Source organism: Hoplias malabaricus, chromosome X2 (genome assembly GCF_029633855.1).
Source record: "Hoplias malabaricus isolate fHopMal1 chromosome X2, fHopMal1.hap1, whole genome shotgun sequence".
Taxonomy (NCBI): domain Eukaryota; kingdom Metazoa; phylum Chordata; class Actinopteri; order Characiformes; family Erythrinidae; genus Hoplias; species Hoplias malabaricus.
In genome coordinates this window covers 3,536,698-3,680,876 of record NC_089819.1, presented here as the reverse complement: position 1 = coordinate 3,680,876, position 144,179 = coordinate 3,536,698, and the positions used below count along the sequence as shown (strand labels likewise).

General features: G+C 38.6%; 7 protein-coding genes and 1 pseudogene across 8 annotated transcripts; 4 read left to right on the top strand and 4 right to left on the bottom strand.

Annotated features, from left to right (window-relative positions):
- Positions 1 to 3,516: 3,516 nt before the first annotated feature.
- On the bottom strand, positions 3,517 to 4,524 carry LOC136677312 (chemerin-like receptor 1). The gene has a single exon (XM_066654825.1). It carries the CDS (start codon positions 4,522 to 4,524, stop codon positions 3,517 to 3,519), a length of 1,008 nt encoding a protein of 335 aa, XP_066510922.1.
- A 9,193-nt stretch (positions 4,525 to 13,717) lies between these two features.
- Positions 13,718 to 14,834, bottom strand: LOC136677343 (chemerin-like receptor 1). The gene has a single exon (XM_066654870.1). The coding sequence runs from the start codon at positions 14,829 to 14,831 to the stop codon at positions 13,842 to 13,844; it is 990 nt and encodes a 329-aa protein (XP_066510967.1). The 5' UTR covers positions 14,832 to 14,834; the 3' UTR covers positions 13,718 to 13,841.
- Positions 14,835 to 45,018: 30,184 nt separating this feature from the next.
- Positions 45,019 to 46,031, top strand: LOC136676538 (chemerin-like receptor 1). Its single transcript, XM_066653627.1, has one exon. It carries the CDS (start codon positions 45,019 to 45,021, stop codon positions 46,015 to 46,017), a length of 999 nt encoding a protein of 332 aa, XP_066509724.1. The 3' UTR covers positions 46,018 to 46,031.
- Positions 46,032 to 49,139: 3,108 nt separating this feature from the next.
- Positions 49,140 to 56,761, top strand: LOC136677279 (chemerin-like receptor 1). The gene is made up of 3 exons (XM_066654771.1): positions 49,140 to 49,208; positions 53,885 to 54,016; positions 55,516 to 56,761. Exon 3 carries the CDS (start codon positions 55,530 to 55,532, stop codon positions 56,535 to 56,537), a length of 1,008 nt encoding a protein of 335 aa, XP_066510868.1. The 5' UTR covers positions 49,140 to 49,208; positions 53,885 to 54,016; positions 55,516 to 55,529; the 3' UTR covers positions 56,538 to 56,761.
- A 7,001-nt stretch (positions 56,762 to 63,762) lies between these two features.
- LOC136676537 (chemerin-like receptor 1) lies at positions 63,763 to 64,716 on the top strand (annotated as a pseudogene).
- An 11,351-nt stretch (positions 64,717 to 76,067) lies between these two features.
- Positions 76,068 to 81,995, top strand: LOC136676227 (protein adenylyltransferase FICD). 2 transcript variants are annotated; one of them, XM_066653073.1, is made up of 4 exons: positions 76,068 to 76,155; positions 76,469 to 76,546; positions 77,180 to 77,512; positions 78,220 to 81,995. In XM_066653073.1, the coding sequence occupies exons 3-4, from the start codon at positions 77,242 to 77,244 to the stop codon at positions 79,296 to 79,298; spliced, it is 1,350 nt and encodes a 449-aa protein (XP_066509170.1). In that variant the 5' UTR covers positions 76,068 to 76,155; positions 76,469 to 76,546; positions 77,180 to 77,241; the 3' UTR covers positions 79,299 to 81,995. The 2 variants fall into 2 exon arrangements, with proteins under 2 accessions (XP_066509170.1, XP_066509171.1); XM_066653074.1 differs by lacking the exon at positions 76,469 to 76,546.
- Positions 81,996 to 82,329: 334 nt separating this feature from the next.
- On the bottom strand, positions 82,330 to 118,468 carry LOC136677076 (squamous cell carcinoma antigen recognized by T-cells 3-like). The gene is made up of 19 exons (XM_066654467.1): positions 118,259 to 118,468; positions 109,466 to 109,592; positions 107,230 to 107,337; positions 106,312 to 106,496; positions 105,416 to 105,521; positions 103,043 to 103,167; positions 102,475 to 102,630; positions 98,110 to 98,248; positions 97,444 to 97,551; positions 97,123 to 97,200; positions 96,559 to 96,617; positions 92,491 to 92,600; positions 90,649 to 90,761; positions 90,242 to 90,318; positions 88,753 to 88,921; positions 87,799 to 88,274; positions 86,203 to 86,355; positions 85,706 to 85,893; positions 82,330 to 84,906 (listed from the first exon to the last, which is right to left on the bottom strand). The coding sequence occupies exons 1-19, from the start codon at positions 118,454 to 118,456 to the stop codon at positions 84,729 to 84,731; spliced, it is 2,853 nt and encodes a 950-aa protein (XP_066510564.1). The 5' UTR covers positions 118,457 to 118,468; the 3' UTR covers positions 82,330 to 84,728.
- Positions 118,469 to 131,678: 13,210 nt separating this feature from the next.
- On the bottom strand, positions 131,679 to 132,296 carry LOC136676536 (transmembrane protein 119-like). The gene has a single exon (XM_066653626.1). It carries the CDS (start codon positions 132,294 to 132,296, stop codon positions 131,679 to 131,681), a length of 618 nt encoding a protein of 205 aa, XP_066509723.1.
- Between the last annotated feature and the right edge of the window lie 11,883 nt (positions 132,297 to 144,179).

The window sequence follows — 144,179 nt, the reverse complement described above, 5'->3', positions numbered from 1 at the left end:
TCAAGTGGTGTTCTGGCCGACACACCGGATTGAACCCAGGACAAACTACGTATCAGTGGTAGCCTCCTAAGATTACAGTGGTCTCCAGCACACAAAGGAACTAAATGAAGTACCGTGAACTTCTCTGAATGTCTGTTTATATTCTTAATTGAGCCAAATTTCCTGAAAGGTTGCACCACTATCTTAGAATTCATTAAACCATAACTACATTACAGTGAATTTCCATCTTATTAAGTTCACCTAACTTGTAGCTACATGCACTGACTCTATTGTCATATACACACACTATGACTGAGTGCTCATGGTAGGTTTGCTGAATATTATGATTATTTGCAAATTATTAGCACCATTTCTCCCATGTCCATTAATGGAAAGGAGCTGCTTTAAATATTTATTTGAATAGTGGGCCATAAGTGTTACTTAAGGGTTTACACATTTAAACTGATTATAATCCAATACTGTGCTGAGTACAAAACAAATCAAATCAAATCAAATTAAATTTATTTATATAGCGCTTTTCACAACTGATGTTGTCACAAAGCAGCTTCACAGAATTCCAGTAAGACAAAGATTTGACATGAAATGTAAAAACAAATGTAAAACCCTCAAGTGAGCAAGCCAGAGGCGACAGTGGCAAGGAAAAAACTCCCCCAGCTGAGGAAGAAACCTTGGGAGGAAACAAGGCTCACAAGGGGTGACCTATCCTCCTCTGGTCAATCTACTGGTGATAATAGTTAGTAGTCCATGAGAACTTCAGTGTAGGGACAGCTTCAAGGCACTTGGTGGTTGCTGGAGCGTGGGCAGCTGGTCTGAAGCGTGGAGGAGGGTCTCGACAGTCATCCATCAGTGTCCAGACAGACAGGTGGGCACAAAAGTACAAAACAAATAATACAGTCCTATAATTCTGTAATCAAATTAAAATAATGATTGTAGACATGAGAGACCTAATGGATCATAAGTTTGCAGTTCATCCCATAATCACCAAAATATATTACCAATATATTACCAAATATTACCAAATATATTACCAAAAATATATAATTAAAATATCAGGAGTGCTATGTATTTCGTTTTCACAGAAACGTAATATTTTAAACTACAACTAATAGAGGGTACCTAGTTCTGTTGGAGATAAACTATGCCCTTTTTTCAAATCACAAAGGCTGCATTTCCTACATTGTCCTTCCCACAAAACATCTAGATCCCCCACTTGCTGGTTTCCGCCCACTTGCGGGCCTCCGGCCTGCAAAGATATGTACTTGGCATCTGCCAGCAAGTGCATGTCATGTCTGCAGCCAGACTCTATTGATTTCTGGTGCTGTATAATGACAGCGTTCACTGAATGTGCTTCATGCAGCAGAGCACTAGCTTGTGTAGCAGATATGAAATGTTATTTTTGTTTTTATATTAGGTAAAATTTATTTAGGTCAAATTGTTTATGATTTATGATATTAAGTACGTACTTTATCTTGTGTGTTTTGAAGTGGTTAAAAAAGGAGTTAAAATATGTTAAAATAAGTTTAAATCTAACAGGGAAATCGGTTAAAAGTCTGCGCTCTCTCTTTAAGAAAAGGTACATGATTCATGAGCTTGCGCTCTCTCCTTTTAGAACGCAGGTATGCTATTTTATTGTCTGTCTTCTGTTTTTGTACTGGAAAAGATAGTGTTGGAGACAAAATGTCACCTTTCCATGTAATTGTGTTTGTAGAAAATTGCAGATGCTTAACTATTGCATAATTAATGCACAATTATTCAGCATTTTTGAACAATATGAAATATTTTCCCAGCTTAGATTATTAACACTTGTGTACTGTTTACACTTTGTTGTTGTATTTTGGTTCTCAATTTAAATGTTTTGAAGACGGAAGATAATTGAATAATACTATTGTCCATTGTTATTATATATTCAAAGCTTTACAATTTGGTAATTGGTACTTTAAATATATTATGTATTTTCATTTATTGTTTAATTTATGTAAACTTCTCATGAAAGAAATTAATTATATTTTGTAAAAATGTATCTATTCAATCTGCAATAAATGCTGAAAGGAGAGGAGTTTGTAGTGCCTTCTCACAGACAACGATGAACTGTTTTCTTTTACAACACAGAAATAAATGAAGGAGGTAACAGTTCCAGCTCCTGTGTAATTTGACTTCAATGCAGAGTGGGTTCTGTGGGGCGAACAGTTTGACACCGGTTACAGTTGTTGTTTCTGCTAATAAAACAGACCTATTAACCTTCATGGTAGGTTGGTTGTCACATGATCACATAGGTATCATTATTTGATTCCATTATTATCAGAGTATAGCGTAACTATGTATATGATGGATTTAGTAGACATGTGCACTTTCTAGTGTGTACCCTGCTCCATCCCTCTCTGTAGGTTGGAACGCACCCAGTTTACATGTGTGCTGTGTGTATCTCAACGAGCCTAAGTTCTTAGCAATAAAGCAGTCTTGTTTGGTTAATCTTGAGTCTTTTCTTGAGTTTGTACGCTCAACAGTCAGTCGGACAAAGCTTCATAGTCCAACAGTACGTGGTTTGTCTTTGCTCAGCAGTGAGCAGATTTACTCAAGATAGTTGTAATTTGACTGTAATTGATACTAAATATCATACGCTACAAAGCCAAGTTTTATTCAGTGTAATTTTCATATCCTTATATCAAACTGCGTTCATCTCACTCCTCATGCTAATAAACTCTGTGTCATTGTTTCTTTGGCATTCACAATTGTTATGGTTCCTTTTTGTATCTTTGTTCCGATCCTCATTGTGGTTTAACCCAGTCCTCCATGGTTCTGCTTTCTGTGTTTTCCATGTTTACATTTAGTTTATTTTATATTTTGTCTAGTGTCCAGTTCAAGTTTAGTTTGCTTGTTGTTAATTATTAATATTTTCTCTTTGTTTTAAAATAAATCCTCCTTTGCACTTGCAGGTTGTTTGTGTGCAGTGCGTCAGAAGAGTTTTTTGTAGTCGTTACACCTGGGTCTGCATGGGTTTCCTCTCACAGTCCAAAATCACAGGAAGTTTTTCACAGGTATTGAGCATGTGAAATTGTTCACAGGTATGAATGAATGGATGAGTATGAAATTATCCATGTGTGAGTGTGTGATGCCTTGTGATGGACTGGCATCCTGTCCCATGTTGGTTCCTGTCTTGCGCCTGGTGGTTCCAGGTAGGCTCTGTACCGCAATCCTGAAAAGAATCGTTCAACTTAAAGAAGATGAATGAGGGAATGAATAAATCTCGGATACTCTTGGGCACAATGTTTTGTACTTTATCCAAAATGTCCAACTCATTACAGATAAACATCAAACATGTAAAGGTAAAGCAAGGAACATAATTGTGGGAAATGCAGTTTTCTTATTATTAAACATGGAATTGACAATGATAAAAAACTCAGTAAAATTACAAATATATAAATAAAAAATGAATTAATTCTTGTTTTGTTTCAACGAACATGTACAATCATCTGAGGAGTTGTTTTTTAATTAGCAGGCAAGTTTTAACTGATTGCTTCAAACAACAATTGAAACTTTCTCTTCAACATGGGAGCTATTAGCTGTTACTTGGACTGCATTCTGACCATCTTCCTCCTGAATGGCATTTTCAATCTTTGACAGAATTGCATAACACTGCTTCTTAATATCCTTCCCCATAAAAGCATAAAGGAATGGGTTCATAAAACTGTTGGCATTGGCAAGAGTGATGCCCAATACTTTTCCGATGTTGACAAACTTTTTGGAATGCTTATACTTTAACTGCAGAAGGGCAAAAGTGTGGTATGGCAGCCAGCAAATCAAGAAAGCAGCAATCACAAGTGTCATGGTTTTAAATGGTCTTTTGAATTTTCCCATCTGATTGGCTTTTAGCTTTTGAACAATGACAACGTAGCAGATGACAATAATGAGGAAAGGAATGACAAATCCAAAAATAAACCTGGATATCACTGTTCCAGTATGGTTTTGATCATTTCTGTAATTTCTGAGACACTGCTTTGTCCGTTCATCCTGAATGTCTCGGAAAATAGCCATCGGTATGCTAAGTAATGCTGACAGGACGCAAGATAATAGGACTGCCAGAGTGGCCTTCCTTATGCTACGCTTATTCTGCACCCACACGGGAAACATAACAATCACACAACGATCCAGACTGATGATAACGAGGATGAAGATACTGCTGTACATGTTGAAGTACTTGATGAAATACCTGAACTCGCACATGAAGGACCCAAAGACCCATTCATTTTTGATCTTATGGGCGACTCCAAAGGGAAGGGTACAGCAGAAAATTAAGTCAGAAATGGCCAAACTCAGGTACAAGGTGCTGATGACTGATTTCTTCATCTTAAACCCAGTAATCCAGATGACCACACCATTTCCAGCAATACCCAGGATACAGATCATCACATGGGCTACCACAAAGAAAATCCATGTTGTATCCCTGCAAGGTGATTTAGTTGAAGTCTGGTTTGTGTAGTTTTCATAGGTAAAGTGTTCAGGTTCTGTCACTGGGATTGAAGCCATGATGCCTCTTGATTCTGTAAAGCAAACAGGAACATGATAAATTCATTCATTAATTCATTGTCTGTAACCGCTTATCCGGGTCCTTATGTTGGGTCCGGAGCCTACCCGGATTCATTGGTGGCAGGAACACACCCTGGAAGGGCGCTAGCCCTTCAACATGATAAATTGTAACTTAAATTACAAAGTGTGTATTAAGTGTGTGTAAATGTATGAAATTGTATTGAAAAATTTTGTATTGAAATGTATAGAAATATTTATAAGGTTCTAGCAATTAAACAGATAAAACCACAGGAAATATCTATTAATTATATAATCTAGAGTAACATGATACAATGTATATAAAACATGTATATACAAAAGGGTAACACTTTACTGTAGGGTGCTGTTCTTAAGGATACATGACACCCACATAAAGCCTTGATAACAACTGATACATAAACATTTATAAATGCCTATTCAAAGAGGCAATTTTCTTAAAGGCTGCTTTTGTTAACTTTGATGTCAAGGTGACATTGATTGTTGGAGACATTAGGTGTGTCACAACATTTTCTGGGGTGACATGACATAATATGTTATGACAACTGACACTGTAGCTTTTTATGTTGTTGTAGCTGTTTTGTCAGATGACAGTGATGATGATGTGATATTGCTTGCCAAATTACATTATGTTACTCCTTCTCTCTCTTAGTTCTCTGGGTTACGGCTGACTGCCCTAGGGTAACACCTGCCTTCACAAGCCCACGTTTGGCAGCAAAACACAGAGCAGTTCACTTCCAAGCACTGCAGAGTTTGATTTACATTTCTGAAACAGCTCATTGTATAACAGACATGGGGTGGAGAGACATGGGTTGACTAGGTTAATGCTAAGTTGAGGCAGATCACAAACAAACACCAGCAGCACCAAACACCTCACAAACACCTTTCTATACACCTAAAAGTTTGCATGCGCTGAAGTTGTTGATATATATATATATATATATTTTTTTTTTTTTTTTCTCCTAAAAACATAGTGTTTGGCTAAATGCTGCTTATGTGCATAACACATGAAACTGTTGTGTTACAGTAGTCATGAACTTTAAAAAAGGAATGTACTCATTGCAAAAATGAATTCTCTATCGCTTAGTAATGTTTTTGTTCGCAGCAGCCACCACATCCTTCTCTGCCTGTTAGCACACCCGAGTCCTCGTCAGGAGAAACGCCTCCATCACAGCCATCGCCAACCTGACCAAAGAGGCCCTATTCCACCCAGACACAAGCAACTTCACTCCAGCCACAAGAACATCATGCTACAGTGCCCCCACCTACACTGCAGCCAGCTATGCTGTATTGGAAGGCAGAAAAAGTCAGACACGGGTCCCCTTGTCTCCAGGCTTCGACCAGCTCGGACACCAGGGCCACATACACACCCCTTGATGTGTTCAAACTTTACTTCCCTTTACAAACGAAACAAACACTGTTTCAAAATATAAAAAAGCATGCTTCTAAAATTATGTCACAGGGCAAGAAATACAAGTGGACAATGTTAGAGGTTGGGAGTTTTTATATTGACCTTTTATATTGATTTTATATTATCATTTAGCTACTATTGGACAGACCATGTACTTTTACAGGAGTAACATTTACTATTTGACAGATCATGAATATTTACGTAATAAACATTTACTAATTGACAGATCATGAATATATACACAATAAACCTTTTACAGTTAACTTTTAAACAGTAAACTTTATTAATAAACAGACAGTTAACTTTTACAAAGTAAATTAAGAGTTATTCATGGTTTATTTTGTCAAAGTTGAATGAACATTTTGTTACATAGAGTGATAAATGGCACATTTACTAAATAAATAATTTTACTTATTTACTTCATTTTAGGCACTTATTACACATTTATTCCGTTGAGTATTTAATTAAAAAGTGTATTTAATTAATACAGTGGCCTATTCTTGAGACCCTAGGAGTCTGGTAAACATATTTCAATCACCAAAATAATTCATCTACATAAGTAAAAGGATGTTTTCACAAGAGATAAGAATTTCTAAAATCATATTTAAGTTTTTCTGGGTTAGAGCCGGATTATCTCTTCATAAAGTGTTCTAGGTCACATGGACCTCTCTTAATGAGAGAGCTGAGATTGTTCTGAATATTTTGATATAAAACGTGGCATGATATTATAATACAAGTACTTAAAAGACTTCCAAGTTCTGGTTTATTGAATAAGAATTCATAAATATATTATAGGGCGGCACGGTGGTGCAGCAGGTAGTGTCGCAGTCACACAGCTCCAGGGGCCTGGAGGTTGTGGGTTCGATTCCCGCTCCGGGTGACTGTCTGTGAGGAGTTGATGTGTTCTCCCTGTGTCCATGTGGGTTTCCTCCAGGTGCTCCGGTTTCCTCCCACAGTCCAAAAACACACGTTGGTAGGTGGATTGGCGACTCAAAAGTGTCTGTAGGTGTGAGTGTGTGTGTGAATGTGTGAGTGTGTGTGTTGCCCTGTGAAGGACTGGCGTCCCCTCTGGGGTGTGTTCCCGCCTTGCGCCAAGGGATTTCAGGTAGGCTCTGGACCCACCTCGACCCTAAACTGGATAAGCGGTTACAGATAATGAATGAATGAATGAATGAATGAAATATATTATAAAGAGTAAAACAGAACTCACTTTATTTAAGGGCTAATGAAGACATACAGGTGTCATAACAGTGTCATGGTCCTGCTTAAGGATTCATAAATCTCTACATCAAAAATAATTTTATTTAACCCACTTGCAGTTTCACTTGTTATGGGATGGACATTTACATGATTCAGTAAATTAGGTGATGACCTTATCCAGCACAAAATGAGGAACAGTGGAGGTCAAAGCAAAACAAAATATATAAAGAGTGTGAATCTAAATGCTGAAAATCCAGTCATGGAAGGATATGTCAATAGTCCAAAAGTGGAAGACCTATGCTGGTGCGCAGCTGTGATTAACACCTGTAAGGTAAGAGCGATCTTTCTCTTGTTGATTATCTCCTTTTATGTGCTCTAAGTTCCCCACACTGGTCTCCTCTCTTCCTCACACGATTGACCTGGCCACGCCCCCTCCCCTTTTTGGAGCATTTCTAGAGCTCTGTTCATAATGAAATTAAATCACAGTGTGAAGGACAACTGCTGTGTTAAAATGATGTAGTAAAATATAAATCTACAAAAATGGAGATATGTGTTTTTGAGTGGATTGAGATAATATGTTACTAATATTTTATATCTGGATGTAGATTATTCAAATTAACACCTTCACAGAAAAAATAATGAAGTAAATGTTTTTTTTTCTCAGTGTTGTTTGCTCTCTCTCGCTGGTACTTCTCTTCTGTCTTCATCTGCTTGTTTAGTTTAGTTATTGAATTTTTCCCTGTTCCCAGTCTCTATTCATGTTTAGTCTTTCTTTTAGGTTGTAGTCTGTGCTCTCCCTGGTTCCTTTTGTAAATACTGTGTAGTCTTTTTCCTTTTATTATGTTTCCATGTTGTTTCTCAGCTCAGGTCCCTGTTTGTTTAACTAGTCTCTCTCTGTTTAATTTTAACTTCTTTTATTTACACGTAGTTCTGTTTAAACAGGGTGTCTTAGGTTCGTAAGTTGTAGTTTTACATTTACATTACATTTACAACACTGGCGTAAAAAAAATACTTCAAGGTGTGTTTTTGTTGTTGTTTTTTTCAGTGTACACACATAAGAATACAGAACTAAATTCTGCAATGGGATTAAATTGTTCATGTGGTGATATACATTACAGAAAAGATTTTTATAAAGCAGGGGTGTTTTGGGGATTAAAGGTCACAAGCATCCAGTTGGAGTTTCAGGATTTCCATTTACACATTTTTCTGAGAATATTTGAATTAATTTGTGCTGAATCTGAATATTTTCATAATATGTACACTTTAAATGATTTAATATTAGCTGATACATGTTGGCAAAATTATACATTTTAGCCTGTTCTTGCTTTTAAAAGACAAGGTTGTTCCTGGATCCTGGGGTCTTTCATAAGTACGACTCATCTTTTTGAAAAAAAAATGTAAAATTATTGTGTTCCAGGCAGTAATTTCAGAATTATTATATAAAAGTACAAAACTAGACAAAGTAGAATCGTTAATATCTGTGATGTTACCACCACAAGGACATACTTAGTACCTTTAGAATTGAATGCTTAGAGTTTTAAAAAACATTTCAGTTTCTCAGTCTCTTTCATTGATCTAATCTTTTAAAAAAGACTCAGTTCGGTTGCAATATTAATGAACAGATTTATACACAATGTTTGATAACTCATTACAGATCAGTAATATTATGGTAATGTCACACCTGTCTCTCTGGACACATCGCTTCTTTCCTCGCTTCACTCGAGTCTGTGGGTTGCTCTGGGGACTTCTATTCCCATGGTGCAGCGGGGAGTCACGTGACTCCACCAACCAATGGGCGCTATTTTGTGTGCTCTGGGTCACCTGAGTTTTGATATACAGCTGTGTTACATTTGTGCGTCATTACTCATAGTATTTTTAACCAAGTTTGGCGGGGCCTATTTGCGAAGTATTGCTACTCTATTGTTGCGTATTGTGCGTTATTTTGTTTGTTAATTTTCCCGTGTATGAATGTTTGATAACTTTGTTATTCTCTGGATTACTCTTCCGGTTTTGGATTGCATTCTTCTTGTTGTGTGTTTTGTCTTAGTTATATTTTCTTCTTCAGTGAAGTTCTCCTGTTCTTGGTGTTAACCCGCTAGTGTCTTTCCTGTTTGTTAAAGTCCAGTTAATAAAGTTGTATTTTAATTCAGAATTTGCATGTGTAAATAATTTTGTAATATTAGGATTATGACGCTAAAAACAGAGCAGTAGTTCTGCTGATTATTATGTTGTTGGTCCTGCAAACATTTTCTTTCAACCTACCTAATCTGTTAGGTCTTTAAATATTTAGTTAGAGCATGATGTACAGAGAGGACTAATACACCTCACCTGGACATTCTGAACCAGGACTAAACCCTAGCCTTCTGCGTAAAAGCCAACACCTTTTACCTGCTTCACCAACCACATGCTACAGCATTCACCCTCATTAGTCTAAAGCTCTACCTGATGTGAGATGCAGTAAGCTTGTTTCTTGGTTATTAAGTCTAATGTTACAAAAGTTGTGACCAATTACTGAATGATCACAACCAGAAAACTGCCTGCTAGTTTATGGGGAAATTCAGCTTATAAACACAGTACTGTTACCCTTTAATTACAAATGTGTAAGATCAAATGTTTTGCAACTCAAAAGATCAGAGAAACCTTAAAGGTTCTGTGCTTTATAAAGTGTACTCATTGCATGATTTAAAGGAAAGACTAAAAACTTCTCTTACAAAAGTTCCTTCTCTTTTTTTTTTCCCTTCTTCTCTTTATAACTAACTAACACCATATGGCCATCATGTCTGAAACACCGGCTTTTACATTTATTCTGAAATGTAAGGTATTAGGAGTTTGCCCTTTCTCACAGTGACAGCTCCTATGCATCTGGGAAGGTTTTACACTAAATGCCAGAACATTACTGTGAGGATTTGAGTTCAGCCAGTAGAGCATTAATGTGGATTAGATTTGACTGTATACAACTGAATGAATAAGGGTAAGTGATTGAAACACTGAACTACGTCACTGAATCGGATTCAAATCTCTGGAACAGAATTAGTTCAATGAATTATGAAGCTAAATATTATAAAGACTGGATTGAATCCCAAAAAGAGACACAAACCTTAGGGTAATGTGTACTCTGTAGATTCTAAAAAAATGCTGGTTTATTTGTTTTACCAGAGTTTGGTTGAGCTCATGGTTTTTATATATTTTCCCCTGTCTCTCCTTTATTTAGTAGTTTACTTAAATGTGTTAATCAGTTGTTAGTTTATAATTATGATTTTTTTAAAGATAAGATTCTATTGGACCTAGAGGATGTTGCAGCATTGTATTAGGACATGTATCACACGTCCACAGATGTAAATTAGTCAAAAATATAGAAGATGGTTTTAGAAAGTACTACTTGAGATAAAGTTACAATAGCAGCTACATGTATGAGGTATACACATCATTATTGACACAAGAAGAAATAATAGATGATTAAGGTATGTATTTTTCTGCTGTCAAAAGTTATAACAAAGTCTCAGTATTTTTTAACAACAATGTTCTATTACACAATCTATACCAGCTTTTTACCAGGGTCTCTACTTACATTAAAAAGAACAATATTTGATGTGTGTGCCGAGGCAGTCCTTTCAGTGCTGAAGAGCTAGATCGTCTTGCTGCTTGTGATCAATGATCTCACCACATTCACTTCCCGTGGTGAGTTAAAGTTGAAGAGAAAATTGTTAATCACACCCCCCATATATGTCAATGGTAATGCTGTGACTCTGAACTGGACAAATGGATACAAATAATGAATTAATGATTGATTATAAAGCGACATGTATTGAAATTAAAATGAATAAATTAATTATGCTTTTATGACATACAAACTATATTCAAAAAACAAGTAGTTAACACTTTTAACTCTTTTACAAAATATCTTTTACTTTTACAGCAGGTAGTGTCGCAGTCACACAGCTCCTGGAGGTTGTGGGTTCGATTCCCGCTCTGGGTGACTGTCTGTGAGGAGTTGGTGTGTTCTCCCCGTGTCCGTGTGGGTTTTCTTCCGGGTGCTCCGGTTTCCTCCCACAGTCCAAAAACACACGTTGGTAGGTGGCTAGGCGACTCAAAAGTGTGTGTGTTGCCCTGTGAAGGACTGGCGCCCCCTCCAGGGTGTATTCCTGCCTTGTGCTCAATAATTCCAGGTAGGCTGGACCCACCGTGACCCCGAATTGGATAAGCGGTTACAGATAATGGATGGATGGATGGTTACAGATAATGAATGAATGTGCAATTAGCAAATTATGTACACAGAAAAGTGTACATTACTCCACTTAAGCATCTAACTATGCCAACAAAAGGTAAATGAATTGCCACTGCTTTTACCAGCTTCATCATCATAATTTTTTGCACTTGATCCATTTCAGGGTCGCAGTGGCAACAGGGAAAATCAAAGAAGTCCAGGTATGTCTGTTCCCAGCAGCTTCCACCCGATCTCCAGGTGTTCTCAGGCCAGCTCAGAGATTAATTTCATTCAGCATGTCAGATGCCTGAACCACATCAACTGACTACTCTCAGTGGAAAGAAGCACTGACACTACTCTGAGCTCCTCACAGAATCATGGAGAGTACGCTCAGGAAACCACCCACTGGAGAAAACGCATTCTGGGCGCTTGTCTCCAAAATCTTGTTCTTTCAGCCATTAACCAGAGCTCATGACCATTGTTGAGAGTATGTATAGATTTTTAAAATAAAAATGTATCTGTGTGGATGGGACCTAAGGCTAAGGCACACACTGGTTGGAAAATATATTACAGCTTTAAAATGCAGCAGTAATCACAGAAATGAGCAAAATTAGTTTTACTGCTTGGTACAGTTTATTGGTTAATTTCTCTGCCCTTCGTTGGTGAAAGTTTTTCCTTTCTTACTGAACTATGCAGAGTCGCTATTTGGTTGGCATCAAGCAAATGCGCATGTATCCTACCATTCACATACGATACACACTGGGATCTGGAGGTTGTGGGTTCAAGTCCCACTCCAGGTGACTGACTGTGAGGAGATTGGTGTGTTCTCCCTGTGTTCCTGTGGGTTTCCTCCAGGTGCTCCAGTTTCCACCCACAGTCCAAAAACACACATTGGTAAGTGGATTGGCAACTCAAAAGTGTCAAGTGAATGTGTGAGTGTGTGTCACCCTGTGAAGTGCCCACCTTGTGCCCAGTGATTCCGGGTAGGCTCCGGACAGACCACGACCCTAAACTGCATAAGTGGTTACAGATAATGAATGAGTGAATATAAAAAAATAAATATTGTGCCAATGCATTGACCCAGTCCTGCATGGCCACCTCCGACCCTCATCTGAAGTACAGACCACAGCTGTTGCTCCCCAAACCATCCCTGCTTAGGCACTTACCATTTCACAGCAAGGGTGTGAGAATCCAATTTAGATTTGAGAAAAATCGTGCCTTTTCACACTTTTGGTGTTAAAATAGATTTCATTATTGATTTCAAGTATTTAGGGATCCCACGTCATAAATTGTTATAAATATTACACTTAAAAAAAGTTAATATAATGTATTTATTTATAAATTTGTGCTTGTTCCTGTCAAATGACTGGTGCTTGGTGCTTTGAGCAGCATTACACACATGGTCACAGCATCTTGCCCCAGCATCTTTCTCCTCATTGTCTACTACTGGGGTCATAGCCACTACATCTGTAGATACGTCCCTGCAATGTGTGTCAGGATTTTCAAAGCTCAAGGTTTTAATGCCAAAAAGGAAAAAAATGAATTGAATTGAAAAACATTGCACTCATAGCAAATATTAAATGGAAGAAGTTATTTAATGCTGCTGCAGTTAGATCTGTTAACAGGCATTGCTTCCTTGTCTGGTTTTATAATGTGAGGAAGTAAAACATTCACTTAACATTTTATGTACCATGTTGATTATATCTCAAGCTACTTTTAATTCATAGATAAACAGCATTAAAATCATATATAGTCAAAAAGTATAAAAGCTTTTCAAAAACATACTCCTCTCTTAAAACACTAATGTTACTCCAGTTTTGAAGAACAGCTGAAATGGTTAAATGTGGCATGTCTTGTTTAGCAGGTGTTGAGGGATATTCCTAAAGGAAAATGTGGAAAAATAGTTTTTTTTTTGTGTGTGTGTGCTTTAATCCCTTACACTGCTATTAGATTCTCGTTCAGCTTAGATTTAAGTACTCAGAGTTTATTTTGAAGGTCAGAGTTCACCCTCTGTTTTGTCATGTGTGTTTTGTTACAGAACATTTGTGGAGGGGAGAATGTTGGAGGAAATGTGACAAAAAGAATTCTCCTAAACCTTTAATAGTTAAATTAAACCAGTGCATAATCCACACCATTGTGGTTTGTGAGAAACATTTATTTGTGTGGTGTTATTATTGACAAGAACAAGGAAAAACTGTTTTGTGGTCCACGGTGAAATGTTATGGAGCTTTTATATTTACATCAACAGTATATTTGCTAGAAAGCAACAATTTATAACACATTTGAATCTTGACAAACAAACATTTATTTATTCATCTAGTATAACCATTATATCCCGGGCAAAACTTAATTTGATGCATATACACAAAATATACTAAAGGCTGTGATGGTACCAGGAAAAATAAAGCATTTAGAAAATTAGTTGGAAATGAATTTGTGGCTGTTTGTAAAGACGTGGTTTTACTCTCACAGAACAGATGAAATGGTGGTGGTATGTTGGCTTCCTTCGTGGGTCAGATTTGTCCCTCTGTCAATGTTCTGGTTGTCCTCTTCCTCCATTGCATTTTCAATCTTTGACAGAATTGCATAAAATTGGTTCTTAAAGTCCTTCCCCATGAACGCATAAAGAAAAGGGTTCAGACAGCTATTAGCACTGCAGAGAGTGAAGCCAATTAGTCCTAGAAATTTAATTCTTATTTCGTTTATTTTCATAAACGTAAATATGTGATAAGGCAGCCAGCAGATAAAAAAAGTGGCACTCAGTGCCGTCATGATCTTGAAAGGCTTTTTGGATGCCACCATCTGCATGGTCTTTAGTTTTCGTTTTATGATGACGCAACAAGCAATCATTATCAGGAATGGGATCACAAAACCAAATATGAAGTCATATATAGGTATTGCTTTAGAATCACTCATTTTACATTTCTCATTGGTCTCAATGGTTACCGTTTTATTCTCAGAGTCATGGATAATTAGAGCTGGAACATTAAATATTGCAGAGATGAACCAAACTAGAACAACTATCACAAAAGCCTTTTTCACTGTGCGCTGATTCTGAGCCCAAACTGGAAACATAACAATCACACAACGGTCCACACTGATGATGGTGAGGAGGAAGATGCTGCAGTAGAGATTTAGAGAAATGTTAATGAAAATTATATTGCACAGGAACGGTCCAAAAATCCAGATGTGTGTGATTCTATAATAGACAATGAAGGGAAGAAAGGAGCAGAACAAGAAGTCGGACACAGCCAGGCTCAGGTACCAGATGCTGATGACTGACTTTCGGACTTTAAATCCTGCAATCCAGATCACCAAAGCATTTCCAGTAAGACCCAGGACAATGATGATCACGCTGGCCACTAGGTCGAATATATTCAATAGTCTATGGTATGTGTCATAGTTCTCAGTGCCATTTTCAGGAAGGGTTGTTTCTGGTATTGGGGTTGAAGTCATGATGTCTCAGTTCTATAAAGGAGACAGAAATCAATAGATCTATTAATGTTCTGTAAGGTTTTGTTACCAAATAAGCAGAAATATCTTTGTCTACTGTGTTTCACTGATCAGATCTCAGTGTGATCTTTGAGTTACACTTTGATTACAGACAATTAAAATTCAGAATGTTACACCGTCTACATCAGAGCTCAATGATCAGGTCAAAATTAAGACTAACTGCATTTTATCTTGGTGAAAGTGTGCTTTGTTTTCTTTCTTTGGACTATCCTCTGGTTATTTATCATGTAGATCATAAACATGATAATTGTTTTTAACTAGATCCTGAAAAGAATGGTTTCTTATAGTTTAGGCCCTACAGTGAAGGCCTAAAACATCAGATTTACTTCATATTTAGTTAATCTTCTGCCCATATAAATATACACTACATACTCCATGCATTGCTTCTTGCGATTTTGAATAAATTACATCTTTGTTATCAGCAATGTCTACTTATTGTAAAGTAAAACTGTTCTGTGCAAGAGTTTAGCATATTAACACTGTCCAATAAAAATAAATGTATCTCCCAAACTTATTACCTTACAAGAGAAAGAAAAATCCTTCTCATTAATTTATTCATCATTAAATTTTCACACAATGTGAAGGACTGCTGCTGTGTTTTTATAATGTAGAATACTAAAAATGACCAAAAATGGAGATAAATGATTTTAATTGGACAGTAGTGATATGCAGGATGGTGATTCATTAACTTGCACACAGAGGACAAAACAGAAAAGGTGTCAGTTTTATTCATTGCGCAAAAAAATACATTTTTCTCCGTTTTGTAGAGTAACAACATCTACTAGTGAACAGTGAATGCCTTTGTTTTATGGAATATATAACTTTTATCAGAAATCCTTTCTGGTTTTTCTGGTCATCTTCAGAAACTTTATATTAACAACATTATATTTTAATGAACTATGAGAAGATAGATGAAAATACAGGAATTGTTTGTTCTTGTAATGAATAGGTATGATTTATTTATAATTGGAATTATTTATTATTATTATTATTATTATTATTATTATTATTATTATTATTATAAGAATACAATCAAGGTCAAATGGTCAGGTATTATGAAGATTATGAAAGTTATGAAATATTTCCAAAGCTCTCCTAGAGGAAGCCCAAAGGTGATTACTAATTATCACTTATTTTAGTTACTCAGTTTTTCACTAAATTTGATAAATGTGCCCATCTGTTACACGTTACTAAAAATACATGCACAAAAAAAATTCACAAAACCCACTGTTTACCCAGTAATACAACTGCTTTTTTCTTCCTTTCTTTTATCTCTTTGAGGTTTATATCTCAAAATACACAACACTTGCTGTTTTGTTTTATATTTAAAGAGAAAAAAAAGACTCACCGGCCAATGGCTGCTTCAGCACACTGCTGCAGAGCTGGTGGTATTGCTGCTTAAGATGAGCAATGATCTTTTATATTATCAGTAAAATTTTGTAACATTCACTTCCTTTCTGTGGTTTGTCAGAATTCAAAGGAACCTTCTTTCCACTGACCCGTCATGCCAGACATACACTGTGCACCTGTAAAAGTTTACACTGCACATTTTAATCATTGGTCATTTACAACCACAGTGCATTTGTTTAAACAGAGAAGCCTCAGAATTTCTGAAGTTTGTTTACCACAAGCATTAACCATTTCCATTGTTTAGCATCTCAGTGTTCACTTACACAGGGGCAGTTCTTGTGTTTAGTGTGTGTGTGTGTGTGTGTGATCTGAGAATTTAAGAGCTGTTGTAGAATTATATTCTGCAACCAAAACCTATTTTTCAAATATTATTTAAAAATGTAACGTAATATACATTTTCAAGAATCAAATGTAATTTCGGGATACTGCAATGCCAGCTCCTATCTGCTGGTAGACTTTCGATTATTTGACAAACAAATTGCAGCAGAAGCAGCACAGTATCTCAACAGGTGTCAATGCCCCAGCACACAATGTGTGTGTGTCAAAGCATGAATTGTTATGGTGATGAGACTGCAGTGGATGCATTGTTGACCTGATCCATCCCAGCTAGCAAAATTTTTATCGGTCCACACTCGGGCTGAATCACGCACACGTCGGAACAAAAACACTCGGCCGTGATGTATGGCCGTAGAATGGGCCGATAGTTCTGGCCCGAGTCTGGGAAACTGTAATAAACTATAATAATTTATTTCTACCTCAGAAAAGATTAGAATCAGGTTCATGGTGAAATTACTGCTTTATTAAATAACTTACACTCTCAGAAAAAAAGTACATTATTGGCCACTAAAGGTAAAAGTGTTTAAAATTGCACTTTTGTTCCTTAAAGGTACATTGCATTCTCTTCTCCGGAGGGAGACATACATGTTTGTAGTATTTCATTATAGAAATGTTATATAACAAAAAACATAATATAAGTCCTAGAGATGAAACAGGGTGTGTGAAATCAACACATTTTTAAATCTACAATTATAATATATTCATTCATTATCTGTAACCGCTTATCCAATTCAGGGTCGCGGTGGGTCCAGAGCCTACCTGGAATCATTGGGCACAAGGCGGGAATACACCCTGGAGGGGGCGCCAGTCCTTCACAGGGCAACACAGACACATACACATTAATTCACACACTCACACCTACGGACACTTTTGAGTCGCCAATCCACCTACCAACGTGTGTTTTTGGACTGTGGGAGGAAACCGGAGCACCCGGAGGAAACCCACGCGGACACGGGGAGAACAAACCAACTCCTCACAGACAGTCACCCGGAGCGGGAATTGAACCCACAACCTCCAGGTCCCTGGAGCTGTGTGACTGCGACACTACCTGCTGCGCCACCGATTATAATATATTATGTTCCCTAATTAAATGTACAAATATGTCCTATTGAGGGTGCCACCACAATGACAAAATATCTGGCAATGTAATATCAACAAGTGTGCTTTCATACAACCTTGAAACTATGGAAACATACAGCAATTGCAATGTGTACAAACAGTACATAAAAACAAAAAATAGAAAATACCTTTGTAACTGGCATTGAAATTTGAAATTGGCAAGTGTCATGATTTCCTAAATCATATTAACATTCAGATACTGTTTTTCAAAGAAACAATTGGTTTTACACCCCAAGAACCGCCACTTTGTCACATCCTGGCCCAGTACTGTCTGTTTTCCCCACCATTTGCTCATGTAGCACATGACTCTGTTTGTTGTTGTTCCTATCTCCGCCCTAGTCCCGCCTTAGTCCTGCCTCTGTCTCATTATTGTCTCCAGGTGTTCCTCGTTTGTCTTGTCCTGATATACCCCTGCAGTTTGAGTGCTCCTTGGTCTGGTGTTGTGTGCGTAAATGTATGTGTAGTGTCTTTACCTGTCCAATTTTAGCTTGGACAAGTAGGTCATCATGTTAGATGACTTTACATATTATATTGCAGGATTAGCTAGAATTAATTATTATTAATGAATTATTAATTAATTATCATTGACCCGCTCTAGGTTCTTGGCTCTGAAATTGAATCTGAACTAGAAGGAATAATTCTGTACAACAAAAGGGCACACAAACAAATAACCAAGGATTGGTTTTATCACACAACTGGTTTATTAATTGTAATATCAAATAATGAATATTGATTATACATTCATATAATGAAATGGATTTCAGCGATACATGAGGGAGCATGGAGATTAATATATGAGGGAATTTCTCTATGATAATTACCATAAATTCTAGAAAGGCTATTGTTTATCCCAGCAAAGCATTCAGCACCTCTCCTGAGCAATGAAAGAAATGAAACCATGTGACCTTACGTGTCCCGGGAGATGGACTGGGAGCATGTCGCTGACGTGCGGTGTTTTCCGGCGTGGCTTCCTGGAGCAATGCAGCGCGGGCCTTGTAGCTGAAGCCGCTGGCGTTCCTTTTCTCCCCCTTTTTAGACACGGCGACCCCTCCATTGGAGCTGGTGGTGTTCTGAAGTTCTCTGTGGGGATTCTCCGTCATCACTGATCTGCTGCCTTGTGAGAGACAGGGTCTCTCATGGGCCTTTTACTCAGAAGGTCATTCTGAGGTTGCGTTCCTCCTTTTCCGTCGCTGGTCTTGGAAGCTTTGTCATCACTTAGAGGGTCAGAGGTCTGAGGTCTCCTTCATGCTCTGGGTGGCACTGAATTTTGCTGGAGTTAAACTACAGTCCTTTCTAGAACTATAGTTTCTACTAGAGATAAAATAAAAATAAAACTTCTGTTCTGTCTGGACCCTGCTTGAGGGGCCCATATGAGTCTGAAGCCTGCAGAAGGCTGGAGAGTTATTTCAAAACCTTTTAGCCTTAAAAAAGGCTTAAAAAGAGAGAAAATGTGAAGTGCAGTGAAGGTGTGTGAAGACGGTGGAAAAGTGTGGAAAGAGGCCATTATCATTTGGTGCCACTGGGTTTTTTAACCAGAATTTAGAAAACCCGCCCTGAATAGCTGATTGGTCGTCAGAGATTGAGAATTGGAGCCTCTCTTGCTCCTGATTGGCTGCTTCCTGTACCTTGGTAGTGACATCACATAAAATTTATGACCCTTGACAAGACAAAGACTTGAAGACGGTTCCTGACAATCCCAGAATTCTGGATCATACTATAAAAGATTATATGTTAACACAAAGTAATATCATTCAGACAGCCAAGTTTTACACAATTCTTAACAAACTACACACATAGTATGTGGCTACCTTGGTTCTACATAAGTTCATATAAAAAAGAAATGACTTTAAACACATGTAAATTACTCCCACCCATTTTGATTGTCCAAATGGAATTAATTTCAAACAGTTGTGCCCATAGGCAACTTGTTGTTTTAAACCAATAGGAATTAAGGTTCAATTCTATATGAGAAGTTCTTCATTAAGCAGTTTTATACAGAGCATAAAATGATCCTCAGGAGTGTCTCCCAAAAGATTCTTCTCTTGACCCTGTGTGGCCTTGGGTCATAAAAAAGGTCCCTGGAGAATGGTTTACGAGCCTGCTCTGTGTTATCTGAAATTCCCATCTGGGCTTGTGTGGCTTGAAGATGTCTCTGAAACCAGCTACAGTTTGGATATTTAAAATCAAATCTCAGAAAGTCAAATTTCTTATTAGAAATTAATACACATCCATCATATCACACTACATATGTTTCTCAGTCTTTCTGTTTACATGTGTCTACCCCAGTTCATGATTCTTCTCTGTCTGTCCTAGTTTAACTATGTTTAGTTTAGTTTTATCTTTATTTAATCTGTATGTATTACCTGTGTTTATTTTGATTCTGTCTCTGTTTAAATAAAACTCCTTGTGGAGTAAATGTGGCATGTCTTGTTTAGCAGGTGTTGAGGGATATTCCTAAAGAAAAATGTGGAAAAAGATTTTTTTTTATTGTCTTTGTGCTTTAATCCCTTACACTGATATTAGACTCTCGTTTAGCTTAGATTTAAGTGATCAGAGTTTATTTTGAAGGTCAGAGTTCACCCTCTGTTTGGAAATGTGACACCAAGAATCCTCCTAAACCTTTAATAGTTAAATTAAACCAGTGTATAATCCACATCAATGTGGTTTGTGAGAAACATTTAATGTGTGTGGTGTTATTATTGACAAGAAGAAGGAAAAACAGTTTTGTGGTCCACAGTGTATGAACCATACCCGTAGAGGCTAAAACGGGGAGGTGAACTCAGAAGTCTTTTGGGGAAGAGGTTAGGGCAGCTTATGAATGCGTATGAAGCCAGACCCCATCCCCCCCCCCGTTGGATGAATGAATATGAGAAAAGGGTGGAGACGGGGTGGAGGCGGGAGCGAGTTTAAAACAGGAGGCTCAGTGGGCTTAATAAAGGCCGAACACGGCTCCGAATATGGGGATCAGCAGGAATGACCCAGCCCGGAGGACCGAGCTGACGTCGTGAAGCAGTCAAGTCGAGATCCATCTCTTGCACTAAATGAGGCGAGTTTGTCCGACGCGGAAATGACGTGAATTTGCAGGGTATATATATAGGGCTGAGAGGAGGAGTTCAGGCGTGGTCCTACTCCCAAAATTACGGTATTAAATAACTTCATTTTGCTAGTACGGACCACACTCGGCGTCAAGGGCCTGAGTGCTGCGTAGGGGGGCTGGTCCAAGGCCACGCCTGAGAAGAGAGCATAAGCTGGACCTTAGGGGCTAGATAGCAGTGTGGTTGTGAAGATAGGAGGACAGGTTGAAGGTCCACAGCGCCTGGAGGAATCAGTGCGAACAGTACCATAGGAGGCAGGGTGAGGTGCTGTTGCTAGCCGAGAGATGAAAGATTATGGTCCTCGCTGGCACGAGCTGGAAAGTTAGAAGCTGAGAGCGACAAGGCTGCATGTGAAAGGGTGAATTGAATTTGAGGTGGCGTCAAAGGCCTGAGTGCTGCGTGGGGGGGCTGGTCCAAGGCCACACCTGAGAAGAGAGCATAAGCTGGAACTTAGGGGCTCGGAGCAGCATGATCACGAAGAGGAGAGGTCAGGTTGAAAGCCCGCAGCTGCTTGAAGAATTAGTACGAACAGTACCATAAGAGGCAGTGCGAGGTGCAGTCGCTAGGAGAAGCTTAGCTGCAAGCAGAAGCAGAAGGTAAGATCCAGCAGGAGAGAGTGCACGCCATACAGTGGACACAGGGCGTTGTTTGTTTGTGAGAGGAAGGCATAGGGATGAGCGTCCACAGCAGTTTCTGAGGAGAGAGTGCAAGCTGAGAAGTTGGAGGTGGGCGGTGCGGCCGCAAAGCTATGGGGTTGGGACAAAGGTCTGTGGCATGAGAGAGGAGGGCTGTAAAGGAAGAGGCAGGATGCAGCGAAACCATAAGGGGAAGGGGATTAGGATGAAGGTCCACATCAGGAGAGAGGGTGTGCTGTAAAGGAAGAGGCGGGGTGCGGGACAGCCGCAAAGGAGAGGATTAGGACATGGCCCATAACAGCACACGGGGAGTCGATGAGCTGGAAAGTCAGGGACTCAGTAGTGCAGCAGCAAAAAGAGGTCCACCAAAGCACCTGAAAACAGAGCAGGAGCTAAAAGCTGTAGAGTGTGAGCAGCAAGGCAGTACAGAGGAGGGTCCGGTATGATAGTCCACAGCAGCATCTGAAAAGAGAGTATAAATTGGAAGTTGGAGGGTGGGAGAAGCACAGCAGCAGAGGAGTCAGGATGAGGGTCTGCAGCAGCACCTAAATAGAAAAATAAGAATTGTAATGTTAGAGGCAGGGTATGGCACGGTCACAAATTGAAGAGGTTGGGATGAGTGTCCATGAAGTATGCAAGCTGCTGATGTAGAGGCTGGGAGAATGAGACGATAGTATGAGAGCGAATCTAGGGTGAGGAAGCTGTGCAGCAAGGAGACTGCATAGAATGCCCAGAGCACCAGGCAGGATGCAGGCCCGCAACAGCAACCTGTAGAGGGTGTGAGAGCTGGAAAGTATGATGCATAGAGCAGCAGCAGGGGTAGAGGGTGGGATGAAGAAATGGGGGGTGGGGGGGTTGAAAGAAAATGAATCAGCAATGAGGAAGCCATGCAGTGAGAAGACTGCAGAAAAGGTCTGAGGCATGCAGCTGCGGCTGCAATGGGGGAAGAAGTGGGATGATGAAGGGAGAGGTGGGATGATGCGTAGAGTAGATCGCGTCGAGTGCCCGGAGAGCTGACAGGGACAGGCCCGCTACAGCACCTATAGAGGGTGTGGGCTAGAAGGTCTGAAGCATGAAGCTACGGCTGCAATGGGGGAAGAGGTGGAATGATGAAGGGAGGGGTGGGATGATGCGTAGAGACAGATATAGAGGAAGAGAAAGGGAGGGGTGGGATGATGCATAGAGGGGATAAGAGAACGAAACGAACATGGAGGGCTGTGTCTAAATGAGTGCAATGCTGTCAATCAAGGCAGTGTTCAGATGGAAAGAGGAGCCGATTTGGAATGGAGGCTTAAACATACTGCCTGCTTTCTTTTCCAACATTTAAGATAGGACCATCTTGGCAAGCAGTGTAGGTAAACTACTGCCCTGTAGATGCGCATAAATGTTGCAGATTCTAAGCCATTATCCAGTGCAGCTCAGATAATTATATTATTATCAAAGCAGCCCTCTAAGGCACCTGTGAGACAGCAAAACTATAAGACATTGAGGCTAATGTCCACAGCTTAGACACAACCAGGAAGGGTAGCAGGAAGACGAAGAATGCTCCAGCAGGGGGCGTTTAGTCGGAGATAGAAGGTTGTGTCATCATTGCATTGCTGCGCAGGGGCTCCTTATACCGACAGACGGGCTTCTCCTTAGCTGAGAGAACGAAGGGGGCGCCATTGTTTCGGAGCACGTTATTGGAACGCCGAGGCTGTTCTGCCGGAGAGGAGGAAATGGGAGTCTCAAGGCGCTGTAGAGTTCGTAGCTGTGGAACAGCAGCCGTGACGACGGTAGATTCGCGTTCCCCAAAACACGAGGCAGTCCCATAGCAGCTTACCCGGAGATGAAGATAAGGGGAGGCTCAAAGCCTTGCGCCAGCGTCTGAGGCAGATGCGGGGGGTCACTCGGGAGGCGGAATGTAGCGGGAGGAGAAGAAGAACAGAGCACCAATCCGGAGCGGGTAAGACAGCAGAGCATAGAACAAAGCGGTTGCAGACGCGACAACGGCCGTACCTAACTTCAGATACCGGCAGTCCAATAGCTGTTTAGCCGGAGCAAGTTTAAAACAGGGGGCTCAGCAGGCATGATAAAGGCCGAACACGGCTCTGAATACGGGGATCAGCAGGAATGACCCAACGCGGAGGAGCGAGCTGACGTCGTGAAGCAGTCGAGTCGAGATCCATCTCCTGAACTAAATGAGGCGAGTTTGTCCGATGCGGAAATGACATGAATTTGCAGGGTATATATAGGGCTGAGAAGAGGTGTTCGGGCGTGGTCCTACTCCCAAAATTATGGTTTTATATAACTTCACTTATTTATTCATCTTGTATAACCATTATATCCCAGGCAGGAGCACGTCCTGAACAAAGCAAATCCCCTTTTAAACTTAATTTGATGCATATACACAAAATATACTGAAGGCTGGGATGGTACCAGGAAAAATAAAGCATTTAGAAAATTAGTTGGAAATTAATTTGTGGCTGTTTGTAAAGTCTCACAGAACAGATGAAATGGTGGTGGTATGTTGGCTTTCTTCGTGGGTCAGATTTGTCCCTCTGTCAATGTTCTGGTTGTCCTCTTCCTCCATTGCATTTTTGCATCTTTGGCAGAATTGCATAAAATTGGTTCTTAAAGTCCTTCCTCATGAACGCATAAAGAAAAGGTTTCAGACAGCTATTAGCACTGACGAGAGTGAAGCCAATTACTCCTATAATTTGTAGACATTCAGTTGGTTCATTGTTTATATGCATCAACATAATTATGTGATAAGGCATCCAGCAGATAAAAAAAAGTGGCACTCAGTGCCGTCATGATCTTGAAAGGCTTTTTGGATGCCACCATCTGCATGGTCTTTAGTTTTCGTTTTATAATGACGCAACAAGCAATCATTATCAGGAATGGGATCACAAAACCAAATATGAAGTCATATATAGGTATTGCTTTAGAATTACTTTCCATTTCCAGTAAGACCCAGGACAATGATGATCACACTGGCCACTAGGTCGAATATATTCAGTGGACTCATGTGTGTTGTTTCTGTTACTGGGGTTGAAGTCATGATGTCTCAGTTCTATAAAGGAGACAGAAATCAATAGATGTATTAATGTTCTGTAAGGTTTTGTTATAAATAAGCAGAAATATCTTTGTCCACTGTGTTTCACTGATCAGATCTCAGTGTGACCTTTGAGTTACACTTTGATTACAGACAATTAAAATTCAGAATGTTACACCGTCTACATCAGAGCTCAATGATCAGGTCAAAATTAAGACTAACTGCATTTTATCTTGGTGAAATTGTGCTTTGTTTTCTTTCTTTGGACTATCCTCTGGTTCTTTGTCATGTAGATCATAAACATGATAATTGTTTTTAACTAGATCCAGAAAAGAATGGTTTCTTATAGTTTAGGCCCTACAGTGAAGGCCTAAAACATCAGATTAACTTCATATTTAGTTATTCTTCTGCCCATATAAATATACACTACATACTCCATGCATTGCTTCTTGCGATTTTAAAACTTTAAGTTATCAGCAATGTCTATTTATTGTAAAGTGAAACTGTTCTGTTCAAGAGTTTAGCATATTAACACTGTCCAATAAAAATAAATGTATCTCCCAAACTTATTACTTTACAAGAGAAAGGAAAATCCTTCTCAACTTTCAATGGAAGTGAATGTAAAAAGATTTTATTCAGAGTAATTTTGGAGCATTCCTCTTGGTTTATTCATCATGAAATTTTATGCAGGATGATGGTTCATTAACTGGTTCATTGTCAGGTGTCAGTTTTATTCATTAAAAAAAATTAATAAATAAATAAATAATAATTATATATATATATATATATATATATATATTCTCCATTTTGTAGAGTAATAGTGAAGAGTGCACTGTATGGCTTTGTTTTATGGAATATATAATTTTCAAGGTTATAAAGGTTTTGTTAGACTATTACTCCAGCTCTCCTTGAAGAAGCCTAAGAGAGATTATGCATTATCACTTATTTTAGCTACTCAGTTTTTCACTAAATTTAACAAATGTGACCATCTGTTACACGTTACAAAAAATAGATACATAAAAAAGATGCACAAAAACCACTGTTTACCCAGTAATACAACTACTTTTTTTCTTTCTTTTATCACTTTGAGGCTTATATCTCAAATTACACCTATTGTTTTGCTTTATTTTTATATTTGTGTGTGTGGTCTGAGAATTTAAGAGCTGTTGTTGAATTGTATTCTGCAACCAAAGCGTATTATTTGTGTATTATTTTTTTTAAAAAGTAACAAAATGTAATTTTGGGACACTGTAATGCTGATCTGTTCTGATCCATAGAGCTTTGTGGCAGATATCAGTAAAAACATACATAAGTAAAAACATATGGTTTGGGATTGTGCTCTTAGTTGGACAAAAGGGTCATTTACACATATAATTAATATAATGTGTTTTGTCTTTTATGACATTGATCTTGGTGACGTCTGAGAAATTGAGAAAACTTTTGGGTTTCTACGTTGTCCGACATGAAGGAGCAGGAATTGTATGGAAACAAACTGTCCAATAAAGTGCAAGTCCTCAAAAACAAATTGCTTGAGTAGCGTCATCTACAGTAGACAATAGACTCTTGCAGTCTTCTGATGACTCTTATTTGGACAGAGTTACTTGTATATTGGAATTTAAGAGAGAGCCATAAGAGAGTCTGTATTTTGGAAGAGAGCGGAGTCTGTTGGAGACTGAGAAGAGCCTAGGAGTCTTGAGGAGTTCTGAGGAGTCCTCCCTGAAAGTTCTGTGAGTTCTCTCTGGACTGAACTGGCACAGCAGGTAGTGTCGCAGTCACACAGTTCCAGGGACCTGGAGGTTGTGGGTTTGATTCCCACTCCGGGTGACTGTCTGTTAGGATTTTGTTGTGTTCTCCCCGTGTCCGTGTGGGTTTCCTCCGGGTGCTCCGGGTTTCCTCCCACAGTCCAAAAACACACGTTGGTAGGTGAATTGTCAACTCGAAAGTGTCTGTAGGTGTGTGAGTGAATGTGTGTGTGTGTTGCCCTGTGAAGGATTGGCGCCCCCTCTAGGGTGTATTCCCGCCATGCGCCCTATGATTCCAGGTAGGCTCTGGACCCTGAATTGGATAAGCGGTTACAGATAATGAATGAATGAATGAATGATTTTTAACCCGCCTTGAAGGCCTGATTGGTCCTCAGGAATTGAGGATTGGAGCATCCCTTGCACCTGATTGGTTGTTGTACAAGACAAAGACTTAAGGAAGATTCCTGTTGAATAAATATCCAAGGATTCTGAACCATACTTTTGCACTATAAAAGATTATATGTTAACAAAAATTAATATCATTCAGACAAAACCATGATTTACATAATTCTTAACCAAATAACAGAGTATGTGGCTTCCTTGGTTCCTACATAGGTTTGTATAAAAAGATGATTTTAAATACATGTAATTAATTCTACCTGTTTGGTTTGTCTAAATGAAATTAATTTCACACAGTGGTACTCATATGCAACTTGTTCACAAGGTAAACTAAGGAATTAAGGAATGTGTGATTCTTTTAATTTTAACATTCTTTTAAGATGTGTGAGAGGACATTTACTCAAAGTGGAATATCATGTGATCATGTGTGTCTCTGTGCATTCCACTGAGGAGACCTTTAAGACCTTGTGCCATAAATGGTCCCTGGAGTGTGGTTTACGACTCTTCTCTGGGTGTTATCTCAAATTCCCATCCGGGCTTGTGTGATAAGAAGAGTGATAGAGTGAAGAGGGGCCTTTTGGCATAATAAGATAACTTTCGGCAAATTAAGTCCCAAAAAGTCAAATTTTTTTTATTAGAAATTAATGCACATTCATCATACTCATTCATTCATTCATTATCTGTAACCGCTTATCCAGTTCAGGGTCGCGGTGGGTCCAGAGCCTACCTGGAATCATTGGGCACAAGGTGGGAATACACCCTGGAGGGGACGCCAGTCCTTCACAGGGCAACACAGACACACACATACATTCACTCACACACTCACACCTACGGACACTTTTGAGTCACCAATCCACCTACCAACGTGTGTTTTTGGACTGTGGGAGGAAACCGGAGCACCCGGAGGAAACCCACACGGACACGGGGAGAACACACCAACTCCTCACAGACAGTCACCCGGAGCGGGAATCGAACCCACAACCTCCACGTCCCTGGAGCTGTGTGACACTACCTGCTGCATCATACTGCACTACAAAATGTTTAGGAGAATTCTTTTTGTCATATTTTCTCTAACATTCTCCCCTCCACAAATATTCTACAACAAAACAGATGGTGAACCCTGATCTTCACAATAAACTCTGATTACTTAAATCTAAGCTGAACAAATGTTTAATAGCGATGTAAGGGATTAAAGCACAAAGACAATAAAAAAAATCTTTTTCCATATTTTCCTTTCGGAATATCCCTCAACACCTGCTAAACATTGCCACATTTAACCATTTCCGCTGTTCTTCAAAACTGGAGTAACATTAGTGTTTTAAGGGAGAAATATGTTTTTATATTGTTTTTGCTTTTATATAGCTTATATAGTGTTTGACTATATATGATTTTAATGTGGTTTTTGACAGTAAGACCATGAGCCTGAAGCTTTGAAAATCTTAACCTTTTTGGCTCTAGTTATTATTCTGAATTTCCGAAAAATAGCTAATTGCCAAATTTGAATGATTATTACTTTCTAAATACTTGGAATAAATTAAAATAGTTGGGTTTTTGTGTAAAAGGCCACTTTAAAGTAGAAAAATATGTGTTTTTGACCCTAATATACTTTACATATGCTTCCAATTAACTCCTAAATGCCAAAAAATGTAGACGCTCATAGTTTTTTTGTTTTTTGTTTCACCATAAATGACTATAGAGACATCAACAGTGATCCACATATGTTGATTGATTTATAGAACTTTACCAGAAAATGTTCTGAGTGTTCCAAATATATTTATTTTGATATTTATTCAAGTCTAAATAGAGGATTACATGTGGTATTTCATAGTATTTTTTTTTTAATCAAAATTGTTTTTTTCATAAAAAAAAGAATTTATTTCATGAATTACTTCAAATATACAGGGGTTGGACAATGAAACTGAAACACCTGGTTTTAGACCACAGTAATTCATTACTTTGGTGTAGGGCCTCCTTTTGCAGCCAGTACAGCATCAGTTCATCTTGGGAATGACATATACAAGTCCTGCACAGTGGTCAGAGGGATTTTAAGCCATTCTTCTTGCAGGATAGTGGCCAGGTCTCTACGTGATTCTGGTGGAGGAAAACGTTTCCTGACTCGCTCCTCCAAAACACCCCAAAGTGGCTCAATAATATTTAGATCTGGTGACTGTGCAGGCCATGGGAGATGTTCAACTTCACTTTCATGTTCATCAAACCAGTCTTTCACCAGTCTTGCTGTGTGTATTGGTGCATTGTCATCCTGATAACGGCACTGCCTTCAGGATACAATGTTTGAACCATTGGATGCACGTGGTCCTCCAGAATGGTTCGGTAGTCCTTGGCAGTGATGCGCCCATCTAGCACAAGAGAATGCCATATGGCAGACCAAACCATCACTGATCCACCCCCATGCTTCACTCTGGGCATGCAACAGTCTGGTGGTACGCTTCTTTGGGGCTTCTCCACACCGTAACTCTCCCGGATGTGGGGAAAACAGTAAAGGTGGACTCTTCAGAGAACAATACATGTTTCACATTGTCCACAGCCCAAGATTTGCGCTCCTTGCACCACTGAAACCAGCATTTGCCATTGTCATGAGTGACCAAAGGTTTGGCCATAGCAGCCCGGCCGTGTATATTGATCCTTTGGAGCTCCCGACGGACAGTTCTGGAGGAAACAGGAGAGTTGAGGTGCACATTTAATTCTGCCGTGATTTTATGTTTTTTGTATACAATCCAAACCCGAACATTCCTTTCAGACAGCTTCCTCTTGCGTCCACAGTTAATCCTGTTGGGTGTGTTTCGTCCTTCTTGGTGGTATGCTGACATTACCCTGGATACCGTGGCTCTTGATACATCACAAAGACTTGCCGTCTTGGTCACAGATGCGCCAGCAAGACGTGCACCAACAGTTTATCCTCTTTTGGACTCTGATATGTCTCCCATAATGTTGTGTGCATTGCAATATTTTGAGCAAAACTGTGCTCTTACCCTCTGCTAATTGAACCTTCATACTCTGCTCTGACTGGTGCAATGTGCAATTAATGAAGATTGGCCACAAGGCTGGTCCAATTTAGCCATGAAACCTCCCATACTAAAATGACAGGTGTTCAGTTTCATTTGTCCAGCCCCTGTACATTGCATGGTTTGTTTGGGCAATGAAAAGCCATTTTGGGCATTATTAGGTTCTAACAAGCAAAATGGACTTACTAGGAATTTATATTTTAGTTCTTTTTGAAAAATTGTGGTAAAAAATATCCAAAGTGTCAAAAATGTTGTCAGACAGTGCTCAATCACCTTGAATAAATCAATGGTTATGTCCTCTTCTGGCCGTTAAATGGTATTGCATGATAAATGTACATTTCCTTTTGTAAAACATAAGATGAAAACTTCATACAATATTTTTTTTTAGAAATAAGGATTGCACATGGTTTGCATGAGGCAGATTTCTCATTATCTGTCTTTATATTTACATAACTTTCATATGACACCTTAATCATACAAATATATAAAAAAATTAAAACGTTATGAAGCAAAGAATGTGACAATTACTATTCTGAATCCACTGGTGGTTTCATACACATTGCAGGGCAGTTTCTACAGATGTAGTGGCCATGACACCAGAAATAGAAGATGAGGAGAAACCTGCTGGGGCAAGATGTTGTGGCCATGTGTGTAATGCTGCTTGAAGCACCAGTCATTTGGCAGCACCTACCACAAAATAAATAAAGAACAGTTATTCATTGTCTGTAACCACTTATCCAGTTCAGGGTCACGGTGGGTCTGGAGCCTACCCAGAATGTCCAGGCGAGGTGAATTAGTCCTCTCTGTACATCATGCTCTAACTAAATATTTAAAGACCTAACAGGTTAGGTAGGTTGAAAGAACATTTTTGCAGGACCAACAACATAATAATCAGCAGAACTACTGCTCTGTTTTTAGCGTCATAATCCTAATATTACAAAATTATTTACAGATGCAAATTCTGAATTTTAATACAACTTTATTAACTGGAATTTAATTTATGGGGAAAACATTTTACCTCTCAGGCTGTACAAACAGAAAATACACTAGCGGGTTAACACCAAGAACAGGAGAACATTACTGAAGATGAAAATATAACTAAGACAAAACACACAAGAAGAAGAATGCAATCCAAAACCGAAAGGGTAATCCAGAGAATAATATACAAACAGGCAGAGGTCAGAAGCACAAAAGATCAAACACTAGCGAACAGAACCCAAAATACAAAGTCCAGAGAAACAAAAGAAAGGTTCATACACGGGAAAAGATAACAAGACAACACACAGCACACAACAATAGAGTAGCAATACTTCACAAATAGTCTTAGGCTTCATTTGCACTTTTATGTTGATGAGCCTGAATATGGATGGAGTGGGGAGAGCACTGTCTTTACTGCTGGAGCCTGAATGTGGTGGAGCATTACCTTTATTGCTAATTACATTCATGTAACAATATCCTAATCTCAAAATTAGCAACCGAATACATACCCAATGAACAAATATCTGAATACCAAATATTTGGGGCTCAGAAAATTTGAGAGCTATTCAGAAAATCAGCTCTCAGTGCCTGCTGTAAAATTAAAGCTGCACTTTGGCTCCCAGCACGGCTCTGATCCATTTGCCAACTCCTGCATACTGTCATGCCCTTGTTCTGTCTTGTCTGTTGTCCCTGTGAGCACATGGCTCTGTTTGTTATTGTTCATGTCTCCGCCCTAGTCCCGCCTTTGTTCCTCCTCCTCGTCCGTGTCTCATTTGTAACCCTGCCCCCTTGTTATCTGTTTCAGGTGTCCTTTGTCTGTGTGGTGTATTTAAGTTCCCTTGTCGCTCTTCCTTGTGTTGGACATTCCATGTTTGCATGTCTGTCTTGTTGGGTCTTTGATTTGGTCCATGTTTGCGTGTCTCTCTTGTTAGTTTCTCGATTTGTTTCACATCCCTGGTCTGTCTGTGTCTTCCATGTGCTTTGTGAGTTGTTTGGTTTGTCTATTTATATTACTCTGTTTAGTTCTGTGTTCTAGTTTAGTTTGTGTAGTTCTGTGTTCTAGTTTAGCTTCTGTGGTTCTGTCTAGTTCCCTGTTTGTCCAGTTCTCTCTTTCTGTCCATGTCTCTCTGTCTAGGTCTTTGTTTAAGTATTCTTTCTAGTTCTTAGTCTGTCTTTGTTTTGTTATATTTTGGTTGTAAATAAAGTCGCTGTGTTTTAGCGTGTGCATCCACCTCTGTCAGTCCGCCTCCGCGTTCCTGACATGTACACGGTGCCACTAAAGGCACAGAGGTGTAAAGCTGACAACTTTGCTATGCTTCATTTAAAATAGGATGCTGTAGTGTGTTAGGCTGTTTTAGGCTTTGTTCCAGACTTTTGTTGACAAGGTTGAATACATCTGGAATGGAGGGTTGCTTTTAATTGCCACATTTATCCTAAAAAAAGATAGCCCTATAGTGACAATGACATGAAAACAACTATGTAATAAATACACTGAATAAAGTTACAAGGCTTTGTTATTTTTGCAAAATTTGGCATTCATTTAAATAAAAAATGCAATACAGAAAATATACAATTCTTAGGACTATAAAATTCTCTGTACAGTTGTGTTCTATCATGCATGAACTCATTAATGCTTTATGTGACGCCCACAAAAGTGTGGTCATCTTCATTTTGGTGAATATTTAAATTGTTTTGTATATAATGTTTTATTTGCTGTACTCCTCACAACATGTTAATGTTTGGCCAGCAATGTGAGCATTTCTAGCTTGGAGATTTTGCCAGTAGATCTAACTCAGCGACAGTAAGGGGCAATGTGACATGGAGAGTTGCCTTACGCACGTTACTGAAATTCTCTCATAGCTCAAGAGAACTCGGTAACGCTAAGACCTGCCTCACTATTTCTCTCTTGTTTTCAGGTTGGTAATGTGAAATATCTCTTTAAAGATGTCATAAAAAAACACACTGAGTTGTGAGCCAGCACTTTTCATGGAATAATTTGCATTAAGACAATCATTTTTGGAATGAGAAAACTAAGCTCTGCTAAGTGTAGCTGGTTAATTTCTTTTGTTAGAGAATCTCAAGTTAGCATAGGTCACATGAGTCTCCCACCAAACGTTATATGTTTCTTGCTATTTTGTTAGTTTTATAGGAAAACTGTTTTTCATGTAGAATATAAAAAAATCCTTTGATGTTGTGTAATTTTACAGAAGTAATGTTAGTACAGAGAATCTCTTGCAGTGCACTTAAACTAATTTTGATACATCTGAAGTGTATGAAAAACATTAAATATTTAAGTGCTAAAAGTACAGTTCATAATTGTATGTTAAATAGAGTTTAGATAATTGGTGAATTCACCGGGTGGTCACATAATGTATTAAACTAGTACACAGCATATGTGATAAAAAGAACAAAAGACATCAATGTGTGGTTAGAATCGATTTCATGTGAACATTGGTAATATCTTTTTGTTTCTATAAAGACACTTTGAAGATGAATTGAGGAAATAAGACCATGTATGTACATGAAGAAAATATAATAATTTAATAAAATATAGCTCAAGAGAAGCTAGCGGTAACGCTAAGACCTGCCTCCCTGCCTCATTATTTCTCTCCTGTTTTCAGGAATTAACTGCTACTTCGGTGCTGTTATACGGTACCTGTAAAAGATTTTGGTGGCCCGTACGGGGATCAGTATCATATGCACAGGTGAGGAGCTGATCCAGACAATTGTTTAAAGAAGCCATTGAACCAGTGAACTGGTGCTGCTGTGGATTTTCCCATTGGGAAAGGATGGATTGTGTTTAACTGGGATATTAATACACTCTTTTAACTTGCTGCTTGGGAAGAGATATCTAGCTACATGCAACATGACCACAGTGATAACAACCACAACTCTGAGACTCTGTCTCCACGGTTCTGAGTTCTTTTAAAGAATGAAAGCAAAGACTGTGCTATACAGGTAGAAGAAGACCAAGACCAAAGAGCGGCATAGATTCCTGGACTGGGGACTGAGAGTGTAGAGGGAAAAGGCCATGGGGGACAGTGAGAGAAAAAACTTGGTGTGGACCATCAAGAAGAACCTGCTCACGGCTGAGGAACTTCTCCAGCTTGCAAGGAGTGTAGGTCCAGTGCCAGGGAAGGATTTGTCTGTGCTTGAGATGGGTGATGACGAAGGCTACTTTGAGTACATCCAAGCCTTCATGTCTAGTAAGAAATTGTTAGAGTCTGAGGAAACAGGTATGGCACAGTTGTTAGAGTTAAATGGTGTCATTGATGCCATCATTCAAAGTCATGTAAAGTCCAACTCTTCATTCAAATCTGGGGTAGATAGTAGGGTTGAAATGCTACCAGATCATCAACCTAATTTGAGTGTTGCAGGATGCCAAGTTAACACAGATGCTGACAGTATGGTAGTGAGTGCTCCTAACACTAACGTAAGCCACAGAGTCACAAGTAGCTCATTTAATTTAGCTCAATCTCCTAATTTGGCCCGTCCAACCACAATTACTGCTGCCAAAGCTACACCTGACACTGACACAGGCCTACAGCAAATGCTTTCTAGCTATGTTGAACTTGGTCAGAAAGTTATGCAGTACATTACCATGTCCACTTCACCACCCACATTTCCTTCGTCCCCTCCATTACAGCCTCCCTCACAACCAAGTGGTGCCCACAGCAATTGTTCAGCTGAACAGTATTCACATATAACACCTGACAACATATGTAGACAAATTGAAGAAGGCATTAGGGAACAGTTCAGTAATGCTGAGATAGTGAGAGGTGTACTTAAAGTCATCAAATCTGGAAATTTCAAGGACATGTTCATGCACAAAGATGATTTAACTGTTGATGAGCTTAAGGGTTTTCTACAATCCCACCTAGGGGGACGGAGTAATATGGAACTATTTCAAGAGCTTATGTGCACGAAACAACTAGACAGTGAAACACCACAACAGTTTTTATACCGCGTGATAGGGCTGAAGCAGAAGATCTTGTTTTCTTCAAAACATACTGGCCCAGATGTGAAATACAGTGCGAGCACAGTTCAGGATATTTTTCTACACACCAGGGTCTATACCAGGGTCTTGGACATAAGCATGAAGATATTTGCCGGGAGCTTAAACACTTACTCTTAGATTGCAAAGTGACCGATGAGACCATCCTAAAACAAATGATGAAAATGAAAGACAGAGGCGTTTCGGGCCAGTTGTTCGACAGAAACATATAAACATACATAGCACACAGTTTGAAGTTGCAGCTGCACAAGAATCTGGTATGTAGAATGAAAGCTCAGATAGAAAGCTTAGAGTAGACATGCTCCAGCAATTAACAGAGAAAGTGGAGAGGTTGACAAACATCGTAGAACATCTACAGAAACCATCACAAAGCCAATCAACAGAATCATCATTCAAGCATTGTTCAAGGAAGGTGGACCAAAGAAAAGGGAAAACCTATAGTTGTGCCAAATGCCTCGAACAGAACCGTTCTGACGGCACTCATTGTCTCTGCTGTGGTGAAGAAGGCCACAGAGCAATGGGATGTCTAAAGAAGTCAAAGCACCAGGAAAACTGGAGCCGGTTCCTGTCAGGGGACAAGCGGTGACCGGGCTCCATCTTCAGTCCCAACTGCTCTTACCTCATACTTCAGAGTGCCATGCTGGGTGCCAAGGCAGTGTTATGTCAAAGCCAAAGGGTGAAAAAGGAGTTCAGGGGAATTACCAGCAAAGCCAAATATCTCCTCAACACTCTCTGTCCTCACCTACCCACAGAGGTGAGCGTCTAGCTAAATTTATTGGGGAAAAAGTTCTCACACAATGTCATCTAAATGGCATAGCAGTTAGTGCCTTACTGGATACTGGGGCTCAAGTTAGCATGATTGATAGAAATTAGAGAGAGAAATATTTACCCAACACCATTGTTTGGCCTATCAGTGACATTCTTGAGGACAATGAAGAATTGGAGGTTCATGCAGTAAATGGACATATCCTCCCCTTTGACCGTTGGGTTCTCATCACTGTCAGCTTGGGGAAGGATAAGGGTTTTGGTGAATTTATTATGGTGCCCTTCCTCATTAGCAGTATTCCACTTGAACGACCACTACTGGGATTTAATGTACTAGAGAATGTGATTCACAGCCACCCAGTAGGGTTGGCTTCAGTACTTACCTCCCTCCTTTCTGATGAAATAGCGATACCAACTGAGAAGGCAGAGCTGCTTGTGAGCTTCATCCAAGCAGGGAAACCTTCCATGCATTTTGCAGGTTTGAGAACTGGTACATGTGACACTATTATTCCAGCAGGACAAGTAGCTTGGGTCAAGTGCCAGGTCCCATCTAGTATTGATCCATCAGATACTTACATTCTTTTTGAGCCTGATGAGAACAGTGGACAGCTCGCAGAGTTAGATGTAGGGGAGGGCCTGCTGGAAATACACATTTCAAAGAGACCGTACGTTGTGATGCCTGTGAGAAACAGTAGGAAACATTCTGTTACTTTGCAAAGGAGGACAGCCCATGGTAGTGTCCAAACGATAGCAAGAGTCATTGAGATTGATCAACCCACGAAACCAAAGGCTAAAGCAGCAGTCAGCAGTGCTGCATCATCGTCGTTCACTAAAACTAGTCTATCCTTGTGGCAGCCTCCTCTTGACCTCAACCACCTTAGCGAGGAAGAACAGGTGAAAGTCAAGAAGATGCTGTGGGAGTAATCAGCAGCTTTTGCTAGAGACACTAATGATATCGGGTGCATTCCTAGTTTGCAGATGTCGATCAACCTTAAAGACGATATTCCAGTACAGAGAGCATATTCTTCAGTCCCTAAACCACTGTTCAAGGAAGTGAAGGAGTATATCCAGGAGCTGCTAATGAAAGGTTGGATTGTAAAATCTAAGTCCCCCTTTTCTGTTCCGGTGGTTTGCGTCTGTAAAAAGGATGGGACCCTCCGCCTATGCATTGATTATCGTCAATCAAACCAAAAGACCATTCCTGACCGACATCCTCTACCTAGGATACAAGACCTGACTGACACTCTAGGTTGGCTATTCTTGGTTCAGCATTCTTGTCCAGGGAAAAGCCTACCATCAAGGCTTCATCGCAGAGGGTTCCCGGCATCTCACTACATTCATTACTCCATGGGGACTCTATGCATGGGTCCGTATCCCATTTGGACTTTCCAATGCCCCTGCAGCATTCCAGCGGAGCATGGAGGGGATGTTAGGGCCACTGAGGGATGAATGCTGCATACCTTATCTTGACGACGTTCTATGTTATGCAAAAAACTTTGACGATCACATAGAAGCTGTGCGCAAGCCTTACAGCATGAAGATTAAAATGTTCTTTTGGACCGTTCACAAAGTAATTAAAATTTAAAAATATCCAAAAGATGCTGTGACCATGTGTGTAATGCTGCTCAAAGCACCAAGCATCAATCATTTGACAGCAACAAGCACAAATTTAGTTCAATAAGAAAGGTAACATTTTCACCAACAAAGGGCAGAGAAATTAACCAATAAATCAAGATCCAAAATAGAAAGAAACAAAAGCTAATTCTAAAGTAAACTAGTCAGTCTAGAGTATTTGCTTTTTGGTTAGATTCGTCATTCGTTAGATTATGTTGTTGTTGTTGTTGTTCTTAACTCACATTATGGCTGAGACATTTTCTCCACATTTGTGTTTTTTTATTTATTTGTATGTATTGATTCACTGTGGCTTCAAGTTTATTAAATTAAGCAATAAGCACATATCAAAATTACAGAGAAATGTAAACTTTATTAAATATACAATTGTATAAAAATATAAAAAAAGATACACCTTTAGCTATATATCTGCTTTTCTCTCTGAGAAATCGTGTCATTCTCTGCTTTGCCTCATATACAGGGTAGCTAATGGTCCACTAATGGACAGCAAGAGGGGGGTCTTGTCCTCAGGTTCTGAAAATAGTTGCCTTTCTAGTCTTAAATCAATTTTGCTTATTTCTGTGATTACTGCTGCATTTCAAAGCTGTAATTTATTTTCTAACCAGTGTGTGCCTCAGCCTCAGGCCCCATCCACACAGATCCATTTTTAATCTCTGAGCTGACCTTAAAACACCTGGAGATCGGGGGGAAGCGGCTGGGAACAGACATACCTGGACTTCTTTGATTTTCCCTGTTGCCACTGCGACCCTGAAATGGATCAAGTGGAAAAATTATGATGATGAAGCTGGTAAAAGCAGTGGCAATTCATCTACCTTTTGTTAGCATAGTTATATGCTTTTGTGGAGTAATGTACACTTTTCTGTGTAAATAATTTGCTAATTGCACATTCGTTTAAGTTCTTAAACTCATCTTTGTGTAGGTTCTGTTTTCCCCAACCTGCTCAAGATCCAAAAAGGCCAGTTCTTACCTAGTGACCATGTAATAAGATATTTTGTAAAAGAGTTAAAAGTGTTAACTACTTGTTTTTGAATATAATTTGTATGTCATAAAAACATTATCAATTTATTAATTTTAATTTCAATACATGTTGCTTTATATTCATTCATTCATTCATTATCTGTAACCATTTGTCCAGTTCAAAGTCCCGGCCTTACCAGTGACATAGATGGGGGTGTGATTAACCATTTTCTCTTCAACTTTAACTCACCACGGGAAGTGAATGTGGTGAGAGCATAGATCACAAGCAGCAAGAAACTCTAGCTCTTCAGCACTGAAAGGACTGCCACAACACACATCAAATATTGTTCTTTTTGATGTAAACAGAGACCCTGGTAAAAAGCTGGTATAGCCACCATGACCCTGAATTGGATAAGCGGTTACAGATAATGGATGGATGGATGGATGTAAACTTTTTATAATCATGTATTTATTTTCTATATAATTTAATGCAGACAATGCTATAATAACAGTTTTGTTCATAAAGATATTCAGGTCTGAATATACTAAATTATATCTACCCATAATCACCTGGTCATCAAGTTGTAAATTTGAAAGAGAATTCTCATCTTGTCTCTGGTCTTTACACTGTACATTTTGATTAGTGTGGCTGTATGTGTATCATGAGGTATTGTAAAGGAGGTTTTGAGGTCCATACTGGAAGTCAGCTAAAACCTGAAGAGGGGTTTGAGAAAAAGACAGAGAAAGAGAGACAAAAAGAACCCATTTACAGAATCAATGAAATAAAATAAGATAAAAGAAATATAAAAATAACATAAAATTATATATAATATATAAAATAACCAATAAAATAAGTGTGCTCATGTAATACAATTTCATCCAAACCTTACTTACTGTGTTAACATGCAAACAGGTAAAAAATATAGCAATCTGAAATAAAGAACACATAGCATAAGTAAAGTTTTGTGACTGAGAAAAGAGTGGTTGCTTGTAGTAGAAAAGTCACAAAATATTGTTTGTTTATGTAATATCCAAAAAATTATTTTTGGTCCTCAGTCTTCATCCCCCATGGTTTGCATTTTTGTCGATACTGGCAATAAACAAATTATCATAGTAAAATAAACATTACTTTTCATGGGATATAGATGATATTTAAATTCTGAGGTAGTGATAACTTTACTGGCTAGCTAACACTAATCTATGCTAGCATGTTACTGGAAGAGCAACTAGGCTTAACCATGATTATAACACATTTAATAACCAAAATATTAATTAAATACATTAAATTAATTGTATTCAAGGCAAATGAGGGTCCGTGTATCGTTCTACAGCTCCGCTGAAGAAGCCGTTAAAAAACTGCTTCAAATCACAAAAATCAGCGGCTGGCGCTGCCAGCTCAATCTCAATTTCAATTTCAGTGTTGGTTTTTTGTGTAATGTTATAAATATTTAATTCCACATACACTAATTCTTTGTTAGGGATTAGCAGTGATTTTGGGCTGGAGATTTATGGGTTGAAGGAGGTTATACTGAAAAAGATAGAAGCCTTTTTACTGAGAGAAAAATATTAATAAAAGCATGTGAAGTAATTTTTTTTTGGAGCTGTGAAGTTGGTTACATTTTTCAAAATTAACTATGAACATGAACTAATTCATTTTCTGTTGTCCAGGCTGCCAGAGATGAGAATACAGCTGATATTTCCATCATTGTTGAGGGCAGTGAGGTATTGACAGCACAGCAAAGGCTGGCAAACTGTTCATGGAACTGAAGTATGCCATGAATCAGTGTCAGATGTGTACTTCCACACATTTGAGGAAACTTAAACTGGTTTAAAGTACGTTTGTTTTTTTTGTTTTTTTTTACTTTTCCAAACCTACTGGTGAAATATTTTTGTATTTTAAGCGTTTTGTTATATGGCCTTAGCATAGTACATAAATTACATATTTTTAAAGAAAAGTCTGAATGTAAATGTGTCACGGCTGCGCAGGGTGGATGAAGGAGGCAGACGTAAACGCGAGTTTTATTTAAGCAAAGACAGAATCAAAATAAACACAGGTAATACATACAGATTAAATAAAGACAAAACTAAACTAAACATAGTTAAACTAGGACAGACAGAGAAGAATCATGAACTGGGGTAGACACATGTAAACAGAAAGACTGAGAAACATATGTAGTGTGATATGATGAATGTGTATTAATTTCTAATAAGAAATTTGACTTTCTGATATTTGATTTTAAATACCCAAACTGTAGCTGGTTCCAGAGACATCTCCAAGCCACACAAGCCCATACGGGAATTTCAGATAACACAGAGCAGGCTCGTAAACCATTCTCCAGGGACCTTTTTTATGACCCAAGGCCACACAGGGTCAAGAGAAGAATCTTTTGGGAGAAACTCCTGAGGATCATTTTATGCTCTGTATAAAACTGCTTAATGAAGAACTTCTCATATAGAATTGAACCTTAATTCCTATTGGTTTAAAACAACAAGTTGCCTATGGGCACAACTGTTTGAAATTAATTCCATTTGGACAATCAAAATGGGTGGGATTAATTTACATGTGTTTAAAGTCATTTCTTTTTTTATATGAACTTATGTAGAACCAAGGTAGCCACATACTATGTGTGTAGTTTGTTAAGAATTGTGTAAAACTTGGCTGTCTGAATGATATTACTTTGTGTTAACATATAATCTTTTATAGTATGATCCAGAATTCTGGGATTGTCAGGAACCGTCTTCAAGTCTTTGTCTTGTCAAGGGTCATAAATTTTATGTGATGTCACTACCAAGGTACAGGAAGCAGCAAATCAGGAGCAAGAGAGGCTCCAATTCTCAATCTCTGAAGACCAATCAGCTATTCAGGGCGGGTTTTCTAAACTCTGGTTAAAAAACCCAGTGGCACCAAATGATAATGGCCTCATTCCACACTTTTCCACCGTCTTCACACACCTTCACTGCACTTCACATTTTCTCTCTTTTTAAGCCTTTTTAAGGCTAAAAGGTTTTGAAATAACTCTCCAGCCCTCTGCAGGCTTCAGACTCATATGGGCCCCTCAAGCAGGGTCCAGACAGAACAGAAGTTTTATTTTTATTTTATCTCTAGTAGAAACTATAGTTCTAGAAAGGACTGTAGTTTAACTCCAGCAAAATTCAGTGCCACCCAGAGCATGAAGGAGACCTCAGACCCTCTAAGTGATGACAAAGCTTCCAAGACCAGCGACAGAAAAGGAGGAACGCAACCTCAGAATGACCTTCTGAGTAAAAGGCCCATGAGAGACCCTGTCTCTCACAAGGCAGCAGATCAGTGATGACGGAGAATCCCCACAGAGAACTTCAGAACGCCACCAGCTCCAATGGAGGGGTCGCCGTGTCTAAAAAGGGGGAGAAAAGGAACGCCAGCGGCTTCAGCTACAAGGCCCGCGTTGCATTGCTCCAGGAAGCCACGCCGGAAAACACCGCACGTCAGCGACATGCTCCCAGTCCATCTCCCGGGACACGTAAGGTCACATGGTTTCATTTCTTTCATTGCTCAGGAGAGGTGCTGAATGCTTAAACAATAGCCTTTCTAGAATTTATGGTAATTATCATAGAGAAATTCCCTCATATATTAATCTCCAAGCTCCCTCATGTATCGCTGTAATCCATTTCATTATATGAATGTATAATCAATATTCATTATTTGATATTACAATTAATAAACCAGTTGTGTGATAAAACCAATCCTTGGTTATTTGTTTGTGTGCCCTTTTGTTGTACAGAATTATTCCTTCTAGTTCAGATTCAATTTCAGAGCCAAGAACCTAGAGCGGGTCAATGATAATTAATTAATAATTCATTAATAATAATTAATTCTAGCTAATCCTGCAATATAATATGTAAAGTCATCTAACATGATGACCTACTTGTCCAAGCTAAAATTGGACAGGTAAAGACACTACACATACATTTACGCACACAACACCAGACCAAGGAGCACTCAAACTGCAGGGGTATATCAGGACAAGACAAACGAGGAACACCTGGAGACAATAATGAGACAGAGGCAAGACTAAGGCGGGACTAGGGCGGAGATAGGAACAACAACAAACAGAGTCATGTGCTACATGAGCAAATGGTGGGGAAAACAGACAGTACTGGGCCAGGATGTGACAAAGTGGCAGTTCTTGGGGTGTAAAACCAATTGTTTCTTTGACAAACAGTATCTGAATGTTAATTTGATTTAGGAAATCATGACACTGCCAATTTCAAATTTCAATGCCAGTTACAAAGGTATTTTCTATTTTTTGTTTTTATGTACTGTTTGTACACATTGCAATTGCTGTATGTTTCCATAGTTTCAAGGTTGTATGAAAAGCACACTTGTTGATACTACATTGTCAGATATGTTGTCATTGTGGTGGCACCCTCAATAGGACATATTTGTACATTTAATTAGGGAACATAATATATTATAATTGTAGATTTAAAAATGTGTTGATTTCACACACCCTGTTTCATCTCTAGGACTTATATTATGTTTTTTGTTATATGACATTTCTATAATGAAATACTACAAACATGTATGTCTCCCTCCGGAGAAGAGAATGCAATGTACCTTTAAGGAACAAAAGTGCAATTTTAAACACTTTTACCTTTAGTGGCCAATAATGTACTTTTTTTCTGAGAGTGTAAGTTATTTAATAAAGCAGTAATTTCACCATGAACCTGATTCTAATCTTTTCTGAGGTAGAAATAAACTATTATAGTTTATTACAGTTTCCCAGACTCGGGCCAGAACTATCGGCCCATTCTACGGCCATACATCACGGCCGAGTGTTTTTGTTCCGGCGTGTGCGTGATTCGGCCCGAGTGTGGACCGATAAAAATTTTGCTAGCTGGGATGGATCAGGTCAACAATGCATCCACTGCAGCCTCATCACCATAACAATTCATGCTTTGACACACACACATTGTGTGCTGGGGCATCGACACCTGTTGAGATACTGTGCTGCTTCTGCTGCAATTTGTTTGTCAAATAATCGAAAGTCTACCAGCAGATAGGAGCTGGCATTGCAGTATCCCGAAATTACATTTGATTCTTGAAAATGTATATTACGTTACATTTTTAAATAATATTTGAAAAATAGGTTTTGGTTGCAGAATATAATTCTACAACAGCTCTTAAATTCTCAGATCACACACACACACACACACACACACACTAAACACAAGAACTGCCCCTGTGTAAGTGAACACTGAGATGCTAAACAATGGAAATGGTTAATGCTTGTGGTAAACAAACTTCAGAAATTCTGAGGCTTCTCTGTTTAAACAAATGCACTGTGGTTGTAAATGACCAATGATTAAAATGTGCAGTGTAAACTTTTACAGGTGCACAGTGTACGTCTGGTATGACGGGTCAGTGGAAAGAAGGTTCCTTTGAATTCTGACAAACCACAGAAAGGAAGTGAATGTTACAAAATTTTACTGATAATATAAAAGATCATTGCTCATCTTAAGCAGCAATACCACCAGCTCTGCAGCAGTGTGCTGAAGCAGCCATTGGCCGGTGAGTCTTTTTATTCTCTTTAAATATAAAACAAAACAGCAAGTGTTGTGTATTTTGAGATATAAACCTCAAAGAGATAAAAGAAAGGAAGAAAAAAGCAGTTGTATTACTGGGTAAACAGTGGGTTTTGTGAATTTTTTTTGTGCATGTATTTTTAGTAACGTGTAACAGATGGGCACATTTATCAAATTTAGTGAAAAACTGAGTAACTAAAATAAGTGATAATTAGTAATCACCTTTGGGCTTCCTCTAGGAGAGCTTTGGAAATATTTCATAACTTTCATAATCTTCATAATACCTGACCATTTGACCTTGATTGTATTCTTATAATAATAATAATAATAATAAATAATTCCAGTTATAAATAAATCATGTTATAAATATGTAAAGTAAGTAAATCATACCTATTCATTACAAGAACAAACAATTCCTGTATTTTCATCTATCTTCTCATAGTTCATTAAAATATAATGTTGTTAATATAAAGTTTTTGAAGATGATAAAAACCAGAAAGGATTTCTGATAAAAATTATATATTCCATAAAACAAAGGCATTCACTGTTCACTAGTAGATATTGTTACTCTACAAAATGGAGAAAAATGTATTTTTTTGCGCAATGAATAAAACTGACACATTTTCTGTTTTGTCCTCTGTGTGCAAGTTAATGAATCACCATCCTGCATATCACTACTGTCCAATTAAAATCATTTATCTCCATTTTTGGTCATTTTTAGATATATATTTTTATATGTATATTTATATGGGCAGAAGAATAACTAAATATGAAGTAAATCTGATGTTTTAGGCCTTCACTGTAGGGCCTAAACTATAAGAAACCATTCTTTTCTGGATCTAGTTAAAAACAATTATCATGTTTATGATCTACATGACAAAGAACCGTGTTCTCCCCGTGTCTGCGTGGGTTTCCTCCGGGTGCTCCGGTTTCCTCCCACAGTCCAAAAACACACGTTGCAGGTAACACATTTAATAACCAAAATATTAATTAAATACATTAAATGGCCCTGTGAAAGACTGGCGTCCCCTCCAGGGTGTATTCCCGCCTTGCGCCCGATGATTCCAGGTAGGCTCTGGACCCCCCTCGGCCCTAAATTGGATAAGCGGTTACAGATAATGGATGGATGGATGGATGGATGACAAAGAACCAGAGGATAGTCCAAAGAAAGAAAACAAAGCACACTTTCACCAAGATAAAATGCAGTTAGTCTTAATTTTGACCTGATCATTGAGCTCTGATGTAGACGGTGTAACATTCTGAATTTTAATTGTCTGTAATCAAAGTGTAACTCAAAGATCACACTGAAAACTGATCAGTGAAACACAGTGGACAAAGATATTTCTGCTTATTTGGTAACAAAACCTTACAGAACATTAATAGATCTATTGATTTCTGTCTCCTTTATAGAACTGAGTCATCATGACTTCAACCCCAATACCAGAAACAACCCTTCCTGAAAATGGCACTGAGAACTATGACACATACCATAGACTATTGAATATATTCGACCTAGTGGCCAACGTGATCATCATTGTCCTGGGTCTTACTGGAAATGCTTTGGTGATCTGGATTGCAGGATTTAAAGTCCGAAAGTCGGTCATTAGCATCTGGTACCTGAGCCTGGCTGTGTCCGACTTCTTGTTCTGCTCCTTCCTTCCCTTCTTTGTCTTTTATAGAATCACAGGCACCTGGATTTTTGGACCGTTCCTGTGCAATATAATTTGCTTAAACATTTCTCTAAATCTCTACTGCAGCATCTTCCTCCTCACCATCATCAGTGTGGACCGTTGTGTGATTGTCATGTTTCCAGTTTGGGCTCAGAATCAGCGCACATTGAAAAAGGCTTTTGTGATAGTTGTTCTAGTTTGGTTCATCTCTGCAATACTTAATGTTCCAGTGCTAATTATCCCTGACTCTGAGAATAAAACGGTAACCATTGAGACCAATGAGACATGTGAAATGAGTGATTCTGCAGCAATACCTATATATGACTTCATATTTGGATTTGTGATCCCGTTCCTGATAATGATTGCTTGTTGTGTCATTATAATACGAAAACTAAAGACCATGCAGATGGTGGCATCCAAAAAGCCTTTCAAGATCATGACGGCACTGAGTGCCACTTTTTTTATCTGCTGGCTGCCTTATCACATATACACGCTGATGATTATAAACCAAAAAGAAAATGAAGTTCTACAAATTATAGGAGTAATTGGCTTCACTCTCTGCAGTGCTAATAGCTGTCTGAACCCTTTTCTTTATGCGTTCATGGGGAAGGACTTTAAGAAGCAATTTTATGCAATTCTGTCAAAGATTGAAAATGCAATGGAGGAAGAGGACAACCAGAACATTGACAGAGGGACAAATCTGACCCACGAAGAAAGCCAACATACCACCACCATTTCATCTGTTCTGTGAGAGTAAAACCACGTCTTTACAAACAGCCACAAATTCATTTCCAACTAATTTTCTAAATGCTTTATTTTTCCTGGTACCATCCCAGCCTTCAGTATATTTTGTGTATATGCATCAAATTAAATTTAAAAAGGGATTGTGCTTTGTTCAGGACGTGCTCTTGCCCGGGGTATAATGGTTATACAAGATGAATAAATAAATATTTGTTTGTCAAGATTTAAAAGTGTTATAAATTGTTGCTTTCTAGCAAATATTCTGTTGATGTAAATATAAAAGCTCCATAAGATTTCAACACTGTGGACCACACAGTTCTTTGTTCTTGTTAATAATAACACCACACACATTAAATGTTTCTCAAGAACCACAATGGTGTGGATTATGCACTGGTTTAATTTAATTATTAAAGGTTTAGGAGAATTTTGTTTGTCACATTTCCTCTAACATTCTCCCCTCCACAAATGTTCTGTAACAAAACACACATGACAAAACAGAGGGTGAACTCTGACCTTCAAAATACACTCTGATCACTTAAATCTAAGCTGAACGAGAATCTAATAGCAGTGTAAGGGATTAAAGCACACACACAAAAAAAACTATTTTTCCACATTTTCCTTTAGGAATATCCCTCAACACCTGCTAAGCAAGACATGCCACATTTAACCATTTCAGCTGTTCTTCAAAACTGGAGTAACATTAGTGTTTTAAGAGAGGAGTATGTTTTTAATATGATTTTAATATGATTTTAATGCTGTTTATCTATGAATTAAAAGTAGCTTGAGATATAATCAACATGGTACATAAAATGTTAAGTGAATGTTTTATTTCCTCATATTATAAAACCAGACAAGGAAGCAATGCCTGTTAACAGATCTAACTGCAGCAGCATTAAATAACTTCTTCCATTTAATATTTGCTATGAGTGCAATGTTTTTCAATTCAATTCATTTTTTTTCCTTTTTGGCATTAAAACCTTGAGCTTTGAAAATCCTGACACACATTGCAGGGAAGTATCTACAGATGTAGTGGCTATGACCCCAGTAGTAGACAATGAGGAGAAAGATGCTGGGGCAAGATGCTGTGACCATGTGTGTAATGCTGCTCAAAGCACCAAGCACCAGTCATTTGACAGGAACAAGCACAAATTTATAAATAAATACATTATATTAACTTTTTTTAAGTGTAATATTTATAACAATTTATGACGTGGGATCCCTAAATACTTGAAATCAATAATGAAATCTATTTTAACACCAAAAGTGTGAAAAGGCACGATTTTTCTCAAATCTAAATTGGGTCCTCACACCCTTGCTGTGAAATGTTAAGTGCCTAAGCAGGGATGGTTTGGGGAGCAACAGCTGTGGTCTGTACTTCAGATGAGGGTCGGAGGTGGCCATGCAGGACCGGGTCAATGCATTGGCACAATATTTATTTTTTTTATATTCACTCATTCATTATCTGTAACCACTTATGCAGTTTAGGGTCGTGGTCTGTCCGGAGCCTACCCGGAATCACTGGGCACAAGGTGGGCACTTCACAGGGTGACACACACTCACACATTCACTTGACACTTTTGAGTTGCCAATCCACTTACCAATGTGTGTTTTTGGACTGTGGGTGGAAACTGGAGCACCTGGAGGAAACCCACAGGAACACAGGGAGAACACACCAATCTCCTCACAGTCAGTCACCTGGAGTGGGACTTGAACCCACAACCTCCAGATCCCAGTGTGTATCGTATGTGAATGGTAGGATACATGCGCGTTTGCTTGATGCCAACCAAATAGCGACTCTGCATAGTTCAGTAAGAAAGGAAAAACTTTCACCAACGAAGGGCAGAGAAATTAACCAATAAACTGTACCAAGCAGTAAAACTAATTTTGCTCATTTCTGTGATTACTGCTGCATTTTAAAGCTGTAATATATTTTCCAACCAGTGTGTGCCTTAGCCTTAGGTCCCATCCACACAGATACATTTTTATTTTAAAAATCTATACATACTCTCAACAATGGTCATGAGCTCTGGTTAATGGCTGACAGAACAAGATTTTGGATACAAGCGGCCAGAATGCGTTTTCTCCAGTGGGTGGTTTCCTGAGCGTACTCTCCATGATTCTGTGAGGAGCTCAGAGTAGTGTCAGTGCTTCTTTCCACTGAGAGTAGTCAGTTGATGTGGTTCAGGCATCTGACATGCTGAATGAAATTAATCTCTGAGCTGGCCTGAGAACACCTGGAGATCGGGTGGAAGCTGCTGGGAGCAGACATACCTGGACTTCTTTGATTTTCCCTGTTGCCACTGCGACCCTGAAATGGATCAAGTGCAAAAAATTATGATGATGAAGCTGGTAAAAGCAGTGGCAATTCATTTACCTTTTGTTAGCATAGTTAGATGCTTTAGTGGAGTAATGTACACTTTTCTGTGTAAATAATTTGCTAATTGGACATTCATTCATTATCTGTAACTGCTTATCCAATTCGGGGTCACGGTGGGTCCAGCCTTTGAGCACAAGGCAGGAATACACCCTGGAGGGGGCGCCAGTCCTTCACAGGGCAACACACACACACTTTTGAGTTGCCTAGCCACCTACCAACGTGTGTTTTTGGACTGTGGGAGGAAACCCACTAAAGCATCTAACTATGCACCCCACACAGACACGGGGAGAACAGTCACAGACAGTCACCCAGAGCGGGAATCGAACCCACAACCTCCAGGCCCCTGGAGCTGTGTGACTGCGACACCTACCTGCTGCGCCACCAAGCTGCTCTAAATGCACATTCTCTTAAATTGTTATTAAACTCGTCTTTGTGTAGGTTCAAGATCCAAAAAGGCCAGTTCTTACCTAGTGACCATGTAATAAGATATTTTGTAAAAGAGTTAAAAGTGTTAACTACTTGTTTTTTGAATATAGTTTGTATGTCATAAAAACATAATTAATTTATTCATTTTTTATTTCAATACATGTCGCTTTATAATCAATCATTAATTCATTATCTGTATCCATTTGTCCAGTTCAGAGTCACGGCATTACCATTGACATATATGGGGGGTGTGATTAACAATTTTCTCTTCAACTTTACCTCACCACAGACGGGAAGTGAATGTGGTGAGATCATTGATCACAAGCAGCAAGAAACTCTAGCTCTTCAGCACTGAAAGGACTGCCTCAACACACACATCAAATATTGTTCTTTTTAATGTAAGTAGAGACCCTGGTAAAAAGCTGGTATAGATTGTGTAATAGAACATTGTTGTTAAAAAATACTGAGACTTTGTTATAACTTTTGACAGCAGAAAAATACATACCTTAATCATCTATTATTTCTTCTTATATCTTTAATAATGATGTGTATACCTCATACATGTAGCTGCTATTGTAACTTTACCTCAAGTAGTACTTTCTAAAACCAGCTTCTATATTTTTGACTAATTTATGTCTGTGGATGTGTGATACATGTCCTAATACAATGCTGCAACATCCTCTAGGTCCAATAGAATCTTATCTTTAAAAAAATCATAATTATAAACTAACAACTGATTAACACATTTAAGTAAACTACTAAATAAAGGAGAGACAGGGGAAAATATATAAAAACCATGAGCTCAACCAAACTCTGGTAAAACAAATAAACCAGCATTTTTTTTAGAATCTACAGAGTACACATTACCCTAAGGTTTGTGTCTCTTTTTGGGATTCAATCCAGTCTTTATAATATTTAGCTTCATAATTCTTTGAACTAATTCTGTTCCAGAGATTTGAATCCGATTCAGTGACGTAGTTCAGTGTTTCAATCACTTACCCTTATTCATTCAGTTGTATACAGTCAAATCTAATCCACATTAATGCTCTACTGGCTGAACTCAAATCCTCACAGTAATGTTCTGGCATTTAGTGTAAAACCTTCCCAGATGCATAGGAGCTGTCACTGTGAGAAAGGGCAAACTCCTAATACCTTACATTTCAGAATAAATGTAAAAGCCGGTGTTTCAGACATGATGGCCATATGGTGTTAGTTAGTTATAAAGAGAAGAAGGGAAAAAAAAGAGAAGGAACTTTTGTAAGAGGAGAAGTTTTTAGTCTTTCCTTTAAATCATGTAATGAGTACACTTAGTGTGTGTTAAACAGTATTGTGTTTATAAGCTGAATTTCCCCATAAACTAGCAGGCAGTTTTCTGGTTGTGGTCATTCAGTAAATGCATTGGTCACAACTTTTGTAACATTAGACTTAATAACCAATAAACAAGCTTACTGCATCTCACATCAGGTAGAGCTTTAGAGTAATGAGGGTGAATGCTGTAGTATGTGGTTGGTGAAGCAGGTAAAAGGTGTTGGCTTTTACGCAGAAGGCTAGGGTTTAGTCCTGGTTCAGAATGTCCAGGCGAGGTGTATTAGTCCTCTCTGTACATCATGCTCTAACTAAATATTTAAAGACCTAACAGGTTAGGTAGGTTGAAAGAAAATGTTTGCAGGACCAACAACATAATAATCAGCAGAACTACTGCTCTGTTTTAGCGTCATAATCCTAATATTACAAAATTATTTACACATGCAATTTCTGAATTAAAATACAACTTTATTAACTGGACTTTAACAAACAGGAAAGACACTAGCGGGTTAACACCAAGAACAGGAGAACTTCACTGAAGATGAAAATATAACTAAGACAAAACACACAACAAGAAGAGTGCAATCCAAAACCGGAAGAGTAATCCAGAGAATAATATACAAACAGGCAGAGGTCAGAAACATAAAGATCTAGAACCCAAAAAAGTCCGGAGAAACAAATTTATCAAACATTCATACACGGGAAAATTAACAAACAAAATAACGCACAATACGCAACAATAGAGTAGCAATACTTCGCAAATAGGCACCGCCAAACTTGGTTAAAAATACTATGAGTAATGACGCAGAAATGTAACACAGCTGTATATCAAAACTCAGGTGACCCAGAGCACACAAAATAGCTCCCATTGGTTGGTGGAGTCACGTGACTCCCCGCTGCACCATGGGAATAGAAGTCCCCAGAGCAACCCACAGACTCGAGTGAAGCGAGGAAGGAAGCGATGTGTCCAGAGAGACAGGTGTGACATTACCATAATATTACTGATCTGTAATGAGTTATCAAACATTGTGTATAAATCTGTTCATTAATATTGCAACCGAACTGAATCTTTTTTAAAAGATTAGATCAATGAAAGAGACTGAGAAACTGAAATGTTTTTTAAAACTCTAAGCATTCAATTCTAAAGGTACTAAGTATGTCCTTGTGGTGGTAACATCACAGATATTAACGATTCTACTTTGTCTAGTTTTGTACTTTTATATAATAATTCTGAAATTACTGCCTGGAACACAATAATTTTACATTTTTTTTTCAAAAAGATGAGTCGTACTTATGAAAGACCCCAGGATCCAGGAACGGCGTAAATGTATAATTTTGCCAACATGTATCAGCTAATATTAAATCATTTAAAGTGTACATATTATAAAATATTCAGATTCAGCACAAATTAATTCAAATATTCTCAGAAAAATGTGTAAATGGAAATCCTGAAACTCCAACTGGATGCTTGTGACCTTTAATTCCCAAAACACCCCTGCTTTATAAAAATCTTTTCTGTAATGTATATCACCACATGAACAATTTAATCCCATTGCAGAATTTAGTTCTGTATTCTTATGTGTGTACACTGAAAAAAACAACAACAAAAATACACCTTGAAGTATTTTTGTTTACGCCAGTGTTGTAAATGTAATGTAAATGTAAAACTACAACTTACGAACCTAAGACACCCTGTTTAAACAGAACTACGTGTAAATAAAAGAAGTTAAAATTAAACAGAGAGAGACTAGTTAAACAAACAGGGACCTGAGCTGAGAAACAACATGGAAACATAATAAAAGGAAAAAGACTACACAGTATTTACAAAAGGAACCAGGGAGAGCACAGACTACAACCTAAAAGAAAGACTAAACATAAATAGGGACTGGGAACAGGGAAAAATTCAATAACTAAACTAAACAAGCAGATGAAGACAGAAGAGAAGTACCAGCGAGAGAGAGCAAACAACACTGAGAAAAAAAAACATTTACTTCATTATTTTTTCTGTGAAGGTGTTAATTTGAATAATCTACATCCAGATATAAAATATTAGTAACATATTATCTCAATCCACTCAAAAACACATATCTCCATTTTTGTAGATTTATATTTTACTACATCATTTTAACACAGCAGTTGTCCTTCACACTGTGATTTAATTTCATTATGAACAGAGCTCTAGAAATGCTCCAAAAAGGGGAGGGGGCGTGGCCAGGTCAATCGTGTGAGGAAGAGAGGAGACCAGTGTGGGGAACTTAGAGCACATAAAAGGAGATAATCAACAAGAGAAAGATCGCTCTTACCTTACAGGTGTTAATCACAGCTGCGCACCAGCATAGGTCTTCCACTTTTGGACTATTGACATATCCTTCCATGACTGGATTTTCAGCATTTAGATTCACACTCTTTATATATTTTGTTTTGCTTTGACCTCCACTGTTCCTCATTTTGTGCTGGATAAGGTCATCACCTAATTTACTGAATCATGTAAATGTCCATCCCATAACAAGTGAAACTGCAAGTGGGTTAAATAAAATTATTTTTGATGTAGAGATTTATGAATCCTTAAGCAGGACCATGACACTGTTATGACACCTGTATGTCTTCATTAGCCCTTAAATAAAGTGAGTTCTGTTTTACTCTTTATAATATATTTCATTCATTCATTATCTGTAACCCCTTATCCAGTTCAGGGTCGAGGTGGGTCCAGAGCCTACCTGAAATCCCTTGGCGCAAGGCGGGAACACACCCCAGAGGGGGCGCCAGTCCTTCACAGGGCAACACACACACTCACACATTCACACACACTCACACCTACAGACACTTTTGAGTCGCCAATCCACCTACCAACGTGTGCTTTTGGACTGTGGGAGGAAACCGGAGCACCCGGAGGAAACCCACACGGACACAGGGAGAACACATCAACTCCTCACAGACAGTCACAACCTCCAGGCCCCTGGAGCTGTGTGACTGCGACACTACCTGCTGCACCACCGTGCCGCCCTATAATATATTTATGAATTCTTATTCAATAAACCAGAACTTGGAATCCTTTAAAGTACTTGTTTTATAATATCATGCCACGTTTTATATCAAAATATTCAGAACAATCTCAGCTCTCTCATTAAGAGAGGTCCATGTGACCTAGAACACTTTATGAAGAGATAATCCGGCTCTAACCCAGAAAAACTTAAATATGATTTTAGAAATTCTTATCTCTTGTGAAAACATCCTTTTACTTATGTAGATTAATTATTTTGGTGATTGAAATATGTTTACCAGACTCCTAGGGTCTCAAAAATAGGCCACTGTTTTAATTAAATACACTTTTTAATTAAATACTCAACGGAATAAATGTGTAATAAGTGTCTAAAATGAAGTAAATAAGTAAAATTATTTATTTAGTAAATGTGCCATTTATCACTCTATGTAACAAAATGTTCATTCAACTTTGACAAAATAAACCATGAATAACTCTTAATTTACTTTGTAAAAGTTAACTGTCTGTTTATTAATAAAGTTTACTGTTTAAAAGTTAACTGTAAAAGGTTTATTGTGTATATATTCATGATCTGTCAAATAGTAAATGTTACTCCTGTAAAAGTACATGGTCTGTCCAATAGTAGCTAAATGATAATTTTACTTTGTAAAAGGTCAATATAAAAACTCCCAACCTCTAACATTGTCCACTTGTATTTCTTGCTCTGTGACATAATTTTAGAAGCCTGCTTTTTTATATTTTGACACAGTGTTTGTTTCGTTTGTACAGGGAAGTAAAGTTTGAACACATCAAGGGGTGTGTATGTGGCCCTGGTGTCCGAGCTGGTCGAAGCCTGGAGACAAGGGGACCCGTGTCTGTCTTTTTCTGCCTTCCAATACAGCATAGCTGGCTGCAGTGTAGGTGGGGGCACTGTAGCATGATGTTCTTGTGGCTGGAGTGAGGTGCTTGTGTCTGGGTGGAATAGGGCCTCTTTGGTCAGGTTGGCGATGGCTGTGATGGAGGCGTTTCTCCTGACGAGGACTCGGGTGTGCTAACAGGCAGAGAAGGATGTGGTGGCTGCTGCGAACAAAAACATTACTAAGCGATAGAGAATTCATTTTTGCAATGAGTACATTCCTTTTTTAAAGTTCATGACTACTGTAACACAACAGTTTCATGTGTTATGCACATAAGCAGCATTTAGCCAAACACTAAGTTTTTAGAAGAAAAAAAAAATAATATATGTATCAGTGGCGAATGCTGGTCTTTCGTAAATTCTACCCTCCGATCCTTTTCAAGAAAATGATCTGTGACCCTGTCGTACCAACAAGGCGTCTTTTCCAGGGACTTGACTAGTGTCCTCTCAATGGCCAGCAGAGCTAGGCTGCTTAAACGGCCTTGGCCCATGTGAAGTGTGTCCGCCTGTGAGTGCTTTGTGATGGTGGAGGGGCTCAGCAGCACCCGCTGGACAGAAACTGCGATAGAAGTCAGAAAGAGTGATAGAAGTCAAAAAGAGTGATAGAAGTCAGTCTCCAATAACAAGCAGCTACAAAAAACCACACCAGAAATAGAAGCTCGATTTGTCGCTAGTCGTTTTTACAAAGAAAATGCAGCTAAAAGGATTAAGAAAATCTCCGGTTCAACTCAGAACAGAATGCAGTGCTTGGAAGTGAACTGGCTGCTCTGTGTTTTGCTGCCAAACGTGGGCTTGTGAAGGCAGGTGTTACCCTAGGGCAGTCAGCCGTAACCCAGAGAACTAAGAGAGAGAAGGAGTAACATAATGTAATTTGGCAAGCAATATCACATCATCATCACTGTCATCTGACAAAACAGCAACAACAACATAAAAAGCTACAGTGTCAGTTGTCATAACATATTATGTCATGTCACCCCAGAAAATGTTGTGACGCACCTTATGTCACCAACAATCTATGTCACCTTGACATCAAAGTTAACAAAAGGAGCCTTTAAGAAAATTTGCCTCATTTATAAATGTTTATGTATCAGTTGTTATCAAGGCTTTATGTGGGTGTCATGTATCCTTAAGAACAGCACCCTACAGTAAAGTGTTACCCTTTTGTATATACATGTTTTATATACATTGTATCATGTTACTCTAGATTATATAATTAATAGATATTTCCTGTGGTTTTAACTGTTTAATTGCTAGAACCTTATAAAAATTTCTATACATTTCAATACAAAATTTTTCAATACAATTTCATACATTTACACACACTTAATACACACTTTGTAATTTAAGTTACAATTTATCATGTTGAAGGGCTAGCGCCCTTCCAGGGTGTGTTCCTGCCACCAATGAATCCGGGTAGGCTCCGGACCCAACATAAGGACCCGGATAAGCGGTTACAGACAATGAATTAATGAATGAATTTATCATGTTCTTGTTTGCTTTACAGAATCAAGAGGCATCATGGCTTCAATCCCAGTGACAGAACCTGAACACTTTACCTATGAAAACTACACAAACCAGACTTCAACTAAATCACCTTGCAGGGATACAACATGCATTTTCTTTGTGGTAGCCCATGTGATGATCTGTATCCTGGGTATTGCTGGAAATGGTGTGGTCATCTGGATTACTGGGTTTAAGATGAAGAAATCAGTCATCAGCACCTTGTACCTGAGTTTGGCCATTTCTGACTTAATTTTCTGCTGTACCCTTCCCTTTGGAGTCGCCCATAAGATCAAAAATGAATGGGTCTTTGGGTCCTTCATGTGCGAGTTCAGGTATTTCATCAAGTACTTCAACATGTACAGCAGTATCTTCATCCTCGTTATCATCAGTCTGGATCGTTGTGTGATTGTTATGTTTCCCGTGTGGGTGCAGAATAAGCGTAGCATAAGGAAGGCCACTCTGGCAGTCATATTATCTTGTGTCCTGTCAGCATTACTTAGCATACCGATGGCTATTTTCCGAGACATTCAGGATGAACGGACAAAGCAGTGTCTCAGAAATTACAGAAATGATCAAAACCGTACTGGAACAGTGATATCCAGGTTTATTTTTGGATTTGTCATTCCTTTCCTCATTATTGTCATCTGCTACGTTGTCATTGTTCAAAAGCTAAAAGCCAACCAGATGGGAAAATTCAAAAGACCATTTAAAACCATGACACTTGTGATTGCTGCTTTCTTGATTTGCTGGCTGCCATACCACACTTTTGCCCTTCTGCAGTTAAAGTATAAGCATTCCAAAATGTTTGTCAACATCGGAAAAGTATTGGGCATCACTCTTGCCAATGCTAACAGTTGTATGAACCCATTTCTTTATGCTTTTATGGGGAAGGATTTTAAGAAGCAGTGTTATGCAATTCTGTCAAAGATTGAAAATGCCATTCAGGAGGAAGATGGTCAGAATACAGTCCAAGTAACAGCTAATAGCTCCAATGTTGAAGAGAAAGTTTCAATTGTTGTTTGAAGCAATCAGTTAAAACTTGCCTGCTAATTAAAAAACAACTCCTCAGATGATTGTACATGTTCGTTGAAACAAAACAAGAATTAATTCATTTTTTATTTATATATTTGTAATTTTACTGAGTTTTTTATCATTGTCAATTCCATGTTTAATAATAAGAAAACTGCATTTCCCACAATTATGTTCCTTGCTTTACCTTTACATGTTTGATGTTTATCTGTAATGAGTTGGACATTTTGGATAAAGTACAAAACATTGTGCCCAAGAGTATCCGAGATTTATTCATTCCCTCATTCATCTTCTTTAAGTTGAACGATTCTGTTCAGGATTGCGGTACAGAGCCTACCTGGAACCACCAGGCGCAAGACAGGAACCAACATGGGACAGGATGCCAGTCCATCACAAGGCATCACACACTCACACATGGATAATTTCATACTCATCCATTCATTCATACCTGTGAACAATTTCACATGCTCAATACCTGTGAAAAACTTCCTGTGATTTTGGACTGTGAGAGGAAACCCATGCAGACCCAGGTGTAACGACTACAAAAAAACTGTTCTGTCGCACTGCACACAAACAACCTGCAAGTGCAAAGGAGGATTTATTTTAAAACAAAGAGAAAATATTAATAATTAACAACAAGCAAACTAAACTTGAACTGGACACTAGACAAAATATAAAATAAACTGAATGTAAACATGGAAAACACAGAAAGCAGAACCATGGAGGACTGGGTTAAACCACAATGAGGATCGGAACAAAGATACAAAAAGGAACCATAACAATTGTGAATGCCAAAGAAACAATGAAACAGAGTTTATTAGCATGAGGAGTGAGATGAACGCAGTTTGATATAAGGATATGAAAATTACACTGAATAAAACTTGGCTTTGTAGCGTATGATATTTAGTATCAATTACAGTCAAATTACAACTATCTTGAGTAAATCTGCTCACTGCTGAGCAAAGACAAACCACGTACTGTTGGACTATGATGCTTTGTCAGACTGACTGTTGAGCGTACAAACTCAAGAAAAGACTCAAGATTAACCAAACAAGACTGCTTTATTGCTAAGAACTTAGGCTCGTTGAGATACACACAGCACATGTGAACTGGGTGCGTTCCAACCTACAGAGAGGGAGGGAGCAGGGTACACACTAGAAAGTGCACATGTCTACTAAATCCATCATATACATAGTTACGCTATACTCTGATAATAATGGAATCAAATAATGATGCCTATGTGATCATGTGACAACCAACCTACCATGAAGGTTAATAGGTCTGTTTTATTAGCAGAAACAACAACTGTAACCAGTGTCAAACTGTTCGCCCCACAGAACCCACTCTGCATTGAAGTCAAATTACACAGCAGCTGGAACTGTTACCTCCTTCATTTATTTCTGTATTGTAAAAGAAAACAGTTCATCGTTGTCTGTGAGAAGGCACTACAAACTCCTCTCCTTTCAGCATTTATTGCAGACTGAATAGATACATTTTTACAAAATATAATTAATTTCTTTCATGAGAAGTTTACATAAATTAAACAATAAATGAAAATACATAATATATTTAAAGTACCAATTACCAAATTGTAAAGCTTTGAATATATAATAACAATGGACAATAGTATTATTCAATTATCTTCCGTCTTCAAAACATTTAAATTGAGAACCAAAATACAACAACAAAGTGTAAACAGTACACAAGTGTTAATAATCTAAGCTGGGAAAATATTTCATATTGTTCAAAAATGCTGAATAATTGTGCATTAATTATGCAATAGTTAAGCATCTGCAATTTTCTACAAACACAATTACATGGAAAGGTGACATTTTGTCTCCAACACTATCTTTTCCAGTACAAAAACAGAAGACAGACAATAAAATAGCATACCTGCGTTGTAAAAGGAGAGAGCGTAAGCTCATGAATCATGTACCTTTTCTTAAAGAGAGAGCGCAGATTTTTAACCGATTTCCCTGTTAGATTTAAACTTATTTTAACATTTTTTTTACTCCTTTTTTAATCGCTTCAAAACACACAAGATAAAGTACATACTAAATATCATAAATCATAAACAATTTGACCTTAATAAATTTTACCTAATATAAAAACAAAAATAACATTTCATATCTGCTACACAAGCTAGTGCTCTGCTGCATGAAGCACATTCAGTGAACGCTGTCATTATACAGCACCAGAAATCAATAGAGTCTGGCTGCAGACATGCACTTGCTGCCAGATGCACTCTCTGCCTCCGCGACGTCACATGCAAATGCATTCTCTGCCACAATGACAGAAACTGCACCATTTCTGCTTTATGAGTCAATGGATATCTTAATATGGTGTAATCTTTGTAGAGTTCTGGTGCTATATATGATGACCATATCTTTAGTGTAGTGATTTCTGGTGCTATATATGATGACAGCTTCCATTGAATGTGCTTCAGGCTTGCTGTTTCTGCTAATAGAACAGAATTTATCGATGCGGTAGGGATGATTTTTTTAAGGTATCATAATCACTATTTCATCCCATTATTATCAGTGTAGAGTAACGGTATATCATGCCTTTAGTAGACGTGCACTTTTTAGTGTGTAACCTGCGCCCTCTCTCTCTCTGTAGGTTGGAACGTTCCCAGTTCACGTGTGTGCTGTGTATCTCTATAAGCCGAAGCTCTTATCAATAAAGCAATTTTGTTTTGTTAAACTTGAGTACTTTTCTTGAGTCGAGTACTCTCAACAATCAGTCTGACAAAGCTAATGTCCATTCAGTGTCAGTCTTACAGCCCAACAGTACGCCATATGTCTTTGCTCAGCAGAGTGACAGGATTTACTTGAGGTTGAAATTTTCTTAATTCCATTATCATTCCAGAATGACACACGGGAGAATGCAATTTTTATTTATTATTTAATATTGCATACCGTTGATCGCAAAGCTAATTTCACACCAGACGATACACTGCTTTAATCAATGTAGTCACTCACACCGGCCGCGAGTATCAAGCGCAAATATATTCCTCAACAGACACAAAATAATTCCATTTCCGTGACTGAGAGTGCACTGATGAATAGATTGGCGGTGCATGTGAAGCAGTGAGTGCATGTCTGTAGCCAGACCCTTCTCCCAGAAATCACTACACTAATGATAACATCATTATATATATATAGCACCCGACCTCTTTAAAGATTACACCGTATTAAGGTATCCCTCGACCTGAAAAGCAAACCGTTCCACTGTGCCATTGTCTGCAGCCTGAATTTGATTTTACCCTGTAACATTTAGGGCTGAAGGTGAATAAAGCTGCTGGGCGGGTTTGCTGGCCAAAGTATTGGTACTTTCTGCAGTGTTGACAGGTGCCAAATCCTGCTGGAAAATGAAATCTGCATCTCCATAAAGCTTGTGAGTAGAGGGAAGCATGAATTACTCTAAAATTTCCTGGTAGACGGCTGCGCTGACTTTGGACTTGATATAACACAGTGGTCCAACACCAGCAGATGACATGGCTCCTCAAACCATCACTGATTGTGGAAACTTCACACTAGACTCAAGCAGCTTGGATTGTGTGCCTCTCCACTTTTCCTCCAGACTCTGGGACCTTGATTTCTAAATGAAATACAAATTTTCTTTCATCTGAAAATAAAACTTTGGACACTGAGCAACAGTCCACTCCTTTTTCTCCTTGGCCCAGGTAAGCCACTTTGAGTCATGAGTGGCCTGACACAAGGAATGTAACAGTTGTAGCCCATGTCCTGGATACGTCGATCTGTGGTGGCACTTGAAGCACTGACTCCAGCAGCAGTCCCCTGATTGCTGCAGACTGTGCTCCTTGAGCGACATACTGAGTCTGTCCTGACTTTTTCTTGCCTCAACATGGTTGAGCAATATGTCCCACTTTAAAGCAATGGTGACATTTCTGTTTTGAGCTTGCACATTTGTGGTGTATGGGCAAAACACCATACTATAACAAGGTCGGTGTGCTTTAGTCTGTGTTCTTGATGATTTTATGTTTTCTTCCTTACTTTTTCTTTTCCACCACCTTTTGGTTCCCTTCATGCTAGCAAGTATATTTACAGCTTCTGTTTCTGTTTCTTTAATTTTTCCTGCAAGGTCCAGTGTGTTCTTGAACACTATTTTCATTTACAATGCAATATCACAGGCACTTTTGAAAATGAGAGCATGTTCCACCAACAATTTTCTCTGAATAGCTTCTCCTTTTATTCCACAAACAAAATCATCTCAAAGTGCTTCATCTAAATGATCTCCTAAATCACAATTAGTTGAAAGCTGCTTTAGTGCCACAATATAATCAGCCATGTCTCATTTTTAACTGATTTCTCTTCTGAAACCAGAATCCTTCAAAAATTACTATGGATTTTTCTTGTTATGGGAGGCTAATCTTTCACTGAGCATTTGGCAAGATTCTGCTGGGTTTGTGTGGCATAGTGAGACACATTGACGTTTTTCTCACCCCCCACTTCAATTGCTATCATCCACTGTTCCAGCCTCTGCAAATTTGACTCAAAATCCTCCTGCACTTCCTTTTATTTGGCTGTTTGCCCAATCTGAAATGATGCAATGCTCTTTTTTTCTTACAACACTTTTGACTTGTCTGTATTCAACCTTTTTAAACTGTTATTTTTGTTGTTGTTGTTGTTGTTTTTGTTTTTTGTTTGCTTGTTTTTGCTCAAAATCACCCCTTTCTTTGGAGGATCCCATCCTTGTCGCCACTGTATGTATGTATGTATGTATCTTTACACTTATATAGATCACTTTCTAGACACCCAAGGACGCTTTACAATCCACACTGCTCAGAACACTCAATCCACACACACACTGGCGAGAAGCGGCAGCCAAACGCGCACAGCGTACTCTCGACCAGGAACGACCGTCCACCTGGAGGACTGCATCGGGCACTATGGTTTAACCCAGGACAGAGTGCCAATCCATATCACTCACACACCAGGACAGTTATTAAACAGAAGCCAATTCACCTACCCTCCATGTTTTGGACTGTGGGAGGAAACCGGAGTCCCCGGAGGAAACCCACGCAGACACGGGGAGAACATGGAAACTCCACCCAGATGGGACTTGAACCCAAGATCCAGCGCTGGCAGGCGAACGTGCTAACCATTAAGCCACCGTGCCGCCCTAAATGTAATATCTTGAGGTTGATATTATAAGAATGAGCACAAATGCTAAGGTTCAATCATCCAGAGAGTATTTATTTAGCTACACAACTCTTATCAACTAACAATGAAACAGTACATTTTCATACTTCTCTAACTTCTCAGTACTAATGCTATGACCTCTTTTATACTCTAGGTCTCACTATTGAGAAACTTAAGGTAGTAAGTGAATGAGTAACAATATATCACATTGACAGTATATATAAACTGAACCCAGTGATCCCACAGTTTTCAATTGGAAAACCTATAGTCAATCGTGTAGCTTCCTCATCGGCTTCTTGTGCGATGAATACTGGGAAAATTAGAGCCAGGACTGGCGCCCACAAGACGAGAATATCCTACTGTCTGTAGAATCTACATAGCATTAGTCTGTAGAATCTACAGACACTACCCCATCCCTTAAAAATATGTATCTGTATAATGTGCATTCATAAAATTCTATAAAATTGTAACTTTATATGCCACAGTGTCATACATTTCTCCTCATATTTCTGGCTTATTCCAGCAATGGTTTTCCTTTATTCTCCCTGCATTTAGCAACTTTATTATACTGATTTCTTGAGCCAGACATTGACTGTCCTTTTATACAAATAAACAGTGGGCATGATAATCTGAGATAGATATTAAACAAAAATTATATAATTCATTCGTTCATTGTCTGTAACTGCTTATCCAGTTCAAGGTTCCGGTGGGTGCGGAGCCTACCTGGAATCACTGGGCACAGGGAAAGAACACACTCTGGATGGGGTGCCAGTGCCAGATTAAACTAAAAAAATATCTATATATAAATTTATATATATTAAAAAAAAAAAAAAATCCTTCAGTGAAGAACCAGGTGGATTTGAATGTTTGAATGTCACACAAGAAGGCATGATTTCAAGTCAATCATAGATTATGGGAATTAAGACATCTAAAGAGAATTCATAAAAACAAACCAGAGCAGATGCTACATAATCAATCTTTTGATTTATGAACAGCTGTTCATCGACACTTTTCATGATTAAGAGAGTATATTTGTTTTTCTTTTGCCACACACCTGTCAAACCATTTTGAGCAGTACTGGGCATCTTCTTCAAACATTACCTCCACCTCTCAACCTGTGGGTTTTCACCTGGAGGAAACCCATGCAGATACAGGGTGAACTCTTCACAGACAGTGGCTCAAGGTGGGAACTGAACTCACAATACAGGACGCAGGAGCTAAGGGACATTGACACTTGTTGAGCCACCGTGCTACTTCTGCTGCAATTTCTTTGTCAAAAAAGTCTTCCAGAAAATAGGATCTGGCATTGCAGTATCCCAAAATTACCTTTGATTCTTGAAAATGTATGTTACGTTACTTTTTTTTTAAATAATATTTAAATAACACTTTTTGGTTGCTGACTAAAATTCTGGAACAGCTCTTATATTCTCAGATCACACACACACACACAAACACACACACAAACACAAACACACACACAAACACAAACACACACACACACACACACACACACACACACACACGCTAAACACAAGAACTGCTCATGCGTAAGATGAACACTCAGATGCTAAACAATAGAAAATGGTTAAAGCTTGTGATAAACAAACTTTAAAACATTCTGAGGCTTCTCTGTTTAAACAAATGAACTGTGGTGTATATGACAAATGACTAAAGCGTGCAATGTACAATTTTTACAGGGGCACAGTGTAGAAAGTTCCTTTGAATTCTGACACGCCACAGAAAGGATATGAATGGTACAAAATTTTACTGATAAAATAAAAGATCATTGCTCATCTTAAGCCACAATGCTACCAGCTCTGCAGCAGTGTGCTGAAGCAGCCATTGGCTGGTGAGTCTTTTTATTTTCTTTAAACATATATAAAGATATTTATTTATAGTTAAATATTCCATAAAACAAAGCCATGCAGTGTTCACTAGTAGATATTTTTTCTCTGCAAATGGTGGACAAATATATTTCTGCTTATTTATAACAAAACCTTACAGAACATTAATTCATATATTGATTTCTGTCTCCTTAATAGAACTGAGACATCATGACTTCAACCCCAGTAACAGAAACAATCCTTCCTGAAAATGGCCCCAAGAGCTATGACACATACATGAGTCCATTGAATATATTCGACCTAGTGTCCAGCGTGATCATCATTGTCCTGGGTCTTACTGGAAATGCTTTGGTGATCTGGATTGTAGGATTTAAAGTTTGAAAGTCAGTCATCAGCATCTGGTACCTGAGCCTGGCTGTGTCCGACTTCTTGTTCTGCTCCTTCCTTCCCTCCTTTGTCTATTATAGAATCACACACATCTGGATTTTTGGACCGTTCCTGTGCAATATAATTTACTTAAATATTTCTCTAAATCTCTACTGCAGCATCTTCCTCCTCACCATCATCAGTGTGGACCGTTGTGTGATTGTTATGTTTCCAGTTTGGGCTCGGACTCAGCGCACAGTGAAAAAGGCTTTTGTGATAGTTGTTTTAGTTTGGTTCATCTCTGCAATATTTAGTGTTCCAGCGCTAATTATCCATGACTCTGAGAATAAAACGGTAACCAATGAGACCAATGAGAAATGTAAAATGAGTGATTCTAAAGCAATACCTATATATGACTTCATATTTGGTTTTGTGATCCCATTCCTGATAATGATTGCTTGTTGTGTCATTATAAAACGAAAACTAAAGACCATGCAGATGGTGGAATCCAAAAAGCCTTTCAAGATCATGACGGCACTGAGTGCCACTTTTTTTATCTGCTGGCTGCCTTATCACATATACACGCTGATGAAAATAAACTAAAAAAGAAATAAATTTCTAGGACTAATTGGCTTCACTCTCGTCAGTGCTAATAGCTGTCTGAACCCGTTTCTTTATGCGTTCATGGGGAAGGACTTTAAGAAGCAATTTTATAAAATTCTGTCAAATATTGAAAATGCAATGGAGGAGGAGGACAACCAGAACATTGACAGAGGGACAATTCTGACCCACAAATAAAGCCAACATACCACCACCATTTCATCTGTTCTGTGTGAGAAATAAATAAATAAATAAATAAATAAGAAACAGTTTATTGCCACCTTTACAAACAGCCATACATTTATTTCAAACTAACTTTGTAAATACCTTATTTGTCCTGGTACCATCAGAGCCTTTAGCATATTTAATGTATATGTATCAAATTATATTTTTTAATTTTTTTAATACACATCATTTAAATATTAGTGTTTATTTTTAAATTCATATTAGTGTTTCCTGTTTATTTTCAGTTTGGTATGTTCTCCCTGTGTTTGCATGGGTTTTCTCCGGGTGATCCAGTTTCCAGTTTGTGTGAAATTGCCCGTAGGTGTAAGTGTAAGAGTGCGCTGGGTGAGTGTGTATTATCCTGTGACCGGTTTCATACAAGATTTTTGATGTTTTTATTTTTCTCTTCTTTTTCTTAAAACGATTTATAAATGCTATTTTTAAACATTGAATTGTGAAATCTCTGATGTTAGTTACTTGTTTTCAAAAGGGTCAGAATTTTGTCAATGGTCTTGGGGAGGGGCTTTGCTATGACGTGACCAGTAGCAAGTTTGTCATAACATTTATTAGCTGTTACACAATACAAACACAAGGGAAACAAATATGTTATGAAATAAAAATTTAAATAAATATGATGATAAATTCTGTTTTGCTGTGGATATAAGTGTGTTTTTTTCTATAAGAATTACTTGCCATGGACAGCACTTACAGTCCAGTGCTCCTCACAATATTTCACATTTTGGCCACTGGTAATGCAAAGCCTTCAATGATCTCTTCTATTTTTCAATTTTCTCCCCTTTTAACAAACTGTCAGAAGAGCTGAACTCTCACAAATCTGTTATCAGTAAATTCCACATAACTGTGAGATTTATGTTTTAATTGTAAAGTATTGTGAAGTATACACAAATGATTTCATTAATTCATTCATTGTTGTAACCCCTTATCCAGTTCAGGGTTACGGTGGGTCCGGAGCCTACACAAATCTTTTAAATAAATACTGAGTAAATAAAACTTGACTTAAAAATTGTGCAGCAGGTAGTGTCACAGTCACACAGCTCCAGGGACCTGGAGGCTGTGGGTTCGACTCCCGCTCTGGGTGACTGTATCTGTGAGGAGTTTGGTGTGTTTTCCCAGTGTCTGCATGGGTTTCCTCTGGGTGCTCTGGTTTCCTCCCACAGTCCAAAAACACTTAGGTGAATTGGTGACTCAAAAGTGCCCGTAGGTGTGAATATGTGAGTGTGTGTTGCCCTGTGAAGGACTGGCGCCCTCTCCAGGATGTGTTCCTGCACCCAATGATTCTGGCTAGGCTCCGGACCCACCGTGACCCTGAACTGGATAAGAGGTTACAGACAAAGAATGAATAAATTAATGACTTAAAAATATCTACTGTGGATGATTTGAAAAAAACGGGAGCCAGTCTTGGAGCAGCTGCAAGGAAATTTCAGTGACATTTATTGGTCAAAGTCCAGGATTGTGCCAGTTTTGACTCCTGCTCCCAACCAGGTTTTTTTGTCTTTTCTGCAGTCAAGTTCATAGTAATGCTTGTTTTGTTGTTGTTCCGGTTCTCAATCTCAAGCACTTTCCTGTTTTCTTTGGTTGGCTTTTATGCCTCTGGTAATGCATATTTGAGGTAAATTGGGTTAAGTTCATTCTAGTCTTGTATTTCTTTATGTTCCTGCGTTTTATCATGTTCCATTTTCAACACTGATCAGCTAGGGAAGAATGTAAATGGTAAATGTCAAAGGTCCATAAATTGATCCTTGTGGAACCCCTGAGTGACGACAGAAGTGGAAGAAGTGTGTCCTAACATGATACTGAACTGTTTTCTGTGATTTAGTAGATGAACCAGTTCAGATAACAAGTATCAATACCCAGGTGAGGATTGTATCAAAAGCAGTACTTGAGTAACAATGTCAACTGGTGCTGCAAACTGAGCCAGTTATGCATTTAGAAAGCCTGTGGTGCCTGACTCAGCATCTTCTGTGACATGACACAAAACAAAACAAAAAAATGTTTACTCAGAAAATGTCACCTCTACATCTTTTACTTCTTATATCAATAGGGAGTTTTTTTGCTTTGCTTTTTACCCCTCTAACCAATGCTCAACATTGGACATACTGACCTGTGCATGTGCCTGGTTTCATTTTATGCTTTTCTGTGAAGATAATACAAAGTGTAGGTAATAAATTATATTAATAGTCTTTAAAAAAAGTCTATTTCTCAAGACTTTTGAAGCACCACTGTATGAGATTCCTGCAATTTAACATTGTTTATATGGACAAATACTTGTGGACATCTGGGTGTTTCATATGCAAGTTAGGTTCCATTTTCATGTCCATGGCCATCTTCGTCATCATCACAACTTTGTCATCATCAGTGTAAAACAGCATGGTTATAATGTTTCCTATTTGGGCTCAGAAACAGCACAACATAAGAAAAGCATCTGTGCTAGAAATTCTAGTTTTCTTCATGTCTGTTGGTCCAACAGGCAGTGGCTTTTCAAGATGTTGAGCATGATAACTATAACACAAATTCATCTTTGGATTTCTGACCACATTCCTGTCATTGTTTGCTATGCTGTTGTACTACACAATCTACCAAAGTCCAACTTTTAGAAAGCCTTTCAAAATCATGTTACTTCCATTGTCTCCTGGCTGCCATATCACTGCCATATCATTTTACTATTAATAGAACTAAACAGAAGGGAAAATAATTATTTTTCTACAAACTGCTTACATTTTTGCCTACATTCCTGCCCTGACTAGTTTCTGAGTAAATCTTTTTAATACATTACAGAGAAAGGACTACGTTTGTGATGGAGTAGGAGGACTAGAACATAGTCAGAGAAACAACTATTACCGCTTTTGGGTTCATCCTATGCCAGAGAATGAACAGTTGCCTCAAAAAGACATTGTAAAACGTTGTTGAAATTGTAAACTGCAATAATTTTGTTATTTCTTAATTATACAGAACAATTATTTAACTGACAAAACATTTATTTAACAGTGTTACACTATGTAGCATTTTACTGCTGTGTACACTTCATCTGCTATTACCCAATCCATGTGTCTGCACTGTATATTCTCTCTGTATAATGTATATTACATTTATTTTATAGCAATTTTATAGCATTCATTTTTATTATTTAATTCTGTATTTTTTATAATTGTGCTTATCTATTGTAAGCTGCTATTAAGAAGCTAATTTTCCTTCGGGGATTAACAAAATGCTATTTAAAATACAAAATTTGATTTTCTAAATTTTTACTGAACACTTTTTATTTTTAAAACATCCCTAAATCAAATGGGACAGAAACCATTATGAATCACTCTACTATTACCATGTATACACCAAAGTGTTCAAACAGGACATTTTGTAACTCAAGATTGAAGAGAAGTTATATCTTTCACCATCTAGCATATATAATATTGTGAAAACATTCAAGAAATCCAGGCAAATCTTCCTGTAAAGTAAGGCCAGAAACCACTGTTGAATACGCCTGACTTTTTAGCTCTGAGTCAGCATTCTATGAGCAACTCTTAAACTACTATGATAAATAAGGGCTTTGGAGTACTTCAGAAAGTCAGTGTCACTGGCTGTTAAGGATCTGTAATGCTGGATATGGATCTGGTGGATACAGGAAAAACAGTGACGGCTCATTCTCATTTTGCCTTTTGTTAGTATAGCTAGATGTTTTAGTGAAACAATGTACACTTTTCTGTATTTATCAGAGTCGTATTTTAGTGTTAATTTCCACCTTACATTTTTCTGTGGACAAGGACTTGTATCTTCTTTACAATTCTTCCCTTCCTTCTTAAATGCAATTTTATGAGGCAGATGTTTGGTTATTATTCACAATTTTCGTATTCAAAGATTTAGTTCCACCTTACATGAGTCAGTTGTCAAGGCTAATACAGGAGCTATTCACTGTGCAGGTTCCTATCTGAATTTCCATTTCCACTTAAACAGGCATATAAGGCTATATAAGGCTAAAATCACCAATGCAACAACTCTTAACCCCAAATTTAATATTTTTAAACACAAAATCACTGTCTTTACATCCCTTGTTTGCTCGGGAAACTAATTTTATTAATTTAAAACACATACATCACTTAGTTTACACGTTGCCCATAAACGTCTGTACTTTTACATTCATAAATTACTTGCTTACCTGTTAAGGAAAAAATAGCAAAATCTACATTGCTCTTATAGTTTTGGTGCTTCTAAGCTTCTAAGACTTATTTTTGCCATTTCATATGTATTACTTAACTTAGAGGACATCTACTGTTCTCTCTGGTTTGTTAATATTCAGAAGCTCTAAGTCTTTTGAAGTGGAATGGTTGTGTTTGAGGGACAAAATGACTGTTGTTTGTACGTGGCATAAGTTTGACTTGTCTGTAAGTTTTTAATCACTGTTTGAATTACCACAGAGACTCAGTTGTAACTTGAGTTTAGTAGCACTTTTGGTCTGTCTGCTTCTTACACAAATATACCGTTCCACCTTAAATCATGAAGGCTTCTGAATGAAAACAAACACAAGGGGGAGTTTGGTTTGCTATGAGGATAGCAGTCCTCAAGAATAATTTATGTTGCATTTAATATGCAGAAAAGTGGAGATATTAAGCATGTTTACATATTCATTTACATTCACTAAAGCAGTGGTTCTCAAAGTGGAGCTATTGCACGGCCCTCTGTGAAGAATATGAATATTTACTTAATGCATGTCACTTCTAACAATTGCACTGTAAAGGTAAGTTGTCGTTTTATATAGTTTTGTTCAATAAGAAGTTGCAATTAGAGGCACAAGTATATGCTGCAAATAAAAACTTCAGTCATCACTATCTAGATTGATGAAACTGGGGATATGGGGTGTATAATATACTGTGATGCAGTGGGGATATGTGTAGTTTGTTTTATCATTTCACAAACTATATTTTTATCCAGAGATTTTAATAAAATACATAAATAAAATTTGTGTAAATGATGTTCAGAAGTTATTAACCATCAACCACAATTTGGACATCTACTGCATTTGCATCCAGGTACGGGTTATGTGTTGTACCCCAGCACTCATATGTTGTAAAAATACCATTGAGTAAGAATGTCTACAGTAGCAGAAAAGAAATGCTATACACACAAGACTGATGTGCTATACACACAAATCATCCAAAATCTTAAAATAACCTACTGTCTCTACACTCATTTTTGTGATTTATTTTAACAGGTCATCCTGTTAAAATAATTAGAGTGGACTTGTCCTCAGACCTGATACCAGATCAAATACAAGAAAAAAGCTTTTTATTTTTCTCAAAAGCTTTTGGGGTAAGAATATAACAAAAATAACAAGTGATACACAACAAACTAAAAGTGAACAAAAAAGGAGAGGAATACACAACTCTGATCCCACCCGAAAAATAGAAAACACAAACTGAAAGAAAATCACAAACTCAGAAATAGAGTTGGTCAGAAAAGCTGGTTCTTCCATGTCAGGCTAGGGCAGAAAGCCCAGGACAAACATGCAACGCCTCAACATGGGGCTGTCTCAGCCTCATATACACCCTATGAGGTTAATCACAACCCAAACCAAACACAAAATAGCAGCAATAGACACATAGAAAGAGAACGGGAAGGGATGGGGTGTTCCTCTGTTCTGACCCCTCCTTGTTCACACTCTCAGGACCAGTTTTATATATTAAACAAGATAGAAAATATTCAGGCAGAATAGACCAAGTCTAAGGCTAATCCTGTGTTTCTAGTGAGCAGAAACTTGGGTATGTTTCACTATCCTCCACAGAACAGGCGGAAATGACTTGCATCACATATTGAACACTCTACCAACCAACCAATAAACAGCCAACCACAAAGTAAGACTTTATTATTAAACACAAGATTTTAGGTTATTGCATGAAAACCATAGCAACATACTACAAACAAAGTACATAAATAACAACAGAATAGGAGTAGTACGAGTACAAAAAGAACAAATAGAATAGTGAGTGGATACAGCTACAGCCATTTATATATTATTGCAGGCTATTGCAACTATGCATGGAAATTCTGTGCAATTCTGTTAAATATTCTGAATCTTTCAGAAAGAAAATATGCACTGAATTTTGTCTAACTCTGCTGTCCTTAATGATGGAGACTCATTATCTGAGTTGGTGTCTCAGTGTTATTGGTGTCTTATCTACACCAACATGCAGTGTATGATTCTACTGCTCATGCACATATAAATGCAGATTGTGTCTACAACTGCATGGAGAGGAATTAATGCCAAATTGAATAGCAATCACTGCAATAGTTACAATGTGAAATGCAATCCATACACATCATTGCTTTTCCATACTAACATGCAGAATACGTGCAAAAATTAAAAGCAAAACCACAATTCCATTTTTTTCACGTTGCTTGAACTCTTTACTGAAAAACAACACATTTAAAATGAAACGCTGAATTAGTGTCAGAATTGAATACAATCACCTGGAAATGTAACCAGTACAAAACTGTATTGCTTTACATTTTGAGGAACTTCAAAAATAGACGTCACACTGAATTGCAATATACATGAGATTACTTTTAAGCACAGACATACTTAAACATGCCAAAATGAAAAGCAAGTATTCATTACATTGTTTTAACATCGCTCTGTCTCTTACCAGAAAAAACAATACGTGTAAATTTCCATTTAAAAGATAAAATGCTGGATTTGTGTCAGAATTCAAAACAACCCACCTAAAAATGCAATCAGCTCAACTGTATTGTTTTCCATTGTGTGGTGATGTAAACGTGCCAAAGCAAAAGGCAAAGCAGGAATTGTATTTCAGCTGAAAACAGTGCTGTCCTCATGCCACAACGAAAAGTATTCACTATCCAATCACAGTCCTCTGCTGAATTTGGGGTGTGGCTCTTTAAAGGTTCTTTAATAACGACTGTGATTCATGGATGCCAGGGGCCTACCCAAATTGGATCGAAGCCCACCCAGTCAGCCAGAGGTAATTCCCCAGTCGTGAGTGCACTCACAGACATACTCTCCTTTCTGACCGTTCCGCACAAACACACATTCACGTGTCATAATCAGAGCTGGATCATGAAGGGATATGATTAGGGTGGCCACCAATTCCTCTCCATAACACTGTTTATTTTTATGTGTTTCTTCTTCTGAACAATAAAATATTAAGAAACTTTGCTGGAGAGAAATCATTGGCACCTCGTTATAAACAAACACTAATACTTACAAATACTTTTTAGGTATAGGTTTTTGGTAAGTTCCATAAATATGTATATATTGAGAACCCCCTTATACTGAGTGATTAATCATGTGAAGTTGTGTAAGGTCAGCTACTTTAAGGTGCACCCACTCTGGACACTTTCAGCTGTGCCAATACCACACACACACATCTCCATATAAACCACATAAAATCTAAATTGAAAAGCAAAAATCTTTTGTGAAAAATGACAACATATGGTTATAGAGGCAGCCCAGAAAAAATGTAATTTGCTACCAGCCAACAGGTGGGGATGAATGTGATTGGTTAGCTCATATTGGTGGGAGATTTTGAAATATGACACGATAAACTGGCAAAGCTCTGCCTAGAACCTTGTGGTTAACCTGCCAGAAATTACTTCATAAAAAATAAAGGTGCAATATAGTTTACTTTCTTTGCTATACACTTACTTCTGTTTGCAAGAAATGTTATAATGCCTTTGAGCTATGTTTTAGTTATGACTTGTAAGTCAGATTTTAAAGAAGTACATTTTACATGCTTGATTTATCTTGCAGCCTCTGAAGGAGTGGCAGAATGACAAACAAAAATGCTCTGCTTCCTCAGAAGCAGCAATCATGTGCAATGTTTCAGCAATGTTTGTTGTAAGCCAGCTACCTTTGCTTCTCGGAATCAAGAGGCATCATGATTTTAGTGCCAGAAACAGAATATCTTGAATAAACAGAATATCTACAAACAATACCAACCTGACTACACTCTAAGAAAAAAGGTACCGTACCAGAACATTAAGGTACAAACAGTGTAAATGTACCTTAAAAAGTAACAACAGTGGTTTTAAAGTAAGGGTTGGTTCCATTCTCTGGAGAAGAAGAATATTTGAAAGCATTCATAATAGAATTGTGTAAAATTAAAGAACAAAATATAAGTCATGGTGTATGAACACCCCACAATACAAACAATTTAACAATCTAGAAACATTATAGAAAATGGTACAATCGTGTTTCCTAACTGAAGGTACTGAAATGGACCCTTGAGGGTACCACCACAGTGACAAATTTTCTGATAGTTTATAGGACTGGGACACGGACTGTATTGTCATTGCTGTGGTAACTGTATTCATCTTAATCCTGGGTATAGCTGAAAATGGCTTGGTGATCTGTCAGTTTTAAGATGAAGAAGTCAGTCAAAAGCACCTGGTACCTGAGTCTGGCCGTGCCTGACTGCCTATTCTGTCTCTCTACACCATTTTTTATCATCTCAATGTTCAAAGATGACTGGGATTTGAAATGTTCCTGTGCAATTCGTCCTTAACCCTATCATTGATATATTAAATGGGAATGACTGTAAGAAACAGTGCTGTGAATTTCTGTCAAAGATTGATCTTGAACAGGTGGAGAGTGAGTGGAGAGAGGAACAATACTTTCTCTACTAAAGGCTACCTTTCAACAAATGTTTGAAGAGTTCAGTGACTGAAATAAAAAAATGTAAAATGGACACAAGCTGTAAATTTTGCACAAACATGTACATATTACCTTAAGTTAATTCTTAGGCCTATTTTCCATTGCAGGTCCAAATGTTTCTGAACATGGAGAATAACTGTTCCGGTGGCAAGGTTCAGCACCGAATGCTTACAAACTATGCTGAGAAATTTGGGCTCAGATAATCGTACTGAGGGCTACAAAAACTTTCAAAGGGAGGGTGGTAAAAGAATGAAAATTATTAAACCAATAACAAAAGTGCATTATTTTAAAATAATTTTTAAAAAGTCAGGACAGCCCTATTCATGTGGAAAGCCATTTACAAAAGCATGGAGAACAGGAAACACAACTGATATTCATTATTTTTTTAAAAATGTTTATAAATGCTTCCAAAGAGAAAGAGTACAAACTCAAAAATGTGTTATACAGCCTGGCTGTGATTTGGTAGTCGGCATTTGAAAATAATCACAGCCATGCTGCACCATATTATTTGTTGTTTATTTAATAATTTTTTGGCTATGCCCCACAAGTGGACTGCGAATGTACAGTGGCCAAGCAACACAAACATATTTTTTCATGTTAGATTGTGATTTTTGACTAGGTCTAGGTTGCAGCTTGTCAGCTTCTGTGAATTCTCAGAGTTTTAAAATGCCAAAAAATATAGGTTTTAAGCTGAAGGTTGAATTTGTACACAGTGTGAATAGGCCTTTGGTCTGAGACATTATAGAAGCTGAGAAGACAGCTCACTTGGTTTTTGGAAATGTATAAAAAAAAACTTGTTTCTTTTACAGGGCACGACCCGCTCTTCAATAACAACATCCATTCAGCTCATAGGAAAAGTTTTAAATTGTTTTGGAGGCCAAAACAATATGAAAAAATATTTTTTAATAGTTATTTAATGAAATATTAAAATATGTCAATGCAATTTTTATCCAGTTTTAAAAGTGATTTCAAATGGGGTGGGCAGCACGGTGGCGCAGCAGGTAGTGTTGCAGTCACACAGCTCCAGGAAACTAGAGGTTGTGGGTTCAATGCCTGCTCTGGGTGACTGTCTGTGAGGAGTTTGGTGTGTTCTCCCTGTGTCTGTGTGGGTTTCCTTCCACAGACAATGAATGAATTTCAAATGTGTTTTGTTTTGAATAAGGGTAAGTTTTGAGTTCATTCAAACAGATACAAGCCTGGTCTCAAATATGGGGAAGTAATTGTCTGGTGGCATTGTCCAGATGGTTCCTGAGTATATGTTAGGACTTCACTTTAGCCCTACATATTTCACTACAGATGATATTTTTGGCCACAAAATAACATCTGTATTCAATCTGTATTCAAATTCAATTGAATTTAACAGACTGAAAAAAACTTTAAAAATTACATAAGAAAGAAAGCATTATAAAAATCAGCCATCAGGCAGAAGATAGCACAGATAACAGCAGAAAACCAGAAGAGCCTTACATAAGAAGACAAGCTGACATGCACAGATAACAGTGTGACTCATGCTACCCCTCCTCCTCACTATGTCTAGATGCTTCAGATATTTCCATACATATATTTCTCCAACTGTGAGGAGTTGGTGTGTTCTCCCCGTGTCCGCGTGGGTTTCCTCCGGGTGCTCCGGTTTCCTCCCACAGTCCAAAAACACACGTTGGTAGGTGGATCAGCAACTCAACAGTGTCCGTAGGTGTGTGTGTGTGTGTGTGTGTGAGTGTGTGTGAGTGTGTGTGTGTCGCCCTGTGAAGGACTGGCGCCCCCTCCAGGGTGTATTCCTGCCTTGCGCCCAATGATTCCAGGTAGGCTCTGGACCCACTGCCCACTGAACCCAATGGGTACAGACAATGAATGAATGAATGAACATTTCTCCAAAGTACAGTTTGAGATATTATTTTAACAAAAAATGTACATTTATTTTAATTTATTTATTTATATATTTACTGAGGGGTGCAAATTACAGTAGAAACAGTATCCAATATTTTATCTTAAACATACAGCTTCAGAATTATTGATGCCATGTAAAACGAGTTTAAGAAAAAGATGAAGGCAAGTGCTTGGCCCCTAAGATACGACAAAGAATGAACGTGGGCGAATGAAGCTGGAATAAATTGCCTTTATTTATATTCGTGTAGATGTTAAGGTTGTCTTCTGTTTAAAGAAAACATGACGAATAACGATGCGGGACACATGTCGTTTAACCAAGAAGGGGTGTGTCTATTTACAACTATGTTGGAAGAAGAAATTAAGAAAGTATCAGGGCTATCAGCAGCGTACACAAATCAGGCAGCAGCCACAATCTGGTAGCGACACCTCCCGGGAGTGAGAGAAAAGAAAGAATTGATTATTTCTGGATATACAAGTTACAGTGAAAAAAATATAAATCCTAAACTAAAGAACCGACAATCATGCGCTTCTTTACTTCTCACATTCTGCAAAACCTGAATTAATGAATAAACCAGTGAGCGAATGAACAATTTGTTTTGACCAATAAACGGTCAGGACGATTTTAACCAATCACAGACGCCTACGATGCGCCCAACGTGTTGCTGTTTAGATGGACGTAATGCGGCAACGAACCAGTCAGCGAGGGGGTACAATATCAGATCAACCAATCAGAGCACGGGTTACAACTGGGTCGGATCTAGCGCCGGTGACAGAAGAGCTGAAATCCACATAGCCGAAGAGTTTTCCATCGTTTCTGAGGATTAACGTCTTCTCGACAGCAGGTAACGGCGTTATTTGTGTGGTGGTTAGTGGTCAGTAAAGGCGGTTAAAACCTAAAATAATTTTTGGGACTCTTTTTTTTCATCACAAATGATGTTGCACTGTTATGATCGGAGCATTCGCAGCTGGTACATTTACTACCAACGGGAACAAGAAAGATCATAACCACACTTTAATTAGCTAACTGTTCATACCTTTATTTACGTGTTTAGCTTCTGGTTCTGCATTCTAATCGACATACATCTATATTGTACTTCTGAACCTCGGTTTGTTTGTTTTTTCAAAGTTACTAAAGCTGCTTTTACTTTATTCCAGATTTCCACCCTAAACAGTGCAGCAGAAAAACATGCGCCTGTAAAGAATGTCTGAATGTAGTCTCTGAATTCTACCTTGGTGTGTATATATATATATATATATAAACAAAATTTAAATTCATAGTTCACACGTGACACTTGGGGTGTCATATTCACTATGATACCCACAATTATACCTCGTTCAAACTCAGATCATTTATGTTGCCTTGCCCTGAGCAGGCTGGTCAGTGTTTTTCCTTATGAACTAATATGGCTTTCATGAGAGGTCAGTACAGTTGTAATGAACTATGGTGTATGCAGAGCCCAAGTGTTTATTTTTTATTAATATTATTATTTAAAAAGTGTATTAAAGCATAATTATAAACACTGTGAAATATTTATGTAACTTACAAATCGAAAATGAAGAATTATCAATTATTATTAACTAGTAGTAAATATATTCTGTGGTCATCTGACAAGCCACCTCTTGCTGCTTCATGCACCACCAGTGGTTATGAATACCAGAGTGTGATACTGGACTTGAGGATTTGAAGCCACTTAGCCAGGAGAACATTAGTGAGGTCAAGTATTAAAGATGGTTGAAATAACAATGATCATTGTGAATGGTTACTGTAGGCTCATGTGCAGTTGCTCCAGACTATTCCATATTTCCTGTATGGTCTCATCTCCCTGCTTGATTTGCAATTGAACCTGACCTAATTCTCCTTCACAGGGTGATCTCCAGATCGTCAGAATGCCCTATATGTGGCTAAAGAAAACTCCACAGCTGGACTGATGGCAGCGCTTACGGTGTTACGTCACGCCAGCAGTAGTCCTCTGCTATGGGGCTGGGGACCTGTTCTGTTTGTCCTGCTGGGTTCAGTGTTGGTCCTGCTGCTCCCTCTAGTGGGTGTGGAGGAGCAATGCTGTGCCACATTGAAGGGCATCTCCCTCTTGCGCTGTCAGCTATGGGGGAGCACTCATCGCTCTGTGGGTCACTCCACCAGCCTCACTGTTCCCTACACGGCTCTCGAGCTCCTGCCTCAGAAGCCCAAGCCTAGTAAAGGTAAAGTAGAGTAAACAATTTTTTTGCTAATGCTGGTACATTATTGTTCATAAGTGAGTAACTGTACCTTTAAAGGTACAACAGTGATTTAAAAGTCTGGTTGTGTTCCCTAAAGTCAGGCCAGGCTCATTACATTTGGCCCACTCAACACTTACCAGTGTCGTAACTGAGCTGTAGGTGCCAAAAGTGACACACGTTAGATCCAAATGTGTCTGCTATCTGGGAACCTTAAGATGTCAAACATGTCCTAGTTGATTAAACAGATGCAAAATGTGAAACGATTTTAGTATAAAATCCATCCATTATCTGTAACCGCTTATCCAATTTAGGGTCGCGGGGGGTCCAGAGCCTACCTGGAATCATCGGGCGCAAGGCGGGAATACACCCTGGAGGGGGCGCCAGTCCTTCACAGGGCAACACAGACACACACACATTCACTCACACACTCACACCTACGGACACTTTCGAGTCGCCAATCCACCTGCAACGTGTGTTTTTGGACTGTGGGAGGAAACCGGAGCACCCGGAGGAAACCCACGCGGACACGGGGAGAACACACCAACTCCTCACAGACAGTCACCCGGAGCGGGAATCGAACCCACAACCTCCAGGCCCCTGGAGCTGTGTGACTGCGACACTACCTGCTGCGCCACCGTGCCGCCCCTTAGTATAAAATCAATTACTTTATTTACTTATTTTTTTCACAGAAACACAGCTGGAGGCAAAGGCAGCTCTCCAGCAGGCCTTGGAGATGAAGAAACAGGGGAAACGTGAGAAGGCCCACAAACTGCTCATCCATGCGCTCAACATGAACCCTGACTTTGTGGATGCCTTAACAGAGTTAGGGAGCATTTTAGAAGAGGAGAAGGACGTGGTACAGGCTGATCACCTGTACAGCAAAGCGCTTGCCATTTCACCATGTAACCAGAGGGCACTAGTGAGCCGGGACCGCACTCTTCCCCTGGTGGAAGAAATTGACCAGCGTCACTTTGGGATTATCGACAGCAAAGTTCGACGCCTCATGTCCATCCCCAAGGGCAACTCAGCTCTCCGACGCATCATGGAAGAGACATACTATCACCATATTTATCACACAGTGGCCATCGAGGGCAACACACTCACACTGTCGGAGATCCGCCACATCATTGAGACGCGCTACGCTGTGCCGGGCAAGAGTCTGCAGGAGCAGAATGAGGCCATTGGTGTGGATGCTGCCATGAAGTACATCAACACCACGCTTCTTTCTCGCACTGGTGCCATCACCATCAACAACATTCTGGAAATCCACCGCCGTGTTTTGGGATATGCTGACCCTGTAGAAGCGGGCAGATTCAGGACTAACCAAGTCTTTGTTGGGCACCACATTCCGCCTCACCCCAATGATCTGGACCGCCACATGCAGGAGCTGGTGCAGTGGCTGAACTCGGAGGAGACATTGAACCTCCACCCAGTGGAGTTTGCCGCATTGGCTCATTACAAACTGGTTTATGTGCATCCGTTTGTGGACGGAAATGGAAGGACATCACGACTGCTGATGAACCTGGTGTTGATGCAGGCCAGCTATCCTCCAATCACCATTCGGAAAGAGCAGAGGGCAGAATATTACGCTGCCTTGGACACGGCAAACGAAGGTGATGTCAGGCCATTCATACGCTTCATTGCCAAGTGCACAGAGATGACGCTAGACACGTTGCTCATAGCGACCACTGAGCATGCAGTCGGACTGCCTGATGCTAGCAGTCAGACCTGTCTGAACTGTAAACAGACCATACCTGCACATAATTGACCTGGGCTTTGAAGAGGTGCAGAATTGTCTCGAAATAATGATCGTAGTAAGATGGTCGCTTGGGTCTCTAGTAGATACAGTTGTATGCAAACGTTGGCACACCCCAACTAAACTTGGCTAAAAAAAAAAACAATAATAATGCTTTATGCACAAAGTACAGAAGTGTGTTCTCTGTAAGGGGTGCACAGTTATTTTAATTTAGACAATCAACGTATATATGGACCAGGGATGCATCAATGTTTGCATATGACTACAATTATATAATTACACTGGTTTTGAGAATCTGCACCATGTTCTGGTTTTTGTAAAAGTTGGATGAGGGTGTAAGCTTTTGTCCCTGCCAATCACTAACAAAAGACATTAATCCGATTAATCATTTGAGACAGATGTTAGCCTTTAGAAGGAACAAAAGCCCAATCCTTCTTTGACCCAGTATGAATAAGATTTCACTGCAACAAATAATGTCCTTAAATGTAGTGAGTCAGTCTAATATACTGATTTTTTTTTTTTCTTTTTCTCCCCTGTAAGATTATTAATATTATTTAACTCTTTCCTAGGTAGGTTTTACTTGTTTTAATTGGGGCTGAAAAAAAAAAGGTATTGATTTGGACCAATATTGAAACTGCAATTTAAGGTTGCCCTTCAGTCAAGGCTTAAAACCCTAAAAACAGATCTCGGTTCATCAGAATTACATTCTTAAAAGGCAGGGGTGTCAAACCAAATCCACGGAGGGCCGTGTGGGTGCAGGTGTTCTTTCCAACCACGCAGAAGCCACACCTCATTCCACCTGTTTTTAATCATTGGATATAATCAATAGATCTTGACTTTCAGTAGTGTGGGGCTTTTGCGTGGTTGGAAAGAACACCTGCACCCACGCGGCCCTCCGTGGATTTGGTTTGACACCCCTGTTATAAGGTATTTACACACACTCACACAAATACCTTAATGCCTTAAAAGTGGCTTCGATATAACTCTGCACCTTTGCCTTCAATAGGTAAACACAGATTATGCAGTTAGTCCCTGACTTTATCTCAGTTTGAGTTTACCTAAGAAACCCTGCCCTGCAAACTAATTGGATTGTTTTCTTGTGTGAAACCCAGGCTGTGTGATTTGGTACCGTTTCTTGCTGCAGTTTCAAAGCTGAAATTCTCAGCCATGCTGCTGAACGTTTATTTAACTCATGATATGTCTTCTAGCATATAAACAACACGTCATGTTAACAAGAAACTTGATTGTCAACTGAAAGGGCCCCTTTTAATGGTGACATTATGATCCATGCTGTGATACAATTGATAAGCATCTAGAACTAAGTTGAACAGTCTTAATATTGACTAGATATAAGGTGTTGATTAGGTTGAAAATGCCAAGGTATTCATTTTTCTGCAGTGTGGGGACCACTATGATTACATATAGGAATCAGTATGCACAAGTTCACAATCAGTCCAACTGCCATCGTGGTTGAGCTTGTACACTTTTAATCACTACACAATCTTAGTATCACCTAGCAAATCCCTAGCAACCCTCTAGAATGCGTTAACACATCTTGCATCATATGCTGCTTCTCTCTCTCTCTCAGTGTTAAGAATGAGTTGGACCTGCTGGGTCATGAAGACTTCCTAAATACAGCTTCATGTGTCAGTGGAGAAACATGGCACACAAGACCAGGGGCAACTTCCCTGACCATCAGAAAACTAATAATTAGTTACATTCATGCTTTAGATATATTGCAGATCTCATGGTATCTGCGATTTGGAAGTGTTGCACAATTTAATGGAAATTTTATTTTAGAAAAACTAGCAACTAACATAATTGCTTTAGCATGTTCATAATTGGGTCATACAAGTGTTTCACTGTGCACCATAATTTTGAATGCATTAGAAATGCTTTTAAATTAATTTTCTTTGACCATATCCAAGCACGTTTCTGCCTGTCTTTTATAACTGAATGGGATAACCCCCCCCCCCACACACACACACACACACACTTTTGTTGTGTTTTGTTTTGTATTGTCTGATTTTCTGGAAACATCGTATGGTTAAGCCAGCAATGCCCAGCAAAACTATTGGTTTACTAAACACTTTGGTTGACTTCGTTTGATTTTCAGCACCCTTGGGAATTTTAAATTCAGTTTTGTTCTAGGTTTAACTCCCCCCCCCCCCCCCCCTCCCTTCCCTTCCTTTGGAAAAACCTATTTCACTCAGTGTTGTATGTAGATCACTGCTATAAAGACCTTGTGATTCAACTCATTTTTGGATTTTATGTCCATTGGGCATTGTCTGAATGGTGTTAGCAGTGAAATGTAGTTTTAATAAAGAAACACAGAGGTTTATAAACCAAGTATCTATCATCTGAATACAAAAGGCTAAATTATTTTGAGGGAGTTTTTAGAGACAGGTGTCCGGTTTCCATCACCACCACTGTGAGCATTTTACATCAAACTATGGTCTACTTTCCTGACTAATGGATTAGTTTTGGAAAAACTGGTGTAAAGGGATATGGTCTGTTATTGTGGTGCTGGTTTCTTTACTGAAATTTCATTTCATTTTATCAACAATTCCACAGTATCATCACTTTGTGCCTCATCTTTGAAGTTTGCACCATGAAGCACTTTCTTTTTTGTGTATTTAATGGATGGCTTATTTATTGACACATGATGTTATTCTACTACCGTATGTGGTAAAGGTTTATTAAATTATTGAGACCTGGCTTTTACCGTGTCATCATTGTTATTTTAGCATAGGTTTAATGGTCCATGTTAGATAAACAGGCCGATTTAGATCTCTTTGGTGACAGGAACTTGGGGTTGCACAGTAACAGTAAGAACGTAGCCATTTTATTTTATTTCTGACCAGCGAACCTGCACAGATATTGGGAAAATAGGAGTGAAATAAGACATTTGTTTATATATATATATATATATATATATATATATATATATATATAGCTGTAATTCCCATTTTACAAACTCACAAAGCCAAGCATAGTGTTGAACAACCACATATTTTAATTGCTTTAATAAACAATTTAGGCCTTAAACAATGAGAAAACAAGGGGAAAATACAAAGTTCTGAAACATCTGGTAAACCTTGAACAAAATGATAATTAGTAATAATGATTAAAAAAAGCAAACAAAACAAAACCCAAGAACAACACCTTTCAGAATTTATGAGCAAGATGTTTTGTAAATAAAAGCACATAAAACAACAATCCCATTGTAAATAAAAAATAAAATAAGGACCAAAAAAATAAAGTTCAAAATGTCAACACTGGACTAATACCACTTTTTTTTTTTTAAAGATATTGAACAAGACGTCGCAACAGCATGTTTTCTTTTTTCTCATAACTATTTTAGGCCACTGTGGTGATCATAAGCAAATACACAGAGCTACTATTCCTTCAGATCAAAATATACAAACGCTTTACAAAACTATGACCAACCACTGAGGGAGGTGTACACTCAAACACTCAACTGATGAAAGAACTTCTCAGTGACAATGGTTATGAGACAAAGTAAATTCTCATAAAATAATACACTTGGAACAGATTTAATAGTTACGCTTCATTCTTTCATTATCCCTCCTAAAAAGTGTATACAAGATATTAAATGATGGTGTATATACAGTGTATGTGATGGGGTCATTCAGGTTAATACAGAAGGTTCTAGCAATAAACAGCTGCATAGATTCTTGAACACGACGGTCAGTTCCACAGGAAAAAAGGGAACGGTCCAAGGCAATGTCAGAGCAAGACGGGAAAATAAACCAGGAGCAGGGATAACCGACTTTAAACCCAGTTGAGGTCTACTTTCCTGCAGAGCTTTATTAGATTCTTAAGTAATACTGATACTGCCTCTTCAACCAAAGACTCAATGTAGAATTTGTTGTGGAAGATTATGAATCTCTGCAAGAAAGTACACTTTATGTCCAAATGTTTGTAGATTCACCTTCTAATTTCTGATGTCACATATTTTAAGGTGCACCCATTTTGGGAACAAGCATTCGGCTGTCCATAAACAACAGGAAATCCTCACTTTAAATGTTTCAAAATCAAGGCTAACAAACCCAGAAGTGAAGAAGCCGTTAGTGCAGCAGAGGGCAGTCCAACTCCCTATAAATAACCCACATTTGATCATAAAGTGTCGACCTCTAAGTCTAAACTTGGTGACCACTTATCTAGGCCTAGCTCAACCACAGCCATCTCAAAGGGCCCATTTTACACACCGAGGTTAAGCCTAATCTTTGACTCGAGAACTTCAGATGATGATGATCAAGTACTAGCACTACAATTTAGTCCAAAACTAGGCTTAATCCATATCTGGCCCCTAATTCTGAAACAAAATCATCAGGTTGAATTCCAGATCCTCTAAACTTGTGCAGTCTGGCAATGGAACAGAAACAGGATTGGAGTCTCCAGCCTCTTTAACAAAGTTGCCGTCGTTCTCTGGCCGTGGCTCGGCCAGTACTGAGCCAAGGGTAAGACAGGTTTTCAAGCTACGTGTCAGCCATTAGGGAATGTGCCCTTAAACACTGGGCCAGTGGTCAAGCCTTGTGAGATGCATGATAACTCAGGAGCTTGGTGCAAAACAAAGTGTTTTTCTGTCTGGTGAATGAACACTGGGATTTCAATGAAATGGAAGGTGTGGAAGATGGTGGAGAAAACCCTCAATGGTGCTTATGTATTAGATTTCGACAGCTGAAAAGACCTACAATAACCTCTAACTAATTTTTTTTTTCCTTTTAATTATTATTGTGTTGTTTTCTAGCATGTTTATTACAGAAGCAAGCATGACAGAATTAACATCCCAGGGTTCCAGTACTGCAAATAAATTATTTTTACAAATGCAGTTTGTAAAAGCAAGATTTGCTTCCCCTACCCCCATTTTTCTTGCCTTGAACCAAAGGCAAACTCTGAGCATTGGCTGACCAAAGCAGTCTGTAGAGGAAAAATAACCAGTATATATAATCAATGGCAAATACACGAGAGAAAAAAGGGGGAAAAAAAAGTACATTTTATAGTAAATATCAAGAACTTGCATATACCTCATTTAACAACATGGTTCACAAGCTTGTTTTGACATCTGTTTAAAAAAATACTCACTCTATATACTTCAGTCTAACCCACTTCACTCCCTCATCAAGCAACCAGGGGAGAGAGAGAGAGAGGGGGAAAAAAAAAAAAAAAAAAAAAAAAAAAAAAAAAACACACAAACGACCCACTCATTTCTATTGACAATGTTAAAATGTTTATCATTTATATATATTTATATATATATCATTTTTTTTGGTGGGGGTTGGGGGAGGTGTTACACATATTTACAGGGAAAAATTAAAATGCAGTTGTTTCTTTCTCCCAACTGGAATAAGGACACAGAATGGCTTCCGACACAAGGCAGGTTAAATTTGTTGTGTTGCAGGTGCTGAGTAAGCAGTTTCACTTCTTCAGGAGCATCCTCGCAAAGTCCTCATTGGACAGGGACTTTGTTCCCTGGCCGTCGGTCATGCCATCCTGCTGTTTGGTCACCGTTCCATTCTCCGTTTTGGCCTCCGGGGTGTTCTGCCGGTGAAGGGACCGGGGGAGCAAAGAAACCTGTGTGCGTCCTTTTCCTCGACTGAAACCAGACAATTCAAACTATTAGAAAATTTTGCTCCCAAAGTAAATGCATATCCACATGATTCTAGACATCTTTAGAATTTGTGAATCCATTCTATATACAAATGTTCAAATGCACAAACTTGGATAGTCTACAAAGAAAAGCATGAAATTAAATGGGACATTCAAGGTCATCATTCTCAAGGGCAAATGTAGAGATTACAGATGAATAAAGTATTAAAATTAACAAAATTAACATGTTAACGCACACAGAACATTAACAAGTCCATTTTTAAAAGCTAAATAAAAATTTTACAGAATTTGGCCACAACTTCCTCTTATAATTCATTCTTATTATTGCACAGAGACATACTACTGGTTTTATTTAGCGATGTAAACACATACTCGCTCATGTTGATTTCAGAAGGCACACTACATGTAGACTGAACTATGCATTAAATATCATAATCAACTCTCTCTTACTAGAAACTATTAATATAAATATTACTCCACTGTGTTGATCTTACATTGATTCTTTTATATTTAAATTATCCATTATAATCTGATTGAGTGTTGAGAAGGCACAATGCAAATAAATTATAAATTTTTTTGCCATCAATTGGTGATTATTGGCGATTTTTTAAGTCACTCAACAGCCCTAGTATTAAAGAATCTAATCATGAACTTATAATGGTAATACACTGGACAGTGGGATAAAAATCACATCTCTCATTTTCTCTGTATCTGTAACCCCTTGACATAATGTGTCTGTTATGATACTGCTGATATTGTCACTGTGAAGGTGTTGCAGTACTCACGCTCCCTGCAGTTGTCGTGGCATCAAAGCTCCCAGCATCTGGCTGCCAGCCGGCCTGAATTCTGCCTTCCTAGCTGGTGGGTTGCTAATGGCGACCGAAATAGTATGGTTCTCTACCTTAGTCCTGTCCAACTTCAGAACAGCTTGGGATGCCTGCTCCTCATTCTCAAACTCCACATATGCCAGGCCCTGCAGAACAGAACAACAACATGGGTACAGTCAGGCCAGTATTAGACTGCTGTGGTTGGGTTGATTTGTGCAGGGATGTCAGTTCATTTCAGGGACTGCATGCTTCGAAGGACTTATTTATAGGAGCCAAATGAGTCCCAGTCAACCAATGTATCTCAGTACAAAATCCTTCCAGACCTCGCAAATAGTGGACTACAAAGCACAAACACTCCATAATAAACTTGACACAATCGACAACCCGACAGCCACTGAAAAGTAATGTAGGAATTAACAAAGATCTTTCTGTAATTTGTGCAGTGTTTTAATGACCTTTGATCTGCCAGAGCGGTTTGTAACCAGACGGACTGCTTTGATCGTTCCATGTTCTTTGCACAACTCCTCCAGGTTCTCGGTCGTGCAGTTGAAGGGTAGACCCGAGATGAAAATTTTATGCTTCTCCATTGATGTATTGTACTTGAAGACCTTTCAGAAAACAGACATTAAATAACAAATTTAAACAGTTTCATTATCATTTCAGTTGACTATTATTGGGGCAACATGTAGGTTTGAACAAGCAAACATACAAAAAAAAACTGCTTTAGGAGGAATCACTGACATGAACCAAAAAATACAATAAGGTAACACATCTTCCACTGGGCACCATAAACGTCCTCCGAGAGGGAATAAAAAAAAAGTACTTGGATTGCAAAGAGGATATGATAGACTTATGATCAATACTTAAAAGGTTGTAAGATATAGGGAATTATGGAATGTGCTGGAAAGGTTGCTTTATACAGGTAAGTTTCTTGAACTACTCTTTCCAGGATTATGCTGCTACTGTTACTTTTAAATGTTAGTGCTATTTTTAGCAAAAGGCAGTTTTGTTAAAAATCAAACTAAAAAATTTGTATTATTTGTCATTTCTTTACACACACACACCAGGTACACAATATTGCCAAAAGTATTCATTCACCCATCCAAATAATTTAATTCAGGTGTTACCAACGTTTCCATGACCACATGTGCATAAAACCATAGGAGGCAACAAGTAGAGTCATAAAATTTCCTTATAAAATGACCATAGTCCATATAAAATGATAGAGCGGGGTTAGCGGATGATGAGGCATATGGTGTGTAATCGCTACAGACCTCCAAACTTCATGTGGCCTTCAGATTAGCTCAAGAACAGTGTGTAGAGAGCTTCATGGAATGGATTTCTATGGCTGAACAGCTGTATCCAAGCCTAACATCACCAAGCGCATCAAAGCATCAGATGCAGTGGTGTAATGGTGTGGGGTTGTTTTTCAAGTGTTGGGCTCAGTTAGTTCCATTGAAAGTAACTCTTAATGCTTCAGCATACCGAGAGATTTTGGAGAACTTCATGCTCCCTTTGTGGGAACAGTTTGGGGATGACCCCGTCCTTTTCCAACATGACTGAGCACCAGTGCACAAAGCAAGGTCCATAAAGACATGGATGAGCGAGTTCGGTGGGGTAGAACTTGACTGACCCACACAAATTCCTGACTTCAACCAGACAGAACACCGTTGGGATAAATTAGGCCAGAGAAAGAGGCCAGGGAAAGCAAGAGTTGAAGCTGTTATAGCTGCATCCCATACTCGGGGTGGGCCGAGTATGGGATGTCACTCAAGTTCATATTTTTGTGAGGAGTGAATTCTTTTGGCAATAGAGTTTGTGTGTGTTCCTCAGGTTATATACAAAATGTTAGACACTGTATTTAGCAAGTAGTAGCAAACAATCATACAAAATATGATGAAAATAGTAAAACTAGTAATCAAAAATAACAAAAACTTGCTGCATATGCTACATAAACACACACACATATATATATATACACACACACACACACAAACACATTTTTATATATATATAAGCCAGCTTAACTTAAAATAAAATTCATTATATACCTTGAAGTCAGGATTTTTGCTTTTGTCCACACAAGGAGACACGAACATTGGCCTTCCGTCTACTTCCCGTCTGTCCAGCTTCAGAGCTTCATGAGCAGCCAGTTCATCCTCAAACTGTACATAGCAGTAGCCTCGGAATGCACCTTTGGGGGTAAATACTGGTCTCACTTGGAGGATGTTTCCACAGACCCCCAAAACAGCTTTAAGTTTACCCTCTGGATCCTCTAGATTAAAGGCCAAGTTACTGACAAACACGCTGTTGGAATCATTGCGCTGGTCAAGTGAAGCGTCCACAGTTTTATGGACCTTGGCTGTGGTGTCTGTTGCCACCTGCTGGTTCCTCCGGGGGACTGAAGGCTCTGTTTTGCGCGGTGGAGGAGCACGGCGTCCAAACAGGCTGCTCTCCGTCTCCATTTGCTCCTCAGCAGCTGTGAGGCTAAAATCACCCTCCCCCCGCAGCCTCTTATGTGCCACTTCTGAAAACACAATTATAATGGAAAATAAATATACAATATTGTGCAAAACCACAGCACAGCCTTCAGCAATTTATCAGGGTTTTGTTCAAATTGACAGTTTCACATTTGTTCAGACACACAGAGGTGCATTTTCTTTTGGAAGGATGAATACTCTCTCATGTAGACATCTCCAGTATGTATACTGCCTTCTCATAAACATCTTCCAAAAAAGCAATAAGACATGCAGTCTATAACTAGCCAAAAGCATAACTGATATTTCATTCATTAAAAATGAAACACCACATACAGACGGAAAGCTAAATTAACATGATGTTTGCATATAAAAAAATATATATTTTGAGTAAAATTAATGTATGAAACCGTGATGTGTTTAGTGATGAGAATGTACACTATGTACGCTATGAGAAAGTACACCAGTGTGAACATTTGTTAGAAGGCTCATTCCACATAGACTTCAACACTGTCTTTATATTCTTACCCGTTTCCTCTCCCCACTCATCTTCCCCATCATCCTCTGCCTTCCTTTTGTCTCCTGTTCGGTTCGTTTTCTGGCTCTTCTTCTGAGCTTTTTTTTCAGCCTTAGATTTCCGACGTTGCTCAGCTCTCTCCTCATCCTGCCGTGCCAACAGGGCTTCTTTCTCTGCTGCCTGTGCTCAAACATAGCTTTGAGTTAGACATAAAAGCACACATTTATATTAGACAGATGTGTCAATTACACTGTTAATTCAAAATGACTAAGAGTTTTCTGTAAAAGGGTCTTATTCTGTTGCTTTATGCTACAGTTCTAAATCTTTCTGGCGGGGCAATACTCCTAACAATCTCTAAATAGCTAAGATGGCTTGCTGCAAGTTGATGTGACAAACATGGCAGCAAATATAATCCTCCGAGTTTGTATCCCAGTGATGTTAATACAACATAGTTCTTAAAAGAACAATCATTCATTCATTCATTATCTGTAACTGCTTATCCAGTTCAGGGTCGCGGTGGGTCCAGAGCCTACCTGGAATCATTGGGCGCAAGGCAGGAATACACCCTGGAGGGGGGTCTTAAAAGAACACTAGGTTAAAATTGCAATTTTTCTGTTGAGGCTTCCCCTGCAAAGTGGAATTCACTTTTACAACACTGTCCTGAAATCAAGGAGGAGTGGGCAGAGGCAGTATTCTCTCAATTACAGGTCAGTGAAGCATAACAGTGATTTGGCAGCTGTTATATTATAAGGTAAAATACTACATAGTGTTCCTTTAATGTGACATGGGTTTAAACTAGGGAAAAAGTACCTGGCCATTTGTCTGTTTCACTTCATATTTTTGTTACTGTGCCATCAAGGCACATATGTAAATGACCCCTTTTCAAACTGGCTGTCCTGTATCGGACAGTTCACACAGGACAACTTCAATGTGAAGGCACAGAGCTAAAGAGCTCTCAGATATATGTGACAAAATAACTATATTAATTTCTGAAGGATTTTCCATAAAAAGACTAAATCTATCATTTAAAAGATGTGGAAAAACTTGCATGGCCCTCAGGCACAGAAACAACATCTGTTTTTATAAGACCCTTTAGGTAACACTATGCAATTACTAACTTTTCATTGAAAGATAATCCTCAGTATCTATCAGTCTCTCCTTCTTTCTTTTAATTGTACGGTAGATCAGTAACATGGACATAGCAATTACAGCTGCTTTAGTGAAGAGAGAAGAGGGAGAGAGATCTACATTAATCTTGGCTCCTGGCAGGATGGCTCATATAATCAAGCCAAGTCAACTCCTCTTATTTCCATTAGCTTAATAGGGCGGCTACGTACATTAGTTCTGATCACAGAACAAAAGTTCCTGAAGTTTTACTAGTGAGTTACTGAAAGGATATAGAGCTGCACAAGAATCTATATCCTGAAAGACTAAGGAGAAAAATGGTCCTGTTTTTAAACAGAATGTGGATGAAACACAACAGCAGCAAAGATATCATGCCTTAACTCTCTGCTCATTCACTCGATTCAGCCTGGATTCAGTCTTCTGCACAGCAGCATCCCAGTCCTCTAAAGAGCCTGTCAAAAAGTTAACAGTTGAGAACAGAAAAGAGAAAAAAAGAGAGAAGAAAAAGAATTATAAAGAAATTACACATTTTAATAGAGAATGCAAAAAAAAAAAAAAAACAGCCATAATCACAGAAAAAAGAGAATGCAAACAGGAGAGCAAAAAAAAAAACTGGTACCAAAAAAATTAAAGGCTGGATATTTAATTATTTTTCATCTTTCCCAGATGAACAGTCACGGGGTAATAATGGTCAAAAGCATCTTCAACATGTCAAAAAATAAATTGTGCACTTGGCTAATTAAACAGCAATCTGAAGTAGTGCAAGTAGAAGCTGAACTCACCCTCTACCCTCTCAAATGTGAGGAGGACTTCACACACATGCTCTGGGTAATCAGTTGTGCACTGAACTGCCCGGTGTAAAGCTTTCCTACAGTGTACCACGTCTCCATACGACCTGAGTGAACAGTGTTTAGGCACATTTTAACATTCAGAGTTGTACACGAGAGGAGAATAACATGTTGCTGTTCAAAACAAAACTTGCATCTCCATTTTTGTTGATTTTAGTTTACTGCATAATTTGAACACAGCTGTTGCCCTTCACATTGGGTGAAAATATCATAATAAATGGACCAAGAGAAATGCTTCAAAATTACTTAAAATAGAGTCTTCCACTGAAAATTAAGGTTTTTTCCTCTCCTTTTAAAGTACTGTTTTGTATTTCTTTTGACAGTGACGGTATAAAACCTCCAGTATCACACACCAATTGTCTTGGTTTATATGCTGTGTAAGTAAACACAAATTTAAACAATTGCAATTCCCACTGCATTACTTATGCCTTATCCCAAATTGCACACTACAAAGGGTATAAATACTGTATATTGAATTCTGTATCATTATAACAGGAACACTTCTTTAGTATAGAAAGTAAAGTGCAGTATGGTGTGGTAGAGACACAGCATTAATCAGCAAGTACAAGTTCAACCTTTATGATGGAAAATGCAAATAAGGAAGTGGTAAATAAATAATCACTGCATACATAAGTAGTGTATGTGTTTACTGTGTTTTACATAAGATATATGCTTGATCTGAGTCTGTTAACATATCGCCAAGAATGTCATTACCACAGAAATGCCTTAAAATAGTGATATTATTTTAGGGCCATATCGTCCACCCCTAGATCTGAACCACAAATTACTATTTATTGATATTAATCACTTTTTTTCCCAGCTACACTCTGAATTAACCAAACACTGACCTCAGACACACGCCCCTCTACAAACCAATCAAGACATCAAGATGCAGTCTTGTAGGTGATGAGTTCTTAAGTTCTTTAATGTGCTCGCTAAATTACAGCACAAAATTTAAACAAACGAAACTTTTGTAACAAAACACTAACTTTATGTCAGACCTTAGTCTGGACTTTTATGTGTGATATTGCATATAAAGGGGGAACTTTGGTAAATGTTCCATTGTAATATACATTTAAAATTATTTATTTTTTTATAAAGCTTTAATTTAGTGCACTTCCTGCCTTAATCAGAAAATCGCAAGACCTTAAAGCTTCACTGTTTTTCAACTTTAGTATTAAGAAATATGTTTGTTAATGTTTTTAAGAAGGGGTGGCACAGTGGTGCAGCAGGTAGTGTCGCAGTCACACAGCTCCAGGGGCCTGGAGGTTGTGGGTTCGATTCCCGCTCCGGGTGACTGTGAGGAGTTCTCCCTGTGTCTGCGTGGGTTTCCTCCCACAGTCCAAAAACACACGTTGGTAGGTGAATTGGCGACTCAAAAAAGTGTCCGTAGGTGTGAGTGTGTGTGTGTGTGTGTGTCTGTGTTGCCCTGTAAAGGACTGGGGCAACTGGCGCCCCCTCCAGGGTGTATTCCTGCCTTGTGCCCAAAGATTCCAGGTAGGTTCTGGACACACCGCGACTCTGAACTGGATAAGCGCTTACAGATAATGAATGAATTAATGTTTTTAAGAAGAAAAATCAAAGTCAAGTGCTTTTCAAAACTGCCATTGTTTGATACTCAAGATTACAGAAATTGGGGCTAGATGGCAAAATGTTGTATAGTCAGCTCCCATGAATGTTGTCTTTTTTTCAGACAGATTTGTTTGACCCAATGCCAAGATTGACCAGTATGGCAACTATGATTTTACAAATTTTCACAAGTTATATCACACTGACCTCTCTAGGTTGTAATACTCCAACCACATGTTGGCATATTTGGCGTTCCCTTTTGTCATGATACTATCCCACAATTCTCGTGCCTTCTGCATATTCTTACAGTGCAAGGCCTGTGGAAAAAAATACAATTAACAGAGAAGAGCTGTAAGTTACCAACATAAATGTTCAAATTACAAACTGGTTTTCTAAACACTAAACATTTTATTTTATAGGAGGAGCCTTAAAAGAACTTTCTATCCATCCATCCATTTTCCACCGCTTATCTGGGTCCAGGTCACGGGGGAAGCAGTCCGAGTAAAGAAACCCTGACCTCCCTCTCCCCAGCCATTGCTTCCAGCTCTTCCGGGGGTATATCGAGACGTTCCCAGGCCAGTCAAGACATGTAGTCGCCCCAGTGTGTTCTTGGTCTGCCCCGGGGCCTCCTCCCTGTAGGACATGCCCGGAACACCTCACCAGGAAGGCAACAAGGAGGCATCCGGACCAGTTGCCTGAACCACCTCAACTGGCTCCTCTCGACGTGGAGGAGCAGCAGATCCACTCCGAGTCTCTCCTGGATGTCCGAGCTCCTAACCCCGTCTCTAAGGGAGAGTCCAGACACCCTGCGGAAAAAATTTATTTCAATCGCTTGTACCCGCGACCTCGTTCTTTCGGTCATTACCCAAAGCTCGTGACCATAGGTGAGGGTTGGGACGTAGATTGAACGGTAAATCGAGAGCTTTGCTTTTCAGCTCAGCTCTCTCTTCACCACTTCAGACTGGTGCAGAGCCTGCATTACTGCTGACGCTGCACTGATCCGCCTGTCAATCTCCTGCTCCATCTTTCCCTCACTCATGAACAAGACCGAGGTATTTGAACTCCTCCACTTGAGGCAGGATCTCACTTCCAGCCTGGAGAGAGCACTCCACCCTTTTCCGATTGAGTACCATCGACTCTGACTTGGAGGTGCTGATCCTCATTCCAACCGCTTCACACTCGGCTGCAAACTGGTCCAACAAGAGCTGAAGGTCCCGGCTCGATGAAGACAACAAGACCACATCATCCGCAAAAAGCAGACATGGAATCCTGAGACCACCAAACTGGACACCTTCTGCAACTTGGCTATGCCGAGAAATTCTGCCCATAAACGTTAAGAACAGAAACTGTGACAACGGGCAGCCTTGACAGAGTCCACTTACTGCCAGCCATAAGAACCAGAATCCTGCTCTGTTTGTACAGGGACTGGATGGCTCGTAGCAATGAGCCCAATACCCCACACTCCCAGAGCACCCCCCACAGAATATCTTGAGGGACACAGTCGAATGCCTTCTCCAGATCCACAAAACACATGTAGACTGGTTGAGCAAACTCCCAAGCTCCCTCCAGGATCCTAGTGAGGGTAAAGAGCTGGTCCTGTGTTCTACGACCGGGGCGGAATCCGCACTGTTCCTCCAAGGTTGAACCATCAGTCGGACTCTCTTCTCCAGTACCCCCACATAGACCTTACTGGAGAGGCTGAGGAGTGTGATCCCCCTATAGTTGGAACACACCCTCCAATCCCCCTTCTTAAAAAAGGGAACCACCACCCCAGTCTGCCAGTACAGAGGCACTACCCCCGATGTCCACGCAATGTTGCAAAGATATGTCAGCCAGGACAGCCCCGCAAAATCCAGAGCCTTGAGGAACCCGGGGCAAACTTCATCCACCCCCAGGGCCCTACCGCCAAGGTGTTTTCCTACCACCTCGGCCACCTCAGCCCCAGTGATAGACGAGCTCTCCCCGGGGTCCCCAAACTCTACTTCCTCTGTAGAAGACGTGCTGGTGCGATTGAGAAGATCCTTGAAATATTCCTTCCACCGCCTAATGACGTTCCCAGTCAAGGTCAACAACTCCCCACCCCCACCATATACAGTGTTGGTGGAAAACCATTTTCCCCTCCTCAGTCGCCTGATGGTTTGCCAGAAAGAGCTCGGAGCTGACCGAATGTAGTTTTCCATGTCCTCACGGAACTCCTCCCACACCAGAGTTTTTGCCTCAGCGACAGCCGAAGCCGTTTGGCTTTTTGATACCTGTCAGCTGCCTCCGGAGTCCTCCAAGCCAACCAGGGTCGATAGGACCCTTTCTTCAGCTTGACAGCCTCCCTCACCTGGGGTGTCCACCAACGAGTGCGGGGATTGCGACCACGACAGGCACAGACAACCTTGCAGCCACAGCTCCGTTCAGCAGCTTCAACAATGGAGGTCCGGAACATGGCCCATTCGGACTCAATGTCACCATTCAGTCCAATAACTGAACACCACTCGGCCGGGGAACAGCCGGGCCGTTCCTCCCAATCACTCCCCTCCAGGTCTCACTGTCATTACCCACATGAGCGTTGAAGTCCCCCAGCAGAACAATGGAGTCCCCAGAATGAGTGCTCTCCAGCACCCCCTCTAGGGTCCCCAAGAAGACCTGTTACTGTGAACTGCTGGTGCATAAGCACAAACAACCGTCAGAGCCCTTTCCTCAACCCGAAGGCACAGGGAAATTACCCTCTCGTCCACCGGGTGTAAGCCTATGTCTAGCCTATGGGCGGCTCGGTGGCACAGCAGGTAGTGTCGTAGTCACACAGCTCCAGGGTCCTCCCACAGTCCAAATACAAACGTTGGTAGGTGGATTGGTGACTCAAAAGTGTCCGTAGGTGTGAGTGTGTGAATGTGTGTGTGTTTGTGTTGCCCTGTGAAGGACTGGCGCCCCCTCCAGGGTGTATTCCCGCCTTGCACCCTATGATTCCAGGTAAGTTCTGGACCCACCGCGACCCTGAACTGGATAAGTGGTTACAGATAATGAATGAATGGTCTAGCCTGACTGAACAGCTTTTTACACTGTCATGAGGATATTTGTCACAACTGTGAAATGCACTTTCTAAGGACTCCTGCTGACCTGTGTTAGCATGCTTCTTTGTGGTTGCTTAAATGAAGTCAGTGTTCTTTGGCATGCCTTAAGCTGGGTTTGCACTACATGACTTTTACCCCAATTTTAAATAATTTTGCCTCAAAATCGCATTTCAGACCAGTCACAGCATATCAAACATTTGATTGCCTTAGTCATCAGGAAGGCTTATGTGGATGTATATAAGAGAGTGATAGGTCTGTAACGTGAGCTTGAAGGGAGGTGGATCTGTGATGCCAGACCTCAATTTTGAGTCTTCCAGAAGCGTCCTGAACTTAATTCAGCGAAACACTGACAAACCTGATAACACCAGAGAAGAGCTAGCAAAGATGTGGTTGTTGGTAGGAATGCTGCCTTCCATTTTCCTTGTAAACTGGATATCTGAGCTGTGAATGACCTCACTCACTTGACTGTGTTCCAGTAAAACATTCAGAAAACCGTATACCAAAGTTTTCACTGTTAGCGATACCAGTTGATAACAGTGATTATATGAAGTGTTTTGCGCATTTAAACACCATGAAAACACATCCACATACAAAGGTTAGACAGCATTGTGTGTATGACTGATTCAATGAGACATAAATACTTAGCAGCACTAATAAAGACTGTAGGTATGTGGGCAGCCATCTTGGATTCTGAACTCAGGACTGGATCCCTGTCTTTCTGATTAGGAAATCAAACTTGTGGGGCAATTCCTGTTGAAATTTCCTACTTGAAACTCCAAAATCAGAATTCAAATGGAACCCAGCAGAAGAGAGTGAGCTGGGGCCTACATGAAGTTCTAACGTATATATTACATCTTATCCTGTGTATTTCAATTACAATGACAGCCTATTACAGAGCAATATTTAGTAACCAAAAATGCCAAGTATGCAAATGACATATCAAAAATTGGTCTATTCTTTAATCATCAACCTTCTTTAAATCCATGTTCAGCAAGCTGGTTTCAGACAGTGCTGGAGAGGCTTTGAATAAAGTTCAAAAAGCTATTGCTAATGCATGAAAGTTTAACAATCCCCAATGACAATGATGGGAATGACACCTTTTATAGTGCCAATTAGGTTTTCTTTGTTTTAGCATTTTTGTTCCTTTAAGGCACTAAATGCTTATTTATAGTGGATATAGTCAGAAGAATACATGGTCTACTTATATTATGCTCACCTCTATTCTAGCCCAGATTTGCATTATTGTACAGGACAAATCACCACTTTCACTAAACCCTGAAAAAAAAAGAAAAAAAAAAACACTGATTAACATTGCTTTTTGTGCAGGATTGACAATGTGATTACAGTCATTAAACACTCTACATCAACAAAATCATTACTCATTCCATGGGAATTCATGTGGTTTGTCAGATAATTGACATTTTTGTCACTAGCAATGTCTGACACATGTTGTTAATAACAGGGAGATTTAGAAGTAGCAAGTACAGGGTAAATTAAATTAATTAATAAAAATAAAAAAAATAATAAAAAATAAAATAAAAACACTACTTGTATGGTCAAAACCCAATAAATATACTGTGCAACGTAGCAATAATTTATTTATCTAAAAGAGAACATAATTCTCTTTAAAATGTATCTATTAATAAAAAATTAATAAATTAATTTGTATGTTTTTACAAATATATATTTTTCTGCACACTCCTGGCAACGTGAAATTAAAACTTAAAGCCATCAACTTTCGGAAGGCAGACAGAATCAGAGTGCTAGAGGCATCACTTACTTTCTTCCACGTCTTGCTTTAAATATTCCAGACAGCGTGTGAAAGCTGCCCGCAGCTCCTCAAGCTCTCTACTCCCTTCTGCAACCAATTACCAATCAATAATTAATTACTGATTAATTAACTAATTATTATCAATAACTAAGATAAAAACAAAGTACATATTGTGTTTGGTGTAGCATAAAAGCATAACATTAATCCCCTTCATATTGCAGACTAGTAACAGATTCCCAGCTTAAGCAGGAAACCAAAGATATACTAAAGAAATCCCAAAATATTTAATAAATCTACACAGACAGTAGCAAAGCTCTGTAAAGATCATACCTTTGCTAAAGTCGACACGTCTTCTCAGGGAGTCCAGATAAGACTGCCAGATTTCCACATAATCCGTGGCCTGTATGAAGCCAGCATTCAAGGCCTTTTCAAACACGTCTGTGAAAAAGAAGGGAGAGATCACTATTCAGTAATATAAAAATCAGCACAAACATGTTTAAAGTTACAATCATTAAGTTACAATAATAAAAACTGTCTATATTCATTATTAATAACTTATTTATAAAAGACGTAAATATTTAAAGTGCAAATACTTAACTTTCAGTCCACACAGCATTTACATTGGTGGAAGATATTTAATGAACAATTTAAAATGTATTTATTCATTCATTATTTATTTATAACTGCTTATCCAGTTCAGGGTCACAGTGTATCCAGAGCCTACCCAGAATCAGTGGACACAAGGCAGGAACACAGCCTGGATGTGGCGCCAGTCCACAAGACAATACACACTCAAATACCCATAAATATATTTAATACTCTTTTAATTCACCGATTACTGATTTAAAAAAAAAACACTGCTATTTGACAATCTTGTTTCGCAGAAATATCACAGTAAACAATGTAGAAAATAACTACAAATTTACTATTTTTGAAAGATCATACAGCACAATAACGACAGATATTCCAGTATACATTTTAATATAGTATTAGTACCTGATACGATATGATGCTCTGCCCCGTGCCTCTCCAGAGCCAATAGGTAGTTTTTCCACAAGCTCATGGTCCATGGGCAGTTCCGGACTGCCCGCTCATGACAGGACAACACCAAATCTTTGATCTTCAACTGACGATCCTGGAAAATAAGGGAATAATTTATCAACAGAGAATGGAACAGCAACACAGCAACAGCTACCAAACACTCAGGGAGGGTCTTCTTTTGCTGGAATGTGATGAGTATCTTTAAATAGTCACAAGAAATTTTAAATTATTTTCTTGATTTTTTAAAATTTTTTTTTATCATAAATGTTTTAAACATGAATAAATAATCACTAAGTACTTGTATTTGACTGAAATCATATTGTTCACAGTAATTCTGTTCAGTGATTTATATGCCCTGAACAACATATCCATCAAATGGTTTATCCAGGAAAATCTACATTCAGTGTGCATCAGTTTGATAACATTGGCTATCAATTACGTTCATTTTGTGTCTAATATCTGAAATGCTAAAAAAACAAGAAAGTAAATACTTGATTTGTATAGGTTTTCCATATTGTTATGAAAAATGTGTTGGTCTTAAACATTATACACTGCATGTTTCCATGGGAGGACTTGTCTTAAACTGGCTTTACTCTCTGCTGAATCCAAAATCTGTTGAGCAGCAAAATTAGTTTAATATTTTTTTGTTTTTTGTTTGCTTTTGTGCCTTTTTGTTTCTAACCTAAATAGCCACAGACTACTTCAGTAACTGACATCTTTGAATATGATTAAAATTCAGTGACTGTTGGCCACTTTCCAACATGTCCAACAAAGCTCAGCTTGCTCAGAAACACTCCTGATTTTTGTTTCACTCAAAAATGTAAAATTATAAATATAATTGTTGAGATTTAACTGAATAAGCATGCATTTTTCACTGCTGTAAAGCTACTAAAAGAAGAAATTGTAGTAATAACATAGACATTTTAACAATTTCCTACTAGCCATGCTGCATTCATGCTCAATGATTCAAGAGTGGGTGACTCAGCGAGGAGCTATAAGCGGGCTGCACAAGCTGACAACATCAGTCCAAGCTGCAGTATGAGGTCATTAACCAGTAATATAGCTGTTCAGTGTATCAGATAAAAATAAATTATTCATTTTAAAAATTTGTTAATTAAATTATTAATATGCTGAACATCAATTTGGTTGCAAAAAAATGTTTTATATGAGTATAATAATCTAGCATGTAGCAACTACAAAAGTTTTAAATAAATAGGAAGCTACAAATCTGTAAATAAATAGTACAGTAAAAGTTGTAAAAATAAAATAAAATTGAATGTTCAGTTTAAATGCATCTCATTATCTCATTTACTCCCCATACACTGACAATAATCTTGTTTGGATGTAGGGCTGAATGATATGGCTAAAATGTATATTAATATTTTTTTGACAATACGATATAAAATTCCAATGTTGATATAAACAAAAAGGACACAGAAAAACAAGAAACATGACATCACTGACAAACATAATTCTCTTGGCTTTATGAAGATTAATATTTATACTAACTTTGAAATCAAGTGTGCTGAACTGATGGAAGTGCTGTGTAATGACCGTCAATCAGTGACTGATGCTATAAATAATATATTGAAATATTAAAAATGTGTTTAAGAAACATATCATTGTTACTGAAAAAGTCATATATATATATATATATATATATAAATGATATTGTATTATTGTCCAGCCCCATTTTGATGTCTAGTTTTTGTGATGTGACATAACTAACACTTTTACAGTGACACGAACCATATTCAAAGATATATCACATATATCATATCATTCTTAAAAGGTACTGTCTAAAAACATACCAATTAAACCTTAGGGTCAACAGATTTCTGTAATATGGTCTTGTACAACTGAACCTCATGAATGACATTAGTGGACCACAGAAGGGGTCAACAGCAGGGCTCTAGAGTGTGACCAATTGGCATACACATTGCATAGGGCCCCGCAAATTAACAAATGTCCCCTCGTCTCAAGTTAGGAAGAGTTTGTGTATCATCAAAAGTTTGTCTAGAGCCCTGGACAGGTGTGGTTCCTTTAAAATATTGCACTTATCTTTTGCTTGGTATTGTAACTCTCTGTGCAGAGCAGTGCAGACCATTTTTATTTGAGTGTTCTTCATTCGACAAAACACTTCATTAAAATCTGAGCAATAACGGGTGAAACCATTACACAAAAGCTTAAATGAGATTAAAGGTAAAAAGGGCATATAATTCGGTTAAGCGGAACTGCCATCAATTTAATCACCTTGCAGAGTACAAGCAGGCAACATTGGATTTAATTACATCACATTTGCTCTTATTGCAGCAAATCATCAGACATTTAAGGAGCATTCTGAATAAAAGTTAAAAAGGCAGAATGAAGCACAAGGATAAATGCTGTGATACAAATCAGGCTTCAATGCATAAGTCAATTGCATTTGTCTCTGCACAGAATGGAAGAAACCCTAGTAAAAGATTGAGCTGATATAATGTGGGAAGGTTTTCTCTCCTCCTCCCATACCTCGCTCTGTGTGAGGTGTTTTCTCACTCTATGTGGTAAAGTGTTCCCCCTCCTTTCCACCTCTAGCCGTCTTCTCCATCATCCCTCCCACCACCTTTGTTTTTCTTTCTCCCCATCTGTGTTAAAGCCTCTAATGGACTCTCAAATATATTGAGGTTGCTCTGCTGTGTGGCTTGTGCATCTCATTACCATCTCATTAAAACACTGGCGAATAAATTAAGCAAGCTGAAGCAGACAGCACACATGTAAATTGTATAAGCAGAGTGTTGTATAGCATTTGTGTGTCTGCCCATTGCTGCCTAATAAAAATGGAAAAGGTGTCTCAGCAAGACCTTGGATAAACATTATAAACAGCTTCAAATGAATTGGCAACAATTCTACAGCCAGTGAAACTACCATGAAAGGGTGGAACACCATCCTTCCAAAAGTTATTTCTTCAGTTGAAGTTTTAATGATGGTGGTGGTGAACACTGGTGTAAAATTGGTTAACCTGGTAAATTTCTGGTCATAGCGTATGATATACATACTTAAATCGCTTATGCACAATGAATGGGATATTGTCATACTGGAAGATTGCTTCCAGTATGACAATATCCTGTCCATAGTGCATAAAGCTCAAAGATGTAAATTTGTCTTTGTAATAAGGGGTTTATGCACTACAGTCCTGCTATACTCTATCTCTCTCCATTTAGCTGTGGATTGGCTGTTCTGGCTGGTAGTCGCATCACATCCTACACTGACATTCTCAGGCTCCTGAGTAACAGCTGTTCATCTGGTTTTGTTGTTTCTCCTCACATACTGTCCTAAAAGCATCATAGCAACCAAACTGATATCTTCAACTGATTTTTATAGCTATATTTATAGATTCTTTTTCCTTAAATGCAACTGTCATGTTAGTAACAATATTCATCGAACCAATGGACTCTTCAAATGTATTGTCTTCGAATAATGAACATTTATTCAAAATCAATCAGCTTTCCTTCCTAACATCTTAAAAATACTGAAGAAATTTTAAGTTCAAGTGGCAAGTTCAGCAATTTTATATACACATCAAAAGAGCACGGTAGGGTTTTAGTTGCTTAAATGTATCATGAGCACATGCAAAACAATGAATAACTTAATAAATTGGGACACGTAAAATAAACAAAACAATTAATATATAAAAACCCCAAGCTTATCTCACATAGCTAAAAGATTCTCACGATTCAACTTGTTTTTGGGAAAAACGGACCTAGAATTCTCCATGCCAAAGATGGAACATTGAAAGGGTTAAAATCTAAAATCTGTCATATTAGGGAAGTGCATCAGAGTCCACAGCATGGGGCCTCCAAATTCTTTGGACTGTAGAGTTACATCAAATTAAAAAAATGTTTTTAATTTACAAAATACAATGAAGCTTCGCATATCATTTTCTTTATATCCTGGTCAGTCCATTAAAGGTCCCTGAGAATAAACTTAGACATAGATTCTTGTTTGAAACAAAATATCCCAAAATTTATAGAAACAATTTTGTAGCTTAAAGATCAAGTGCATCTTTGACTACTTTGGAAACTGGGAAAATGTGTGTATTGATTTATCAATTAACTACTCATCAATCAAATAAAAAAAAAATATATATATATATATATATATATATATATATATATATAGAGTGAGAGAGAGAGAGAGAGAGAGAGAGAGAGAGAGAGAGAGATCTATCTATCTCTGGGTCCAAGCCTCCTACTCAAAATTAAAAGATTATTCAACCTTACTGAGATACTTACAAAACAGTGTCTGACATGGGTTTTGATAACAATCTTAGTTGGAACTCACCAGATAGGTAGTGTATTTGGCCCAGAGATCTGGCACTAGGCAGTTTTCTGCCAGCGCTCTCTCAAAAACAATTTGAACTCGAGCGGGGTCTCCCTCCTTCATCTCATAGTCGATGTAACTCTGATACTCTGCCAGCTTTGGTGGCTCTGACACCAACTGAAACACGCAAAGATACAATTTTTAAAATCAAATTACTGAACAGCTGGAAAAATTAAGATGTTCTTAAATTGTTACAATATACAAAACCAAAAGTTCTGAACTCTAATCAATACATTATTCATATTCAAAGCACTGAACATAACTTAATCTGAAAACATGCAATTGGAGATTTAAAAGAGGTGCATAAATGAAAGATTCCAAGTTCTTAATAATGAAATAAAATCAAACACTGAAAATTTTAAAATAACAAAAAAAAAAAGTAAATGTTTTATAAATCAGATAAATATGATTTTCACTTAAGAGAATTCGAGAACCTGAGATAAAAATTAAATATGTGATTGTCGCCTGTAAAAAATGTTCTACCGAACACACACAAATTTTGATTTCTAGTATTGGGTGCTGTTGTTACCAAAGCCTCCTCATACAGCCGTCTCTTCTCCAACTGCTGAAGAGCTTGTTTGTAGTGCTGTGTGACCATCTCTGACACACCCTCATCTGTCCAATCAGCATATTCTGCATACGTGCCTTCCATATCTAAACAGAAATATTCAAATAATCCAAAGTTTACCTATTATTAGCTGCATTACTGTTCCTCTACCTCATTCAGAAAAATAAAACCTGGCAACAGGAGTATTAAATCACGGCTAATACATTTCTAAATGTTACATTTTGTTTTGATTTTATTAGATTTTTCATTTTTTTTTTTTTTATGCTGCGTTAGTGTTTATCATTCGAGAGGTTTATTTAAAAAAAAAAAAAAAAACATTTAAGGGAAACATGAGCCAAACTGCTCCCGAAGTCTAATCTGTGCTTTGGCTCCAGTGGAGGAGAGAAGCAGAGCTTTCTAGCTTAACCAACTGTGTCTCCAGTGCCACAGAGGAGAAAGACAGCAATGAGACAAAACAAGGAGAGTAGAGAGTGAAGGAAAGCAACACAGTATAAATGAGAAAAAAGAAAACAAAAATATGAGAGAGAGAGGGTGTAAACGGGAAAGAAGATGAGGGGGGGAAAACAGAAGAAAACTAAGTGAAAGATTGAATAAAATGGAGACAAGAAGGGTAAAAAATGTAACATATTTTGAGACAAATTCAGAGAGAGACACACAAGAAAGACCTGAGAAAGAAAAAAAAAAAGCTGAGGTAAAACTGCATGAAGAGAAAGCAAATAAAACACAAGGAAGAGAGAAAGCAAAATGGGGAAAAATGGTAAAAAGAAAGGAAAGGGAGAGTATGACTGCGTGTTTGTGTGTGTGAGAACGCCAGCAAGAGGGAGAGGCGAACACAGCCAGACCATCTGGTGTGGCGCAGGTGGAGCTGGTGGCTCTTGGCTCGGGCTGTGATGGAGGAGACTCTGATGTCTGTAAACACCTGATAGCACACGTCTGTAAGCAGCTCTGTATGAGACACAAGCAAAGTGAGCCAAGACTATACACTTCTGATGTCCTTACAAAGCTCACTAAACAAGGGGGAAAGGAGGAAAATTTAAATACATTTTTTTATATCTCTTCCTCTGTTTTTGTTTTCCCCTACATTCTCTTTTCCACTTCCTTTCATGCCAATTCTGTGATTATGCATCACTGGACAAGATGTGTCCAATATATGAGAGAGAGAGAGAGAGAGAGAGAGAGACTGATGGTATGATTAGACCTGCATCACTTGGAACAGAATAAAACATTTTAACAAAAATTGACAGCTTATTTTTACTCCTGGCATAATAAATAACTGATGATATTACATAGTACTTGGCTAAAGATGCTTTTGATAATTACAGTGCCAGCAAAAATGATTTTTGCATATCATATCTGTCCATTTAAAAACATGTATCTCCCAAAATAGTAACTTAAAAGAAAGTAAAGAGCTTCTTAACTTTCAATGGAAGTGAATGTAAAAAGATTTTATTTCAAGTAATTTTGGAGCATTTCTACTGGTTTATTCATTATGTTACATGATGTGAAGGACATACGTTGAGTTCCAGTAATGTAGTAAACTAAAAATCAACAAAAATGGATATACACGTTTTTAAAAAGACAGCGCCGATGTATTTAATAAAAAGAGTCAAAAATAAAAGCATGTAAGAGCAAAGCATCCATACATGAGCTTGACAACTGACTTCATATTCAATAAATGTTAATGCAAAAGTACTGTTTCCCTGCGAAACACACTAGAGAAAGCGTAACTTTGGGTTTGCAATATGCTTTGACTAACCAGGGGTTGCACGAAAAACAGCTGTGTGTGTTACCACATACAATGCAACAAATATGATCAAAGAACCTGAATTGAATAGCTCAGAAGACAGAGTTATTTTGGTATTTGATGCATTTTCAGATAGAGAACCGTGATAGAATATTTCCGTGCAGACCATGACTGCAGAAATCTGATTAAGAATAGATTATTAAGCGCATGTAAACTCAATCAGTGATTTGGGACTCCATCTTACTACTGCGAAGTACCAACCTAAAATATTATTTTAAAAAAAATAAATAAATTTTGCATAGTGAACTCACATTTTGTTATTCATATTGTCTGAAATAACATGCCAGAAGCAAAACTCTCATTTCATTTCATGTGCTGTGGAATGAATGGTGTAATGATGTAAATGACATAAAATAAGAGAATAAAACAAACAAAAAAAATTAGAAAGTTTGAAAAGAGTGAAGCAGAAAGAAAATGGGGAAAAAAGAGAAAATGAAAGCAGGAGGGATACAAACCAAAGGGAGGATACTCCTCAATTACTATAACAAAAGTAAGAGACTGAGAAAGAAAAGCAGAAACCCACTCCTCACCCATCAGAGGGATGGCCAGCTGGCGTCTGAAGAGCGTGTGGATTCTCTCGAGCTGAGCGTTCAGCTGCTCCTGCTGCTCGGGACTCGCTACACTGCCGGGAGGAGGCTGCAACACAAACCATATACAAGATGTTGAAGACATCCATAAAAATATACTCTTCATTTACCCACAACATATCTACTACATAAATAATAATATGCTTACTACTCTCTCCCAATGTACTATAGACATATATATATAGACATATATATATATATATATATATATATATATATATATATATATATATATATATATACACACACACACACACACACACACACACACACACACTATATACATATATATATATTCCTAACGTAATATTAAACCCGCCCTATATGATCTACATATCAATTGTGTAAAACTTATATTATAATATCTCCATAACATGCCCCTAACATTTGCATAAAATGGCCAATAACATATCCTTAATGTTCTTAAAATATAACAACATTATTAACACCTGTACACTAGCTAACCATTTACTAGAGCAGGAATTCAAAATTTGATAAATATGCAAACAATCAATTATGTGCGTGCTATATTCAGCCACAGGTTTTACTGCAAGAGCCTTATTAAAGGATGCATGAAACCACTCATATACTTAAAATGTCAGAGCCTATACATGGACAAAGTGTATTAAGGCTGATTAGTAAATATAAGTGTAAATATGTAGTGTGAATATGACTGTCAGAAGAAGCTAAAGAATGAAGCTTTGGGAGAACAGAGATGCTTGAAGGAGACCCATCTTTAAGCACTAACCAAAACACTGAAGCAAAAATTTATTCTTAAAGAGAGGAAGAACGCAATAATCTTCTTGCACATACTGATGATGATGCATTCGTGCTAATACCTGTAGAGTGGAGAGGATGGCAATCTCAAACTCTCTGTATGCCTCCCACAGGGCAGCACCTTTGGTCATATGCAAACCCACAGCTGTCAGAGCTCTCTCAAAGATGGAGCGCACCTTGTCAATGCCCCCCACAGTCCCCATCCCACCTATAGAGTACTGCGCATACTCCAACCAGATATCAGGACCTAGAGAGAGATAGAAGGAAAAATTTGGAGAAATAGTAAGTACTGAGAAGTAAGGATATACTTCAAAACTGCGATACTGTTTACATTTGAGCTTGAAAGGGCTTTAAAAAAAACCTGCCTACTCTGAAATGGAACAGGCCTCTCCAATGTTAAAACCTAACTAAGAAGTGAATAAAAAAAGCAAATCCTTCAATATCATCCAGATGACTGTTTTGCAAATTGCCTGTTGTTGTGTGTTTAAATTAATATGTATGCATTAATATGTATGTGAAAACAGGCTTCATAAAAAAACATTTTGGACCCTATGCAAAATAGAGCAAAACACAGCAGTATGAAAGTCTTTGCAAGCACAAACAAGTACCATAAATTTCCTCATATCTTTGGTATGGGCCTGTCAAAAAAAGTTTTCAAAATCTGAAATGTACAAAAGTATAATTTTAAAAATGTGTGTGAATTTTTCCTTCAAGTGATTGGCACAGATGACTCTACTAATTCAGAACCCAAATATGGCCATCTGGCAACATCATGAACTTAAAACAGCTTGGGCGCAACACATTTAAAACTTAAATTATTATTTAATCAGTGCTGAAACAACACTGCCAAAAGGAATTTGAAAAAAAAAAATCTTGAACAGCAGTTACAGACAGCTACAATTAGACTGGTCAAAATCTTTGCCAAGTAGCATCAGATTACTGTTCATTCAGATGTTTTGTGAAAATGGAACAGCACTTACAGATGTAGTCTTTCGCAGCCCTCTCAAAAAGCTCATAGATCTTCTCCCGCTCCGCCTCCTCGCCCTCTGTCAGACCGATCTCATCCTTCAGCCAGTCGAGCCAAATCTCTGCACAGCAAATCAGAACAATGTCAGACCACATTTATTAGCACATTAATGTTACTCTACAAGTTAATGATACCAATATACTTGGTCATTCATTTCTTCATTCATTTTCTTATTGAGGATCACTGTGGGTCAGAATAGTACCTGGAATCACATTGAGCAAGTTAGGAACACACCATGGTACCAGTCCAGAGCAACACACATTCAAACCTAGGGACACTAGAGTATGCAATCCACCTACCAGCATGTGGTTTTGAACTATAGAAGGAAACTGGAGCACCCGGAGGAAAGCCACACAGACACAGGGAGAACACACCAAATTCCTCAAATACAATACAACTCGAGGCAGGGATTGAACCCATAACCTCAGGACCCTGGAGCTGTGTAACAGTAAAACTAGCTGTTGCACTTCTGTGCTGCCCTACATGGTCTTATTAAATTATCAACTTATCTTACTGAAAATGCACTCAATCGTTTTTGTTGACCTCAATATTGCCCATTGTGTTTACATGCGTGATTATTTCCATAGAAATGAACATGACCAATTTTTTTAGCCAGTTGTGCTGTTCTGCTCTTCCATCTGCTCTCTGTCAGTGGTGGGGCACGAGGCTGTAAGCTGATAGCGTTATGTAGTGCAGGAACAAGTGCAGTGTGTGCTGCACAATGACCAATACATTAATAACGCTGCTTCTATGAACACAGATCAGACCGCAACATGTAAACACGTGTTGCATGAGGCCAATAGGTGTTTTTCTCAAAGACTACATAACTCCCACCAGAAAGTTTTGAAATGCAAGTCCAAAAGAAATTGGTTCCAAAGCTGAATTCCACAGCTGCACTGTAGGAACATTTAGGCTTTGTGAGGAGATTCAATTAACATGAACCAGCCGTTATGCTGACTCTGTTTAAACATAATTAGCAGCGAAAGATGGCAATATAACAAAACTAAAAGCACCTCTAAAATATAACCATCACATCCAGTTTTCAGAGCTGGGGGAAAAAAAACCCACAGTGGGAAAGGGACCTTTCCAACAGTTGCCTATTACAGATGTGCTTGCTTGACAAAAGGAATATAAACTTGACAGCACAAAATCATTTTCTAATTCTCCACCTTTACTTAAATGCAGCAGACAAAAACACCCATGGACTTCTTTAGGTCTGAAGCAAGAGCAGAGATTGGCTTTGCCTTAACTTTCTCTGCCTCTAAAATGAGACAGCCTTAAGTCCTGACTCAGATTACTGTGGCATCACTGGTGATCCAACTTGCAATCTCCTGATGAAAGGGCCAAGGCAGTGGTCCTGCACAGCACACCATGTTGCCCTTTTTATCCCCCCCTCATCCTAACAGACTTGATTTTTCCAACAGTGTGTATTGGAAATTAGTTAAATCATCTGTATGAATCATGGTCCTGGGGGTGTTGGGAGGTAAATTGACTTTAGACAGCCTCAAAATGTCAGCACACGTAGCATGTAAAATGCACAGCAGGCTTTTTTATTTAGTTATTTAAAAAATATATAAAACAAAATAAAATTTAAAAAAAACATTGCATCTTTTCATTTAAAAAATACAAGCCTTATGTAACTAGAGCTTTCTACTCTCTACCAATACCGTTTCAGAACAGTACAGTTTGTTCTAAAGCCACAGTCAGAGATTTCAGAACAACAAAGCAGCAGTCACGACGCTGGGGCTTTCTGTAATGCTGAGAGAAGGTGTGATGGAGGCATGATCATCTCAGAAAAAGACCAGACTCTGAATAAACCGTCCATTATACAAACAAATCTTTCTGTCCTTAAACATGAATCATGAATAAATAAATCAGGCTTGGATCACAATGTAATATAAAAACTGATTCTTTTGTCAATCATCTGTTATTCACCTCAAGCAAACATTGTGACAAATGACTTGTACATATAACACCAGTGCAGTTTATTCTCATGACACAAGTTAATCCCAAACCCCTTTAGTGTTTATGAGGTCTGGGTTCTGAGGCAACCAGTACATTGTTCTGATAACACAATCAACTTCTTTGATTTGCACATTTTCATTTTTAATTTTATGCCCTGAGCCTTCATGGATTTCAGCTGCTAATTTTAGTTAAGAAAATTACAGACCATTAATCAGTGTACTCGCCTTCAGTGAGAGGGAAGAGTTCACTCATCTTCTGCCTGGCCTTGCGCAGTCTATGCAGCTTCCCCTCCTGCCTCAAAAGCTTGATCAGGTCCACATGGCAGTTATAATCAAATGCATTGATGGACAGCTGCAAAGAAATTAAAGAGTGAAAATGTTGGAATCACACACTAGCACAAAGATAAGCACAAGATCTTTGAACTTGTAATAGTCTGTTCATGCTAATAGACAGACTTATAGGCTGTAGCATCCAATGCAATCTTCACTAGTGCTGGCTATCTAATAAATGGACAGAGAGAGAGAGAGAGAGAGAAAGAGGTGTTTTGCCCTTTAGGTAGATAGATAGATAGATAGAGATAGGTTATATGTCAAAATTACATTTCAGACCACCTTGTAGAATCCATATCAGTAACAGACTAAAGACAAATACAGATAACGTTGATGATCTACAGCATGTAAAAATGGAATGGATCTTGGAAACCAGGTTTATATTAATTTAACCAGAGTAACTTTGTAGCAACTCCAAGTTAATTAAACAGTTGTTCTTGTCTAATTAGGATTAAGCTTTAGCTATGGATACTAGCCCTCCAGACGAGAAAATGCAAAAGCCAACACTGGAGAAGGTCAGATGATGAGGTGTTCATTTGGATGCTCAGGCTGATTTTTCATAAAAAAAAAAAAAAAAAAAAAATACCTTTTAGGTAACATTTTAGTAAGTGAAGTACATAAAGGCATGTTTTAACTGAATAAAAAAATAAAACATTTGTAAAAGTTTTTTAATGATTTGAGAAATTAGGCCTTGTCTAATAATTTCTTAAAAGTAAAATCAGGCTAAAAGTTGTGTAGTGTAACCCCATCATGCCAAAGAGCACTGATTCATGTAAGCAAAAAGACAGGTCAGCAGGAGTCCTTAGAATGTGCGTTTCAATATTCACAAATTATATATATATATTTGTAATAAATGAAGGGGGGGGGTAAGGAAAGAAAAATATATATTTTTTTATGTAATCGGATGCTTATAGAGTATATCAATTATGAGAGGTTTTGGTGGTTCACGAACCAGTTATGAAACATAGATCTAAACCACAGTGTCTCATTGAGGTAATGAAGAAATCAAACTTGAATGTTTTAGACAATAAATTCATAAAATGTTATAAACCTATATCTTCAAAACATTTGCTGATTTTTAAGAAATTCACTTGACACCTGCTTGTGGAGTAAAATAAACAGCAATAATAAAAAAATATATAAACAATTCAATGTTTCAACTCCCTATTCAGCCGCCCCACCATAAGAAAATGCTCAGATCTTGCATGATATTTGTTTGCCTTAGAAACAATTCAGGAAAAACTGATTTTATTATTAACTGTATTCGCCATCTGATAAAAACTACATTAAATCAGGAATAAAATTGTTATTCAGTTTTGCCAAAACATGCTGATCAGTGGAGATTTCCCATGTCTAAAAAACATTTCTAATCTCAGTCAGAAACACAACGATATGTGTTTCTATGACCATGAAACAACCAAGAAAGAGATTCAGTATTCACTGTCAGTTAGATGCTTTTCTTTAAGAGAAGGTCACACTCTACTCATGGACTTAAACAACAGACCAGGGCATGTGAAGTCTGCTTTTTGAATTGTTGCTAACACAGCATTCTCATCCAATCATGTTCAGCTGTTTAAAACCAACTGCCCGATACCCGTCATCATATCCACCCAGCAAGAAAAACTGAATACCTATGAGGTGTACACCTGCTTGACTGAAATGCAATCTTATTTAATCTAGCAGCCACACCTCTGTGGATGACACTGGTGTCTCTTGCGTTTGATTACTGTCCCTTTAGAGAAACCAAGAGACATCCTGTTAAAATATCCACCAACCAACCATAACATTATTACCACCATCTTGTTTTTACACTCACTGTGCATTCTCTCATCTCATCATTTGGGTGGTGGATCATTCTCAGTGATGCAGTGACACTGACTTTGTGGTGGTGTGTTTGTGTGTTGCGTTTGTACAGATGGCTCAAACACAGCAGGGCTTGTGGCGTTTTTAAAAAGGTTCCACTCACTGTCCACTCTATGAGAGACACCTACCAAGTTGGTCTATGGGAAAAAAATGCACCCAAAAAAGGAAACTGTTCATCTTTAATCATTTTTGTTTCTAAAAATGAGTTTCATGAAATCATAATCGTTGCATTGCTTCATGATGCACACAGAAATTCATACTTGGTCATGAAAATGACCAAGTAAAACAAGTAAAAGCAATTCAGTTGCTTCATTGCTGTAGGGTACAGTGCAGACATAACACACACTACTACACTGTGTAGGGAAAAAACAGAACTCATTCTGAATATGAGATCTCAATCTGAACTAAACAGAACTGACCCGTTCATTATATCAGACTCTTACTGTAGAACTAATTGAAAGTTGGTTTTATCCATTCTGTGCAGAGAAACCCAAAGCATCTAAAAAAAAGCATCTCATTGCTGTAAGAGGGAAACATTAGCAGCTTCTACAAGATCCCAATAAACCATTAGTTAATTGTTATGGTGGTAAAGGCTAATGACATAGGGGTACAAGTCTAATAATGTGCTAATAAGTCTTGAATCAGTCCCAGAATTATATTTACAGCTGCATCCTCTATAATCTGAGATGCTCCTGGGTGAGTGTTTAGGTTGATGTTTTCACAATTATGGCATTAATTTCATGATGTGAACCTGTAGTATTCCACAGATGGTCTCAAGCATGAAAATTCAGACAGCCAAAGTTTCATATGTCATAAGCCTAAGAACCAATACCAACAACTTGCATAGTGAGGCTTTCCAGGGAGCCCTGAACTGCAGGCTAGAGATGGAGACGTGGGTGGAGACAGAGGATATTTTTTTTAATCAGTTATTTTTTTGGGCAAAATTATTGCACATAATACGATATGGCAAAGCGATATATTTCTTTATTTTCTGTATTATGTGACCTAAATATATAATTCTGGTAATATCAATCAGGTATTTTGAACCGTCTTGGACACTACCCTTGTGCCAATTACCATGAGTGTGGGGAATTGGGGACAGGGACATGTCCACTGTGATCTCCTATGTTTCCTCATCAACTGCCTGATTTTATAGAGAGTCACAGCTGTTCCAGCCCAAGCAAAGTGCTAGAGCATGCACACACTTTTTTTTTTTTTAACCCAGAACCACACTGACAACCGTAAAACCTAGAGAGACAACTTCCGTCCCATAGAAGCCCCTCTATTCTATGCAAATTACCATTGTGCAGCTGTTCATAATGACACATGACCAGCTTAGTGAATCGGAAGTAGAATTTAAATCTCTGCAACTAAAGGACAATGAGAGGCAAGTCAGTAATTTCATCAGCCCCCATGTTCCTGCCCCAGAAACGATAAGCTTGTGATTGAAAGCATTAAATGTGCTGCATTTAGGCATCTCCACAAACAAAGGAAAAAGTTGAGAATATAGTCCTGTCAGTCCTGCAGAGCTGCAAGGGAAAGCAAGACGATACAATAAAATATACTTTTTGCAATTATGGTGTAGAAGACTTATCAAAACAGAAGCCATGGTAGCAGTACAGGGATAAAAAAAAATTGAAAATATCTTTTCAATGCCCATCCCTAATTACAACCGTAATTTGTTAAATATAGGCCTATCAATGGAAAGTGCTTTTTACGTTTTACTCAAGTGAATACATCGCCAGACAAACACATGAATGAGCCACAATTACACCTTGAATAATAGCAAACACAAATTGCATTACCCATGTGCATGATACAGAGGCAGATCTTCATACTGCAGACTGTCCTGACATGTAGTAACTACGCTGGAGGTGCACGGTGAATGTACACAAAAATCATGCTTTGGATTTAAACAAGATGGCCTTGCTCTGTCCAAAGCTTTGTGCAAAGCGTGCCGAGTCATTGTGACTACATCACAGGGATCCTGAAAAACCTTTACCATAATTAAAATCCTACCACAAAGAACCGTATGAGGGGAGTTCATGTACTACATGTGTTAACACAGTACTGTTCAACTCTATTCAACTCAAAAAATACTTTGAATTAAATAACTGTTCATTCAAAACCTTTGAGTTAATTGGATCCAACTCATTGACTATGTTTACATGCAAAGATTTCCTCCAATCGGATTAAATTCATTCTGATTATAGATTCAGACTGAGGTGCTTATGTGTACACTCCACTCACCAATCTGATTAAAATCACAGTTTATATGCGTGCCACAAGCAGTCAGAGCTGAAATGATGCGCATAGTACCACTTAGTATACATGTTACTACTGTTGCAGTTTACTGTTCTCAAGAGGAGGCCATCATGCCCAATTCACACAAGGACATTAAGTAAGAAAGAAAGAAAGAAAGAAAGAAAGAGATGCATGAGCAAACAGTGAGAGGTTGAATGAGTGTTTCTTCTTCCCTAAAATAAAGTTTCCCCTCATCTGGAGTCATAAAGCTTCATTTCACCTCAGCGACCTTAAACCCCTTCATTAAAGACTGGTGGAAGAAGACTGAAGGATGGTTTTATAAAACTGCGAAGATTATCTTACATATTAAGCCCCCTAGGTCAGTGAGGTCTGCTGTTGTTGCCTTGTACAAGCTCAGCTCATGCTCAGAATGTACAGAGGATTTCTGATTGAGTGTGTGTAATCAGATACAGGTGGGTGTTTACATCGCTATCATTCTTCTATTTAACTGAGTATTTAGAGGATTACACACCTCGTTTGGATAGAAAATGTAATCAGAATGACCCCAATCAGACAACTCTATTCTAATTGAGGTGTATATATGGACACATTCTATTCAGATTCAACTATTAGCCGGCTTATTAACGTATTATCAGGCTGCATGTAAAACGTGGCCAATGTTACCACATGGGGTTTTTGGACACACAAGTCACATTTTGTATAGACCAGTATAGACAAACGTTTTACGAAATACTGGATGCTTTGATTGATATGTTAGCTATGTTGGTTCTGTGGTGTTGAGCTCTAGCTATATTAAGTTTGTACTCGCACCAAAAAGGGGGTTTAATTGTTTTTTTTATTATTAAGTTGCACAATTTTTCATTAGTATTAATATTATTGGCTGTTCAAGAAATACAGTCTTGCATTGCACAAAATACATTGTGATATTATAATTTGTGTATGTGTTATCTATTTTAAGAAAGTATTATCTATTACTGTACCTGGAAAATACCTGGAATAAATCTGGTTTCACTTCACAGTAAAAACAAACAATGTGCAGGTTAGGAATTTGTTTCTGTTCAGTAACACACTAAAATTCTGTATTTTAATGCTTCACATAGATTTCAAAATATCTGACTTATCATGTTTGTCTATATTGCGCACACTTAAGGGTTGGTATTACAAAAACAAGATTTAATCCTTAACTTGGGCCCAGTCAAGCCAGTCCCACAGTGAGAGAGAGACAGTGCATTCATTCAGTGCTCTCCTCATTTTGTTTATTGAAGATGTATTACTTACGTAGAAATTGAGACTGAAACACACCCACAAATGCCACAAAAAAGAAGCATTTAGTGATTTAGTTAGAGCATCATTTATTTCTCACAAATGTTGACATCGTGATAATTAACAAACGACAGCGCTCATTGCTGCTGTTTGGTGATGAGCTTCATAAAGCTCGGTGCGGTTCATTGTTTTTGTCTTAGTGAACCATTAGAACAAGTAATGAACCGAGTACAAAAAACACAGACTAACATTACTCTGTAGCATTAAAGGACTCATTATGGAAAGCTTTGTTTTTTGGGTTTTTTTTTTTTAAGATTTTAATATTGTATGCAAACAATTTTTTAGGGAGTTTGTCACAAAAACCAACACACTTATATCTGCCTGTTCAGGACCACTCTTTTTTCAGTGTAACACCTGAACTTTTCAAACAGAAATGCTTTTTGAATGAGGCACCCTTCAGCAGGAAATTAAAAATAAAGTTAATTTACATAAAAGTACATCAGTTTTAAAGATACAGTACAATTGATGAACTAGAACATATCAAAAATATCATAACTGGAGCTGAGAAGGGGTTTATTTTTAATGGAACATATGGGCACTTTAAAGCAACAAGAAAACTGACCACTGGGAGCGACAGTGACAAATCTGAGGAATAAACTCTACAACAATAACAACATTGCGCAACGTAGAAGGAACCGGTGGCTTCATTTTTATTAGTCTTTCCACATTTTGCCACAGTGCTTTGAGTAGCTGATCAGAATGGGGAATAAATAGGTTTAAATACATCGTTAATTGTGCTGAAGAGCTTTAAATCCAAGGTTGCTCTCTTAATTCACACCCACGTTAACGGCGCGCAGTTTGACCAACTGTTGGTTCAACTGCAACGGCAGCATAAAACGAGAGCGCTTCTTTACTAGTGCAATACACTTCATAATATATGTCCTGAGATTCAGTAATCACTAAATGAACATTTATGGTCGCAGACGTAAGCCCATTTGTGTTAAAAACCCACTTGAGTTCATATCGCGCCGAAGCCTCGGGACTAAACATCAGCTACACTCTCTCTCCAGTGTTTTGCTAGTCCTCTCCTAAAGTCCCCTTAACTTTTCCTCAAGCTGATCAAGGAGCGGTTGAATAACGACCAGACAATCCCTGGTACATATTATAGAACTGAATTATGAATTCCCCAGAGCCCAACTGTGACATTTCCAAGATATTCACCAACTGCGCACCCCTTAAGAGCTAAGCTAGCAATCGCTAGTGAAGGACGAGTCAGTTTAATGAACCGACTCTTCTCGAGTATTCAATTAAGTGAATCGAATCAAATTCAACAACAGAAACTTTGCAGAATTGGATAAAAAGTCGTGTACATTTCTTCCAAAAAGAATGATTTCTTTTAAAATCATTGTTACTGTATTATTGTAGAAATGTGCACTTAATAAAAAGTCTGATGGACCCTTTTGCGATTTAAGACCCACTTTAGTGAAAATCATGGTGTTGTTTATATACTGGCAGACACCAGTGGGGGGAAAAAAGCAGTGCGTCCTTCTAATAAGCTCAGGATGCATGCTAGTGGTGGTTCATAAGTGGAGATAGAGAATGGAAATTATTGTATAGTCATAGAGACACTAGTACTGAAAAATCTTGATAGAACAGGATTGAGTTTTAAAGGTTTATTAGATGGGAGGAAAGAGAGATTATATTAACTTAGAAATGTGAATACTATTACCTACAACTTGAAAGTAAGCAATCAGCAGATACTACTAAATTAAATTCGATATTTTTATGATCACTAGAACAAACCTCACATGATAATTAGACTTTTAAACATTTACATGACAAATGTATATGATAAATTTATATAACAAATTGAATTAGGTCAGCACATAGAGTCATTAATATACAACCCTGTTTCCTAACACTAACCCCAAACCCACACTTAACCCTAACCCCCACCCCTCCCCCAAAGTACATATTTATTTTCAATATTTCAAATTAATAAATGAATATGTATTTATGTTACCCCAGATCACAATCACTGGTAATCATTGGGCTACTGCACTGAAACATCTGCATTCAATTCATTTTACTGGGTTTTAAATCTTTCACACGAAACTTACATGTCTTATTAATTTCTACATATCATAAGCATCAACGTCAAGGCTGGACATAAATAAGTTGAGTCTTGTGCATCCCAAAATTCATTGTACACTGTAATTTCAATTATTTCTGCTGGTTTTTTTTCCCCTTTGCTTTTGGTTACATGTCTGGTGTTTTGTCCCTGTCATATTATTGTGTATCATGAAAGTATTTCTAAAAGAACACATAATGTGGTATTATTACCTTATTGTTCACCCCATATGTAAGTCTGAGTGTCCCTGGTTAGTCTGGTTTTTAAAGTAAATAGAGCTTAACACACAGACAACACACTTCTGCACACTTTTTGAATATAAACAGTTTTTAAACTAAATTACACACATATCGGCGGGGGGAAAATATATATATATTCAGTTTAAAGTTTGCAGAACAACTTACACATTGTATTTAACCCCAAAATGCTTTAAGAAAAAAAGAAATTGTTTTATACATTTTTAATATTTGTTCCCCATTTGTCTTAAAATCCATTAAATTGGTAATTTAACCAAGAAAGTTCGGTTTATGGATAAAACCCAGATAAGCTCACAGCTTCTCATAAAAACTACATACTTATTTTTAATAGGATATATATTTTTTATCTTTTTACCTCAGAGTAACTCTACACATTCTTTAATTATTCTGCACTGATCTTCTGTGCTACTCGCTTGCAGCTTAAAATCCACGCCCCTTTTGTTGACAGAATTAATTCTTTAGGTTTATGATGCAGGAATCTCCGACAGTCTGAATTTTCTCCTCATATACTTTTGAACACAGCAGTATTAAAGCAAGTTTTAAATGTTCAGCTATGGCACTAACTGCTTATTTGCTCTACATATGTTTTGTAGCACATAAGAAATCCCCAAAGCTATACTGACAAAGATGACTTGATCTTCTATGGAGGGGTGGGACTAAAACCTGCCAAGATCTCGACATTTTTATAATTAGATTACATTATATTCATAGACCAAAAGTGCTCAAACATGAGCATATTTCATTAACACTAAAATGATATACGGTTGGAAAAGCGAATCGGTTCAACACATTAAGGAACTAATACCGTTCAGAAGAACCGATTCGTGGCCGATTCTGACTCTGTTAGCTTTAGCCTTAACAGCTCATATTCCCTCCATTCATTCTGGACACTGAAGACTAAAGACTAACCTGCTCCTCCAGGCGCTGGATCTCCGCCTCGTTTTCCCGCTCGTCCTCGGACGTGTCTCCCTCGTCCTCGTCCTCTGAGTTCTCCACACGCATCTGCTCCTCGTCCTCAGACTCCATTTCCCGCTCCATCTCCTCCTCCTCCTCCTCCTCCTCGATATCGGCCAACAGAGTCTCCCCTTCCTTTCCAGTCGCCGCCATGTTGCGAGTGATCTGCCTGGTAACAGAATTAAGAGTGCGTTCTTTACCCGCCCGTTTTTCGCACAGGTCACACCCACTTCGCGCTATGATTGGCTTAGTGTTCAGTCCTCCTGCGACAGGATTGGTTTGCATTTCATATTTACAAGAACTGCTTATGAGTGTGCACTATCACCCAATCAGAACACAGGAGGCGCGGTTTTATTATCCAATCATGACGAGTGGGGGCGGGAATTGTGCAAACTGCTTGTTCCCGCCAGGCAGAAGAAATCATGTTGACTTGCTATTTCAAAATATCGATTTTCTAAGTCATTTAATAAATAACGTCACAATGTCAAGGAAATTAAAGCTCAGAAGTTTAGCAAAATAATTTAATGTTTAAAATAAGTAATATAAAAAGATTAATATATAGATTTTGTCAAACGATTTGAGAACAATTTTAAATAATATTCACTTATTGATATGTTTGTGAAATATTTTGGTCCTATCTTATATTCTAGGAATATCATCTTAATTTTTCTAAATAAGTTGGAGTTTTTATCTTCACATTTTAATTTAGGCATTATTTGCAGATATGCCAGGTTCCTAAAAACAAGACATAACTATGTGATATGTCAAATGTTGGGACATGAACAGCAAATAAAACTGCACCTGACTTTTAGACTTCCCAAGCAACAGGCCTCAGTCAGGATCCAGAGCAGAATGTCCTGCTCTGGATCTCTCTCTGAGCAGCCCACCAGGACGAGTCCTCTGTATTGTCAAACATCACAAAAACGTTTAGATTTTTAGGTTAATTTCTATCAATGTTAACAGAGCCTACAGAGAGGAACCTGGAGTTGTGGTGTAAAGACAACAGGCTCTCAGAATGTCTGCAAGAAAAAAGAAATGATTGTGGATTAAGGAAGCAATACCACCAATAACTTTGGGTGGGCCTTGGGATCATTTGGGTGTGCCAAAATGTTTTGAGAATGGGGGGTTGTGTGGTGGGGGACGAAACGCCGGCCAGCCATATTTTTCAATTAATTTGTTTCACTATATCGGATGGGCAGATAATTCCTCTAGTTGAGCATGATTCCGCTGGGTTCGCATTGCCCACCCAAGCCTACCCTTGGACTTGCTTCTGGAGCAATGGAAATCCCCATAACAAAGAAAAGGGTTTTGTGACAAAACACAAAGGGACCATCTTTTCCAAGTTTTCATTCTCAATATTAGATGACGGTCCCAGGATTTACAGTAACTGTTTCAACTAATTCATTATCTGTAACCGCTTATCCAGTTCAGGGTCACGGTGGGTCCAGAGCCTACCTGGAATCATTCTAACCGTTTGGAGCTAAGAGTGGTTTTAGGGCTGATTTTTTCCCACTGGGTAGAAAGACGTTCATGTGAAAGTCTATGATTTTATTTCATATACATTGTATTATAAACAATTACATTTAGTACATATTGTACAAACCCCGGGAATGGTGTTTTTCAAAATATGTAGGAAAGACCAACCTGAGGGGAAAGCATTACCCCTCTACTCAAATAATTCTGGTCACTCATCAGATACAGAGTGTGTTTTAAGATATTATTGCTTGTTTTTAAAGTTCGTTTCCGCCTTAATTATTATATTTAGTATATTTAGTTTTAGTTTACTTAATTATATTTAAATAGGCACTGTGGACGAAACGAATGACACAACATCCCCTTTAAAAGTCATAACCACAGTAGGAGTGAAACGGCGCCCCCTGGCGACTGTATGCGTCGCCGTGTCTCAGTGCTGTATACATTCGTCCCCGTCTCTGTGAACCAATGTGAACATGGCGCTGTCTTCGGTCGGGAAGTGTTTCTCGTCTCTCGGACTTTTCAATCGAACTCTGTCGACTCCGGAGCTCAGAGCTGCTTGCTGCTACCACAAAAAGGTCGGTGGATATATTAACTGCTTTCTTCGAGACCTAATACACACTGTATCTTAATGGACTTATTTTTGTAGCTTGTTATCTAACGTTGCGTCGTTGTCTGGGTCGTTAGCTCGAGGCTAATGACAACTGAACTCAGTCATTTTTTTATTAATTTACAGCGTAAGTGTATTTATAAAATGTCATACAGGACAGTTTTGCAAGCGAATATATGGATACACTGGCCGGTTTAAAGCGTTTATAGACTTTAATTCGACGGTTGTATTATTTCAGATATTCACTTCAAAAGATGACATCTCACACGACGTTTAACTATTAGCTAATGTCTGTCTTTTGGGAAGAAAGTAGCCACAGGTGGTTTTGTTGTGTTCCATTCTCGGCTGTAGTTTCTGTTGAATTGTTTCTAGCTGTTTTGAGGTATCTATTTCAGTACACGAATTTACAGTAAATTTCTCAGTAGTGTTTCAGTTCCACCTTAAATGATACATAAGTTAAAGTATACTGTTTAAGGTGGAATGTGGATGAGGAGAAGCTAACGGTTCCTGTTTTCTGACAAGGCAGCGTCACAAACCAGTGTTAACTTATGTAACTGAAGATATAGGTTGAAATCATGAATTTATATCAATTTTAACGGGGGATTCCGCCATTTACTCCCAAATGTCTGCACGATTCAGTGGTGGTTGGATGTAATATATATATATTATGGTGAGAAATTATTAATTGTGGAGAACCTCACAGAAAGAATGTTCTTTACAGTGGTGATGATAAGAACTGGGGTCATGATGTCTACAACACAGTTATGAACACTTTATACTGTACAGAACCAGAATAATTACACATATTTATAAAGTGTATTACTAGTGTGTGTATGTGCAAATATATAGTTTGGATTTACAGTTTTATAAATGTATCTTTCAGCCATATACATACATCTCAAAAATATCATAAAACACCATGTTGTAATTTTTCATGATGTTTCATTTTATACATTTTTGTGAAAACGTTATAGAGACATTTCTGATGCCTGATTCCTATTAACACCTTTTTTTAAGTTACATTATATACATATATATAAATAAACAAATCTGCATTGTCACATTTATTTAAACCATGGCTTAGAGATCAGGGGTTAAAGGGACTTTATTTTAAACAAAAACAAATGTATTATATAAAACACCAAGGGCCAGTTTCCAGGACTCAGATTAAGGCTAATCCTAGACTAAAATGTATTTTCAATGGTGATTTTCCATTGACACTGCAGATTAGTTTAAGTCTAGTCCTAATCTTGTTTGGAAACTTTCCCTGAATCTCTTTAGGAACTCAAGACGTTCAGTAGGAATAGTGCCAACACACACTTCACAGGGTGAAAACTTGCTTACTGTTTATTTATTTATATAAAGAAAATAGATAGTATGCGCCATTTTTGTTAAGTCTCTCACCTTTTATAAAATAAAGTACTGTTTTTAACTCAAGTTATTCATTTTAAAGGTGGTGGACCATTATGAGAACCCAAGAAACGTCGGGTCGTTGGATAAAAACTCCAAGAATGTGGGGACAGGTTTAGTGGGGGCACCTGCCTGTGGTGATGTTATGAAACTGCAGGTATGTGTTATGAGTTTGACCTGTCCACTAAAAAAATGTAAGTAAACCATGCACTCGAATCTCCTGTACGTGGCTTGTAATGTTTTGAGACTTTTTTCTTTTTCTTTTTAAATAGATCCAGGTAGATGACAAAGGAAAGATAGTGGATGCCAGATTCAAAACTTTTGGTTGTGGATCAGCCATTGCCTCAAGTTCCCTGGCAACAGAATGGGTCAAAGGCAAATCGGTATGTCACCTCATGTTTTAATATTAGTTTTAGTTACAACATGATTAAATTATACATTACTCATATGTAATAGCGTTGGGCATTCCTTTGCTGTGTTTTTGCCTTTCAGTTATGGAGTATTTTAGATTCCATTACGTATGTAGAAACCTATATTAATAACTGCTAAAGTGGTCCTTGTGTCTTGTATCCATGCCCATAACACTTCTTTTCCTTCTTAAACGATGTCTAAATCTCGATGACCTCTCCGCTCTCCTTTAGGTTGATGAAGCTCTAAAAATCAAGAACACAGAGATTGCTAAAGAACTGTGTCTTCCTCCAGTCAAGCTTCACTGCTCGAGTAAGCTTAAGAGAAGAGCTTTACAAGACTGTTAGCTTTATAAAAGCCATTTGTATTGAGCTGCTCTTTAACTTCATATATATAGGTATGTTTCAAGGAATGTCAGCCTAAGCCTGACATGGAGGGTGGGTGGTCGTATTTCAGTTTATCAAGTTTAGGGTGGCGTCTAGCTATAAAAACTTAATAACGATGTCCTCATAATATGGAAACATCCTGTGCACATTCTTTGCTTTCTAATAGTTTTCTTTGTTTATTTTCCTCCAGTGCTCGCAGAAGACGCCATCAAGGCTGCACTGGCTGACTACAGACTTAAGCAAAAGGATGAGGAGAATGTAGCGGAGGCTAGAAATTAATTGCAGTAAATCTGTCGCAGTTGCAGAAGAATGCCATGACACAGAGTGTGTTGTATTTATCCCAAACCACATATATCCCTACAGCAATGTCATCCTCCTACTGAATATGTAGATAATCTGCTGTGTTGATGGCTTGAATGAAGTGATGTTTGTGTTGCAGGAGTGTTTTTAAGCATTCATTTTAAGAGTGCTGTATGAAAGGGTGGTGGGTTTTGATCCTCAGTGTCTTTTTGAATCACGCACAAAAGCTTGCTTTCTAGACAATGCTTAAGTCATAGGCAAAGTAGGGACGTTTAGAGGGTATCCACCTAAAACTCAGATCCCAGATGAAGTGTCATTTAATACAAGCCTGGACTTGTCCAGAAAAGCAGTCCAATAACTCCTGGTGATCCTTTATTACTACGTTTTTTTTTTTTCATAATTCTGACCTTGTTGGCATCTTACACTGATGTGGGGTGATTTTTCCAAAAGTGAATTAGTACAAAGGTAATTCTCAAATTGTTGAGTGAGAGTCTCACTGAACACTCTGCACCAGTAAAAATGTTCTTGGCACTAAGATGCTGAGTATGCCAGCTTATTTTTAACACGGTAAAAGAGATAAAAGGCCATTTGTAAAAACAAACAAAAAAAGATTTATATTTGTTTACATCTCACTAGTATATTTTGTATTTGCTGGTTTCTATTTTTTTTCTTCTACTTTTATTTTCTCAGAATTGCTCTCTGATGTTAAATGTCCTGCAAAAAAATGGCAGTTGATGGAATGCAGTCATACACGCACAATGCACAAAGTGTATAAACAACACAACAATACTGGGAAGTGAACGATGCTGTGTCCTCCATTGGATTAGCTTAATAAAATTCCTCAGAATATTTGTCTTGTGAGATTTTTACTGTTCTCATTCACATTTTAAAACAAGTTTAATTATTTACAAAATTATAAACCAAATGTTTCACATAATTACAATATCATAATATATTTATATAACAATATTGTGTGGTCCTTGAGAAATGCAGTTTCCTTTGTAAACATGAATCATAATTGTGCTGTTTGCCCCCACACCCTCCTTCCCCTTGCATGTATGTTAGTGATTAAAACTAGCGTTCAATTTACAAACTGGTACATGACCATAATTAAAAAAAAAATTCTTACATTTATATGAATTCCTATAGACTTGATATTAATATTCATCCTGCATCTCTTTTGTATTCAAACCTGACTGAAGCCAATTTCACATCGGAAAGAATGTCCGTACAATTCCACAGTGCTTGATTTTTCACACCAGACACCAGGTACACGTTTGTCCTGCTTTATTCCTGGATAATACCATCTACAGAAGTCTTTATTATTTGTATATTGCTTAATTAACGTTTATGATGACTAAAGTTAAGCACAGTTTTAATTTAAAAAAAGATCCAGGAAAAAAAACCCTGATTTGCCACATCATCCTGTTAGTACTTGTACAAGGTCAGGGGTCAGGGACTGAACACTTACAAAGCTGCTACAATTTAAAATATATGTTTGCTGACATGTCTGTTGGCCTAGATTGTACATTCTGCAGTACTGAATTTTGTACTGTTTCTGCATAAAAACTACTAAATTGCCACATGGTACACATCAAAAATAGACGCAAAGTATATTTGCACACCCGGTTAGTGTAAAATGTCACACTGATTAATATACCAGTGTATTGCATGTGGCATGTTTACACCATCTGGTGTGAAATTAGCTTGAGAAGTGCTCATCAGAAACTTCACTGGACATCATAGTCTGTAGTTGGCTAACGTCAAGAACTCGCATTCCTTTGACTGCTCAGTGAGGATGGTAGTGGAACTATTACCTGATTTCTCCACAAGAGGCTTTTCAGAAGCAGAAATACAGTTACCACCAGAAGCCCTGTTAGCACACACAGCACAGAAAGTAACGCAATCATCACTGTATCGCCAGTTTGGGCCAGAGTTTGAGAAGTTGCACCAATATGCATTCCAGTGTCACTTGTAGGGGAAGATAGGTCTACAGGGACTGCAGTCCTAGAGACAGCAGTCTGGAGATTGTCCCTATTGTCTGTACACTCAGGTTCCTGTTCTGGGGCAGGGCTGTATGGCATCTGGGTTGACTGCGGGACAAGATAAGTGGAGTTTAGTAATAAACACTGTTCATAGCTAAGTCCTGCTGAAGAGGATTTGTTTGACCTGAAATAAGACATTGAAGCAGGGTGATTAGTGGAGACCGAGTAGCGTGTCCTGTTTGAGTTCAGAGTCAAGTTCCTACAAGAATGTCTTAATGTTCTGGGTATGCTGGCGGGAGGATCTGAAAGTTCCTCTGAAGGTAGATTCTCTGTTATTTGCTCTTTGGAGTGCCTCTGCATTACTCTGCCAGAAGCTGCCGTCATGTTAAGTAGAGCTGATCTCTCGCTTGGCTTCAGGACCTTGGGGCAGATGGCCATGATGGACAGGGTCAGGAGCAGCTTGTGCGCCAGGTGCAGAGGGGCGGTACACACGAGATCCACTGCCATCCTTAACCTATCCATGAGCAACCACCTGTAGAGATACATGATATCACATTCGCAGACCCACAGGTTATTGGCCAGCTCGACAGAGCGTAGGCGTGGTAGTCCATCAAAGGCATGATCGGGTACAGACCGCAAGCAGTTGCTGTTGATCTTTAGCACTTGGAGGTTGACCAAAGTGACCAGTGAAGCCAGGTCCAGTGTTGAGATGCAGTTGGCTGACACGTCCAGGTGAGTTAGTGACGATGGCAGGTGCAGAGGCAAGCTGGTCAGTTTGTTCCCCTTCAGTGACAGCATCTTCAGCCGGCCCATGCCCAAGAGTGCCCCTGGCTGGATGGCCCGTATACGGTTGTTTTCCAATTCCAGCCTTGTGAGGTTGCCCAGATGCCTCAGGGCCCCTGCTGTGATGTATGTGATACGGTTTTCCCCAAGCTGCAGGCTCTCCAGGCTTGACGGAAGCCCACGAGGGAAGCGATCCAACCAGTTATGACTGAGGCTCAGTTCCTGCAAACTGGAATAGTGTTGCAGGATGTTGTCCACATTGCAGAGGCGGTTCCATGCCACGGACAAGGCTGAAGTAGTCAAAGGGACGGAACGAGGGAGAGCATGAAGACCCAAGGACTCGCAAAGGACTAGCACACCTGGCCGTGGACAGCAGCAGCCTGCAGGGCAGGGAGAGAAGATCGAATGGCAAGGACGCAGAGAGAGGAGCAACAGCAAGAAGAAGCAAGGATGCATGGCTCACTGAGGGTGGAGAGGATAAACCATAGGACATGTCAGCTGTGACATAACTTGACATAAATCAGTTACTTAGACTTGGTATCTAGCTTCTTTTCTTGTATCTCTCGTCCTGATCCTTATCTTCCTAAACAACACACACCAACTCTACAGCATGAGTGACAAAGTTCCCCAAAGGATCACTCACCATTCTCTTGCTGCTCTGTTTCCTGTCTCTCAAAACATCTCAATCATTACCCCCTGGCTCTGTGAAGCTCCTTCCAGAAACTGCAGAGCTCTGCGGCCACCTGGAGAATTCTGGGCAAGGGCCCATCAAAATTTAATGGCAGACCTAAGGGTGTTGCCTTACATGTTCTGTGTCTTCTTCACCATGTGAATTAATTGCATTATCCAGTTGCTTTTCCCGCTGACACGAGTGCCTAAAGCCAATAAGGTGGTCTGTGCTTTTCTCCAAATTACTTAATCTATAGTTGCATCTGTAACTGTATCAAATGTCAGTGTAGTACATTTTGATTAATGAAGTCCACCTTCTGCCAAAGCACTGGGAGACCTCAGAAAGCCATATGTTAGACATACAGTCAAAATCAAGATCATGCTGCCAGTGTTTTTTTTTTTTTTGGGGGGGGGTCGGCATGTGAGACATGGGTGTTCCATTCTTTGCTACAAAGGCGAGAGTGAAAGGATGGCAGATTCCCGGAATAATTCAGCACCCTGAACACAAAAGCAGGGCAACTTGAGCTGGAGCTGAGGCCTTTTCTGGGCTCCGGTTGCAGCTTTCACTAGGAGCGCAGACATTCTATCAAGGTTTCCTTTTTTGGGTAACTAGAAGTTGCCAACACTTGGCCTTGTGCCATGGCAGTGTACCTCTTATTTGCATTTCTAACCTAATTTGCCAATCAGTCTACAGAGAACTAATACGGTCAAATGAAAATTATTGAATTATTGAGCGATTACTGTGACTCTGAACAGTGATTTTCCTCTATTCATTTTTGAAAATATCTCCATCTCCAAAAGGGTTGCATTATTAGTATGGGGCCATGGTACCTCTTAAAGACAGATTTTAAAACACCACAGAGCATGAGAGAAACCCAAATCTCAAATCACTCAATACTCCCTACATAGTGCCGTATAGATGTCATAAAATTACTGAATCTAGTACATTATATATTTCTAACAGAACATCAAATGTATATATTCTAAATCTAAATCTAGTGCTACCTGCACTAGATCCACTCATACCAGCACAACACACATGAACACCACCACCACCACCACGTCTGTGTCACTGCAGTGTTGAGAGCGATCCACCTCCCAAATCATACCTGCTCTGTGGTGGTCCTGTGGTGGTCCTGACCATTGAAGAACAGGGTAAAAGTGGGAAAACAATGTATACAGAACAACAGGTGGCCTACGGTCTGTAATTGTAAAACTACAGAGTCCTCCTGTATGGAGAGAATGGATAGTGTGTGTAGAAACAAGGAGGTGGTCATATTATTATAGTTGATCAGTGTATAATGTAAAAATGTACAATTTCCAAAATTTTATGACACTGTCACATCAACATTTATTCTAATATTGGCAATAGCAACTGTATAAATGTTGATTCTGTCATTCAGAGACTGCAAGTTCATTCCTTGGTGTTGCCCCCAATTTTGTTCTCTTGGACTTTTATCTGATTGGTCAAATAGTTCTCATCTTCTTTGCCATTTTATATGTTTTTCAGATTTTGTAATCATCACCATGTAAACAACCTACATCCTGCCATTCTTCTATGTTTGTATCGCTTTCTTCACATATTTTAAATGAACAATGCCGTTTATAAATTTCTGTTTTAACTGAACTGAGATGTGAGAGTAAAATCTAAGCATCTCAATTCAGACATGAGCCAAGCCTATTTTCAGCACACAGAGCAGAAGCTCTTGTACCGGCCTCCTGAAATATTGATTGAGTTCTGTATTGCAGACATTGTGTGACCAAGGGGCCTTTTCTGCCGCTTTGCTCAGAGGCCTTTGGAAAAAAACAGAACAGAGTGTGCTGGTACATTCACCAGATCTAAGTTTACACACCACCTTCCAGACCGGAGTACTAGGTCTCACTGAAATCAACATTATACAAGCATTGTGATAAGTTTACTGTGGAATGGATGTTAAAATTATAGTGTGGAGGGTACGGATGAAGAAATGTGGGTTCACTCAGCAAGGAGCAGGCAGGACTCAAATGAACTCTTTCCGTGAGAATTTATTCAAACGTAGCACACGTGATGATGTCACAATGAGAGAGGTACCCGAAAAGAAATGAAAACGAGCGCGTTGGAACTAAACAGACAGTTTGTCCATACAGCAGTTCCCTCTACCTTTACCTGGCTACTGCAGCCAAATCCCCCTCTTTTTTAGGAACTTAGCCCCACCCCTCTCTTAATTGGACTAACCCAACTCTGGCAAAGGGGTAAGAAAGTTGCTCCCAGGAAGATATTTATTCCCTTTAATATAACCATTAACAGATATCCCCCGCACATCTTATTCCGGCTTCACTGGTAAGTGTTTATCTATGTATATAGTTTGTTAATGGTTTTACTTATTTGCTTTTTCCCTTTCACAGGTTCCTGAATCCAGCTCTTCCCTCCCCCTCTCTATACCTCCCCGTGGGCCCTTCGGCTAGCACAAAGAGAGACAGGAAATTCGCTGCCATTCCCCTAGGAACAGGAACTGAAACACAAGGTAAGTAATAATACCAAGATACATTCCTTAATGTATATTCCAGTCTTGGTGATGGGTCCAATTCACTGACCTCATCACATTTACATTAAAAATTAAATAGAAAATTAAAAAATAGAAAACTGGCATTTTTGTTAGTTACACTGTATGTTCAACCCAAACTCCCTTCCCTCTGAACTGTAGGCCAAACAAGGTGGACCTATAGGAGAAAGTGTAGGGGTTTCTAATAAAGGGGATCTGGTTATATGAAGATGATTTGTGTTATTCCTCACAGAACAGACTACACAGAATACACAGTTCTCATCTGAAAAATGTTTTAATATAACAAACAGTATGTTAAAATACATCTAATATAGAACAAATGGCTGACTTTCAACAGAGATAATGGATATAACTTAGAGTTGCCAAAAACCTCTTCACAAAACAATACCGTTTCAAACAGACTGAATACTGAAAGCAAAATCACTGTTAACAGATAAAAGATTTTTCAAGTCACTGAAATGGAAAGGCAAAGTACACTCATGTTCCTCAACTCCAAAATTATCACACAATGGTTAAGTATAGTTTATGCTACGAGTACTAACGATTGGCTTCAGGTTTGCAAGTCATCCTGTGAGTGCCCAACTCTGCTCCTGAATAGTTTAGCCAGAGGTGGGTAATTCAGGTCCAGAAACTAAGAATCCTCCTCCTTATGTTTTCGTTAAATCTGACATTTATGAGTGGGTAACAACTAAGATTTCGCCCTGTCTTTGTAACTATATTACTCCTGTTAACTAGGACTACCCCGGTTAGCTGTTGTGAAATAACACTATCTAATAACTTCTAATAACATAACTGGTTTAAAAAAAAAAAAAAAAAAAAAAAAAAAAAATTGGCACCTGGAACAAAATTTTTTTTATGACCCGCTCACTTGTGGTTCTAAAAGAGACGAGTTGGGACTAAATCATGACGTGTAATCCTTGCAGACTGCCAATTGGCCACAGAGACTTGTCAATCACTAAGAGATGCAGACATCCAGCACTAATTAGGAATTTGTAAAATCTCCAATCTAGAGCAGTGATTTGTTTTAACCCGCTGGGGTCAAAGAACATGCCGGCGCATCAAATACAACCATTCGTGATGTTTCTATTAATATCTTAGCAATAACACAGCGCAGAAATACAGTTTAAACACTCCGTGAATGTGCAGAAACTGCTCTTTCGATTGTGTGTTATCACGGCAGTACGCGATACTGTACATCCCGAGTTACCAGCTTCTGTATAAGCTTGAGACACTCCTCCTCTGCCTCTCGCCGTGTCTAACTGGTGGACGCTTGTTTTTAAGACTCTGATAAAACTTTTTCAATCACCAAAACAATCCATCCGCATGAGTAAATTGGATTTTTCAGGGTTAGAGACAGATTATCTCTTCATAAAATTCTCTAGGTGACATAGGCCTCTCTTAATGAGAGAGTTGAGACTGTTCTAAACATTTTTATATAAAACATGTGGGTAATATATTATAATACAAGTGCTTTAAAGGCAAATTTCAGAAAATTGAGAAAATGTCCTTAGACCCCAAAGGGTTAATCCAACTCACAATGGCAGCTTGTAAAATTAAGTCATTGTTCCTTGAAAAGGTCCAAACTTTTCTTGGATTAATGGCCAACAAAAGAATCATGTGAATACCACATGGCGCAACAAGAAATTAAAGAACTATACTCATCTGTCTGAACGCATGCAGCTAAACTATGTTAATTCCCAAAACACAACACACAAATACATGCCAATTGTGCACATTTGTACTCCTTGTCTTGAATGGCACCATTAGGGATTAAACTTGCATTACTGGATTGTTTTGGTTGTTTTATAAATGGTAGCCCACACCAGACGGTTAAACAGCATGGAATAGAGGGCTTTTTTTTTCGTAGGGCACGTGTGGTAGAAAAATCTAGCAGCAAATGTTAAATGAGTTGTCCTGAGATAACATCTATTACCAAAGAAGTATCTGGATCTGAACTACAGACTTCAGGAAACAGTCCTAATTTAACACCCTTAATCCGCTTAATTGTGAGGAACATATATAAGAACATCAGAGGTAGGTGTGTTAATTTAGGGTTGGTAATAACCTCCTTAGGGAAGCAGATCTCCAGAAGCAGGGTTGGGCAGAATTACCGAAAAAGTTGCTCTGTAAAAGAACAAGATTCGTCTAAGGTGGTCCCACCCTGTGCACTTTTTTGTGCTTTGTCTCATGTAACACCATGGATTTGTATTGTTAATCTTTTTGCGGTCTGGGTCAGGTGTAGTAGTGAGAGGAGAATGCAAAAATGTGCAGAAAATGGAAGTCCTTGGACTGGAATCGGGTACCTTATCTGGCTCTGTATCTCGAAAACAAGTATCTTTGCCACTCTCTTTGTTTCAAACACAAAGTACTTGTCAAGCCTCTCAGAAAAAGAGTGCTGATTCAGGTTAACAATAAAGACTGATCCTGGATCTGCTGTTTTGGTCTGAGAAGTTTCACAAGTACAAGTTAAACAGAACTCTAGGAGGAACAGTAAGGTAAGACCTATCTGTATCTCCAGATGGTGAACACAGCTTAAAGTTAATTTCAACAACGGGGAAACAGGAAAAACACACATGATCCAGGTAAATATGTAATGAATTTGGGCAGATAATATTCAAATTCACCCAAGTAAGTGGCAACCCAAAAGCAGATGACCTCAAAGCCCTAATATGATCCGTCTCATGATGTTTCCCAGAGCAACAGAAACATCTGAACAATTGATCTTACAGGTTAGACAAGAGTCAAGTGTGTAATTCCTGACAAATCCACTAGATCCCAAATGCCATTCCCCTGTCATTTGGCCCCTTCTCAGTGAGCCTTCCTCAGGTGGCAGGTACACACCAGCACTTGGCCGTTTCCTGCTGAAGTGCTTGGCATTGGCACCTCCGTCTTCTTCTTCTTCTCCTCTTCCTTCGGTACCTCCACCTCTTCCACTTCCTCAGCGGGTTTTGCCGCCTCTTGTGGCTTGGGCCTGGGGTCCTTGCCCTCCTTTTCTCCCACTAGAGCCTTGGAAGGAGTGCGAAGGTAGCTTGTGGTTCCCTGGGGCTTGTGGTCTGGAAGGGCTTGCTGTTGCTGTGGTCTATCCTGCCCAGGGTTTGTTGTATACTTCCGAGGCACGCGCTTCTTGGGCGGGTAGTAGGCCTCAAGCTTGCGCTTGTGGCTCATGGCCGAAGCACAACACACGATGAAGACAATGACGACAAGCAGTGATGTTACGACGATGATGAGGAGCAGGTTGTTGCGCAGAAAGTCCACCACCCGATTGAACAGGAAATCCTTAAGGCGGATGAAAGTGGTGGTAATGCTTGGTGGAGGAGAGGAGGATGGAAGTGATGCAGGTGGGCCTTGTGTGCTATGCGATGTGGGGAAGATCAGTTCCTGTTCATCCCCGCTGCCTTCCATGGACATGTTGAAAGGGAAAGCCATGCTGGAACAGCTCCATCCCAAGAGGGCAAGGAGGAGGATGCAGGTAAGTTGGTGAAACCCTGAAGATGACATGGCGCTCGTCTACACCTAAACTGGAGTCAGGACAATAACAGTAACAATCAGCTATTTTCAGCAGTAAAACAATACATTATGTTTAAAAAAACAAATATAATCATAATCAGAACAATAGCATGTCAGGGAGGGAGGGAGGATCCTGGAGCTGTGTGACAGCGAGATTCTCTCTTGCACCACCCATATATCGTATTAAGTGTACAAATACATTTTAAAGCACTTTTGTGTAACATATTCTAATTGAGGGTGGCACGGTGGCGCAGCAGGTAGTGTTGCAGTCACACAGCTCCAGGGACCTGGAGGTTGTGGGTTCGATTCCCGCTCCGGGTGACTGTCTGTGAGGAGTTGGTGTGTTCTGCCCGTGTCTGCGTGGGTTTCCTCTGCGTGCTCCGGTTTCCTCCCACAGTCCAAAAAACCCACGTTGGCAGGTGGATTGGTGACTCCAAAGTGTCCGTAGGTGTGAGTGAGTGAGTGTGTGTGTGTTGCCCTGTGAAAGACTGGCGCCCCCTCCAGGGTGTGTTCCCGCCTTGCACCCAATGATTCCAGGTAGGCTCTGGACCCACCGCGACCCTGAACTGGATAAGGGTTACAGATAATGAATGAATGAATATTTTAATTGACAATTCACTCATTTCCTACTCTTTGATCATTTTATGGTAACTGATCTACAAATGATGTATTAATATGTTACATTCACAATCACCAACTTTGAAATCCCCAAAACCAAAACAAATGTTTTTTTCCAGTATGAAGCTCATAACGAATGCATTGACAAAAATTCTTTATATTATATATGTATATATATTTATATATGTATTTGACAAAAAGGTTATTTTTTGTTGAATATAATGACATTCGTCATTCTTAATACTATGCAACAGTTACCATAAAATGATAAAAGGTCAGGAGAATGTTTGAATTTTAAAATTCAATTATACATTACCAAAAAATAAAAATAAAAAAAATGCAAACCTAATAAAAAAATATTACAGAAAATATAATATATTTACATATATTATACAATATATATTTCTGCTTTTCTATGAGATATATAATATTGAAAACACATGGTGATATACAGAATCAAAATGTTCCCATTATGGACATCATATATTCAGTTCACAGCTTGTACAGAGCTTAAGGTCACTATGCCCAGTGTCATGTTGGTGGTAGGAGGTAGGAGGCACGACACTGGATGGATGGATGTTCCACTGCTCAAAATCCCATCCATTCTCTGTAACCACTTATCCAATTTAGGGTCGTGGGGGGTCCAGAGCCTACCTGGAATCATTGGGCGCAAGGCGGGAATACACCCTGGAGGGGGCGCCAGTCCTTCACAGGGCAAATACAGACACACACACATTCACTCACACACTCACACCTACGGACACTTTCGAGTCGCCAATCCACCTACAACATGTGTTTTTGGACTGTGGGAGGAAACCGGAGCACCCGGAGGAAACCCACGCGGGAGAACACACCAACTCCTCACAGACAGTCACCCGGAGCGGGAATCGAACCCACAACCTCCAGGTCCCTGGAGCTGTGTGACTGCGACACTAACCTGCTGCGCCACCGTGCCGCCCGCAGCAGTGGAACAGTGTTGTTTTAAAGGCATCCTCTAAAACTGGTGGGGGAAAAACTGTTGTCTCTTTTTTTATGTTCAGAACAGTATGTTTAAGGGGGAAAAAACTGATATTTGTAGCTAAATTTGAACTTGTCTGTAAGCTTTTATTCACTGTTTGAATTGCCACAAAACTCGTTTGTAACATGAGTTGTTTAGGTTTGTTGCACTTCACAGTCTGTGTTTACTTTCATGTCTTTACCACTCTCCGGAATTTAGAGTGAGTTCTATCTTAATATAAACGTAATAGCTACAGCAAAAATGAGTCGATATTACCCATCTATGGAACAGAAATATACTCATCTCAGTTCCTGCTTTTTAGTGTTTGAAGATCTGTTTTTGGTGCAAAAGCCTTGAAAATGCAGTTGTTCTGCCATGAGCAGAGAGAGAGAAAGAGAGAGAGAAAGCTTGTAAACCAGACTGAGACGTTTTTTTTTTTTACCCATTTACAGACACTGGGGCTTCATAAACACAGTTTTGCGAATACAAACCAACTGGAGAGTTAGCAAATGGTGAGAAAACATCCTCAGAGTTTTATAAAATATAGTTTTTTTGATTAAAATAGTGAACGTCACCTTTAAGTAACAGCATCAATCAAAACAGTTGTGATGTTTCAGAGCGCCAGAATTAATCATCAGTCCCTGCCCTGTCTAAAGCTGACTGAATGCAGTCAAATGTTCCGATATCTAGCTTTAAGCCTTCTCAGAAGAGTATAGCAGAACAAACTTCTGTTCTATACAATAATGTTTGGCCACATAGTGTCTGCTGTGATTTCATTCTCAATGGGTGTGTTGGCTTTTCTTAGAGAAGATCTCAGCACATTTTTATCGCTTGTATGCAGATAACTTGCCATGGTCAGGATGTGGGAAGTGTGCCACTGTTCTCCTCCCATTAGTTTGAGCACGGGTATGAACACACCTTTACATCTCAGAAGTAGTTTAGAAATGAAAGATTACCGTTTTAACAGAATTCTGCTGATAACTACATGCCAGTTTGTCAACATTTGCATTTCAAACAATGCTCTCGTGGGCAGCATCTGCTGTGTTTTGTTGTCCAGATTCTAAGATTAGAATGGTAAGAGACTTAGCAGTCATGTGCGCCAGAGGAAGGAAGCCTATCATCTGAAATCTATTTATTCATTTCTTAGAATCTCTGACAGGAAAAAGATTGCTTTGTTCAAACCATTCACATCCGGGCTGAACAATATATTTGTGTTTGCATGGTTATATACACAATACACAAGAATACAAGTACTGTAGTAACAGTGCTGCTACTGAACATACCGGAGCACTTTGCAGAGCAAGAGATGGGCTACAGTCTCTTTTTTTAATTGTAGAGCGCTCCTGTTTGGTCAGTGGAGCTGGAAGTGAGTGTAAACACAAGGAGGTGGTCATAATGTTATGCTATATAGCGCAATGGACAGAATATTAATATTGCAGCTATATAAAGATATTTATCCAGTTCATGGTCGCAGTGGGTCCAGAATCACTGGGCGCAACGTGGGAACACACCCTGGAGGGGGCGCCGGTCCTTCACAGGGCGACACACAGTCACACCTATGGACACATGGGGAGAACACACCAAACTCCTCACGGACAGTCACCCAGAGCTGGACTTCAACCCACAACCTCCAGGTCCCGGGAGCTGGGTGACGGCGACACTACCTGCTGCACCAACGTGCCACCGAAGATACATATTGCAACAGCCAAAATATGAGTATTAGAATCTAACTGAATATTTGTGTTACAGTTATTCTGCCTCATATGGCAATTGACAGATTACTAATATTAGTATTATAGTGCATGCTTAACAGGCTGTATATTAAAATTGTGATATACCTGTACATACTGCAATGCCAGAACACTAATATCACAATTAAATGGTTAAATGCTGTATTGCAATATATTTAAATGTATTACTGGAACACTCCTATGGAAATGTGATTGGTTAAAGGAGCTCACACCAGAAACTAAACACTGACTTTCTTGAGGCCTCATTTAAGAATAGAAGAATAAGAATTTTATAAACAGCAATTAACTTCTCTGTTTAGTGGTTTGTGCACTTCACTCTTTCTCCTTTTAATTTTTGCAGTTGGACTTTTGGGTGTTGGAGGAAACCATTTATTATGCCCTTAACGTATCTCTCACGAACTACGAGCTATTATTTCAGTGAAAGCCGAAGTTAAGGGAGTAATATAAAACACATAAAAAATCCAAAATGCCTCGCTCTCCACTACCTTATGGCAAATGTTCTCTGTGTTTATAAAGATGCCACACTGCATTAAATCTATTCTGGTCACTGCAGGTCATTACTTATTTGGGGTGGGGACAGAGCAAGCCTGGGTATGCTTTGTAATTTGGCTTCGGCCCTCTCACCACAGCAAAGAGAGGGCAGTGTGCCATCTGTGTGTGTGTGTGTGTGAGAGAGAGAGAGATACCCTATACTTACATAGGCCTATTTCTGCAGCTCATTTATATTTCTGCGTGTACAGTCAAGAAACTTGCACAATATACATCTCAGTACAATTTGAACAACTCAGTACACACACAGGCTTGTGTCCCAGCCAGGACTATGTCTGTCTGAAATGATGGAAAATCACAATTCAAACCAGGACTAGGCTAAATCCCTGTCTAGAAAACCGCCCCTGTGTGTTTTGTATTTAAAGGAACATAATATTTATACATTAAAATCACAGTTTAAATATCATTGTGATGCTAAACTGGGCTGTAATAGTGAGAAGAGTCTTTCTTGTTGCAATTCTGGGCTCAGAAGTGCAGAAACTGCACTATATCGTGGAACTCCCCCTAGTGGAATTCATTTTTACAGCACTGTACTGAAATCAGTGGGAGAGGGGACATTACCCTCCTCATTTCACCTCTGCTATTGAGTTCAGTACAGTGAGAGTAAAAATTATTTCCACTAGGGGGAGCACGAGGAGCAAAAATCCCAAATATTACCTAGTGTTCTTTTAATCTGTATGAGACACTACGGTCCACTCAATTAGACACACCACAGAGGTTTCTAATAAAGTGGCCAATGAGCAGTATTTCAAGGTAGAAGTTTCTAATAAAGTGCAGTTTCTCTTAGGAACCGCTTGCCGTCTCTGGTCACTTTATTTGGAATCCACTAGCTGCCTTCTATTTCCACGAGTTCCATTCCTTGGCCACTTTATTAGAAACGTTTCCACTGCACTTCTACTGGCTGGCCACATTACTGGAAACCTCCATCACATAAAACCACTCACTAGGCATTTGTTTAGAAAGCTTTATCCTGAAATTCACTTCACTGGCCACTATTACAAACAAAGTATGTGCTTATACACTGTGGCGGTGTCTGAAACGGCTCCCAAATTACATTTTAAGACACACAAGTGTTCTTTGAGTGTTTGAACGCTGAAGTGTAATTCAAGTGTGATTTCGAGGGCAAAAACTCCGCCCACAATGCAGCTGTAGCTAATGCCTCTTTTACACATGCGCGGTAATCCGGATATGTTCCGGTGTTTACCGGGCGGAGCTGTGTGTGTGAACGCGACCACCCGCACCATTCGTCCCGGACTTTATCTGGACTTTATCCTTCTCGAGCCCTATGCCACTTTCACACATGAGCTCCGGAGAACGTCGAGAGAAACTAAGGAGTATCGGGGTTCGGAGGTGTCCCGGAGTGGTCGTTCACACATGCACCTCGCAGCGAGAGATGAAATGGGAATTTTAGGCGTGGCGCACAGTGATTGTACGGAGTGCTGGAGAAACCCCAGAACATTTTCAGCACCATTCTCACATGCTCTGACTCGGACTTTACCCGGAACATTTACTAGGGCGTGAGGAGCGTAAAATCCGGGTAAGGTCCGGGACGACCTGGAGGGGGCGCCGGTCCTTCACAGGGCGACACACAGTCACACCTATGGACACATGGGGAGAACACACCAAACTCCTCACGGACAGTCACCCAGAGCTGGACTTCAACCCACAACCTCCAGGTCCCGGGAGCTGGGTGACGGCGACACTACCTGCTGCACCAACGTGCCACCGAAGATACATATTGCAACAGCCAAAATATGAGTATTAAAAGTCCGGGTAAGGTCCGGGACGAAGGTTGCGGGTCGTGTTCACTCCGGATAAACACCAGAATATTTCTAGATTACCGTGCTTGTGTGAAAGGGGCTATAATAGTAAAAATCGTAGCTCGCTATGAGCTGAATGTGGACCACGGTGTATTGCAAGTTTCTTTGTTACTAAGCAACAGACAGTGGAAGTGTCTGAATTCGCTTGTGTTTCTCTGAGCTACTCGTGATGCTTTTCCATTGCTTGGTATTAGCTTGATTCGACTTGGCTTTCAAGTAATTTTAGAAACCTTTAGCAAGCAGGGATTAATTTGTACATTCTTCCAGGGACCAGATTTGACTAGTGGAATAGCAAAAGTTGAGCTGAGTGAAGTCGAGTGGTGTAGGTTCCATGAAGTGGAAAAGTTCCATTAATAGTGAACTTAATAGTGCCTCACTATAGTAATCCCTCACTACTTCGCGGTTCATCTTTAGCAGATTTGCAGGTTTTTTCAAGGGGGCTTATGGCCGCTATATCGCCTAAAAATATCATTTTCTTATGGTGTGTGAATTAAAAGTATTTTTTTAATTATTTACATGTATTAGACTGGACGTGACAAAATATATCATTTACAAGTATTTCTTACGTACAGTACATGTGTTGTTCATGTCCACATCCGAGTGAAATTTACTTACGCTAAATCACAGCTTAGGATTTACTTAGGATCAGAAACCGGTAGGATATCATATGTAGTTCCAGCTGTAGGTCTTGGAACGCATCCCCAACAAAAAACGAGGGATCACTGTATAGCACAATACGAATAAGGGATTAGGGAGCAATTTTGGCAACAGACTATATTCCATGTGTTCAGTTAAAGAGGCTCTGTCAGGGGCTTTTAAACACATCAGTGTCTCTACGATCAACAAAAAAAATATTTTAAAAAAATACAAAGCTCATGCTCAGTGGCTAAAATAAAGCTGTGCTTTGACTAACTTGCTACAATCTGTAAGCAAAGGTAAAGTAAGTGCCCAGTGGGGCCTTAAAGAAGAAAACTTGACAGAGGTTTGCTGTTTATACAGAACCATTACCTTAGGAACAATAGATAAGATGTGTTTTTTTTTTTTTTGCTACTGGTCTCTCTGTACAGTTGCAGAATGTAATTCACATTTACAGCATTGTCATAAAAGTAAAGGGGGAAGGTTTTCTACACTTCTTCATGTTACATAGTGCAGATTCTGCAGTGCAGTGAAAGATGCTCTTTTTTCTCTGTTAAAGGGCCATGGAGCATCCCAATGATTTTGAAACGTGTGTTGCTTTAACTTAAGTTTTAAAGAAACTGCCAAAAACAAGCTTTTCCATAAAATCATAATGAAATTTTAGTCACTTTGGTCTGATACTAATTTTAAAAAGAGGAAGCCTCAACAAAACCCCAATAATTATAGAAGGCCTTTGATGAATGTGGTATATATATATGGTGTGCACATATTTTAAATTATATTTGTCTTAATATCTTTTACACTTTTTCTGTTCTTAATGGTCACAGTTCCTTTATTCATTCCCATCATTCATTCACAAGTTATTATTTTTTATTTTTTACTTTTCTTTGTAAGATAGAAATGTTATTTTATGTAAACTTTGGAAACATTATGAAATTGTCTTTGATATAAATCACTGAACCCCCCCCCCCCCCTTGTGGAGCGGGTTCTGGACCAGCTTTGTAGACATTTAGGCTAACCATGAATGAGTGGATCCTTAGCTCTGGCACATCAGCTCATCCCAAAGTTACTAGGAGGAGCTCTGTCACTCCAGAAAACCCAGTCCCACTGCTCTACAGCTCAATGCATAGCTCTGGCAAACACTTGAAATTGAGCATGGGGATTTAAAACATCCTGTTTCTTGCTTTTTTATGGTGTTAATTTAAGCTGTGTGCACACAATTAAATATCTGTGAACCAAATTCACTAAGAAGTGTCTACAAACCTTTGGACATAATGTAATCTACAAATAACCTATCTTTTGGTTTAGTTCAAAGATTACATTTGACAAACAGTACTTGATCTTAAGGTGGGATCCTTGAGTCTACAAATCATCAGAAATACATGCTATGTGTAAACCACATCTAATGAAAGGCTTGGGAATGCCTCCTTGGATGGGGCTAATGTTTGGGTGGCTCCTGCATGTAGAACCTAGCGCAGTCCAAAAATGTAGCAAATAAGTGCTTAAATTACATCCTGAAACATTTAACTCTCATCTCAGATATGTGGACACTGTCGAAGATCTCCTCGTAGGCTTGGTTTGAAGTTTAAAGGACTGGAGATAAGCTAAAACCGATACTAGCGTCATACATGGCATGCTAACATAGCACAAGAGAAGGTCTTGTTACTGGGGGAAGCAGATGAGGGTGATTTAAATATCATGGAAACCCCTGTTCTGTTTTGGTCTCTCTGTTCTAGGGCCTTTATGTGAATTGGTTTGAAAAATGTGGCTTTATATATTTTTTAATGTTTTATTTATTTAATATATTTAAACATAACCTTAATAAAAAGGTTTTGCTTAAATGTAATTGCTCTTTGAACAGCTTCAATTACATTATTATGCTACTAGATATTATGATATTAGATATCACTTATCATAATTATTTTTGGAATAATATATTGATCACACACAAACAGTGCTTCGTGAATCCCTACTGTTAGAGCATAAAGATGCCTCTGAGCTTCATTTTATTCCTCAGAAATACCACATAGATTTTCACATTTTCATAATACAGTATAATGTAGTAGAGTTCACTTTATCTAAAAGCTAATTCAGAGGAAATTCTTACATGAAATTTTATGAAGACTCATTAAATCTTTATCAAATTAGATTTTTTTTCTTCTTTTTTTACAGCAAACTTGAACTACAGATTGATTCTATTTAGATTAGATCTTACAAGGACTGTGAGATGAAGAGTTGTTCACAAATATTATTATACAGAATTTTCCTAAAAGAATCATTTCATGGCATGATTTGCCAGTATTTTTCCATCATCATTATATATAAAAAGGTGTTTGTTCCATGTTGATAGTAGACAGTAAATAAAATGAATAAATTTGCATAGTGCATTTTAGTAATTAAACCTTACACCACCATTGTAGCGGAAATATATGTGAATAAATACTCGTTAAAACTGAACAGAAATATTCAGTATTAAAAACAGCATTTCTAAAACGCTTGGACCGTGTGTTATATTTACAAAATCCCATATCCAGAAAAGTAAGAACGCTAAGCAAAATAAATAAAATAATATAAAATAAAATAATTCATAACTAAACAAGGGCGGCACGGTGGCGCAGCAGGTAGTGTCGCAGTCACACAGCTCCTGGAGGTTGTGGGTTCGATTCCCGCTCCGGGTGACTGTCTGTGAGGAGTTGGTGTGTTCTCCCCGTGTCCGCGTGGGTTTCCTCCGGGTGCTCCAGTTTCCTCCCACAGTCCAAAAACACACGTTGCAGGTGGATTGGCGACTCGAAAGTGTCCATAGGTGTGAATGTGTGTGTGTTGCCCTGTGAAGGACTGGCGCCCCCTCCAGGGTGTATTCCCGCCTTGCGCCCGATGATTCCAGGTAGGCTCTGGACCCCCCGCGACCCTAAATTGGATAAGCGGTTACAGATAGTGGATGGATGGATGGATAACTAAACAAATGAAAGCGCTTGGACCATGGGAAGGCAGTGGATCTTATGGATCCTCTTTATATACATTTTTTTTAAAGACATGTTTAAATTTCTTTTTTGTGAATGCAGCACTGGGAAGTGGTTTTCGGCCCCTGCTGTGATTTCCTCTACAGAATCCTGTATGTATTTAGTTCATTGCCATCTTAGGACCTGAAGATTACCGCTGGCTAATACTGGTTTTTGGCCTTGTACATTACATATAGAGATTTCTCTGGATTCTCCAAACCTTTTAATAATAATAATGTTCTTTACTATTTTTAAGTTTGAAGTTTTAATTGATTCTTATTTTTTATTTTTATTTTTTGCACGTTTTGCCCACGCAGTCTTTCACGCAGTGGTAAACCCCTCCCCATCTTTACGTCTGAAAGACTCAGCTTCTCTGAGATGCTCTTCTTAACACCAATCATGTCATTAACATGTTGCCAATTATCCTCATTTAATTTTTGTAGCATTACACAACTTTTTTATAGCATTAAACAACCTGTTGCACAGGTTGTTAGCATCAAACTGAAAATAAGCTTTTTTATTCTCATTTTTAACATTTGAAATATTGTCTTTGTATTACTTCCATTTAATAAATGGCTTAAATGGTTTGCACATCATTGCATTGTGTTTCTATACACTCTCAGAACTAAAGGTACAGTAGAGGTACATTATTGGTCACGATAGGTACAAAAAGTTTAAATGTACAACAGTGTTTAAAAGTTCTGTTCCCTAAAGGTACATTACATTCTCTTCTCTAGGAGAGATACGTTTGTAATCTTTCTTTATAGAACTGTGTCATATAAAAAAAAAAATAATAAAATAAATAAACAAATAAAAGTCCTGGAGATGAAATTGCGCATATGAAATCAACACAATTTTAAAATCTACAATTATGAAAAATAAGGTACAGTTATGTTCCCTAATTCAAAGGTACAAATATGTGCCCTTGAGAGTACCACCACAGAGACAAATTTTCTGATAGTGTACATTATATATGTGTTGTATTTTTGGAAAAGAGGTTTGTATGTAGAAACAGAAAGATGTGACATTAGCTTCATATTTTAGACAATTGTAGGCAGTTTTACACTAAAGCAGTCACAAAACATGATTATGTTTGAATTCAAAGCAGCTTCCAGGAAAGGCCTAGTAATTTCTGAGCAAGAGATGGGTTGTGGCTCGACTCTTTGCCAAACAAATACACCGCAGGATAAACCAGAAGTGTATGGGCAAGGGATTTTTGAGATTTCACCCTCTACAGCGCACAATACCATCTAAAGATTCAGGGAAATTCGAGAAATTTCTGTGTAAAGGTCAAATAAATACATACAACAATGAAGACCAAGTGCTTCTATAATCAAGGCATGTTTAACAGAAGTATTATAAAACTGGATCAGTTGATGTCTTCAGCCTTAAGTGCTTATTAATTTTTGATAAAAGATATAGTGATATAAGCATTTGAAGTATAAACATTTTTTTAAATATTTAAATACAATGTATATACAGCTTTTTCCAGGTTTCACTAGAATTTCACATACGATCACACACTTTGTTTGTAACTGGAGTTTGTATTAAGGGTATTAATAAAAATACTTACTTGTATGCAGACTGAATTCTTGTCTTTATTCTCTGTGGTTCCTGGAGCTCCCAGTGCTCTTCCTCAAGAACAGGAGGGCAAATGGAAAAAAAGGATGGAAAAGGAGGAGGGAAATCACAGGAAGCGCAGCCGCCTCTGCTCTGGCTTGAGAATCACACAGTGCTATGTGTAGATTTCTCCTTCCAAAAAACAGTGGTGAACATTCCCTCCCCTTTTCTCCTTCTCCATTTCGGTCTCCTCCTCTGTTCCAAGCCTGAGGAGGGCAGCGAGGGTCCTCTTAGGTACAGTGCCACAGGTAACCACACTTAGGTCAAATCACCCATTCCTCCCCAAACCTCAACCACCACCCAACTTTGGAGCAGCTGCATCTGACGTAAAACTCACCATACGCTGTGCCAGTGGTTGACCAGAGGGGTTCTCCATGTTCTCTGGAACGATGGCGCAACTTCCAATCACTCTGAGATGAGTTAGAGTGGCTCAAAAACCAATAGGAGTATCTAACAGGGTAGACAGTGAGTGGACAGTATTTAAAAATCCAGCATCACAGCTGTGTCAGATCCACCTGTACCAACACAACAGATACTAACACATGACCATCACAAATCAGTGTCACTGCAGTGCTGAGAATGATCCACCCCCCAAATCATACCCTTTGGGGGTCCTGACCATTGAAGGACAGGGTGAAATGGAGATGAGAAAGTATGCAGAGAAACAAGTGAACTGCACTATGTAATTGGAGAATTACAAAGTGCTCCTGTATCCAGTGATTATTCAGTGTAGTGCTCTGCTCCATCATGAACAGCCTTTTATATTACAGTTATAAAGTCTTTGGACTCTTTAACCTCTGGATTACTTAGTT

What these genes read in the sequence shown, in the direction of transcription:
- LOC136677312 (XM_066654825.1), bottom strand. Translation starts at nt 4,524, where the DNA reads ATGGCTTCAATCCCAGTGACAGAACCTGAACACTTTACCTATGAAAAC.
- LOC136677343 (XM_066654870.1), bottom strand. Translation starts at nt 14,831, where the DNA reads ATGACTTCAACCCCAATACCAGAAACAACCCTTCCTGAAAATGGCACT.
- LOC136676538 (XM_066653627.1), top strand. Translation starts at nt 45,019, where the DNA reads ATGACTTCAACCCCAATACCAGAAACAACCCTTCCTGAAAATGGCACT.
- LOC136677279 (XM_066654771.1), top strand. Translation starts at nt 55,530, where the DNA reads ATGGCTTCAATCCCAGTGACAGAACCTGAACACTTTACCTATGAAAAC.
- LOC136676227 (XM_066653074.1), top strand. Translation starts at nt 77,242, where the DNA reads ATGGCAGCGCTTACGGTGTTACGTCACGCCAGCAGTAGTCCTCTGCTA. An exon ending in GAAGCCCAAGCCTAGTAAAG is followed by an intron (nt 77,513 to 78,219) that starts GTAAAGTAGAGT and finishes TTTTTTTCACAG; the next exon opens with AAACACAGCTGGAGGCAAAG.
- LOC136677076 (XM_066654467.1), bottom strand. Translation starts at nt 118,456, where the DNA reads ATGGCGGCGACTGGAAAGGAAGGGGAGACTCTGTTGGCCGATATCGAG. An exon ending in GCTGGCCATCCCTCTGATGG is followed by an intron (nt 103,168 to 105,415) that starts GTGAGGAGTGGG and finishes ATTTCTGTTTAG; the next exon opens with ATATGGAAGGCACGTATGCA. An exon ending in CCACGACAACTGCAGGGAGC is followed by an intron (nt 84,907 to 85,705) that starts GTGAGTACTGCA and finishes GTCTGGTTTCAG; the next exon opens with TCGAGGAAAAGGACGCACAC.
- LOC136676536 (XM_066653626.1), bottom strand. Translation starts at nt 132,296, where the DNA reads ATGGCTTTCCCTTTCAACATGTCCATGGAAGGCAGCGGGGATGAACAG.